At 49.6% G+C, this 144179-nt stretch overlaps 2 protein-coding genes and 11 pseudogenes across 2 annotated transcripts; 4 read left to right on the plus strand and 9 right to left on the minus strand.

Annotated features, from left to right (window-relative positions):
* Positions 1-32426: 32426 nt before the first annotated feature.
* On the plus strand, positions 32427-33767 carry LOC100987465 (double homeobox protein 4-like protein 4; annotated as a pseudogene).
* A 6386-nt stretch (positions 33768-40153) lies between these two features.
* On the plus strand, positions 40154-40630 carry LOC134729119 (double homeobox protein 4C-like; annotated as a pseudogene).
* Positions 40631-43762: 3132 nt separating this feature from the next.
* Positions 43763-44347, plus strand: LOC134729112 (double homeobox protein 4C-like; annotated as a pseudogene).
* A 29-nt stretch (positions 44348-44376) lies between these two features.
* LOC100986119 (double homeobox protein 4-like protein 4) lies at positions 44377-45829 on the minus strand (annotated as a pseudogene).
* Positions 45830-48808: 2979 nt separating this feature from the next.
* Positions 48809-51208, minus strand: LOC100983323 (double homeobox protein 4-like protein 4; annotated as a pseudogene).
* Positions 51209-57836: 6628 nt separating this feature from the next.
* On the minus strand, positions 57837-59177 carry LOC117978732 (double homeobox protein 4-like protein 4; annotated as a pseudogene).
* A 5920-nt stretch (positions 59178-65097) lies between these two features.
* On the minus strand, positions 65098-66551 carry LOC100989148 (double homeobox protein 4-like protein 4; annotated as a pseudogene).
* A 6525-nt stretch (positions 66552-73076) lies between these two features.
* Positions 73077-74345, plus strand: LOC100985792 (double homeobox protein 4-like protein 4; annotated as a pseudogene).
* A 7406-nt stretch (positions 74346-81751) lies between these two features.
* LOC117978736 (ATP synthase subunit a-like) lies at positions 81752-82668 on the minus strand (annotated as a pseudogene).
* A 170-nt stretch (positions 82669-82838) lies between these two features.
* LOC117978735 (cytochrome c oxidase subunit 2-like) lies at positions 82839-83686 on the minus strand (annotated as a pseudogene).
* A 4302-nt stretch (positions 83687-87988) lies between these two features.
* LOC100992432 (double homeobox protein 1-like) lies at positions 87989-88744 on the minus strand. Its single transcript, XM_055099017.2, is given in 1 exon segment — positions 87989-88744. A coding segment is annotated over 1 exon segment (741 nt). The 5' UTR covers positions 88730-88744.
* Positions 88745-103650: 14906 nt separating this feature from the next.
* Positions 103651-104988, minus strand: LOC100981880 (double homeobox protein 4-like protein 4; annotated as a pseudogene).
* A 5086-nt stretch (positions 104989-110074) lies between these two features.
* Positions 110075-110530, minus strand: LOC106634345 (double homeobox protein 4C-like). The gene has a single exon (XM_014343610.3). The coding sequence runs from the start codon at positions 110528-110530 to the stop codon at positions 110075-110077; it is 456 nt and encodes a 151-aa protein (XP_014199096.3).
* Between the last annotated feature and the right edge of the window lie 33649 nt (positions 110531-144179).

The raw sequence follows: 144179 nt of genomic DNA on the forward strand, positions 1-144179 counted from the left end.
ATTCCATTCCATTCTATTCATTCCATTCCATGCTATTCCATTCCATTCCTTTCTACTCGTGTTGATTCAATTCCATTCTGTCCATTCCATTGCATTCCATTCCATTCCATTCCATTCTACTCGGGGTGATTCAATTCCATTCTATTCAATTCTACTCCATTCCATTCCATTCCATTCCAATCCATTTCAATCCATTCCATCCCAATCCATTCCATTCTACTCTGGTTGACTCAATTCCATTCTATTCCATTCCATTCCAGTCATTAAATTCCATTCCATTCCATTCCATTTCATTACTTTCAATTCCGTTCCATTCCATTTCTTTCCATTCCATTCTGTTCCACTCAGGTTGATTCACTTCCATTCTCTTCCATTGCCATCCTTTCCATTCTGTTCCATTCCGTTATGTTCCGTTTTTCTTGGGTTGATTTAATTCTCTTCTATTCTATTCCATTCTATTCCATTCCATTCCGTTCCGTTCCATTCCATTCCGTTTTACTCGGGTGGAATCAATTCCATACTATTCCATTCCATTCCATTCCGTTCTACTCCGGTTGATTCAATTCCATACTATTCCATTACATTCCTTTCCATTCCGTTCTGTTCCTTTCCGTCCCATTCCTTTCCGTTCCGTTCTACTCGGATTGACTCAATTCCATTCTATTCCATTCCATTCCATTCCATTCCATTCATTCCATTCCATTCCATTCCATTGCATTCCGTTCCATTCCATTGCATTCCATTCCATTCCACTCGGGCTGATTCAGTTCCATTCTATTCCATTCCATTCCGTTCCATTCCGTTCTTCTCAGGTTGATACAATTCCATTCTATTCTATTCCATTCCATTCCATTCCATTCCATTCCATTCCATTCCATTCCATTATACTCGGGTTGATTGGATTCCAATCTATTCCTTTACATTCCGTTAGATTCCATTCCGTTCTGCTCCATTCCGCTCAGTTCCGTACAGCTCGGTTTCATTCAATTCCATTCTATTCCATTCAATTCCATGCCATTCCTTTCCATTCCGTTCTACTCGTGTTGTTTCAACTCCATTCTATTCCATTCCATTCCGTTCCGTTCCATTCCATTCCATTCCTTTCCATTCACTCTATTCCTTTCCATTCCATTACATTCTGTTCTAATCGGGTTGATTTCATTCCATTCCATTCCATTCCATTCCATTCCATTCCGTTCTACTCGGGTTGATACAATTCCATTCTATTCCATTCCATTCCATTCATTCCATTCCATTCCGTTCCATGCCAAGCCATTCCTTTCTACTCGGGTTGATTCTATTCCTTTCTATTCCATTCCATTCTATTCCACTCCATTCCATTCCATTCCATTGCATTCCAAAGCATTCCGTTACATTGCATTCCATTCTTCTCCGGTTGATTCAATTCCTTTCTATTCCATTCCATTCCTTTCCATTCCGTTCCATTCCATTCCATTCTGTTCTACTCGGGTTGATTCAATTCCATACTATTCCATTCCATTGCATTCTGTTCTACTCGGGTTGATTCAATTCCATACTAATCCTTTCCTTTCCTTTCCGTTCCGTTCCTTTCCGTCCCATTCCATTCCAATCCTTTCTAGGCGGGTTGATTCAATTCCGTTTTATTCCATTCCATTCCGTTCAATTCCATTCGTTTCCATTCCATTCCGTTCTACTCAGGTTGATTCAATTCCGTTCTATTCTATTCCATTCCCTTCCATTTCATTCCATTCCACTCGGGTTGATTCAGTTCCATTCCATTCCATTCCATTCTGTTCTACTCGAGTTAATTTAATTCCATTCTACTCCATTCCATTCCGTTGCATTCCATTCCATTTCTTTCCATTCCATTCCATTCATTCCATTCCTATTCATTCCATCACGTTCCGTTCTAATCGGATTGATTCCATTCCACTCCATTCCATTCCATTCCATTCCATTCTACTGTGGTTGATTCCATTCCACTCCATTCCATTCCATTCCATTCCATTCCATTCCATTCCATTCTACTCGGGTTGATTCAATTCCATTCTATTCCTATCCATTCCGTTCCGTCCCGTTCCGTTCCACTCAACTCGGCTTGATTCCATTCCATTACATTCCATTCCATTCCATTCCATTCATTCCATTCCATTCCATTGCATTCCATTCCATTCCGTTCCATTGCATTGCTTTCCATTCCATTCCATTCCATTCCATTCCTTTCCATTCCATTCCGTTCCATTCCATTCCATTCCATTCCGTTCTGCTTGGGTTGATTCAATTCCATACCGTTGTACTCCATTCCGTTCCATTCCATTCCATTCCTTGCCATTCCATTCTATTCGTGTTGATTCAATTCCATTGTATTCCATTCCATTCAATTCCATTCCATTCCATTGCATGCCATTCCATTCCGTTCTACTCGGGTTGATTCAATTCCATTCTATTCCATAGTATTCAATTCCATTCCGTTCCATTGCATTCCATTCCATTCCATTCCGTTCTACTCGTGTTAATTCAATTCCATTCTATTCTATTCCATTCCATTTGATTCCCTTCTACTCAGGGTTATTCAATTCCATTCTATTCCATTCCATTCAATTCCATTCAATTCCATTCTACTTGGTTTGAATCAATTCCATTCTATTCCATTCCATTCCTTTCCATTCCATTCCATTCCATTCCTTGCCATTCCATTCTATTCGTGTTGATTCAATTCCATTCTATTCCATTCCATTCAATTCCATTCCATTCCATTGCATGCCATTCCATTCCGTTCTACTCGGGTTGATTCAATTCCATTCTATTCCATTCCATTCCATTCCATACTATTCCATTCATTCCATTCCATTCCATTCCATTCCGTTCTACTCGGGTTGATTCAATTCCATTCCATTCCATTCCATTCCATTCATTAAATTCCATTCCATTTTATTCCATTCCGTTCCATTCTATTTCATTCCTTTCCATTCCATTCCATTCCATTTCTTTCCATTCCATTCCGTTCTACTCAGGTTGATTCACTTCCATTCTATTCCATTCCATGCCGTTCCATTCTGTTCCATTGCGTTATGTTCCGTTTTCCTTGGGTTGATTTAATTCTATTCTTTTCTATTCCATTCCGTTCCGTTCCGTTCCGTTCCGTTCCATTCCATTCCGTTCTGCTCGGGTTGATTCCATTCCATTCTATTCTGCTCCATTCCATTCCATTCCATGCCATTCCATTCTATTTGGGTTGATTCAATTCCATTCTATTGCATTCCATTCCATTCCATTCCATTCCATTGCATCCCATTCCACTCCATTCCGTTCCGTTCTACTCGGGATGATTCAATTCCATTCTATTCCATTGTATTCAATTCCTTTCCATTCCATTCCATTCCCTTCCGTTCTACTCGTGTTGATTCAATTCCATTCTATTCTATTCCATTCCATTCCGTTCCATTTCATTCCGTTCTACTCAGGTTTATTCAATTCCATTCTATTCCATTCCATTCCATTGAATTCCATTCTACTTGGTTTGATTCCATTCCATTCCATTCTATTCCATTCCATTCTATTCCATTCCATTCCGTTCTACTCGTGTTGATTCAATTGCATTCTTTTCTATACCATTCTATTCCATTCCATTCCATTTCATTCCGTTCTTTTCAGGTTGATTCAATTCCATTCTATTCCATTCCATTCTATTGTGTTCCATTCCATTCTACTCTTGTTGATTCCATTCCTTTCGATTTCATTCCATTCCATTCCATTCCGTCCTACTTGGGTTCATTGAATTCCATTTTATTCCATTCCGTTCCATTCCATTCCATTCCATTTCGTTCTACTCGGGTTGATTCAATTCCATTCTATTCCTTTCCATTCTTTCCATTCTATTCATTCCATTCCATGCTATTCCATTCCATTCCGTTCTACTCGTTTTGATTCAATTCCATTCTGTCCATTCCATTCCATTCCATTCCATTCTACTCGGGGTGATTCAATTCCATTCTATTCAATTCTATTCCATTCCATTCCATTCCATTCCATTCCAATCCATTCTATTCTACTGTTGTTGACTCAATTCCATTCTATTCCTTTCCATTTCAGTCATTAAATTCCATTCCATTCCATTCCATCCCGTTCCATTCCATTTCTTTCCTTTCAATTCCATTCCATTCCATTTCTTTCCATTCCATTCTGTTCCACTCAGTTTGATTCACTTCCATTGTCTTCCATTCCCTTCCTTTCCGTTCTGTTCCATTCCGTTATGTTCCGTTTTTCTTGGGTTGATTTAATTCTATTCTATTCTGTGCCATTCTATTCCATTCCATTCCGTTCTGCTCGGGTTGATTCAATTCCATTCCATTCTACTCCATTCCATTCCACTCCATTCCATTCCATTCCATTCCATATCATTCCATGCCATTCCAGTCTATTCGGATTGATTCATTTCATGCTATTCCATTCCATTCAATTCCATTCCATTCCATTGTATTCCATTCCATTCCATTCCATTCCATTGTATTCCATTCCATTCCATTCCATTCCATTCCATTCCATTCCATTCTGATCTTCTAGTGTTGATTCAATTCCATGCTATTCCATTCCATTCCATTCCATTCCATTTCAATCCGTTCTACTCAAGTTGAATCAATTCCATTCTATTCCATTCTATTCCATTCCATTCCATTCCTGTCTACTTGGTTTGATTCAATTCCATTCTATTCCATTCCATACCATTCCATTCCATTCCATTCCATTCCGTTCCATTCCATTCTACTCCTGTTGATTGAATTCCATTCTTTTCTATACCATTCCATTCCATTGCATTCCATTTCATTCCGTTCTACTCTGGTTGATTCAATTCCATTCTATTCCATTCCATTGTATTCCATTCCATTCCATTCCATTCTACTTTGTTTGATTCAATTCCATTCTATTCCATTCCATTCCATTTCGCTCCGTTCCGTTCCATTCCATTAAACTCTGGTTGATTCAATTCCCTTCTATTCCATTCCATTCCATTTCGCTCCGTTCCGTTCCATTCCATTACACTCTGGTTGATTCAATTCCATTCTATTCCATTCCATTCCTTTCCATTGCATTCCACTCCATTCCATTCCATTCATTCCATTCCATTCCATTACATTACATTCCGTTCTACTCGGGTTGATTAAATTCCATTCCATTCCATTCCATTCCATTCTACTCTGGTTGATTCCATTCCATTCGATTCCATTCCATTGCATTCCATTCCATTCCGTTCTACTCGGGTTGATCCAATTCCATTCTATTCCATTCCATTCCGTTGCGTTCCGTTCTGTTCCTTTCTGTTCCGTTCTACTCGGGTTAATTGAATTCCATTCTATTCTATTCCATTCCATTTCATTCCATTCCATTCCATTCATTCCATTCAATGCTGTTCCATTCCAAACCATTCTATTCGGGTTGATGCAATTCCATTCTATTCCATTCCATTCCGTTCCGTTCCGTTCTGTTCCTGTCCTTTCTGTTCTACTTGGGTTGATTGAATTCCATTCTATTCTTTTACATTGCATTTCATTCCATTCCATACTATTCATTCCATTCCATGCTTTTCCATTCCATTCCATTCTACTCTGGTTGATTCCATTCCATTCCATTCCATTCCATTCCATTCCATTCAATTCCATTCCATTGCTTTCCATTCCATTCTACTCAGGTTGATTCGATTCCATTCAATTCCATTCCATTCCTTTCCGTTCCATTCTGTTCCGTTCTGTTCTATTGGGATGATTCAATTCCATTATGTTCTATTCCATTCCGTTAAATTCCACTCCATTCCATTCCATTCCAATCCTTTCATTCCATTCCTTTCCATTCCATTTCATTCCGTTCTTCTCGGGTTGATTCTTTTACATTCAACTCCATTCCATTCCATTCCATTCCATTCCATTCCATTCCATTCCATTCCGTTCTACTCGGGTTGATTCAATTCCATTCTATTCCATTCCATTCCTTTCCATTCCATTCTGTTCTACTCGGTTTGATTCAATTCCATTCTACTCCATTCCATTTCTTTCCATTCTATTCCGTTTTCCTCAGGTTGATTCAAATCCATTCTATTCCATTCCATTCCATTCCATTTCATTCCATTCGACTCGGGTTGATTCAATTCCATTCTATTCCATGCCATTCAATTCCATTGCATTCCATTCCATTCCATTTCATGCCATTCTATTCGGGTTGATTCAATTCCATTCTTTTCCATTCCATTCAATTCCATTCCATTCCATTGCATTCCATTCCATTCCATTCCGTTGCATTCCATTCCATTCCATTCCATTCCGTTTTACTCAGGTTGATCCAATTCCATTGTATTCAATTCCATTCCAATCCATTCCATTCCATTCCATTCCATTCTACTCGGGTTGGTTCAATTCCATTCTATTCCAATACATTCCGTTCCGTTGCGTTCCGTTCTACTCGGGTTGTTTCAATTCCATTCTATTCCATTCCATTCCATTCCATTCCATTCCATTCCATTCCATTCATTCCATTCCATTCCGTTCTATTCTGGTTGATTCCATTCCATTCTATTCCATTCCATTCTATTCCATTACACTTTATTCCGTTCTACTCTGGTTGATTCAATTCCATTCGATTCCATTCCATTCAGTTCCATTCCATTCCATTCCTTTCCGTTCTACTCAGGTTAATTCGATTCCATTCTATTCCATTCCATTCCATTCCGTTCCATTCCGTTCCATTCTACTCGTGATGATTCAATTCCATTCTATTCCATTCCGTTCCATTCCATTCCATTCATTCCTTTCCATTCCATTTCGTTCTACTTGGGTTGATTCAATTCCAGTCTATTCCATTCCATTCCTTTCCGTTCAGTTCCGTTGCGTTCCGTTCTACTCGGATTGATTCAATTCCATTCTATTCAATTCCATTCAGTTCCATTCCATTCCATTCCATTCCATTCCGTTCTACTCAGGTTGATTCAATTCCATTCTATTGCATTCCATTCCGTTCTGTTCCATTCTTTTCTACTCGGGTTGATTCAATTCCATTCTATTCCACTTCTTTCCATTCCATTCCATTCTATTCATTCCATTCCATGCTATTCCATTCCATTCCATTCTACTCGGGTTGATTCAATTCCGTTCTATCCATTCCATTCCATTCCATTCTACTCGTGGTGAATCTATTCCATTCTATTCAATTATATTCCATTCCATTCTATTCCATGCCATTCCATTCCAATCCATTCCGCTCTAATGTGGTGGATTCAATTCCATTCTATTCCACTCCATTCCATTCATTAAATTCCATTCTATTGCCTTCCATTCCATTCCATTCCATTCCATTCCATTTAATTGCTTTCAATTCCATTCCATTCCATTTCTTTCCATTCCATTCAGATCCACTCAGGTTGATTCACTTCCATTGTCTTCCATTCCATTCAGTTCCGTTCCGTTTCATTCCGTTATGTTCCGTTTTTCTCTGGTTGATTTAATTCTATTCTATTCTATTCTTTTCCATTCCGTTCCGTTCCGTTGCATTGCATTCCATTTCATTCCGTTCTGCTCGGGTTGATTCAATTCCATTCTATTCGATTCCATTTTAATCCATTTCATTCCATTCCATTACATTCCATTCCGTTCTACTTGGTTTGATTCAATTCCATTCTATTCCATTCCATTCCATTTCACTCCGTTCCGTTCCATTCCATTACACTCGTGTTGATTCAATCCCATTCTATTCCATTCCATTCCGTTCCATTCCATTCCACTCCATTCCATTCCATTCCACTCCATTCCATTCCATTCGTTCCATTCGATTCCATTCCTTTACATTCCATTCTACTTGGGTTGATTCAATTCCATTCAATTCCGTTCCATTCCATTCCACTACATTCCATTCCATTCCATTCAATTCCATTCCATTCTACTGTGGTTGATTCCATTCCATTCGATTCTATTCCATTCCATTCCATTCCATTCTGTTCTCCTCGTGTTGATTCAATTCCATTCTATTCCATTCCATTCCGTTCCGTTCCATTGTGTTCCTTTCCGTTTCATTCTACTCGGTTTGATTGAATTCCATTCTATTCTATTCCATTCCATTCCATTCCATTCTATTCCATTCCATTCCGTTCTACTCGGTTTGATTCAATTCCATTCCATTTCATTCCATTTAATTTCATTGCATTCTACTCAGGTTGATTCGATTCCATTCAATTCCATTCCATTCCCTTCCGTTCCGTTCTGTTCCGTTGTGTTCTATTGGGATGATTCAATTCCATTCTATTCCATTGCATTCCGTTAATTCCATTCCATTCCATTCCATGACATTCCATTCCATTCCATTCCATTCATTCCATTCCATTCCATTCCATTTCATTCCGTTCTACTCTGGTTGATTCATTTAAATTCAATTCCATTCATTCCATTCCATTCCATTCCATTTCTTTCCGTTCTACTCGGGTTGATTCATTTATATTCAATTCCATTCCATTCCCTTCCATTCCATTCCAATCCGTTCTACTCGGGTTGATTCAATTCCATTCTATTCCATTCCATTCCATTCCATTCCGTTCCATTCCATTCCATTCCATTATACTCTGGTTGATTCAAATCCATTCTATTGCAATCCATTCCGTTCCATTAAGTACTGTTACGTTTTACTTGCATTAATTCAATTCCATTTCATTCCATTCCATTCCATTTCTTTCCATTATATTCCATTACGTTCCACTCATGTTGATTGAATTCCATTTTATTCCAATCCATTCTATTACATTCCATTCCATTTATTCCACTGCATTCCATTCCATTCCATTCCGTTCTACTCGGGTTGATTCAATTCCATTCTATCCATTCCATTCCATTCCATTCCATTCCATTCCATTCCATTCCATTCCATTCCATTCGACTCGTGTTGATTCAGTTCCATTCTATTCCATTCCATTCCATTCCGTTCGATTCCGTTCTGGTCTGTTCCATTTCGTTCAGTTCCGTACGGCTCGGGTTGATTCAATTCCTTTCTATTCCATTACATTCCATGCCGTTCCATTCCATTCCATTTCATTCCATTCCATTCCATTCTACTCGGGTTGATTCATTTCCATTATATTCCTTTCCATTCCGTTCCATTCCATTCCATTCCATTCATTCCATTCCTATCCATTCCTTTCCATTCCATTCTAATCGGGTTGATTCAATTCCATTCTATTCCAATTCATTCTGTTCCGTCCCGTTCCATTCCGTTCCGTTCTACTTGGGATGATTCCATTCCATTCCATTCCATTCCATTCTATTCCATTCCATTCCATTCATTCCATTCCATTCAATTCCATTCCATTCTACTCGGGTTGATTCCATTCCATTCAATCCATTCTATTCTATTCCATTCCACTCCATTCCCTTTTACTCTGGTTGATTCAATTCCATTCTATTCCATTCCATTCCGTTCCATTTCATTCCATTCCATTCCATTCCTTTCCGCTCTACTCAGTTTAATTCGATTCCATTCTATTCCATTCCATTCCGTTCCATTCCATTCCATTCCGTTCTACTCGGGTTGATTCAATTCCATTCTATTCCATTCCGTTCCATTCCATTCCATTCCATTCATTCCAATCCATTCCATTCATTCCATTCCATTCCATTCCATTCCATTCCGATGTACTCGGGTTGAATCAATTCCATTCTATTCTATTCTATTCCATTCCATTCCATTCCATTCTACTCAGGTTGATTCAATTCCATTCTATTCCATTCCATTCCATTCCGTTCTACTTGGTTTGATTCAATTCCATTCTATTCCATTCCATTCCATTCCATTCCATTGCATTCCATTCTAATCATGTTGATTCAATTCCATTCCATTCTATACCATTCCATTCCATTCCATTCCATTTCATTCCGTTCTACTCAGGTTGACTCACATTCATTCTATTCCATTTCATTTTATTCCATTCCATTCCATTCTATTCCATTCCATTCCATTCCATTCCATTCCATTCCATTCCGTTCTACTCGGGTTGATTCAATTCCATTCTATTCCATTCCATTCCATTCCATGCCATTCCATTCCATTCCATTCATTCCACTCAATTCCATTCCGTTCTACTCGGGTTGATTCCATTCCATTCTATTCCATTCCTTTCCATTCCATTGCACTCCATTCCGTTCTACTCTGGTTGATTCAATTCCATTCTATTCCATATCTTTCTGATCCATTCCATTCCATTCCTTTCCGTTCTACTCAGGTTAATTCGATTGCATTCTATTCCATTCCATTCCATTCTGTTCTGTTCCATTCCGTTCTACTTGCAATGATTCAATTCCCTTCTATTTCATTCCATTCCATTCCATTCCATTCCATTCCATTCCATTTTATTCCATTCTATTACTTTCTGTTCCATTCCATTCCATTCCATTCCATTCCATTCTATTCCGTTCTATTCCATTCCGTTCTAGTCTGGTTGATTCAATTCCATTCTATTCCATATCTTTCTGATCCATTCCATTCCATTCCATTACTTTCCGTTCTACTCAGGTTAATTCGATTGCATTCTATTCCATTCCATTACGTTCTGTTCTGTTCCATTCCGTTCTACTCACGATGATTGAATTCCCTTCTATTTCATTCCTTTCCGTTCCATTCCATTCCATTCCATTCCATTCCATTCCATTCCATTCCATTCCTTTCTATTCCATTCCGCTCTACTCTGGTTGATTCAAATCCAATCTATTCCATTCCTTTCCTCTCCGTTCCATTTCGCTCCATTCCGTTCTACTCGGGTTGATTCAATTCCATTCTATTCCATTCCATTCCATTCCATACAATTCCATTCATTCCATTCCATTCCGTTCTACTGGGGTTGATTCAATTCCATTCCATTCCATTCCATTCATTAAATTCCATTCCATTTTATTCCATTCCGTTCCATTCTATTTCATTCCTTTCCATTCCATTCCATTCCATTTCTTTCCATTCCATTCCGTTCTACTCAGGGTGATTCACTTCCATTCTATTCCATTCCATGTCGTTCCGTTCTTTTCCATTGCGTTATGTTCCGTTTTCCTTTGGTTGATTTAATTCTATTCTATTCTATTCTATTCCGTTCCCCTCCATTCCGTTCCGTTCCGTTCCATTCCATTCCGTTCTGTTCGGGTTGATTCCATTCCATTCTGTTCTGTTCCATTCCATTCCATTCCATTCCATTCCATTCCATGCCATTCCATTCTATTTGGGTTGATTCAATTCCATTCTATTCCATTCCATTCCATTCCATTGCATCCCATTCCATTCCATTCCGTTCCGTTCTACTCGGGATGATTCAATTCCATTCTATTCCATTGTATTCAATTCCTTTCCATTCCATTCCATTCCCTTCCGTTCTACTCGTGTTGATTCAATTCCATTCTATTCCATTCCATTCCATTCCGTTCCATTTCATTCCGTTCTACTCAGGTTTATTCAATTCCATTCTATTCCATTCCATTCCATTCCATTGAATTCCATTCTACTTGGTTTGATTCCATTCCATTCCATTCCATTCCATTCCATTCCGTTCTACTCGTGTTGATTCAATTCCATTCTATTCTATACCATTCTATTCCATTCCATTCCATTTCATTCCGTTCTTTTCAGGTTGACTCAATTCCATTCTATTCCATTCCATTTCGTTCCGTTCCGTTCCGTTCCATTCCATTACACTCGGGTTGATTCAATTCCGTTCTATTCCATTCCATTCCGTTCCATTCCATTCCACTCCATTCCATTCCATTCCTTCCTTTCCATTCCATTCTCTTCTACTCGTGTTGATTCAATTCCATTAAATTCCATTCCATTCCATTCCATTCTGTTCCATTCCGTTCTACTCTTGTTGATTCCATTCCATTCTATTTCATTCCATTCCATTCCATTCCGTCCTACTTGTGTTCATTTAATTCCATTTTATTCCATTCCATTCCATTCCATTCTATTCATTCCATTCCATGCTATTCCATTCCATTCCGTTCTACTCGTGTTGATTCAATTCCATTCTGTCCATTCCATTCCAATACATTCCATTCTACTTGGGGTGATTCAATTCCATTCTATTCAATTCTATTCCATTCCATTCCATTCCATTCCATTCCATTCCATTCCAATCCATTCTATTCTACACTGGTTGACTCAATTCCATTCTATTCCTTTCCATTTCAGTCATTAAATTCCATTCCATTCCATTCCATTCCATTCCGTTCCATTCCATTTCATTCCTTTAAATTCCATTCCATTCCATTCCATTCCATTCCAATCCATTCTATTCTACTCTGGTTGACTCAATTCCATTCTATTCCTTTCCATTTCAGTCATTAAATTCCATTCCATTCCATTCCATTCCATTCCGTTCCATTCCATTTCATTCCTTTCTATTCCATTCCATTCCATTTCTTTCCATTCCATTCTGTTCCACACAGGTTGATTCACTTCCATTCTCCTCCATTCCCTTCCTTTCCGTGCCGTTCCACTCCGTTATGTTCTGTTTTTCTTGGGTTGATTTAATTCTATTCTATTCTATGCCATTCCATTCCATTCCATTCCGTTCTGCTCGGGTTGATTCAATTCCATTCCATTCTACTCCATTCCATTCCACTCCATTCCATTCCATTCCATTCATTTTCATTCCATGCCATTCCTGTCTATTCGGGTTGATTCATTTCACGCTATTCCATTCCATTCCATTCCATTCCATTCCATTCCATTCCATTCCATTGCATTCCATTCCATTCCATTCAATTACATTCCATTCCATTGCATTCCATTCCATTCCATTCCATTCCATTCTGATATACTAGTGTTGATTCAATTCTATTCTGTTCTATTCTACTCCATTCCATTCCATTCCTTTTCATTCCATTCTACTCAGGTTCAATCAATTCCATTCTATTCCATTCTATTCCATTCCATTCCATTCCTGTCTACTTGGTTTGATTCAATTCCATTTTATTCCATTGCATACCTTTCCATTCCATTCCATTCCGTTCCATTCTGTTCTACTCATGTTGATTGTATTCCATTCTTTTCTATACCATTCCATTCCATTGCATTCCATTTCATTCCGTTCTACTCAGGTTGATTCAATTCCATTCTATTCCACTCCATTTTATTCCTTTCCCTTCCATTCCATTCCATTCCGTTCTACTTTGTTTGATTCAATTCCATTCTATTCCATTCCATTCCATTTCGCTCCATTCCGTTCCGTTCCATTACACTCTGGTTGATTCAATTCCATTCTATTCCATTCCATTCCTTTCCATTCCATTCCACTCCATTCTATTCCATTCATTCCATTCCATTCCATTACATTACATTCCGTTCTACTCGGGTTGATTAAATTCCATTCAATTCCATTCCATTCCATTCCATTCCATTCCATTCCATTCCATTCTACTCTGGTTGATTCCATTCCATTCAATTCCATTCCATTGCATTTCATTCCCTTCCGTTCTACTCGGTTTGATCCAATTCCATTCTATTCCATTCCATTCCGTTGCGTTCCGTTCTGTTCCTTTCTGTTCCGTTCTACTCAGGTTAATTGAATTGCATTGTATTCTATTCTATTCCATTCCATTTCATTGCATTCCATTCTATTCATTCCATTCCATGCTATTCCATTCCATTCCGTTCTATTCTGGTTGATGCAATTCCATTATATTCCATTCCATTCCGTTCCGTTCCGTTCTGTTCCTGTCCGTTCTGTTCTACTTGGGTTGATTGAATTCCATTCTATTCTTCTACATTCCATTTCATTCCATTTCATACTATTCATTCCATTCCATGCTTTTCCATTCCATTCCGTTCTACTCGGGTTGATTCCATTCCATTCCATTCCATTCCATTCCATTCCATTGCTTTCCATTCCATTCTACTCAGGTTGATTCGATTCCATTCAATTCCATTCCATTCCTTTCCGTTCCGTTCTGTTCCGTTCTGTTCTATTGGGACGATTCAATTCCATTATGTTCCATTCCATTCCTTTAAATTCCATTCCATTCCATTCCATTCCAATCCATTCATTCCATTCCTTTCCATTCCATTTCATTCCGTTCTACTCGGGTTGATTATTTTACATTCAACTCCATTCCATTCCATTCCATTCCATTCCATTCCGTTCTACTTGGGTTGATTCAATTCCATTCTATTGCATTCCATTCCTTTCCATTCCATTCTGTTCTACTCGGTTTGATTCAATTCCATTCTATTCCATTCCATTTCTTTCCATTCTATTCCGTTTTACTCACGTTGATTCAAATCCATTCTATTCCATTCCATTCCATTCCATTTCAATACATTCCACTCAGGTTGATTCAATTCCATTCTATTCCATGCCATTCAATTCCATTGCATTCCATTCCATTCCATTTCTTTCCATTCCATTCCATGCCATTCTATTCGGGTTGATTCAATTCCATTCCATTCCATTCCATTCCATTCCATTCCATTCCATTCCATTCCGTTTTACTCGGGTTGATCCAATTCCATTCTATTCAATTCCATTCCAATCCATTCCATTCCATTCTACTCGGGTATATTCAATTCCATTCTGTTCCAGTACATTCCGTTCCGTTGCGTTCCATTCTACTCGGGTTGATTCAATTCCATTCTATTCCATTCCATTCCATTCATTCCATTCCATTCCATTCCATTCATTCCATTCCATTCCATTCCATTCCATTCATTCCATTCCATTCCATTCCGTTCTATTCTGGTTGATTCCATTCCATTCTATTCCATTCCATTTTATTCCATTACACTCTATTCCGTTCTACTCTGGTTGATTCAGTTCCATTCGATTCCATTCCATTCAGTTCCATTCCATTCCATTCCATTCCTTTCCATTCTACTCAGGTTAATTCGATTCCATTCTATTCCATTCCATTCCGTTCCATTCTACTCGTGATGATTCAGTTCTATTCTATTCCATTCCTTTCCATTCCATTCCATTCCATTCCAGTCCATTCCATTCCATTCATTCCATTCCATTCCATTTCGTTCTACTCGGGTTGATTAAATTCCAGTCTATTCCATTCCACTCCTTTCCGTTCCGTTCCGTTGCGTTCCGTTCTACTCGGATTGATTCAATTCCATTCTATTCCATTCCATTTAGTTCCATTCCATTCCATTCCATTCCGTTCTACTCAGGTTGATTCAATTCCATTCTATTCCGTTCCATTCCGTTCCGTTCCGTTCCTTTCTTCTCTGGTTGATTCATTTCCATTCTATTCCATTTCATTCCATTCCATTCCATTCTATTCATTCCATTCCATGCTATTCCATTCCATTCCATTCTACTCGGTTTGATTCAATTCCGTTCTATCCATTCCATTCCATTCTATTCTACTCGGGGTGAATCAATTCCATTCTATTCAATTTTATTCCATTCCATTCTATTCCATTCAATTCCATTCCAATCCATTCCGCTCTACTGTGGTGAATTCAATTCCATTCTATTCCACTCCATTCCATTCATTAAATTCCATTCTATTCCATTCAATTCCATTCCATTCCATTCCATTCCGTTCCATTCCATTTAATTCCTTTCCATTCCATTTCTTTCCATTCCATTCCGTTCCACTCAGGTTGATTCACTTCCATTGTCTTCCATTCCATTCCGTTCCATTCCGTTTCATTCCGTTATGTTCCGTTTTTCTCGGGTTGATTTAATTCTATTCTATTCCATTCCGTTCCGTTCCGTTCCGTTCCATTCCATTCCGTTCTGCTCGGGTTGATTCAATTCTATTCCATTCTACTCCATTGCATTCCATTCCATTCCATTCCATGCCATTCCATTTTATTCGGGTTTATTCAATTCCATTCTATTCCATTCCATTCCAATCCATTCCATTCCATTGCATTCCATTCCATTCCATTCTACTCCATTCCATTGCATTCCATTCCATTCCATTCTACTCGAGTTGATTCATTTCCATTCTATTCCATTGCATTGCATTCCATTCCATTCCATTCCGTTCTACTCGTGTTGATTCAATTCCATTCTATTCCATTCCATTCTATTCCATTCCGTTCTACTTGGTTTGATTCAATTCCATTCTATTCTATTCCATTGCATTTCATTCCGTTCTACTCGGGTTGATTCAATTCCATTCTATTCCGTTCCATTCCATTCTATTCCATTCTGTTCTACTTGGTTTGATTCAATTCCATTCTATTCCATTCCATTCAATTCCATTACATTTCGTTCCATTCCATTCCATTCCATTCCATTCCATTCAATTCCATTCAGTTTTACTCGTGTTCATTGAATTCCATTCTATTCTATACCATTCCGTTGCATTGCATTCCATTTCATTCCGTTCTACTCAGGTTGATTCAATTCCATTCTATTCGATTCCATTTTAATCCATTTCATTCCATTCCATTACATTACGTTCCGTTCTACTTGGTTTGATTCAATTCCATTCTATTCCATTCCATTCCATTTCACTCCATTCCGTTCCATTCCATTACACTCGTGTTGATTCAATCCCATTCTATTCCATTCCATTCCGTTCCATTCCATTCCACTCCATTCCATTCCATTCGTTCCATTCCATTACATTCCATTCTACTCTGGTTGATTCCATTCCATTCAATTCCGTTCCATTCCATTCCATTCCATTCTGTTCTACTCGTGTTGATTCAATTCCATTCTATTCCATTCCATTCCGTTCCGTTCCATTGTGTTCCTTTCCGTTTCGTTCTACTCGGTTAGAATGAATTCCATTCTATTCTATTCCATTCCATTTCATTCCATTCCATTCTATTCATTCCATTCCATGCTATTCCATTCCATTCCGTTCTACTCTGTTTGATTCCATTCCATTCCATTGAATTCCATTGCATTCTACTCAGGTTGATTCGATTCCATTCAATTCCATTCCAGTCCCTTCCGTTCCGTTCTGTTCCTTTGTGTTCTATTGGGATGATTCAATTCCATTCTATTCCATTGCATTCCGTTAAATTCCATTCCATTCCATGACATTCCATTCTATTCCATTCCATTCATTCCATTCCATTCCATTCCATTTCATTCCGTTCTACTCGGGTTGATTCACTTACATTCAATTCCATTCCATTCCCTTCCATTCCATTCCATTCCGTTCTACTCGGGTTGAATCAATTCCATTCTATTCCATTCCATTCCTTTCCATTCTATTCCATTCCATTCCATTCCATTATACTCTGGTTGATTCAAATCCATTCTATTCCAATCCATTCCGTTCCGTTAAGTACTGTTAGTTCTACTTGGATTAATTCAATTCCATTTCATTCCATTCCATTCCATTCCATTCCATTCCATTTCTTTCCATTATATTCCATTACGTTCCACTCATGTTGATTGAATTCCATTTTATTCCAATCCATTCCATTACATTACGTTCCACTCATTTTGATTGAATTCCATTTTATTCCAATCCATTCCATTACATTCCATTCCATTTATACCACTGCATTCCATTCCATTCCATTCCGTTCTACTCGGGTTGAATCAATTCCATTCTATCCATTCCATTCCATTCCATTCCATTCCATTCCATTCAACTCGTGTTGATTCAATTCCATTCTATTCCATTCCACTCCATTCCATTCGATTCCGTTCTGGTCTGTTCCATTCCGTTCAGTTCCGTACGGCTCGGGTTGATTCAATTTCTTTCTATCCATTCCATTCCATTCCATTCCATTCCATTCCATTCCATTCCATTCTACTCGGGTTGATTCATTTCCATTCTATTCCTTTCCATTCCGTTCCATTCCATTCCATTCCATTCATTCCATTCCTATCCATTCCATTCCATTCCATTCCATTCCATTCCATTCCATTCCATTCTAATCAGGTTGATTCATCTCCATTCTATTCCATTCCATTCCATTCCGTTCTACTTGGTTTGATTCAATTCCATTCTATTCCATTCCATTCCATTCCATTGCATTCCGTTCTATTCATGTTGTTTCAGTTCCATTCTATTTTATACTATTCCATTCCATTCCTTTCCATTTCATTCCGTTCTACTCAGGTTGATTCAATTCCATTCTACTCCATTTCATTTTATTCCGTACCATTCCATTCCATTTCATTTTATTCCGTTCCATTCCTTTCCATTCCATTCCATTCAGTTCTACTCGGTTTTATTCAATTCCACTGTATTCCATTTCACTGCATTCCGTTCTACTTGGTTTGATTCAGTTCCATTCTATTCCATTCCATTCCATTTCTTTCCCTTCCGTTCCATTCCATTACACTCGGGTTGATTCAATTCCATTCTATTCCATTCCATTCCGTTCCATTCCATTCCACTCAATTTCTCTCCACTCATTCCACTCCATTCCATCCCATTCCATTCCATTCCATTCCGTTCCGTTGTACTCTGGTTGATTGCAGTCCATGCGATTCCATTCCATTCTATTCCATTCCTTTCCATTCCATTCCGTTCTACTTGGGTTGATTCAATTCCATTCTATTCCATTCCATTCTGTTTTGTTCCATTCCATTCCTTTCCGTTCCGTTCTACTCGGGTTGATTGAATTCCATTATATTCCGTTCCATTCCATTTCATTCCACTCCATTCTATTCATTCCATTCCATGCTATTCCATTCCATTCCATTCTACGCGGGTTGATTCAATTCCATTCTATTCCATTCCAGTCCGTTCCATTCCAGTCCATTCCATTGCATTCCATTCCGTTCTACTGAGGTTGATTCGATTCCATTCAATTCCATTCCATTCCTTTCCGTTCCGTTCTGTTCCGCTCTGTTGTACTCGTGATGATTCAATTCCATTCTATTCCTTTCCATTCCATTAAATTCCATTCCATTCCATTCCATTCATTACACTCCATTCCATTTCATTCCGTTCTACTCAGGTTGATTCATTTACATTCCATTCCATTCCATTCCATTCCATTCCATTCCATTCCATTCCATTCCATTCCATTCAATTGCATTCCATTTTATTCTATTCCATTCCGTTTTACTCGGGTTGATTCAATTCCATTCTATTCCTTTGCATTCCATTCCATTATAATTCAGTTGATTCAAATCCTATCTATTCCAATCCATTCCGTTCCATTATGTACCGTTACATTCTACTCGGATTATTTCAATTCCATTTCATTTCATTCCATTCCTTTCCACTCCATTCCATTCCATTTCTTTCCATTACTTTCCATTACGCTCCATTCATGTTGATTGAATTCCATTTTATTCCAATCCATTCCATTCCATTCATTCCTCTCCATTCCATTCCATTCCGTTCCATTCCTTTTTACTTGGTTTGATTCAATTCCATTCTATTCCATTCCATACCATTCCATTCCATTCCATTCTGTTCCATTCCGTTCTACTCGTGTTGATTGAATTCCATTCTATTCTATACCATTCCATTCCTTTGCATTCCATTTCATTCCGATCTACTCAGGTTGATTCAATTCCATTCTATTCCATTCCATTTTATTCCATTCCAATCCATTCCATTCCATTCCATTCCGTTCTACTTGGTTTGATTCAGTTCCATTCTATTCCATTCCATTCTATTTCGCTCCGTTCCGTTCGATTCCATTACACTCTGGTTGATTAAATTCCATTCTATTCCATTCCATTCCTTTCCATTCCATTCCACTCCATTCCATTCCATTCATTCCATTCCATTCCATTACATTACATTCCGTTCTACTCGGGTTGATTAAATTCCATTCAATTGCATTCATTCCATTCAATTCCATTCCATCCATTCCATTCCATTCCATTCCCTTCCCTTCCATTCTACTCTGGTTGATTCTATTCCATTCGATTCCATTCCATTGCATTCCATTCCATTCCGTTCTACTCGGGTTGATTCAATTCCATTCTATTCCATTCCATTCCGTTGCGTTCTGTTCTGTTCCTTTCTGTTCCATTCTACTTGGGTTAATTGAATTCCATTCTATTCTATTCCATTCCATTTCATTCCATTCCATTCTATTCATTCCATTCCATGCTATTCCATTCCATTCCTTTCTATTCGGGTTGATTCAATTCCATTCTATTCCATTCCATTCCGTTCCATTCCGTTCTGTTCCTTTCCGTTCTGTTCTATTCGGGTTGATTGAATTCCATTCTATTCTATTACATTCCATTGCATTCCATTCCATACTATTCATTCCATTCCATGCTTTTCCATTCCATTCCGTTCTACTCGGGTTGATTCCATTCCATTCTATTCCATTCCATTCCATTCCATTCCATTCCATTCCGTTCTGTTGTATTGGAATGATTCAATTCCATTATGTTCCATTCCATTCCGTTAAATTCCATTCCATTCCATTCCTTTCCATTCCATTCCATTCCAATCCATTCATTCCATTCCATTCCATTCCATTTCATTCCATTCTACTCGGGTTGATTCTTTTACATTCAACTCCATTCCATTCCGTTCCATTCCATTCCATTCCATTCCATTCCATTCCATTCCATTCCATTCCATTCCATTCCTTTCTATTCCATTCCGTTCTACTTGGGATGATTCAATTCCATTCTATACCATTCCATTCCATTCCATACCATTCCATTCCATTATACTCAGGTTGATTCTAATCCATTCTATTCCAATCCATTCCGTTCTGTTAAGTACCGTTATGTTCTACTCGGATTAATTCTATTGAATTTCATTCCATTACATTCCTTTCCATTCCATTCCATTCCATTTCTTTCCATTGTATTCCATTACGTTCTACTCATATTGATTCAATTCCATTTTATTCCAATCCATTCCATTCCATTCCATTCCATTCATTCCACTCCATTCCATTCCATTCCATTCTGTTCTACCCGGGTTGATTCAATTCCTTTCTATTCCATTCCATTCCATTCCACTCGGTTTGATTCAATTCCATTCTATCCATTCCATTCCATTCCATTCCATTCCATTCCATTCCATTCCATTCTACTCGGGTTGATTCAATTCCATTCTATTCCATTCCATTCCATTCCATTTAATTCCATTCTACGCAGGTTGTTTCTGTTCCATTCTATTCCATTCCATTCCGTTGCGTTCTGTTCTGTTCAGTTCCTTTCCATTCCGTTCTACTCGTGTTAATCCAATTCCACTCTATTTCATTCCATTCCATTCCATTCCATTTCATTCCATTCGATTCCATTCCATTCTACTCAGGTTGATTCAATTCCAAACTATTCATTCCATTCCATTCCATTCCATTCCATTCCATTCCATTCATTCCATTCCATTCCATTCCATTCCATTCCATTCATTCCATTCCATTCCTTTCCATTCCATTCCATTCCATTTCGTTCTACACGGGTTGATTCCATTCCATTCCATTCCATTCCATTCCATTCCGTTCCATTCTACTCGGGTTGATTCAATTCCATTCTATTCCTTTCCATTCCGTTCGATTCCATTCCGGTCTGTTCCATTCCGTTCAGTTCCGTACGGCTCGGGTTGATTCAATTCCTTTCTGTTGCATTCCATTCCCTGCCATTCCATTCCATTCCATTCCATTCCATTCTACTCGGGTTGATTCAATGCCATTCTATTCCATTCCATTTCTTTCCATTCCATTGTTTTCTACTCAGGTTGATTCAAATCCATTCTATTCCATTCCATTCCTTTCCATTCCATTCCATTCCATTCCATTTCATTTCATTCCATTCCACTCGGGTTGATTCAATTACATTCTATTCCATGCCATTCAATTCCGTTGCATTCCATTCCATTCCATTCCATTCCATTCCATGCCATTATATTCGGGTTGATTAAATTCCATTCTATTCCATTCCATTCAATTCCATTCCATTCCATTGCATTCCATTCCATTATATTCGGGTTGATTCAATTCCATTCTATTCCATTCCATTCCATTCCATTCCATTCCATTGCATTCCATTCCATTCCAGTCCGTTTTACTCGGGTTGATCCAATTCCATTCTATTCAATTCCATTCCAATCCATTCCATTCCATTCCACTCGGTTTGATTCAATTCCATTCAATTCCAATACATTCCGTTCCGTTCCGTTCCGTTCTACTCTGGTTGATTCAATTCCATTCTATTCCATTCCATTCCATTCCATTCCATTCAATCCATTCCATTCCTTTCCGTTCTACTCTGGTTGATTCCATTCCATTCTATTCCATTCCATTCTATTCCATTACACTCCATTCCGTTCCACGCTTGTTGATTCAATTCCATTCGATTCCATTCCATTCAGTTCCATTCCATATCTCTGCACTGTTGAACAAGTTGTTGTAACTCTTGTCTAGGTTGTGCCCACAGGGGGATTGAGACATAACTCTGCACTGATCGCAGGGTGATGTAACTTTTGCCTGGTCTCTGCCTACTTTGTATATTGTGACATATCTCTGCACTGATCCCCCAGGTGCAGTAATTTTAGTCTAGGCTCTGGCTACACGGCATTGTGACATACCACTGCACTGATCACCCAGGTGATATAACTCTTGTCAAGGCTCTACCTAGAGGGGGCTTGTGACATATATCTGCACTGATCACCCAGGTGATATAACTCTTCTCTAGGATCTGCCTACAGGGTGCTTTGTGACATATCCCTGCAATGATCACCAAGGTGATATACCACTTGTCAAGACTCTGCCTACAGGGGCATTGAGATGTATCTCTGCAATGATCACTTAGGTCATGTAACTCTTGTCTAGGCTCTGCCTACAGTGGCATGGTGACATATCTCTGCACTTATCACCCAGATGATGTAACTCTTTTCTAGGATCTGCCTACAGGTTGCTTTGTAACATAACCCTGAAATGATCACCCAGGTGATGTAACACTTTTCAAGGCTCTGCATACAAGGACATTGTGATGTATGTCTGCACTGATCAACTAAGTCCTTTAACTCTTGTCTAGCCTCTGCTTACAGTGGCATTCTGACATATCTCTGCACTGATCATCCAAGTGATGTAACTCTTGTCTAGGATCTGCCTAAAGGGACTTTGTGGCATAAATCTGCACTGATCATCCAGGTGATGGGGCTGTTGTCTAGGTTCTGCCTACTGGAGTCATTGTGACATATCTCCACAATGATCACCCAGCTGATGTCACTATTGTCAAGGATATGGCTACAGGGATATTGTGACATGTCACTTCACTGATCACACAGCTGATGTAACTCTTGTCTAGGCTCTGGCTACAGGGTTCTTGTGACACATCTCTGCACTGATCACCAAGGTGATGTAACACTTTTCTAGGCTCTGCCTACAGGGGTATTGTGACATATATCTGCAGTGATCACGTAGGTGATGTAACACTTTTCTATATCTGCCTACTGGCGGCATTGTGACATATTTCTGCACTGATCACCCAGGTGACGGACTCTTGTCTTGGATCTGCCTATGGGGGCATAGTGACATATCACTGCACTGATCACTCATGTGATGTAACGCTTGTCTAAGCTGCGCCTAAAGGGGAATTGTGACAGATATCTCCACTGATCACCCAGGTGAGTTAACAATTTTCTGGGATTTGTCTACAGGGACTTTGTGACACATCTTTGCACTGATCACCCAGGAGATGTAACTCTTGTCTAGGCTCGGCCTACAGGGGCTTTGTGACATATTTCTGCACTGATCACCCAGGTGGTGTAACCCTTGTTTTGGCTCTGCCTACAGGGGATTTGTGACATATCTCTGCACAGATCACCCAAGTGGTGTAACTCTTGTCTAGGCTCCACCTACAGGGGATATTGTGACGTATCTCTGCACTGATCATCCAGGTGATGTAACATTTATCTAGGCTCTGCCTCCAGGGGCGTTTTGACATAGCTCTGCACAGATCACCTAGGTTATGTTATTCTTGTCCACTCTCTGCCTACAGTGGGCATTGTGATTTATCTCTGCACTGATCACCAGGTGATGAGACTCTTCTCTATACTCTGAGTAGAGGGGGATTTGTGACGTATCTTTACACTGATCACCCAGGTGATGGAAGTCTTATCTAGGCTCTGTCTATGGGGTCATTGTGTCAAATATCTGCACTGATCACTCAGGTAATGTAACTCTTGTCTAGGCTCAGTCTACAGTGATTTTTGTGACATATCACTGCCCTGATCACCTAGGTGATGTAAGCCCTGTGTGGGCTTTGCGTACCGAAGGCTTTGTGACATATCTATGCACTGATCTCTGAGGTGATGCTACTCTTGTCTATGCACTGCCTACAGCGGACATTGGTACATATCTCCGCACTGATCACCCAGGTGATGGACCCTTGTCTTAGATATGCCTACATGGGCATTGTGACACGTCTCTGAACTGATCAACGAAGTGATGAATCTCTTGTCTAGGCTCTGAGTACAGGGGCTTTTTGAGATGTCTCTGCACTAATCACCCTGAGGAGGGAACTCTTGTTTACATTCTGCCTACAGACGGCTTTATGACTTATACCTGCACTGATAACCTAGGTGATGTAACTCTTCTCTTGGCTCTGCCTACACGGGAATTCTCACATATCTCTGCACTGGTCATCCACGTGATGCAACTCTCCTCTATGCTCTCCCTACAGGGGACATTGTGACATATCTCTGCACTGATCACCCAGGTGATGCAACTCTTCTCTATGATCTGCCTACAGGGGGTATTGTGACATATCTCTGCCGTGATCACCCAGGTGACGTAACTGTTTTCTAGTCTCTGCCTACAGAAGGCATTGTGACATCACTCTGCAAGGATCACCCGGGTTATATAACTCTTGTCTAGGCTCTGCCTATGGGGGCATTGTGACTTATCTCTGCACTGATCACCCAGGAGATGTGACTCTTGTCTAAGCTCTGCCTAGAGGTTCATTGGGACATGTCTTTGCACTGATCGCTGAGGAGATGTAAAATTTGTCTAGGCTTTGCCTACAGTGGGATTTATGACATATCTCTGCACTGATCACCCAGGTGATGTAACTCCTGTCTAGCTTCATCCTACAGGAGCGTTTTAACATATCTCTGCACTGATCACCCAGGTGATGTAACCCTTGTCTAAGCTCTGGCTTCAGGGGCATTGTGACAGATCTCTCCACTGCTCACCCAGGTGATGTAACAGTTGTCTGGGCTTTGCCTACAGGGGGCTTTGTGACATACATTTCCACTGATCAAACAGGTGATGTAACCTTTGTCAAGGTTCTGGTTAGAGGGGCTTTGTGACATATCTCTGCACTGATCATCCCAGGGAGGAAACACTTGTCTACACTCTGCATATAGGGGGCTTTACAACTTATCCCTGCACTGATCACTAGGTGATGTAACACTTGTCAAGGCTCTGTCTACACGGGGATTTTCACATCTCTCTACACTGATCACTGAAGTGATGTAACCCTTGTCTAGGTTCAGCCTACTGGGGATATCTGATATACCTATGCACTGATCACCGAGGTGATGTAAACCATTTCCAGGCTTTTTCTACAGGGGACATTGTGATATATCTCTCCACTGATCACCCAAATGATGCATATATTCTCTGATCTCTGCTGCGAGGGGGTATTGTGACATATATCTGAACTGATCATCCAGATGTAACTATACTCCAGGCTTTGACTAAAGAGCATCAGAAAGTGTTGGGAGAGGCTCAGCCGGAATGTTACAGACGGACAAGGGCAGAGAGAGGCCAGTGGGCTCACTTGCACGTCAGCCGGGGTGCACAATGAGTGCAGGTCTAGAAAGGAGGCTGAAAAAGAGAGCTAGAAGTCTGCGTTCTGCCACCAGGCGCTCCATGGTGGCAGCTGGGAGGCAACAGGGTCACGGGCGGGCAGGCGATGGCGGCGCGGTGTTGCAGAGGAGGCGAGCCGCCGGAGGGGTGTCAGGACTGGAGGCTAAGCGGGCACGGTGTTTCGAGGGATGGGGGTTCCCTCCCAGCCCAGGGGAGGACGCATTTTCTCGGTGTGGGGGGTGGGGGTTGGGAGGGGGTGGTCAGGCGGGGGTGGGGTGGTGGAAAGGCATGAGAGTTCTGCCCGGGCTGCTCCCACAGCCCAGGCGGCAGCCCACAAACCCGCGCATGCGCAGTAGGTGGCCCACCTGCTGGTATCTGGGCCGGTACCAGCTCTGGGATCCCCGGGATGCCGAGGAAAGAAAGGTGATCAGAGCAGAGATATTTCACAATGCCCCCTGTAGGTGCAGCCTAGACAAGAGTTACTTCACGTGGGTGATCTGTGCAGAGATATGTCACAAAGCCCCTGTAGGCAGAGCCTAAACAAGAGTTACATCATCTGTGTGATCAGTGCAGAAATATGTCACAAGCCCCTGTAGACCGTGCCTAGAAAAGAGTTACATCCCCAGGGTGATCAGTGGAAAGATATGTCACAAAGTCTCCTGTAGACAAATCCCAGAAAATTGTCACATCACCTGGGTGATCAGTGGAGATATCTCTCACAATTCCCCTTTAGGTACAGCTTAGACAAGCATTACATCACATGAGAGATCAGTGCAGAGATATGTCACTATGCCCCTGTAGGCAGATCCAAGAAAGGGTCCATCATCTTGGTGATCAGTGCAGAAATATGCAATAATGCCGGCAGTAGGCAGATATAGACAAGAGTTACAACACCTGCGTGATCACTGCAGAGATATGTCACAATACCCCTGTTGGTAGAGCCTAGACGAGGGTCCCATCACCTGCGTGACCAATGCAGAGTTATGTCACAATGCCCCCTTTTGGCAGAGCCTAGACAAGGGATATATCACCTGGGTGATCAGTGCAGAGATGAGTCACAAGCCCCTGTAGCCAGAGCCTAGACAAGAGTTGCATCAGCTGTGTGATCAGTGCAGTGACATGTCATAATGTCCCTGTAGCCATATCCTTGAGAAAAATGGCATCACCTGGGTGATGAGTGTGGAGATATGTTACAATGTCTCAGTAGGCAGAGCCTAGACAAGAGTTACATCACCTGGGTGTTTAGTGTAGAGATATGTTACAAAGCCCTTGTAAGCAGAACCTTGAAAAGGGTTACATTACCTGTTCGATCAGTGGGAATGTATATCACAAAGCCCCCTGTAGGCAAAACCCAGACAATTGTTACATCACCTGGATGAGCAGTGGAGAGATCTGTCACAATGACCCTGTAGGCAGAGCTTTGACAAGGGTTACATCACCTGGGTGATCCGTGCAGAGATATGTCAAAACGCTTCTGCAGGCTGAACCTAGAGAGTAGTTACATCACCTGGGTGATCAGTGCAGAGATATGTGAGAATTCCCTTGTAGGCAGAGCCTAAACAAGTGTTACATCACCTAGGTTATCAGTGCAGGTATAAGTCATAAAGCCTCCTGTGGGCAGAGCGTAGACAAGAGTTCCCTCCCCAGGGTGATCAGTGCAGAGATGTGTCACAAAGACCCTGTAGGCAGAGCCAAGACAAGCGTTTCATCATTTGTTGATCAGTTCAGAGATGTGTCACAATATCCAGGTAGGCAGATCTAAGACAAGAGTCCATCACCTGAGTGATCAGTGCAGAGATAAGTACCAATGACCCCTGTAGGCATTGCCTAGCCAAGAGTTGCATCACCTCAGAGATCAGTGCATAGATACGTCACAAAGCCTTCTGTAGGCAAAGCCCATGCAAGGCTTACACCAACTAGGTGATCAGTGCAGTGATATGTCCCAAAAATCCCTGTAGACAGAGCTGAGAAGAGAGTTACGTCACCTGGGTGATCAGAGCAGATATTTGACAAAATGCCCCCATAGACAGAGCCTAGAAAAGACTTCCATCACCTCGGTGTTTAGTGCAGAGATATGTCACTACTCCCCCTCTAGGCAGAGTATAGAGAAGAGTGCCATCGCCTGGGTGATCAGTGCAGAGATATTTCACAATGCACCCTGTAGGCAGAGAGTGGACAAGAGTTACATAACCTAGGTGATCTGTGCAGAGCTGTGTCAAAAAGTCCTAGTAGGCAGAGCCTAGATACATGTTACATCAGCTGGGTCATCACTGCAGAGATAAGTCAAAATACACCCAGTAGGTAGAGCCTAGACAAGAGTTACATCACCTGGGTGATCAGTGCAGAGATACGTCACAATACACCCTGTAGGTGGAAACTAGACAAGAGTTACCTCACCTGGCTGATCAGTACAGAAATATTTCACAAAGCGCCTGTGGGCAGAGCGTAAACAAGTGTTTCATCACCTGGGTGATCAGTGACAAAAAATGTCACAAAGCCCCTGTACGCCGAGCCTAGACAAGAGTTACATCTCCTGGGTGATCAGTGCAAAGATATCACCTGGGTGATCAGTGGATGTATCTGTCACAATTCCCCTTTAGGCGCAGCTTAGACAAGCGTTACATCACATGAGTGATCAGTGCGGAGATATGTCACTATGCCCCCATAGGCTGATCCAAGACAAGAGTCCATCACCTGGGTGACCAGTGCAGAAATATGCCACAATGCCACCAGTTGGCAGATATAGACAAGAGTTACATCACCTGTGTGATCACTGCAGAGATATGTCACAATGCCACTGTAGGCAGAGCCTAGAAAAGAGTCCTATCACCTGGGTGATCAGTGCAGAGTTATGTCACAATGCCCCCATTTGGCAGAAGCTAGACAAGGGGTACATCACCTGGGTGATCAGTTCAGGGATGTGTCATAAGCCCCCTGTAGCCAGAGCCTAGAGAAGTGTTACATCAGTTGTGTGATCAGTGCAGTGACATGTCACAACGTCCCTATAGCCATATCCTTGACAATAGTGACATCAGCTGGGTGATCATTGTGGAGATATGTCACAATGAGTCGAGTAGGCAGAGCCTAGACAAGAGTTACATCACATGGGTGATCAGGGCAGAGATATGTCACAATGCCCCCTGTAAGCAGATCCCAGAAAAGAGTTGCATCATCTCGGTGATCAGTGCAGAGATATGTCTCAATGCCCCCTGTCGGCAAAGCCTATACAAGAGTTACATCATCTCGTTGATCAGTGCAGTGGTGTATTAAAATGTCGCTGCAGGAAGAGCCTAGACAAGAGTTACATCACCTGGGTGATCAGTGCAGTGATATCTTACAATACCACCTGTAAGCAGAGCCTAGAAAAGGGTTACATCACCTGGGTGATCAGTGCAGTGATATGTCATAAATCCCTCTGTAGGCAAAGCCTAGACAAGTTTTACATCACCTCAGCAATCAGAGCAGAAATATGTCCCAATGTCCCTCTAGGCAGAGCTTAGACAAGAGTCACATCTCCTGGGTGTCCAGTGCAGAGATAAGTCACAATGTCCCCATAGGCAGAGCCTAGAAAAGAGTTACATAACCCAGCTGATCCGTGCAGAGTGATGTCACAACGCCATTTGTAGGCGGAGACTAGAAAACAGTTACATCACCTGGGTGATCAGTGCAGAGATATATCACAATGCCCCCTGTAGGCAGAGCATAGAGAAGAGTTGCATCACCTGGGTGATCAGTGCAGAGATATGTCACAATTTCCCCCATAGGCAGAGCTTTGGGAAGAGTTGCATCACCTGGGTGATCAGTGCAGAGATATATCACTATGTCCCCGGTAGGCAAAGCCTCGGCAAGAGTTACATCACCTTTGTCATCAGTTCAGGGGTATGTGAAAACGCCCTTGTAGGCAGAGCCTAGACAAGAATTACATCACCTAGTTGATCAGTGCAGAGATATGTCACAATACCCCCTGTAGGCAGATCCTAGACAAGATTTGAATCACCTGGGTGATCAGTGCAGAGATATTTCACAATGCCACCTTTGGGCAGAGGGTAGACAATACTTACATCACCTAGGTGATCAGTGCAGAGGTTTTTCAAAATTCCCTGTAGGCAGTGCTTATAAAAGCATTACATCACCTAAGTGACCAGTGCAGAGATATGTCACAAACCTCCTGTCGGCAGAACTTAGTTGAGTTACATCACCTGGGTGATCAGTCCAAAGGTATTTCACAAAGCCTCCTGTAGGCAAGGCCTAGAAAATAGTTATATAACCTGCGTGGTCAGTGGCGAGATCTCTCACAATTCTCCTGTAGGCAGAGCTTCTACAACAGTTATATCACCTGGGTTATCAGTGCAGAGATTTGTCACAATGCCCCCATAGGCAGATCCAAGACAAGGGTCCGTCACCTGGGTGATCAGTGCAGAAATATATCACAATGCCCCCTTAGGCAGAGCCTAGACAAAAGCCCCAACAGCTGGATGATTAGTGCAGAGTTGTCACTAATTCCCCTTAGGCAGATCCTAGACAAGTGTTACATCAATTGGATGATCAGTGCAGAGATATGTCACAATGCCATTGTAGGCAGAGCCTAGACAATAGTTACATGACCTAGGTGATCAGTGCAGAGATACATTGCAATGTCCCTGTAGGCAGAGCCTTGAAAAGTAGAACATCACCTGGGTGGTCATTGTAGGGATATGTCACAAAGCACCCTGTAGGCAGATCCCAGAAAAGAGTTACATCACCTGGGTGATCAGTGCAGAGATATGTCACAATGCCACTGTAGGCAGAGCCTAGAAAAGAGTTACATGACCTAGGTGATCAGTGCAAAGATACATCGCAATGCCCCTGTAGGCAGAGCCTTGGCAAGTGGTATATCACCTGGGTGATCATTGCAGGGATATGTCACAAAGCAACCTGTAGGCAGATCCTAGAGAAAAGTTATATCACCTGGGTGTTCAGTGCAGAGATATGTCAAAAGCCCCCTGTAGGCAGGGCCTAGACAAGGGTTATATCACCTGGGTGATCAGTTCAGTCATATGTCACAATGCAGTGTAGTCAGACCCTAGACTAAAGTTACTGCACCTGGGTGATCAGTGCAGAGATATGTCACAATGTCCCTGTAGGCAGAGACCAGGCAATAGTTGGATCACCTCCGGATCAGTGCAGAGATATGTCTCAATCCCTCTGTGGGCACAGCCTAGACAAGAGTTACATCACCTCGTTTAACAGTGCAGAGATATATCCATTTTCTCCACTAGTCAGAGCCTACACAAGAGTTACCTCACTTAGGTGATCAGTGCAGAGATATGTCACAATGCACCCTGTAATCAGAGCCAACAAAAGAGTTACATCACCTGGGTGATCAGTGCAGTGATATGTGACAAGGCCCCTTTAAGCAGAGCCTAGACAATAGTTACATCACCTGAGTAATCAGTGCAGAGATATGTCACAATGCCCCCATAGGCAAATCGAAGACAAGGGTCCGTCACCTGGGTGATCAGTGCAGAAATATGTGACAACACCCCCAGTAGGCAGAGCCTAGAGTCCCATCACCTGGGTGATCAGTGCAGAGATATTTCACAATGTCCCTGCAGGCAGAGCGTAAGCAAGAGTTACATCACCTAGATGATCAGTGCAAAGATTTGTCACAATGCCCCCTATAGGCAGAGTCTGGACAAGAGTTACATCACCTCGGTGATCAATGCACTGATAAGTCACTATGCCCCATAGGCAGAGCCTAGTCAAGCGTTACATCACCTCGGTGATAAGTGCAGAGATATGTCACAAAGCCCCCATACACAGAGCCTAGACAAGGGTCCCATCACCTGGGTGATCAGTGCAGAAATATGTCACAATGCCCCCACAGGCAGATCCAACACAAGGGTTACATGACCTGGGTGATCAGTGTAGACATATGTCACAATGCCCCCATACGCAGAGCCTAGACAAAGTCCCATCACCTGGGTGATCAGTGCAGAAATATGTCACAAACCCCCTGTAGGCAGAGGCTAGACAAGAGTAAAATCGCTTTGTTGGTCAGTTCAGAGATGTGTCATGCTGACTGTTTGCTCCCAGAGCTCTGTGGTCACCGGGAAACATGCAGGGAAGGGTGGAAGACCTTCATGGTGCCTTCGCTGTCCTTCCCAGTTTCCAAACCGGCCACACTGCAGACTCCCCATGTTGCCGCACACGTGAATCCATCGTCAGGCCATCACGCCGTGGATTCATCTTCTCTCTGGTCTCCTACGTGGAAATGAATGAGAGCCAAACGCTTGCTTGTGTCAGACTGTCCTGGCAATGGCAACAATCACTGGCACTGCCTCCTTCACGGAAAGAGGTCATGGAACACTCCAGACTCCCATGGAGGTTCAGTTCCACACTGCCCTCCACCCTCCCAGGCCAGTTTCTCCCTGCTGAAGACGCGTGGGAGCCCAGAGAGTAGCTTCCATTTCTCGCGGGATTCCTGGGGAGGTCCGGAGAGCCAGCCCCCGAAACGCGCCACACTCACCCCTTCTCCCTCGCCCCCTTCCTCTTCGTCTCTCCAGCCCCACCACAACCATCACCACGCCCGCACCCCCACACCACCACCCCTGGCCGCGGGCCTCGACTTCCCGTGACCCTTCCAGGGTGGGGCAGGCTGTCCCATGGCTCACCGCTGTTCATGAAGGGGTGGAGCCTGCCTGCCTGCTGGCCTTTATAAGAGCCACTGGCTGGCTGTCTCGGCAGGCCTCCTGGCTGCACCAGCCACAGTGTACAGGCCGGCTGAGGTGCATGGGAGCCTGGCGGCCTCTCACTGCCCGTGTCCATCAGTGAAATTCCAGGTGGGGCTCCCCGCGATGGCCCTCCCGACACTTTCGTACGGCACCTTCCCCGCGGAAGCCCGGGGACGTGGACGTCGAAGGAGTCTCTTTTGGACCCCGAGCCAAAGCGAGACCCTGCGAGCCCGCTTTGAGCGGAACCCGTACCTGGGCATTGCCACCAGAGAATGGCTGGCCCAGGCCATCAGCATTCCAGGGCCCAGGGTCCAGATTTGGATTCAGAATGAGAGGTCACACCAGCTGAGGCAGCACCGGCAGGAAACTCCGCCCTGGCCCGGGAGACGTGGCCCGGAAGAAAGCAAGCGAAAGCGGACCACCGTCACCAGATCCCACACCTCCCTACTCCTCCGAGCCTTTGAGAAGGATCACTTTCCAGGCATCACTGCCAGGGAAGAGCTAGCCAGGGAGACGGGCCTCCTGGAGTCCAGGATTCAGATCTGGTTTCAGAATCGAAGGGCCAGGCACCGGGGAGAGGCTGGCAGGGCGCCCGCACAGGGAGGCGGCCTGTGCAATGTGGCACCCTGGCGGGTGTCACCCTATTCCCTCGTGGGTCGCCTTCGCCCACACCGGCGCGTGGGGAAAGTGTCTTCCCGCACCCCACGTGCCCTGCGCGCCTGGGGCTTTCCCACAGGGCCTTTCGTGAGCCATGGAGTGAGGGCCATCCCCGTGCTCCAGCCCAGCCAGGCGGCGCTGGCAGACAGGATCTCCAAACCTGCCGCGGCACGTGGGGATTTTGCCTACGCCGCCCCGGCTCCTCCAGAAGGGGCGCTCTCCCACCCTCAGTCTCCTTGGTGGCCTCCGCACCCGGGCAAAAGCCAGGAGGACCAGGACGCGCAGCGCGACATCCTGCCGGGCCTTTGCGCAGTGGGATAGCCTGGGCCCGCTCAAGCGGGGCCACATGGCCAAGGTGAGCTTGTGCCACCCGCATCCCGAGGGAGTCTGTGGTGGGGCTGGGGCCGGGGTCCCCAGGTCGCCGGTGCGGCGTGGCATCCCCAAGTCAGGGCAGCTCCACCTCACCAGCCCATGCCCCAGGAGGCCCCTGCGTGGCAGGGGCAGATGCAGGGCACCCCGGGGCCCTCCCAGGCTCTCCAGGAGCTGGGGCGCTCGTCTGCATTCCCCTCTGGCCTGCTGCTGGATGAGCTCCCGGTGAGCCCGGAGTTTGTACAGCTGGTGCAACCTTTCCTAGAAACGGAGGCCCAGGGAGAGCTGGAAGCCTTGGAAGAGGCCGCCTCGCTGGAAGATCCCCTCAGCGAGGATGAATACCAGGCTCTTTTGGAGGGCCTTTAGGACACGGGGTTGGGATGGGGTCTGGTCGGAGCAGGGCGGTGGCCTCTGTTTCCAGGGGAACACCTCGCTGGCTATGGAGGGGCATGTCTTCACCCCGACCCCTCCAACGGGCTGATCGGCCTGTGATTCCTGCCTTCTAGGTCTAGTTCCTGTGAGAGACTCCACCCAGCAGAGAACTACCATTCTTTCCTGGGCATCCCAGGGATCCCAGAGCTGGCCCAGGTACCAGCAGGTGGGCCACCTACTGTGCACGCACGGGTTTGCGGGCAGCCGCCTGGGCTGTGGGTGCAGCCCAGGCAGAGCTCTCATGCCTTTCCACCAACCCACCCCCGCCTGAACACCCCATCCCCACACCCACCCCCAACCCACGAAAATGCATCCTCCCCTGGGCTGGGTGGAGACCCCGTCCTGCGAAACACTGGGCCCATGCAGCGTCCAGGCCTGACACCCCTCCAGCGGCTCCCCACCTCTGGGCCTCTGCGCCACCATCGCCTGCCCACCCGGGCCCCTGCAACTTCCCAGCTGTCACCCTGGAGCGCCTGGCGACGGAACGCAGACCTCTAGCTCTCTTTGCCGGCCTCCTGGCTAGACCTGTGCTCATTGCGCACCCCGGCTGACGTGCAAGGGAGCCCGCTGCCTCTCTGTGCCCTTATCCGTCCATGAAATTCCGGCTGAGGCTCTCCCAACACCTTCTGACGCTCTTTAGTCAAAGCCTGGAGAATAGTTACATCTTGATGATCGGTTCAGAAATATGTCAAAATGCCCCCTCCCTGCAGAGCCTAGAGAAGATTTGCATCAACTGGGTGATCAGTGTAGAGATATATCACAATGTCCCCTGTACAAAACCCTGGAAATCATTTACATCACCTCGTTGATCAGTGCATAGGTATGTCAGAAATCCCCGGTAGGCTGAACATAAACAACAGTTACATCACTTGGCTGATCAGTGTAGAGATATGTGAAAATTCCAGTGTAGACAGAGCCTAGACAACTGTTACATCACTTAGTGATCAGTGCAGGGATAAATCGTAAAGCCTCATGTAGGCAGAGTGTAGACAGGTGTTTCCTCCCTGGGGTGATCAGTGCAGAGATATGTCTCAAAGCCCCTGTAAGCAGAATCTTGACAAGGTTTTCATCACCTGTTTGATCAGTGGAAATGTATATCACAAAGCGCCCTGTAGGCAAAGCCCAGACAATTGTTACATCATCTGGGTGAGCAGTGAAGTGATCTGTCACAATGCCTCTGTAGGCAGAGCTTAGACAAGGGATACATCAACTGAGTGATCAGTGCAGAGATATGCCAAAACGCTCCTGTAGTCTGAAACTAGAAAGCAGTTACATCACCAAGGTGATCAGTGCAGAGATATGTGAGAATTCCCATGTAGGCAGAGCCTAGAAAAGTGCTACGTCACCTACGTTATCAGTGCAGGTATAAGTCAAAAAGCCTCCTGTAGGCAGAGCGTAGACAAGAGTTCCCTCCCCAAGGTGATCAGTGCAGAGATGTGTCACAAAGCCCCTGAAGGCAGAGCCTAGACAAGAGTTTCATCACTTGATTGATCAGCTCAGAGAAGTGACACAATGTCCATGTAGGCAGATCTAAGACAGTACATCACCTGGGTGATCAGTGCAGAGATATGTACCAATGTCCCCTGTATGCACTGCCTAGACAAGAGTTGCATCACCTCAGAGATCAGTGCATAGATATGTCACAAAGCCTTCTGTACTCAAAGCCCATACAAGGCTAACATCACCAGGGAATCAGTGCAGTGATAATTCACAAAAATCCCTAGAGACAGAGCCTAGACAAGAGTTACATCACCTGCGTGATCAGTACAGATATTTGACACAATGCCCCCAAAGACAGAGCCTAGACAATTCTTCCATCACCTGGGCGATCAGTGCAGAGATAAGTCACAAATCCCCCCCTAGGCAGACTATACAGAAGAGTTCCATCACCTGGGTGACCAGTGCAGAGATATTTCACAATGTCCCCTGTAGGCAGTGAGTGGACAAGAGTTACATAACCTAGGTGATCTCTGCAGAGCTATGTCATAACGCCCATGTAGGCAGAGCGCAGATAAATGTTACATCACCTGGGTGATCAGTGCAGAGATACATCACAATAACCCCTGTAGGTGGAGCCTAGACAAGAGTTACATCATCTCAGTGATCAGTGCAGACATATGTCACAAGGCCCCTGTAGGCAGAGCCGAAAAAAGAGTTACATCTCCTGGGTGATCAGTGCAGAAATATGTCACAAAGACCCTGTAGGCCGAGACTAGACAAGAGATACATCTCCTGGGTGATCAGTGCAAAGATATGTCACAAAGCCCCCTGTAGACAAATCACAGAAAATTGTTACATCACCTTGGTGATCAGTGGAGATATCTGTCACAATTCCCCTTTAGGCGCAGCTTAGACAAGCGTTACATCACATGAGTGATCAGTGCAGAGATATGTCACTATGCCCCCATAGGAAGATCCAAGTCGAGTCCATCACCTGGGTGATCAGTGCAGAAATATGCCACAATGCCACCAGTAGGCAGATACAGACAAGAGTTACATCACCGGCGTGATCACTGCAGAGACATGCCACAATGACCCTGTAGGCAGAACCTAGACAACTGTTCCATCACCTGGATGATCAGTGCAGAGTTATGTCACAATGACCCCTTTTGGCAGAGCCTAGAAAAGGGTTACATCACCTGGGTGATCAGTGCAGAGATGTGTCACAAGCCCCTGTAGCCGTAGCCCAGACAATTGTTACATCAGCAGTGGGATCAGTGCAGTGACATGTCACAATGTCCCTGTAGCCATATCATTGACAAAAGTGACATCACCTGGGTGATCAGTGCGGAGATATGTCACAATTTCTCCAGTAGGGAGAGCCTAGCGAAGAGTTACATAACCTGGGTGATCAGGGCAGAGATATGTCACAATGCCCCCTGTAAGCAGATCCCAGACAAGAGATGCATCACCTCAGTGGTCAGTGCAGAGATATGTCTCAATGCCACATGTCGGCGAAGCCTATACAAGAGATACATCATCTCGGTGATCAGTGCAGTGATATGTTATAATGCCCGTGTAGGCAGAGCCCAGACTAGAATTACATCACCTGGGTTATCAGTGCAGAGATATCTCACAATATCCCCTGTAAGCAGAGCCTAGACAATAGTTACATCACCTGGGTGATCAGTGCAGAGATATCTCACAATACCCCCTGTAAGCAGAGCCTAGACAAGAGATACATCACCTGGGTGATCAGTGCAGAGATATGTCATAAATCCCACTGTAGGCAAAGACTAGACAAATTCTACATCACCTAAGTGATCAGTGCAGAGATATGTCCCAATGTCCCTCTAGGCAGAGCTTAGACAAGTGTCAAAACTCCTGGGAAACAAGTGCAGAGATAAATCACAATGCCCCCATAGGCAGAGTCTAGACAAGGGTTACATAACCCGGGTGATCCGTGCAGAGTGATGTCACAGCGCCCTATGTAGGCAGAGACTAGAAAAGAGTTACATCACCTGGGTGATCAGTGCAGAGATATGTCCCAATGCCCCATGTAGGCAGAGCATAGAGAAGAGTTGCATCACCTGGGTGATCAGTGCAGAGATATGTCACAATATCCCCTGTAGGCAAAGCCTAGTAAAGATTTACATCACCTTTGTCATCAGTTCAGGGATATGTGAAAACGCACCTGTAGGCAGAGCCTAGACAAGAGTTACACCACCTAGTTGATCAGTGCAGAGATATTTCACAATAACCCCTATAGGCATATACTAGACAAGAGTTGAATCACCTGGGCGATCAGTGCAGAGATATTTCACAATGTCCCCTTTGGGCAGAGGGTAGACAAGAGTTACATCACCTAGGTGATCAGTGCAGAGATTTGTCAAAATTCCCTGTACGGAGTGCTTACAAAAGTGTTACATCACCTAAGTGATCAGTGCAGAGATATGTCACAAAGCTCCTGTACGCAGAACTTAGATGAGTTACGTCACCGGGGTGGTCAGTGCAAACGTATGTCACAAAGCCCCCTGTAGGCAAAGCCTGGACAATAGTTACATCACTTCGGGGATCAGTGGCGAGATCTCTCACAATTCCCCTGTAGGCAGAGCTTATACAACAGTTACATCACCTGGGTGATCAGTGCAGGGATATGTCACAATGCCACCATAGGCAGATCCAAGAGAAGAGTCCGTCAACTGGGTGATCAGTCTGGAAATATGCCACAATGCCACCTTAGGCAGAGCCTAGACCAAATACCCATCACCTGGATAATCAGTGCAGAGTTATGTCACAAAGTACCTTTAGGCAGATTCTAGACAAGTGTTACATCACTTGGATGATCAGTGCAGAGATATGTCACAATTCCACCGTAGGCAGAGCCTAGACAAGAGTTACATGACCTATGTGATCAGTTCAGAGATACATCGCAATGCCCCTGTAGGCAGAGCCTTGGAAAGTGGTATATCGCCTGGGTGATCATTGCAGGGATATGTCCCAAAGCACCCTGTAGGCAGATCCTAGAGAAGAGTTATATCACCTGGGTGATCAGTGCAGAGATATGTCAAAAGCCCCCTGTAGGCAAAGCCTAGACAAGGGTTATATCACCTGGGTGATCAGTGCAGTGATATGTCACAAAGCCGTGTAGCCAGAGCGTAGACTAAAGTTACAGCACCTGGGTGATCAGTGCAGAGATATGTCACAATGTCCCCAGTAGGCAGAGACCAGGCATGAGTTTGATCACCTCGGGATCAGTGCAGATATATTTCTCAATCCCCCTGTGGGCACAGTCTAGACAAGAGTTACATCACCTTGTTTAACAGTGCAGAGATATGTCAAAATGCCCCTGTAGGCAGAGCCTACAAAAGTGTTACGTCACTTAGGTGATCATGGCAGAGATATGTCACAATACCCCCTGTAAGCAGAGCCTAGACTAGAGTTACATCACCTCGATGATCAGTGAAGAGATATGTCACAATGCCCCCATACGCAAATCCAAGACGAGAGTCCATCACCTGAGTGATCAGTGCAGAAATATGTGACAATGCCCCCAGTAGGAAGAGCCTAGAGAAAAGTCCCATCACCTGGGTGATCAGTGCACAGGTATTTCACAATGCCCCTGCAGGCAGAGCGTAAGTAAGAGTTACATCACCTAGATGATCAGTGCAGAGATATGTCACAAGGCCGCTATAGTCAGAGCCTGGACAAGAGTTACATCACCTCGGTGATCAATGCAGTGATATGTCACTATGCCCCGTAGGCAGAACGTAGTCACGCATTACATCACCTGGGTGAGCAGTGCAGATATATGTTACAAAGCCCCCATAACAGAGCCTAGACAAGAGTCCCATCACCTGGGTGATCAGTGCAGAAATATGTCACTATGCCCCCATGGGCAGATCCAACACAAGTGTTACTTCACCTGGGTGATCAGTGTAGAGATATGTCACAATGCCCCCATAGGCAGAGTCTAGACAAAGTCCCATCACCTGGCTGATCAGTGCAGAGATATGTCACAAAGCCCCTGTAGGCAGAGCCTAGACAAGTGGTACATCACTTTATTGGTCAGTTCAGAGATGTGTCTTGCTGACTGTTTGCTCCCGGAGCTCTGCGGGCACCCGGAAACATGCAGGGAATGGTGGAAGACCAGCATGGTGCCTTCGCTCTCCTTGCCAGTTTCCAAACTGGCCACACTGCAGAATCCCCATGTTGCAGCACACGGGAATCCATCATCAGGCCATCACGCCGGGGAGGCATCCTCTCTGGGGTCTCGCTCTGGTCTCCTACATGGATATGAACGAGAGCAACACGCCTCCGTGTGTGAGACTGTTGCGGCAACGGCGACACCCACAGGCACTGCCTCCTTCACGGAGAGAGGGCCTGGAACACTCCAGACTCCAACGGAGGTTCAGTTCCACACTCCCCTCCACACTCCCAGGCCGGTTTCTCCCTGCTGAAGATGCGTGGGAGCCCAGAGAGCCTCTTCCCGTTCCCACGGGAATCCTGGAGGGGTCCGGAGAGCCAGCCCCAGAAATGCGCCACCCTCACCACTTCCCCCTCACCCCTTCCTCTTCGTCTCTCCGGCCCCATCTCCACCATCACCATGCCCTACCCCCCAACACCAGCACACCCCCGGCCGCAGGCCTCCATGCCCTGGGACCATTCTCTGGTGGGGTGGGCTGTCCCAGGGCTCAGCGCCATTCAGGAAGTGGTGGAGCCTGCCTGCCTGCAGGCCTTTATAAGAGCTGCTGGCTGGCTCTGCGGGCAGGCCTCCTGTTTGCTCCTTCTGCAGTGCACAGGCCGGCTGAGGTGCACGGTAGCCTCTGGCCTCCCTCTGCCCGTGTCCTTCCGTGAAATTCTGACCGGGGCTCCCAGTGATGGCCCTCCCGACACCTTCAGATGGCACCCTCCCCCAGGAAGCCCGGGGACGGGGACGGCGAAGGAGACTCTTTTGGACCCCGAGCCAAAGCGAGGCCCTACGAGCCTCCTTTTAGTGGAACCCATACCCGGGCATCGCCACCAGAGAACGGCTAGCCCAGGCCATCAGCATTCCAGAGCCCTGGGTCCAGATTTGGTTTCAGAATGAGAGGTCACGCCAGCTGAGGCAGCACCAGTAGGTATCTCGGCCCTGGCCCAGGAGACGCGGCCCACAAGAAGGCAGGCAAAACCTGACCGCCGTCACCAGATCCCAGACCGCCCTGCTCCTCCAAGCCTTTGAGAAGGATCGCTTTCCAGGCATTGTCGCTAGGGAAGAGCTGGCCAGAGAGACGGGCCTCCCGGAGTCCAGGATTCAGATCTCGTTTCAGAGTCAAAGCGCCAGGCATCTGGGACAGGCTGGCAGGGCGCCTGCGTAGGCAGGCGGCCTGTGCAATGCGGACCCTGGCGGGTGTCACCCAGCTCCCTCGTGGGTCGCCTTTGCCCACACCGGCGCGTCGGGAACGGGGCTTCCCGCTCCCCACGTGCCCTGTGCACCTGGGGCTCTCCCACAGGGGGCTTTCGTGAGCCAGGGAACGAGGGCCATCCCCGTGCTCTAGACCAGCCCCACCGCACCGGCAAAGGAGATCTCCGCACCTGCCCCGGCACGCGGGGATTTTGCATACACCACCCCGGCTCCTCCAGAAGGGGCGCTCTCCCACCCTCAGGCTCCTCGGTCGCCTCCGCACCCGGGCAAAAGCCGGGAGGACCTGGACCCGCAGCACAACGAACTGCCGGGCCTTTGCTCGGTGGGACAGCCTAGGCCCGCACAAGCGGGGCCACAGGGCCAAGTTGTGTTCGCGCCACTCGCGTCCCAAGCGAGTCCGTGGTGGAGTTAGGGCCGGGGTCCCAGGTCGCCAGGGCGGCGTGGGAACCCCAAGCCGGGGCAGCTCCACCTAGCCAGCCCGAGCGCACGGAGGCCTCCTTGCGGCAGGGGCAGATGCAAGGCCTTCCGTGGCCTTCCTAGGCGCTCCAGGAGCAGGGGTGCTCCTCTGCACTCCCCTCCGGCCTGCTGCTGGATGAGCTCCTGGCGAGCCCGGAGTTTCTGCAGCAGGCACAACATTTCGTAGAAACGGAGGCCCCAGGGGAGCTGCAGGCCTTGGAAGAGGCCGCCTCGCTGGAAGCACCCCTAAGCGAGGAAGAATACGGGGCTCTGCTGGAGGAGATTTAGGACACGGGGTTGGGACGGGGTCGGGTCGGGGCAGGGAGGTGTCCTCTCTTTCACGGGGAACACCTGACTGGCTAAGAAGGTGCGTGTCTTCCGCCCGCCCTTTCCACAGGTCTGACCGGCCTAGGATTCCTGCCTTCTAGGTCTAGGCCCAGTGAGAGACTCCACAGAGCAGTGCAGAGATGTGTCACAAAGTCCCTGTAGGCAGAGCCTAGACAAGTGTTTCATCACTTGGTTGATCAGTTCAGAGATGTGTCACAATGTCCATGTAGGCAGATCTAAGAAGAGTGTCCATCATCTGGGTGATCAATGAAGAGATATGTACCAATGTCTCTTGTAGGCAGTGTCTAGACAGGAGTTGCATTACCTCAGAGGTCAGTGCATAGATATGTCACAGACTTCTGTAGGCGAAGCCCATACAAGGCTTACATCACCTAGGTGATCAGTGCAGAGATATGTCACAAAAATCCCTGTAGACAGAGCCTAGAAAAGAGTTACACCACCTGGGTTATAAGTGCAGATATTTGACACAACACTCCCATAAAAAGAGCCTAGACAAGACTTCCATCACCTGGGTGATCAGTGCAGAGATATGTCATAAATCCCCCTCTAGGCAAATTATAGAGAAGAGTCCCATTACCTGGGTGATCAGTGCAGAGATATTTCACAATGTCCCCTGGAGGCAGAGAGTGGACAAGAGTTACATAACCTAGGTGATCTGTGAAGAGCTATATCAAAACGCCCCAGTAGGCAGAGCCTAGATAAATGTTACATCACCTGGGTGACCAGTGCAGAGATACGTCACAATACCCCCTGTTGGTGGAGCCTAGACAAGAGTTACATCACCTGGGTGATCAGTGCACAGATACGTCAGAATACCATCTGTAGGCAGAGGCAAAACAAGAGATACATCTCCTGGGTGATAAGTGCAGAAATATGTCACAAAGCCCCTGTAGGCCGAGCCTAGACAAGAGTTACATCTCCTGGGTGATCAGTGCAAACATATGTCACAAAGTCCCCTGTAGACAAATCACAGAAAATTGTTACATCACCTGGGTGATCAGCGGAGATATCTGTCACAATTCCCCTTTAGGCGCAGCTTAAACAAGCGTTACATCACATGAGTGATCAGTGCAGAGATATGTCACTATGCCCCCATAGGCAGATCCAAGACAAGAGTCTATCACCTGGGTGATCAGTGCAGAAATATACCACAATGCCGCCAGTAGGCAGATATAGACAAGAGTTATATCACCTGCGTGATCACTGCAGAGATATGTCACAATGCCCCTGTAGGCAGAGCCTAGACAAGAGTCCCATCATCTGGGTGATCAGTGCAGAGTTATGTCACAATGCCCCCTTTTGGCAGAGCCTAGAAAAGGGTTACATCACCTGGGTGATCAATGCAGAGATGTGTCACAACTCCCCTGTAGCCAGAGCCTAGACAAGAGTTACATCACCAAGTTGATCAGTGCAGAGATATGTCACAATGCCCCCATAGGCAGAGCCTATACAAAAGTCCCATCACCTGGGTGATCAGTGCAGTGACATGTCACAAAGCCCCTGTAGGCAGACGCTACAGAAGTGTTACATCACTTTGTTGATCAGTTCAGAGATGTGTGATGCTGACTGTTTGCTCCCAGCGCTCTGCGGGCACCCAGAAACATGCAGGGAAGTGTGGAAGACCCGCATGGTGCCTTCGTTCTCCTTGTCAGTTTCCAAACCGGCCACACTGCAGACTCCCCACGTTGCCGCACACCGGAGTCCATCGTCAGGCCATCACGCCGGGGAGGCATCTTCTCTCTGGGGTCTTGCTCTGGTCTCTTATGTGGAAATGAAGGACAGCCACACGCCTGCGCCTGTGACACTGTCCCGGCAACAGCGACACCCACAGGCACTGCCTCCTTCACTGAGAGTGTGCCTGGAACACTCAAGACTCCCACGGGGGTTCAGATCCACACTCCCCTCCCTCCCAGGCCGGTTTCTCCCTGCTGAAGACGCGTGGGAGCCCGGAGAGTGGCTTCCAGTTCCCGTGGGATTCCTGGAGAGGTCCGGAGAGCCAGCTCAAGAAACGCGCCCCTGTCACCCCTTCCCCCTAGCCCCCTTCCTCTTCGTCTCTCCTTCCTGAACACCGCCATCACCATGACCTCCCCTCCCACCCCACCACACCCCAGCCGCAGACCTCGACGCCCTGGGACCCTTCCAGGGTTGGATGGGCTGTCCCAGGGCTCACCGCCATTCATGAAGGGGTGGAGCATGCCTGCCTGTGGGCCTTTATAGGAGCCGCTGGCTGGCTGTCCGGGCAGGCCTCCTGGCTGCATCTGCCGCAGTGCACAGGCCGGCTGAGGTGCCTGGGAGCCCGCCGGCCTCTCTCTGTCCGTGTCTGTCCGTGATATTCTGGCTGAGGCTCTGCGCGATGGCCCTCCCAACGCCTTCAGACGGCACCCTCACTGCGGAAGCCCAGGGACGGGGACGGCGAAGGAGACTCGTTTGGACCCCGAGCCAAAGCAAGGCCCTGTGTGCCTGCTTTGTGCGGAACCCATACCCGGGCATCGCCACCAGAGAACGGCTGGCCCAGGCCATCGGCATTCCGGATCCCCGGGTCCATATTTGGTTTCGGAATGAGAGGTCACGCCAGCTGAGGCAGCATCGGCGGGAACCTCAGCCCTGGCCTGGGAGACGCGGCCTGCAAGAAGGCAGGTGAAAGCGGACCGCCGACACTGGATCTCAGATCGCCCTGCTCCTCCGAGCCTTTGAGAAGGATCGCTTACCAGGCATCGCCGCCAGGGAAGAACTGGCCAGAGAGGCGGGCCTCCTGGAGTCCAGGATTCAGATCTGGTTTCAGAATTGAAGGGCCAGGTAACCGGGAGAGGCTGGCAGGGCCCCCGCTCAGGCAGGCGGTCGGTGCAACGCGGTCCCCGGAGGGTGACACCCTGTTCCCTCGTGGGTCGCCTTCGCTCACACCAGCGCGTGGAGAACGGGGATTCCCGCACCCCACGTGTCCTACTCACCTGGGGCTCTCCCACAGGGGGCTTTGGTGAGCCAGGGAGCGAGGGCCATCCCCGTGCTCCAGCCCAGCCAGGCCGCGCTGGCAGAGGGGATCTCCCAACCTGCCCCTGCATGAAGGGATTTGGCCTATGCCGCCCCTGCTCTTTCAGAAGGGTCGCTCTCCCACCCTCAGCACTGAGGGGTGCTTCCAGTGAGGCGGCCTCTTCCAAGGCCTCCAGCTCCCCCGGGGCCTCAGTTTCTAGGAAAGGTTGCGCCTGCTGCAGAAACTCCGGGCTCGCCAGGAGCTCATCCAGCAGCAGGCCGGAGGGGAGTGCAGACGATCGCCCCGGCTCCTGGAGTGCCTGGGAGGGCGCCGGGATGCCTTGCATCTGCCCCTGCCTCGCGGAAGCCTCCGGGATCGCGGGCTGGTGAGGTGGAGCTGCCTTGGCTTGGGGTTCCCATGCCGCCCCGTCGACCTTGGGACCATGGCCCCAGCCCCACCACGGGCTCCCCTGGGAGGCTGGTGGCACAACCACACCTTGGCCCTGTGGCCCCGCTTGAGCGGGCCCAGGCTGTCCCACCGCGCAAGGGCCTGACAGGCCGCCGCGGAACGTGTCCTGGTCCTCCCGGCTTTTGCCCAGGTGCAGAGGGCACTGAGGAGCCTGAGGGTGGGAAAGCGCCCCTTCCAGAGGAGCCAGGGCCGCTTAGGCAAAACCCCGTGTGCCGGCACATGTTGGGAGATCCCCTCTGTCGGCACGGCCTGGCTGGGCTGGAGCACGGGGACGGCCCTTGCTCCCTGACTCACGAAAGCCCCCTGTGGGAGAGTCCCAGGCACACAGGGCACGTGGGGTGTGCGAAGCCCCATTCCCCACGCGCCAGTTTGGGCGAAGGCGACCCATGAGGGAGCAGGGTGACATCCGCCGGAGGCTGCGTTGCACAGGCCCCCTGCCTGTGCGGGCGGTCTGCCAGCCTGTCCTGGATGTCTGGCCCTTCGATTCTGAAACCAGATCTGAATCCTGGAATCCGGTAGTCCCGTGTCTCTGGCCAGATCTTCCCTGGCAGTGATGCCTGGAAAGCCATACTTCGCATAGGCTTGGAGGAGCAGGGCGGTCTGGGATCCGGTGACGGCGGTCCGCTTTCACCTGCCTTCTTGCGGGCCTCATCTTCCGGGCCAGGACTGAGTTTCCCGCCGGTGCTGCCTCAGCTGGCGTGACCTCTCATTCTGGAACCAAATCTGCACCCTGGGCTCCAGAATGCCGATGGCCTGGGCCAGCCGTTCTCTGGTGGCGTTGCCCGGGTACGAGTTCCGCACAAAGCAGGCTCGCAGGGCCTCGCTTTAGCGCGGTGTTAAAACGTGTCTTTGCCATCCCCGTCCCAGGGCTTCCGCGGGGAGGGTGCTGTCCGAAGGTGTCGGGAGGGCCATCGCGGGGATCCCCGGCTGGAATTTCACGGACGGACACGGGCAGAGAGAGTACGGTGGGCTCCCGTGCACCTCAGCCAGCCAGTGCACTGCGGCAGGTGCAGCCAGGGGGCCTGCCCGGACAGCCAGCCAGGGGCTCTTATAAAGGCCCTCATGCAGGCTGGCTCCACCACTTCATGAATGGTGTTGAGCCCTGGGACAGGCCGCCCCACCACGGAGGGGTCCCAGGGCGTTGAGGCCTGCGGCCGTGGGGTGGTGTGGTGTGGGGGGAGGGCGTGGTGATGCTGGTGGTGGGGCCAGAGAGACGAAGAGGAAGGGGGCGAGGGGGAAGGGGTGAGGTGGGAGCATTTCAGGGGCTGGCTCTCCGGACATCTCCAGGAATCCCATGGGAACTGGAAGTCGCTTTCTGGGCTCCCACGCGTCTTCAGCAGGGAGAAACCGGCCTGGGATGGTGGAGGGGAGTGTGGAATTGAACCTCCGTGGGAGTCTTGAGAGTTCTAGTCCCACACTCCGTGAAGGAGGCAGTGCCTGTGGGTGTCGCCATTGCCGGGACAGTCTCACACACGCAGGCGTGTGGCACTCGTTCATTTCCACATAGGAGACCAGAGTGAGAACCCAGAGAGAAGATGCCTCCCCAGCGTGATGGCCTGACGATGGATTCCCGTGTGCGGCAACATGGGGAGTCTGCAGTGTGGCTGGCTTGGAAACTGGCAAGGAGAGCGAAGGCACCATGCCGGTCTTCCCCCATTCCATGCAAGTTTCCGGGTGCCCGCAGAGCTCCAGGAGCAAACAGTCAGCATGACACATCTCTGAACTGATCAACAAAGTGATGTAATACTTGTCTACGCTCTGCCTACAGCGGCTTTGTGACACATCTCTGCACTGATCACCTAGGTGATGGGACTTTTGTGTAGGCTCTGCCTATGGGAGCATTGTGACATATCTGTATACTGATCACCCAGGTGATGTAACTCTTGCGTTGAATCTGTCTATGGGGGCATTGTGACATATTTCTGCACTGATCACCCAGGTGATGCAAGTCTTCTCTATGCTCTGCCTACAGGGGGCATTGTGACATATCTCTGCACTTATCACCCAGGTTTTGTAACTCTTTTCTAGTGTCTGCCTACAGAGGACGTTGTGACATCACTCTGCACGGATCACCCGCGTTATGTAACACTTTTCTAGGCTCTGCCTACTGGAGATATTATGACATATCTCCACACTGATCACCAAGGTGATGTAACTCTTGTCTAGGCTCGGCCTACTCTAGACATTGTGACATATCTCCGCACTGATCACCCAGGTGACGTCACTTTTGTCAAGGATATGGCTACAGGGACCTTGTGACATGTCACTGCACTGATCACACAGCTGATGTAACTTGTCTAGGCTCTGGCTAAAGGGAGCTTGTGAACAGATCTCTGCACTGATCACCCAGGTGATGTAACCCTTGTCTAGGCTCTGCCAAAAGGGGGCATTGTGATATAACTCTGCACTGATCACCCAGGTGATGGGACTGTTGTCTAGGCTCTGCCTACGGTGGCATTGTGACATATCTCTGCAGTGATCATGCAGGTGATGTAACTCTTGTCTATATCTGCCTACTGGTGGCATTGTGGCATATTTCTGCACTCATCACCCAGGTGATGGACTCTTGTCTTGGATCTGCCTATGGGGGCATATTGACATATCTCTGCACTGATCACTCATGTGATGTAACGCTTGTCTAAGCTGCGCCTAAAGGGGAATTGTGACAGATACCTCCACTGATCACCCAGGAGATGTAACAATTTTCTGGGATTTGTCTACAGGGGGCTTTGTGACATATCTTTGCAGTGATCACCCAGGAGATGTAACTCTTTTCTAGGCTCGGCCTACAAGGGCTTTGTGACATATTTCTGCACTGATCACCCAGGTGATGTAACTCTTATTTAGGCTCTGCCTACAGGGGCTTTGTTACATATATCTGTACTGATCACCCATGTGATGTAACTCTTGTCTAGGCTCCACCTGTGGGGGTATTGTGACGTATATCTCCGCTGATCAACCAGGTGAGGTTATTCTTGTCTAGGTTCCACCTGCAGGGGATATTGTGATGTAACTCTACCCAGATCACCTTGGTTATGTAACTCTTGTCTACTCTCTGCCAACAGGGTCATTGTGAACTATCTCTGCACTGATCACCCAGGAGATGGGGCTCTTCTCTATATTCTGCCTAGAGGGGGATTTGTGACATAACTCTGCACTGATCACCCAGGTGATGGATGTCTTGTCTAGGCTCTGTTTATGGGAACATTGTGTCAAATATCTGCACTGATCACCCAGGTGATGTAACTCTTGTCTAGGCTCTGTCTACTGGGATTTTTGTGACATATCACTGCACTGATCACCCAGGTGATGTAAACCTTGTCTAGGTTCAGCCTACTGGGGATTTCTGACATACATATGCACTGATCACTGAGGTGATGTAAATCATTTCCAGGCTTTTTGTACAGGGGACATTGTGATATATCTCTGCTCTAATCACCCAAATGATGCAAATCTTCTCTAGGCTCCGCTGGGAGAGGGCATTGTGACATATTTCTGAGCTGATCATCCAGGAGATGTAACTATTCTCCAGGCTTTGACTAAACAGTATCAGAAGGTGTTGCGAGAGCCTCAGCCGGAATTTCACGAATGGACAAGGGCACAGAGAGGCCAGCGGGCTCCCTTGCACGTCAGCTGTGGTGCACAATGAACGCAGGTCTAGCCAGGAGGCCAGGAAAGAGAGCTAGAGGTTTGCGTGCCCAGGAAAGAATGGCAGTTCTCTGCTGGGTGGAGCCTCTCACCGGGCCTAGACCTAGAAGGCAGGAATCCCAGGCCCGTCAGCCCAGTGGAGGGGTTGGGGAGAAGACACACCCCTCCATATTCAGCCAGGTGTTCCCCGTGAAAGAGAGGCCACCGCCCTGCCCCGACCCGACCCCTTCCCAACCCCACTTCCTAAATCTCCTCCAGCAGAGCCCGATATTCTTCCTCGCTGAGGGGTGCTTCCAGCGAGGTGGCCTCTTCCAAGGACTCCAAGTCCCCTGGGGCCTCCGTTTCTAGGAAATGTAGAGCCTGCTGCAGAAACTGCGGGCTCGCCAGGAGCTCATCCAGCAGCAGGCCGGAGGGGAGTGCAGATGAGCGCCCCAGCTCCTGGAGCACCTGGGAGGGTGCCGGGAAGCATTGCATCTGCCCCTGCCGTGCGGAGGCCTCGGGGGCACGGGCTGGCGAGGTGGCGCTGCCCCGGCTTGGGGTTCCCACGCCGCCCCGGTTACCTTGGGACCCCGGCCCCAGCCCCACCACGGACTCCCCTGGGACATGGGTGGCGCAAACACAACTTGGCCCTGTGGCCCCGTTTCAGCAGGCCCAGGCTGTCCAACCGCGCAAGGGCCCGGCAGGCTGTCCCGCTGTGGGTCCCCGTCCTCCCGGCTTTTGCCCGGGTGCGGAGGCCACCAAGGAGCCTGAGGGTGGGAGAGCGCCCCTTCCGGAGGAGCCGAGGTGGCTTAGGCAAATTCCCCGCGTGCCGGGGCAGGTTGGGAGATCCCCTCTCCCGGCGCGGCCTGGCTGGGCTGGAGCATGGGGACGGCCCTTGCTCCCTGGCTCACCAAAGCCCCCTGTGGGAGATTCCTAGGCACACAGGGCACGTGGGGTGCGGGAAGCCCCATTCCCCACACGCCTGTGTGGGCAAAGGCGACCCACGAGGGAGCAGAGTGACACCTGCCAGGGGCCGCGTTGCACAGGCCGTCTGCCTGCACGGGCTCCCTGCCAGCCTGTCCCGGGTGCCTGGCCCTTTGATTCTGAAACCATATCTGAATCCTGGACTCCGGGATGCCCGTCTCTCTGGCCAGCTCTTCCTTGGCGGCGATGCCTGGAAAGCGATCCTTCTCAAAGGCTCGGAGGAGAAGGGCAGTCTGGGATCCGGTGACGGTGGTCCGCATTTGCCTGCCTTCTTGCGGGCCACGTCTCCCAGGCCAAGGCAGAGATTCCTGCCGGTGCTGCCTCAGCTGGCATGACCTCTCATTCTGAAACCAAATCTGGACCCAGGGCTCAGGAAAGCTGATGGCCTGGGCCAGCCGTTCTCTGGTGGTGATGCCTGGGTACGGGTTCCGTTCAAAGCAGGCTCACAGGGCCCCGCTTTGGCTCTGGGTCCAAACGAGTCTCCTTCGCCGTCCCCGTCCCCAGGCTTCCACGGGGATTGTGCCATCCGAAGGTGTTGGGAGGGCCATCGCGGGGAGCCCCGGCTGGAATTTCATGGATGGACACGGGCAGAGAGAGGCCGGCAGGCTCCCGTGCACCTCAGCTAGCCTGTGCACTGCGGCAGGTGCAGCCAGGAGGCCTCCCTGGACAGCCAACCAGCGGCTGTTATAAAGGCCTGCAGGCAGGCAGTCTCCACCACTTCATGAATGGCGGTGAGATCTGGGACAGCACATCCCACCCCGGAACGGTCCCAGGACATCGAGGCCTGAGGCCGGCTGGTGGTGGTGAGTGGGGGGTGGGCATGGTGATGGTGGTGGTGGGGCTGGAGAGACAAAGAGGAAGGGGGCGAGGGGGAAGGGGTGAGGGGTGTGCGTTTCGGGGGCTGGTTCTCCGGACCTCTCCAGGAATCCCGTGGGAACTGGAAGAGGCTCTCTGGGCTCCCACGCGTCTTCAGCAGGGAGAAACCTGCCTGGGATGGTGGAGGGGAGTGTGGATATGAACTTCCCTGGGAGTCTTGAGTGTTCCAGGACCTCTCTCCGTGAAGGAGGCAGTGCCTGTGTGTGTCGCCATTACCGGGACAGTCTCACACGCACAGGCGTGTTGCTCTCCTTCATTTCCACGTAGGAGACCAGAGTGAAACCCCAGAGAGAAGATGCCTCCCTGGCGTGATGGCCTGATGATGGATTCCCGTGTGCGTCAACATGGGGAGTCTGCAGTGCGGCCAGTTTAGAAACTGGCAAGGAGAGCGAAGGCACCATGCTGGTCTTCCACACTTCCCTGCATGTTTCTGGGTGCCCGCAGAGCTCCGGGAGCAAACCGTCAGCATGACACATCCCTGAACAAATCAACAATGTGATGTAACCCTTGTCTAGGCTCTGCCTACAGGGGCTTTGTGAAATATCTCTGCAATGATCACCCAGGTGATGGGACTTTTGTCTAGGCTCTGCCTACGGGGGCATTGTGACATATCTCTACACTGATCACCCAGGAGACGTAACTCTTGAGTTGGATCTGCCTATGGGGCATTGTGACATATTTCTGCAGAGATCACCCAGGTGATGGGACTCTTGTCTAGGCTCTATATATGGGGGCTTTCAGACATATCTCTGCACTGATCACCCAGGATATGTAACGTGTGATTAGGCTCTGCCTACCAGGCATAGTGACATATCACTGCATTGATCACCAAGGTGATGTAACACTTGTCCAAGCTCTGCCTACAGGGGGCCTTGTGACATATCTCCGCCCTGATCATCTAGGTGATGTAACACTTGCTTACGCTCTGCCTGCAGGTGCATTGTGAAATATCCCTGCACTGATCACCCAGGTGATGGGACTCTTCTCTAGGCTCTGCCTACTGGGGGCATTGTCACATATTTCTGCACTGATCACCCACGTGACGAACTCATGTCTTGGATTTGCCAATGGGGGCGTTCTGACTTATCTCTGCACTGATCACCCAGGTGATGTAACTCTGGTCTAAGCTCTGTCTAAAGGGTCATTGTGACAGATCTGTGCACTGATCACTCAGGTGATGTAACTATTGTCTAGGCTCTGCTTAAAGGGGCCTTGTCATATATCTCTGCACTGATCACCCAGGTGATGTAACTCTGGCCTAGGCTCTGCTTAAAGGGGGTATTGTGACATATCTCTGCCCTGATCACATAAGTGGTGGAATACTTGTGTAGGCTCTGCCTACATGGGCATTTTGACATATCTCTGCACTGTTAAATGAGGTGATGTAACTCTTGTCTAGGCTGTGCCCAGAGGGGGATTGACACATATCTCTGCACAGATCCCAAGGTGATCCAACTCTTGCATTGTCTCTGCCTACTGGGGACATTGTGACACCTCTCTGCACTGATCTCCCCGGTGCAGTAACTTTAGTCTAGGCTCTGGCTACACGGCATTGTGACATATCACTGCACTGATCACCCAGGTGATATAACTCTTGTCTAGGCTGTGCTTACAGGGGGCTTGTGACATATCTCTGCACTGATCACCCTGATGATATAATTCTTCTCTAGGATCTGCCTACAGGGTGCTTTGTGACATATCCCTGCAATGATCACCCAGGTTATATACCACTTGTCAAGGCTCTGCCTAGAGGGGCATTGCGATGTATCTCTGCACTGATCACCTAGGTCTTGTAACTCTTGTCTAGGCTCTGCCTACAGTGGCATTGTGTCATATCTCTGCACTGATAAACCAGGTGATGTAACTATTTTCTAGGATCTGCCTACAGGGTGCTTTGCGACATATCCCTGCAATGATCACACAGGTGATGTACCACTTCTCAAGGCTCTGCCTACAGGGACATGGCAATGTATCTCTGCACTGATGACCTAGGTCATTTAACTCTTCTCTACACTCTGCCTACAGTGGCATTGTGACATATCTCTGCACTGATCATCCAAGTGATGTAACTCTTGTCTAGGATCTGCCTACAGGGGTCATTGTGACATATCTCTGCACTGATCACCCAGGTGATGTAACTATTTTCTAGTCTCTGCCTAGAGAGGATGTTGTGACATTACTCTGCACGGATCACCCGGGTTATGTAACTCTTGTCAAGGCTCTGCCTATGGGGGCATTGTGACTTATCACTTCACTGATCACCCAGGAGATGTGACTCTTGTCTAAGCTCTGCCTAGAGGGACATTGGGACATATCTCTGCACTGATCGCTGAGGTGATGTAAAAGTTGTCTAGGCTTTGCCTAAAGTGGGATTTATGACATATCTCTGCACTGATCACCCAGGTGATGTAACCCTTGTCTAGGCTCTGCTTGCAGAGGTTATTGTGAGATATCTCTGCACTGATAAACCAGGTGATGTAACTCTTGCCTAGCCTCTGCCTACAGGGGCATTTTAACATATCACTGCACTGATCACCGAGATGATGTAACTCTTTTATAGGCTTCACCGACAGCGGGCATTGAGACATATCTCTGCACTGATCACCGAGGTGGTGCAACTCTTGTCTGGGATCTGCTAACAGGGGACATTGTGACATGTCTCTGCCCTGATCACCCAGGTGATGTAACTCTTGTCTAGGCTCGGCCTACTGGAGACATTGTGACATATCTCCACACTGATCACCCAGGTATTGTCACAGTTTCAATGACTTGGCTACAGGGACATTGTGACATGTCACTTCACTGATCACACAGCTGATTTAACCCTCGTCTAGGCTCTGCCTACAATGGCATTGTGACTTAACTCTGCACTGATCACCCAGGTGATAGGACTCTTGTCTAGGCTCTGCCTACAGGGGCATTGTGACATATCTCTGCAGTGATCACGCAGGTGATGTAACTGTTGTCTCTATGTGCCTACTGGTGGCATTGTGGCATATTTCTGCACTGATCACCCAGCTGATGGACTCTTGTCTTGGATCTGCCTATGGGAGCATAGTGACATATCTCTGCACTGATCATTCATATGATGTAACGCTTGTCTAAGCTGTGCCTAAAGGGGAAATGTGACAGATATCTCCAGTGATCACCCAGGTGTTGTAACAGTTTTCTGGGATTTTTCTACAGGGGACTTTGTGACATAAATTTGCACTGATAACCCAGGAGAGGTAACTCTTGTCTAGGCTCGGCCTACAGGAACTTTGTGACATATTTCTGCACTGATCATCTAGGAGATGTAACTCTTATTTAGGCTCTGCCTACAGGGGCTTTGTGACATATTCTGTACTGATCACCCAGGTGATGTAACTCTTGTCTAGTTTCCACCTACAGGGGTATTGTGACGTATCTCTGCACTGATCACCCAGGTGATGAGACTCTTGTCTAGGCTCCACCTACTGGGTGTATTGTGACGTATCTCTGCAATGATCACCCAGGTGATGTAACATTTATCTAGGCTCTGCCTACTGGGGCGTTTTGACATAGCTCTGCACAGATCACCTAGGTTATGTAACTCTTGTCCACTCTCTGCCTCCAGGGGGCATTGTGAAATATCTCTGCACTGATCACCCAGGGGATCTGACTCTTCTCTATACTCTGCCTAGAGGTGGAGTTGTGACATATATCTGCACCGGTCACCCAGGTGATGGAAGTCTTGTCTAGGCACTGTCTACAGGGAATTTTGTTACATATCACTGCACTGATCACCTAGGTGATGTTATCCTTGTATGGGCTGTGCCTACAGAAGTCTTTGTGACATATCTCTGCACTGATGACCCAGGTGATGCAACACTGGTCTGAGCTCTGCCTAAAGGGGCATTGTGACTGATCTCTGCACTGATCACTCAGGTGATTAAACTATTTTATAGGCCCTGCTTAAAGGGACCTTGACACATATCTCTGCACTGATCACCCAGATGATGTAACTCTTTTCTAGGCTCTGCTTACAGGGGGTATTGTGACATATCTCTACACTGATCACCTAAGTGATGTAACACTTGTGTAGGCTCTGCCTGCAAGGGCATTGTGAAATATCTCTGCACTGATCACCCAGGTGATGGGACCCTTCTCTAGGCTCTGCTTACTGGGGGCATTGTCACACATGTCTGCAGTGATCACCCAGGTGATGGAATCTTGTCTTGGGTTTGCCTATGGGGGCATTGTGACATATATCTACACTGATCACCCAGGTGATGTTACTCTGGTCTATGGTCTGCCTAAAGGGGCATTGTGACAGATCTCTGCACTGATCACCCAGGTGATGTAACTCTTGTCTAGGCTCTATTTACAGGGGGTATTGTTATATATCTCTGCACTGACCACCTAGGTGATGTAACACTTGTGTAGGCTCTGCCTACAGTGGCATTTTGACATATCTCTGCACTGTTAAACGAGGTGATGTAACTGTTGTCTAGGCTGTGCTCACAGGGGGATTGAGACATATCTCTGCACTGATCCTGAGGTGATCCAAATCTTGCCTGGTCTCTGCCTACTGGGGACATTGTGACATATTTCTGCACTGATCTCTCAGGTGCTGTAACTTTAGTCTAGGCTCTGGCTACACGGCATTGTGACATATCACTGCACTGATCACCCAGGTGATATAACTCTTGTCTAGGCTCTGCCTACAGGGGGCTTGTGACATATCTCTGCACTAATCACCCAGGTGATATAACTCTTCTCTAGAATCTGCCTACAGGGTGCTTTGTGACATATCCCTGCAATGATCACCCAGGTGATATACCGCTTGTCAAGGCTCTGTCTACAGGGACATTGTGATGTATCTCTGCACTGACCACCTAAGTCATGTAACTCTTGTCTAGGCTCTGCCTACAATGGCATTGTGACATATCTCTGCACTAATCATCCAAGTGATGTAACCCTTGTCTAGGATCTGCCTAAAGGGACTTTGTGACATAACTATGCACTGAGCATTCCGGTGATGGGGCTTTTGTCTAGGCTCTGCCTAATGGCGCATTGTCACATATTTCTGCACTGATGACCCAGGTGACGAACTCTTGTCTTGGATCTCCCTATGGGGGTATTGTGACATATCTCTGCACTGATAACCCAGGTGATGTAACTGTTGTATAAGCTCTGCCTACAGGGTAATTGTGAGAGATCTCGCCACTGATCACCCAAGTGATGTAACCATTTTCTAGGCTTTGCCTACAGGGGCTTTGTGACATACCTTTGCCCTGATCACCCAGGTGATGTAACTCATCTAAGTTTTGCCTACAGGAGCTTTGTGACATATCTCTGCACTGATCACTTAGGTGATGTAACACTTTTATAAGCACTGCCTACAGGGAATTTTGACAAATCTCTCCACTGATCACCTAGGTGATGTAACTCTTGTCTACCCTCTGCCCAAAGGGGGCATTGTGAAATATCTCTGCACCGATCACCCAGGTGATTCAACTATTGTCTAGGATCTGCCTACAGGGGCGTTTTCACATATCCCTGAACTGATGACAAAGGTGATGTAACTCTTGCCTAGGCTTTCCTACAGGGGACATTGTGACATATCTCTGCACTGATCTCCCAGGTGATGCAACTCTTCTCTATGCTCTGTCTACAGGGGACATTGTGATATATCACTGCACTGATCACCCACGTGATGTAAGCATTGTATGGGCTTTGCCTACAGAAGGCTTTGTGACATATCTATTCACTGATCTCTGAGGTGATGCAACTCTTGTCTAGGCACTGCCTACAGGGGACATCGGTACATATCTCTTCACTGATCACCCAGGTGATGGACTCTTGTCTTAGATCTGCCTACATGGAGATTATGCCACATATCTGAACTGATCAACCAAGTGATGAAACTCTTGTCTAGGCTCTGCCTGCAGGGGCTTTGTGACACATCTCTGCACTGAACATCCTGGGGAGGGAACTCTTGTCTACGCTCTGCCCACAGGAGGCTTTATGACTTATACCTGCACTGATAACCTAGGTGATGTAACACTTGTCTTGGCTCTGCCTACACGGGAATTCTCACATATCTCTGCACTGATCACCCGGGTGATGTAACTACTGTCTTGGTTCAGCCTACAGGAGCGTTTTGACATATCTCTGCACTGATCCCCGGGTGATGTAACCCTTTTCTAAGCTCTGCCTACAGGGGCATTGTGACAGATCTCTCCACTGCTCACCCAGGTGATGTAACAATTGTCTGGGCTTTGCCTACAAGGGGCTTTGGGATATACATTTCCACTGATCAAACAGTTGATGTAACCCTTGTCAATGTTCTGCTTACAGGGGCTTTGGGACATATCTCTGCACTGATCACCCCAGGGAGGAAACTCTTGTCTTCACTCTGCCTACAGGAGGCTTTATGACTTACCCCTGCACTGATCACTAGGTGATGTAACACTTGTCTAGCCTCTGTCTACACGGGAATTTTCACATATCTCTACACTGATCACCTAAGTGATGTAACCCTTGTCTAGGTTCAGCCTACTGGGGATTTCTGACATACCTATGCACTGATCACTGAGGTGATGTAAATCATTTGCAGGCTTTTTGTACAGGGGCCTTGTGATATATCTCTGCACTGATCACCCAAATGTTGCAAATCTTCTCTAGGCTCTGCAGGGAGAGGGCATTGTGACATACTTCTGAACTGATCATCCAGGAGTTTTAAGTATTCTCCAGGCTTTGACTTAAGAGCGTCACTAGGTGTTGGGAGAGCCTCTGCCGGAATTTCACGGACAGACAAGGGCAAAGAGGGGACAGCGGTCTCCCTTGCACGTCATCCGGTGTGCACAATGAGCGCAAGTCTAGCCAGGAGGCCAGCAAAGAGAGCTAGAGGTCTGTGTTCCACCGCCAGGTGCTCCATCGTGGCAGCTGGGAGGCTGCTGGGCCACGGGCGGGCCGACGACGGTGACGCAGAGGCGCAGAGGAGGCGAGCTGCAGGAGGGGTGTCAAGCCTGGACGATGCGCGGGCCCGGTGTTTCGCGGGACGGGGGTCTCCACCCAGCCCAGGGAAGGACGCATTTTTCGGGGGTGGGGGGTGGGGGTGGGGATTGAATTGTCAGGCGGGGATGGGTTGGTGGAAAGACATGAGAGCTCTGCCCGGGCTGCTCCCAAAGCCCAGGCGGCTGCCCACAAACCCGCGCGTGTACTGTAGGCGGCCCACCTGCTGGTACCTGGGCTGGCTCTAGGATCCCCGGGATGCCCAGGAAAGAATGGCAGTTCTCTGCTGTGTGGAGTCTCTCACCGGGCCTAGACCTAGAAGGCAGGAATCTGAGGCCTGTCAGCACGGTGGAGGGGACGGGGGGAAGTCACCTCCCTCCATAGCAAGCCAAGTGTTCCCGCAAAAGAGAGGCCACAGCCCTGCCCCGACTTGACCCCGTCACAACCCCAAGTCCTAAATCTCCTCCAGTAGAGCCCGGTAATCTTCCTCGCTGAGGGGTTCTTCCAGCGAGGCGGCCTCTTCCAATGCCTCAATGTCCCCCATGGCCTCCGTTTCTAGGAAAGGTTGTGCCTGCTGCAGAAAGTCCTGGCTCGCCAGGAGCTCATCCAGCAGCAGGCAGGAGGGGAGTGCAGACGAGATCCCCGGCTCCTGGAGCACCTGGGAGAGCACTTGGATGCCTTGCATCTGCCCCTGCCGAGCGGAGGCGTCCGGGGGCGTGGGTTGGCGAGGTGGAGCTGCCCTGGCTTGGGGTTCCCACGCCGTCCCGGTGACCTGGAGACCCCAGACCCAGCCCCACCACGGACTCCCCTGTGACGCGGGTGGCGCAAGCTCACCTTGGCCTTTTGGCCCTGCTTGAGTGGGCCCAGGCTGTCCCACCACGTGAGGGCCCAGCAGGCTGTTGTGCTGCGGGTCCCAGTCCGCCCGGTTTTTGCCCGGGTGCGGAGGCCACCGAGGATCCAGAGGGTGGGAGAGCACCCCTTCCGGGGGAGCAGGGGACGCTTAGGCAAAATCTCCGCATGCCGGGGCAGGTTGGGATATCCACTCTGCCGGCCCGGCCTGGCTGGACTGGAGCACGTGGACAGCCCTCCATCCCTGGCTCACGAAAGCCCCCTGTGGGAGAGCCCCAGGTGCGCAGGGCATGTGGGGTGTGGGAAGCACCGTTCCCCACGCTCCGGTGTGGGCGAAGGCGACCCAAGAGGGAGCAGGGAGACACCCGCTGGGGGCCGCGTTGCACAGGCTGCCTGCCTGCGTGGGCGCCCTGCCTCCCTGTACCCGGTGCCTGGCCCTTCGATTCTGAAACCAGATCTGAATCCTGGACTCCGGTAGGCCCGTCTCTCTGGCAAGCTCTTCCCTGGCGGCGATGCCTGGAAGGCGATCCTTCTCAAAGGCCTGGAGGAGAAGGGTGGTCTGGGATCCGGTGACGGCGGTCTGCTTTCATCTGCCTTCTTGCGGACTGCGTCTCCCGGGCCAGGGCCGAGATTCCCCCCGGTGCTGCCTGAGCTGGCGTGACCTCTCATTCTGAAACCAAATCTGGACCCTGGGCTCCGGAATACCGATGACCTGGGCCAGCCCTTCTCTGATGGCGATGCCCGGTTACGGGTTCCGCTCAAAGCATTCTTGCAAGGCCTAGCATTGGCTCTGGGTCCAAACGAGTCTACTTCGCCGTCCCCGTCCCTGGGCTTCCGAGGGGAGGGTGCCGTCCGAAGGTGTCGGGAGGGCCATCGTGGGGAGTCCCAGCCGGAATTTCACGGACGGACACGGGCAGAGAGAGGCCGGCGGGCTCCCATGCACCTCAGCCGGCCTGTGCACTGTGGCAGGTGCATCCAGGAGGCCTGCCCGGACACCCAGCCAGCAGCCCTTATAAAGGCCAGCAGACAGGCAGGCTCCACCCCTTCATGAATGGCGGTGACCCCTGGGACAGCCTGCCACACACCAGAATGGTCACAGGGCTTCGAGGCCTGCGGCTGGGGGGTGGTGGGGTGAGGGGGAGGGTGAGGTGATGGCGGTGTTGGGGCCGGAGAGACAAAGAGGAAGGGGTGAGGGGTGCGCGTTTCAGGAGCTGGCTCTCTGGACCTCTCTAGGAATCCCGCGGGAACTGGAAGCCACTCTCTGGGCTCCCACGTGTCTTCAGGAGGGAGAAACCGGCCGGGGAGGGTGGAGGGGAGTGTGGAACTGAACCTCCGTGGGAGTCTTGAGTGTTCCAGGCCCTCTCTCCGTGAAGGAGTCAGTGCCTGTGGGTGTCGCCGTTGCCGAGACAGTCTCACACACGCAGGCGTGTGGCTGTCATTCTTTTCCACGTAGGAGACCAGAGCGAGACCCCAGAGAGAAGAAACCTCCCCGGCATGATGGCCTAACGATGGATTCCCATGTGTGGCAATATGGGGAGTCTGCAGTGTGGGCGGTTTCGAAACTGGCAAGTAGAGCAATGTCACCATGCGGGTCTTCCACCCTTCCCTGCATGTTTCCGGGTGCCCGAAGAGCTCCGGGAGAAAACAGTCAGCATGAAACATCTCTGAAGTGATCAACAAAGTGATTCAACTCTTGTCTAGGATGTGCCAACGGGGGCTTTTTGACATATCTCTGCACTGATCACCCAGGTGATGAGATTTTGTCTAGGCTTTGCCTATGCGGGCATTGTGACTTATCTCTACACTGATCACCCAGGTGATGTAACTCTAGTCTAGGCTCCACCTACGGGGTGTATTGTGACGTACCTCTGCACTGATCACCCAGGTGAAGTAACATTTATCTAGGCTCTGCCTACTGGGGCATTTTGACATAGCTCTGCACAGATCACCTAAGCTACGTAACTCTCTTCCACTCTCTGCCTACAGAGGGCATTGTGAAATATCTCTGCATTGATCACCAAGGTGATGTAACTCTTGTCTAGGCTCTGCTTACAGGGGGAATTGTGACATATCTCTGCACTGATAACCTAAGTGATGTAACACTTGGGTAGGCTCTGTCTACAGGGGCATTTTGACATATCCCTGCACTGTTAACCGAGGTGATGTAACTCTTGTCTAGGCTGTGCCCACAGGGGGATTGAGACATATCTCTGCACTGATCCCGAGGTGATCCAACTCTTTCCTGGTCTCTGCCTACTGGGGACATTGTGACATATCTCTGCACTGATCTCCCAGGTGCTGTAACTTTAGTCTAGGCTCTGGCTACACGGCACTGTGACATGTCACTGCACTGATCACCCAGGTGATATAACACTTGTCTAGGCTCTGCCTACAGGGGGCTTGTGACACAACTCTGCACTCGTCACCCAGGTGATTTAACTCTTCTCTACGATCTGCCTACAGGGTGCTTTGTGACATATCCCTGCAATGATCACCCAGGTGATATACCACTTGCAAGGGTCTGCCTACGGGGGCATTGTGACATAACTCTGCACTGATCACCCAGCTGATGGAACTCTTGTCTACGCTCTGCCAACAGTGGCATTGTGACATATCTCTGCACTGATCACCCAGGTGATGTAACTATTTTCTAGTATCTGCCTATAGCATGCTCTGTGACATATCCCTGCAATGATCACCCAGGTGATGTACCACTTTTCAAGGCTCTGCCTACAGGGACGTTGTGAAGTATCTCTGCACTGATCACCTATGTCATGTAACTCTTGTCTAGGCTCTGCCTGCAGTGGCATTGTGACATGTCTCTGCACTGATCATCCAAATGATGTAACTCTTGTCTAGGATCTGCCTAAAGGGACTTTGTGACATAACTCTGCACTGATCATCCAGGTGATGGGGCTTTTGTCTAGGCTCTGCCTAAGGGGGCATTGTGACATACTTCTGCACTGATCACCCAGGTGACGGACTCTTGTCTTGTAGCTGCCTATGGGGGCATTGTGACATATCTCTGCACTGATCACCCAGGTGATTCAACTCTTCTCTAGGATCTGCCCACAGGGGGTATTGTGAAATATCTCTGCACTGATCAACTAGGGGATGTAACACTTGTCTAGGCTCTGCCTACAGGGGCGTTTTCACATATCCCTGAACTGATGACAAAGGTGATGTAACTCTTCCCTGGTCTTTGCCTACATGGCACATTGTGACATATCTCTGCAATGATCACCCAGGTGATGCAACTCTTCTCTATACTCTGTCTACAGGGGACATTGTGTCATATCTCTGCACTGATCACACAGGTGAGGCAACTCTTCTCTATGCTCTGCCTACAGGGGGCATTGTGACATATCTCTGCACTGATCACCCGGTTGATGTACCTCTATTCTAGTCTCTGCCTACAGAGGGCGTTGTGACATCACTCTGCACGATCTCCCGGGTTATGTAACTCTTGTCTAGGCTCTGCCTATGGGGTCATTGTGACTTATATCTGCGCTGATCACCCAGGAGATGTGATTCTTGTCTAAGCTCTGCCTAGAGGAATATGGGGACATATCTCTGCACTGATCGCTGAAGTGACGTAAAATTTGTCTAGGCTTTGCCTACAGTGGGTTTTATGACATATCTCTGCACTGATCACCGAGGTGATGCAACTCTTATCTAGGCTCGGCCTACAGGGGGTATTGTGAGATATCTCTGCACTGATCACCCAGGTCAGGTAACTCTTGTCTAGTCTCTGCCTACAGGGGCATTTTCACATATGACTGCACTGATCACCGAGATGATGTAACTCTTGTATAGGCTTCGACGACAGGGAGCATTGAGACATATCTGTGCACTGATCACCAAGGTGATGCAACTCTGCTCTTGGATCTGCTTACAGGGGGCATTGTGACATATCTCTGCCCTGATCACACAGGTGATGTAACTCTTGTCTAAGCTCTGCCTACTGGAGACGTTGTGACATATCTTCGCACTGATCACCCAGGTGATGTCACTTTTGTCAAGGATATGGCTACAGGGATATTGTGACATGTCACTGCACTGATCACACAGCTGATGTAACACTTGTCTAGGCTCTGGCTACAGGGGCTTGTGACACGTCTCTGCACTGATCACCCAGGTGATGTAACACTTGTCTAGGCTCTGCCAAAAGGGGGCATTGTGACATAACTCTGCAGTGATCACCCAGGTGATGGGAATCTTGTCTAGGCTCTGTCTACAGGGGCATTGAGACATATCTCTGCACTGATCACACAGGTGATGTAACTCTTGTCTATATCTGTCTACTGGTGGCATTATGGCATATTTCTTCACTGATCACCCAGGTGATGGACTCTTGTCTTGGATCTGCCTGTGGGGGCATAATGACATATATCTGCACTGATCACTCATGTGATGTAACTCTTGTCTAAGCTGCGCCTAAAGGGGAATTGCGACAGATATCTCCACTGATTACCCAGGTGATTGACTCTTGTCTTGGATCTGTGTATCGGGGCATAGTGACATATCTCTGCACTGGTCACTCATGTGATGTAACGCTTGTCTAAGCTGCGCCTAAAGGGGAATTGTAACAGATATCTCCACTGAACACCCAGGTGATGTAACCATTTTCTGGGATTTGTGTACAGGGGGCTTTGTGACATATCTTTGCACTGATCGCCCAGGAGATGTAACTCTTGTCTAGGCTCGGCCTACAGGGTCTTTGTGACATATTTCTGCACTGATCCCTTAGGTGATGTAACTCTTGTTTAGGCTCTGCCTACAGGGGCTTTGTGATATATTTCTGTACTAATCACCCAGGTGATGTAACTCTTTTCTAGGCTCAACCTACAGGGTGTATTGTGACGTATCCCTGCACTGATCACCCAGGTGATGTAACATTTATCTAGGCTCTGCCTACTGGGGAGTTTTGACATAGCTCTGCACAGATCACCTGGGTTATGTAACACTTGTCCACTCTCTGCTACAGGGGCATTGTGAAATATCTCTGCACTGATCACCCAGGTAATGGGACTCTTCTCTATACTCTGCCTACAGGAGGATTTGTAACATATCTCTGCACTGATCACCGAGGTGATGGAAGTCTTGTCTAGGCTCTGTCTATGAGGGCATTGTGTCAAATATCTGTACTGATCACCCAGGTGATGTAACTCTTTTCTAGGCTCTGTCTACATGGATTTTTGTGACATATCACTTCACTAATCACCTAGGTGATGTAAGCCTCGTATGGGCTTTGCCTGCAGAAGTCTTTGTGACACGTTCATGCATTGATCTCTGAGGTGATGCAACTCATGTCTAGGCACTGCCTACAGGAAACCATGGTACATATCTCTGCACTGATCACCCAGGTGATGGACACTTGTCTTAGATCTGCCTACATGGACATTGTGACACATCTCTGATCTGATCAACCAAGTGATGAAACTCTTGTCTAGGCTCTGCCTACAGGGGCTTTGTGACACATCTCTGCACTGATCACCCTGGGGAGGGAACTCTTGTCTATGCTCTGCCTACAGGAGGCTTTATGACTTATACCTGCTCTGATACCCTAGGTGATGTAACACTTGTCTAGACTCTGCCTACACGGGAATACTCACATATCTCTGCACTGATCACCCAGTTGATGTAACTCCTGTCTAGGTTCAGCCTACAGGAGCATTTTGACATATCTCTGCACTGATCACCCAGGTGATGTAACCCTTGTCTAAGCTCTGCCTACAGGGGCATTGTGACAGATCTCTCCACTGCTCACCCAGATGATGTAACAATTGTCTGGGCTATGCCTACAGGGGGCTTTGTGATATACATTTCCACTGATCAAACAGGTGATGAACCGTTTTCAAGGTTCTGCTTACAGGGGCTTTGTGACATATCTCTGCACTGATCACCCCAGGGAGGAAAGGTTTGTCTACACTCTGCCTATAGGAGGCTTTATGACTTATCCCTGCACTGATCACTAGGAGATGTGACATTTGTCTAGCCTCTGTCTAAGGGAATTTTCACATATCTCTACACTGATCACCTAAGTGATGTAACCCTTGTCTAGATTCAGCCTACTGGGGATTTCTGACATACCTATGCACTGATCACCGAGGTGAAGTAAATAATTTCCAGGCTTTTTGTACAGGGGACATTGTGATATATCTCTGCACTGATCACCCAAATGATGCAAATCTTCTCTAGGCTCTGCAGGGAGGGGGCATTGTGACATATTTCTGAATGGATCATCCAGGAGATGTAACTATTCTCCAGGCTTTGACTAAAGAGCGTCGGAAGGTGTTGGGAGAGCCTCAGCTGGAATTTCAGGGACGGACAAGGGCACACAGAGGCCAGCGGGCTCCCTTAAACGTCAGCCACGGTGCGCAATGAGCGCAGGTCTAGCCAGGAGGACGGCAAAGAGAGCAAGAGGTGTGTGTTCTGCCGCCAGGCGCCCCATGGTGTCAGCTGGGAGTCTGCAGGGGCACGGGCAGGCCGGCGACGGTGACGCGGAGGCACAGCGGAGGCGAGCCTCCGGAGGTGTGTCAGGCCTGGACACTGCGCAGGCCCAGTGTTTTGCGGGATGAGGGTCTCCACCCAGCCCAGGGGAGGATGCATTTTCCAGGGGGTGTGGGGGTGGGGAGGGGTGGTCAGGCGGGGGTGGGGTGGGGGAAAGGCATGAGAGCTCTACCCGGGCAGCTCCCACAGCCCAGGCAGCTGCCCACAAACCCACACATGTGCAGTAAGGGGCCCACCTGTTGGTACCTGGGCCGGCTCTGTGATACCTGGGATGCCCAGGAAAGAATGGCAGTTCTCCACTGTGTGGAGTCTCTCACCAGGCCTGGACCTAGAAGGCAGGAATCCCAGGCCGGTCAGCCTGGTGGAGGGTGGGGGGAGGACACACCCCTCCATAGCCAGCCAGTTGTTCCCCGCAAAATGGAGGCCACCACCCTTTCTCGACCCGACCCTACCCTGTCCCAAACCCGCGTCCTAAACTCCTCCAGCAGAGCCCGGTATTCTTCCTCGCTGAGGGGTGCTTCCAGCGAGGCGGCCTCTTCCAAGGCCTCCAGCTCCCCTGGGGCCTCCGTTTCTAGGAAATGTTGTGCCTGCTGCAGAAACTCCGGGCTTGCCAGGAGCTCTTCCAGCAGCAGGCCGGAGGGGAGTGCAGATGAGCGCCCCAGCTCCTGGAGCGTCTGTGTGGGCCCCGGGATGCCTTGCGTCTGCCCGTGCCGCGCGGATGTTTCCGGGGGCGCGGGCTGGTGAGGTGGAGCTGCCCTGGCTTGGGGTTCCCACGCCGCCCCGGCGACCTGGAGACCCCGGCCCCAGCCACACCACGGAATCCGCTGGGATGCGGGTGGCACAAGCACACCTTGGTCCTGTGGCTCCACTTGAGCGGGCCCAGGCTGATCCATCACGCAAGGGCCCAGCAGGCCATCGCGCTGTGGTTCCCGGTCATCCTGGCTTATGCCTGGGTGCGGAGGCCACCGAAGAGCCTGAGGGTGGGAGAGCGCCCCTTCTGTACGAGCCGGGGCAACGTACCCAAAATCCCTGCGTGTCGGGGCATGGTGGGAGATCCCCTCTGCTGGCGCGGCCTGGCTGGGCTGGGCACGGGGACGGCCCTTGCTCCCTGGCTCAAGAAAGCCCCCTGTGGGAGAGCCCCAGGCGCGCAGGGAACGAGGCATGCATGAAGCCTCTTTCCCCACACGCCGGTGTTGGCGAAGGCGACCCACGAGAGAGCTGGGTGACACCCGCCAGGGGCAGTGTTGCACAGGCCGCCTGCCTGCACGGGCGCCCTGCCAGCCTATCCCGGTCACCTGGCCCTTCGATTATGAAACCAGATCTGAATCCTGGACTCCGGGATGCCAGTCTCTCTGGCCAGCTCTTCCCTGGCGTCGATGCCTGGAAAACGATCCTTCCCAAAGGCTCAGAGGAGCAGGGCTGTCTGGGATCCGGTGACGGCGGTCCGCTTTTGCCTGCCTTCCTGCGGGCCTCGTCTCCCAGGCCAGGGCTGAGATTCCCGCCGGTGCTGCCTCAGTTGACGTGCCCTCTCATGCTGAAACCAAATCTGGACCCAGGGCTCCGGAATGCTGATGGCCTGGGTCAGTCATTCTCTGGTGGCGATGCGCGGGTACGGGTTCCGCTCAAACCAGGCTCGCAGGGCCTCCCTTTGGCTTCGGGTCCAAACGAGTCTCCTTCGCCTTCCCTGTCCCCGGGCTTCCGCGGGGAGGGTGCCGTCTGAAGGTGTCGGGAGGGGCATCGCGGGGAGAACCGGTCGGAATTTCACGGACAGACACGGGCAGAGGGAGGCCGGCGGGCTCCCATGCACCTCAGCCTGCCTTTGCACTGCAGAAGGTGAAGCCAGGAGGCCTGCCAGGACAGAGAGCCAGCGGCTCTTATAAAGGCCCGCATGCAGGCAGGCTCCACCACTTCATGAATGGTGGTGAGCCCTGGGACATCCCACCCCACCCCGGAAGGGTCCCAGGGCGTTGAGACCTGCGGCGGAGCGATGTTGGTTTGGTGTCGTGATGGTGGTGATGGGGCCGGAGACACTAAGAGGAAGGGGGCGAGGGGGAAGGGGTGAGGGGTGCGCGTTTCGGGAGCTGGCTCTCCGGAACTCTCCATGCCCCTGCAGCCTCCCAGCTGCCACCATGGAGCACCTGGCGGCGGAACGCAAACCTCTAGCTCTCTTTTCTGGCCTCCTGGCCTGACCTGCACTCATTGTGCACCCAGGCTGTCATGCAAGGGAGATCGCTGGCCTCTCTGTGCCCTTGTCCATCCATGAAATTCTGGCTGAGTTTCTTGCAACACCTTCCGACGCTCTTTCGTCAAAGCCTGGAGAATAGTTACATCTCCTGGATGATCAGTTCAGAAACGTGTCACAGTGCTCCTTCCCTGCGGAGCCTAGAGAAGATTTGCATCATTTGGGAGATCAGTGCAGAGATATATCACAATGTCCCCTGTACAAAAAGCCTGGAAATTATTTATATCACTTCAGTGATCAGTGCATAGGTAAGTCAGAAATCCCCAGTAGGCTGAACCTAGACAAGGCTTACATCACTTAGGTTATCAGTGTAGAGATATGTGAAAATTCCCGTGTAGACAGAGCCTAGACAAGTGTTACAACACCTAGAGATCAGTGCAAGGATAGGTCATAAAGCCTCCAGTAGGCAGAGTGTAGACAAGTGTTTCCTCCCTATGGTGATCAGTGCAGTGATATGTCACAAAGCCCCTGTAAACAGAACCTTGAGAAGGGTTACATCACCTGTTTGATCAGTGGAAATGTGTATCACAAAGCCCCCTGTAGGCAAAGCCCAGACAACTGTTACATCACCTGGGTGAGCATTGGAGAGATCTGTCACAATGCCCCTGTAGGCAGAGCTTAGACAAGGGTTACATCACCTGGGTGATCAGTGTAGAGATATGCCAAAACGCTCCTGTAGTCTGAACCTAGACAGGAGATACATCACCCGGGTGATCAGTGAAGAGATATGCGAGATTTCCCGTGTAGGCAGAGCCTAGACAAGTGTTACATCACTTAGGGTATCAGAGCAGGTATAAGTCATAAAGCCTCCTGTAGGCAGAGTGTAGACAAGAGTCCCCACTCCAGGGTGACCAGTGCAGAGATGTGTCACAAAGCCCCTGTAGGCAGAGCCTAGACAAGAGTTTCATCACTTGATTGATCAGTTCAGAGATGTGTCACAATGTCCATGTAGGCAGATCTAAGACAAGATCCATCACCTGGGTGATCAGTGCAGAGATATGTACCAATGTCCCCTGTAGGCAGTGCCTAGACAACAGTTGCATCACCTAAGAGATCAGCGCATAGATATGTCACAAAGCCTTCTGTAGGCAAAGCCCATACAAGGCTTACATCACGTAGGTGATCAGTGCAGTGATATGTCACAAAAATCCCTGTAGACAGAGCCTAGAAAGCAGTTACATCACCTGGGTGATCAGTGCAGATATTTGACACAATGCCTCCATAGAAAGAGCCTAGAGAAGACTTCCATCACCTGGGTTATCAGTGCAGAGATATGTCTCAAATCCCCCTATAGGCAGCAAATAGAGAAGAGTCCCATCACCTGGATGATCAGTGCAGAGATATTTCACAATGACCCCTGTAGGCAGATAGTGGACAAGAGTTACTTAACCTAGGTGATCTGTGCAGAGCTTTGTCAAAACGCCCCTGTAGGCAGAGCCTAGATAAATGTTAGATCACCTGGGTGATCAGCACAGAGATTCATCACAATACCCCCTGTAGGTGGAGCCTAGACAAGAGTTACATCACCTGGGTGATCAGTGCAGAGATATGTCTCAAAGCCCCTGTACGCAGAGCCTAAACAAGAGTTACATCACCTGGGTGATCAGTGCAGAAATATTTCACAAAGCCCCTGTAGGCCGAGCCTAGGCTAGAGTTACATCTCCTGGGTGATCAGTGCGAAGATATGTCACAAAGCCCCCTGTAGACAAATCCCAGAAAATTGTTACATCACCTGGGTGATCAGTGGAGATATCTGTCACAATTCCCCTTTAGGCGCAGCTTACGCAAGCGTTACATCACATCAGTGATCAGTGCAGAGATATGTCACTATGCCCCCATAAGCAGATCCAAGACAAGAGTCCATCACCTGGGTGATCAGTGCAGAAATATAACACAATGCTGCCATTAGGCAGACAGAGACAGGAGTTACATCACCTGCATGATCACTGCAGAGATATGTCACAATGCCCCTGTAGGCAGAGCCTAGACACGAGTCCCATCACCTGGGTGATGTTATGTCACAGTGCCCCCTTTTGGAAGAGCCTAGACAAGGGTGAAATCACCTGGGTGATCAGTGCAGAGATGTGTCACAAGCCCCCTGTAGCCAGAGCCTTGACAAGAGTTACATCAGCTGTGTGATCAGTGCAGTGACATGACACAATGTCCCTGTAGCCCTATCCTTGACAAAAGTGACATCACCTGGGTGATCAGTGCGGAGATATGTCACAATGTCTCCGATAGGCAGAGCCTAGACAAGAGTTACATCACCTGGGTTATCAGGGCAGAGATATATCCCAATGCCCCCTGTAAGCAGATACCAGACAAGAGTTGCATCACCTAGGTGATCATTGCAGAGATATGTCTCAATGCCCCCTGTCGGCGAAGCCTATACAAGAGTTACATCATCTCGGTGATCAGTGCAGTGATATGTTAAAATGCCCCTGTAGTCAGAGGCTAGACAAGGGTTCATCACCTGGGTGATCAGTGCATAGATATCTCACAATACCCACTGTAAGCAGATCCTAGACAAGAGTTACATCACCTGGGTGATCAGTGCAGAGATATGTCATAAATCCCACTGTAGGAAAAGCCTAGACAATTTTACATCACCTCAGCGATCAGTGCACAGTTCTGTCCCAATGCCCCTCGAGGCAGAACTTCAAAAAGTGTCACATCTCCTGGGTGATCATTGCAGAGATAAGTCACAATGCCCCCGTAGGCAGAGGCTAGACGAGTGTTACATAACCCGGGTGATCCTTGCAGAGTGATGTCACAATGCCTTCTGTAGGCAGAGACTACAAAAGAGTTACATCACCTGGGTGATCAGTGCAGAGTTATGTCACAATGCCCCCTGTAGAAAGAGAATAGAGAAGAGTTGCATCCCCTTGTTGATCAATGCAGAGATATGTCACAATGTCCCCCGTAGGCAGAGCATAGAGAATAGTCGCATCACCTGGGTGATCAGTGCAGACATATGTCATAAATCCCACAGCAGGCAAAGCCTGGACAAGTTTTAAATGACCTCAACGATCAGTGCAGAGATATGTCACAATGCCCCTCTAGGCAGAGCCTAGACAAGAGTTACATAACCCGGGTGATCCCTGCAGAGTGATGTCACAATGCCCCCTGTAGGCAGAGCATAGAGAAGAGTTGCATCACCTGGGTGATCAGCGCAGAGATATGTCACAATGACCCCTGAAGGCAGAACATAGAGAAGAGTTGCATCACCTGGATTAGCAGTGCAGAGATATGTCACTATGTCCCCTGTAGGCAAAGCCTAGGCAAGAGTTACAATACTTTTGTCATCAGTTCAGGGATATGTGAAAATGCCCCTGTAGGCAGAGCCTAGACGAGAGTTACATCACCAAGTTGATCAGTGCAGAGATATTTCACAATACCCCCTTTAGGCAGATCCTACACAAGAGTTGAATCACCTGGGTGATCAGTGCAGAGATATTTCACAATGCCCACTTTGGGCAGAGGGTAGAGAAGAGTTACATCACCTAGGTGATCAGTGCAGAGATTTGTCAAAGTTCCCAGTAGGCAGTGCTTATAAAACTGTTACATCACCTACGTGATCAGTGCAGAGATATGTCACAAAACTCCTGTAGGCAAAACTTAGATGAGCTGCATCACATGTGTGATCAGTGCAAATGTATGTCACAAAGCCCCCTGTAGGCAAAGCCTAAATAATACTTACATCACTTGGGTGATCAGTGGCTAGATCTCTCACAATTCCCCTTTAGGCAGAGCTTATACAACAGTTACATCACCTGGGTGATCAGTGCGGAGGTATGTAACAGTGCCCCCATAGGCAGATCCAAGACAAGAGTCCGTCACCTGGGTGATCAGTGCAGAAATATGTGAAAATGCCCCCAGTAGGCGGAGCCTGGAGAAGAGTCCCATCACCTGGGTGATCAGTGCAGAGATATTTCACAATGCCTGTGCAGGCAGAACGTAAGCAAGAGTTACATAACCTAGATGATCAGTGCAGAGATGTGTCACAAGGCCCCCTATAGTCAGAGCCTGGAGAAGAGTTACATCACCTCAGTGATCAATAAAGTGATATGTCACTATGCCCCGTAGGCAGAGCTTAGTCAAGCATTATGTCACCTGGGTATCAGTGCAGAGATATGTCACAAAGCCCCCATACACAGAGCCTAGACAAGAGTCCCATCACCTGGGTGATCAGTGCAGAAATATGTCACAATGCCCCCATAGGTAGAGCCTAGACAAAAGCCCCATCACCTGGATGGTCAGTACAGAGTTATGTCACAAAGTCCTTTAGGCAGATAATAGAAAACGTTTACATCACTCGGATGATCAGTGCAGAGATATGTCACAATGCCACTGTAGGCAGAGCATAGACAAGAGTTACATGACCTAGGTGATCAGTGCAGAGATACATCCCAATGTACCTGTAGGCAGAGCCTTGACATGTGATACATCAACTGGGTGATCATTGCAGGGATATGTCACAAAGCACCCTGTAGGCAGATATTAGAAAAGAGTTACATCACCTGGGTGATCAGTGCAGAGATATGTCACAATGCCACTGTAGGCAAAGCCTAGACAAGAGTTACCTGACCCAGGTGATCAGTGCAGAGATACACCGCAATGCCCCTGTAGGCAGAGCTTTGACAAGTGGTATATCACCTGGGTGACCATAGCAGGGATATGTCACAAAGCACCCTGTAGGCAGATCCTAGAGAAGAGTTATATCACCGGAGTGATCAGTGCAGAGATATGTCACAAGCCCCTGTAGGCAGAGACTAAACAAGAGTTACATCACCTGGGTGATCAGTGCAGAAATATGACACAAAGCCCCTGTAGACCGATCCTAGACAAGAGTTACATCTCCGGGGTGATCAGTGCAAAGATATTTCACAAAGCCCCCTGTAGACAAATCCCATAAAATTGTTACAACACCTGGGTTATCAGTGAAGATATCTGTCACAATTCCCCTTTAGGCGCAGCTTAGACAAGCGTTACATCACATGAGTGATCAGTGCAGAGATATGTCACTATGCCCCCAAAGGCAGATCCAAGACAAGAGTCCATCACCTGGGTGATCAGTGCAGAAACATGCCACAATGCCGCCAGTAGGCAGATATAGACAAGAGTTACATCACCTGGGTGATCAGTGTAGAGATATGTCACAATGCCCCCATAGGCAGAGCCTAGACAAGAGTCCCATCACCTGGGTGATCAGTGCAGATATATGTCACAAAGCCCCTGTAGGCAGAGGCTAGACAAGAGTTACATCACTTTGTTGATCAGTTCAGAGGTGTGTCATGCTGACTGTTTGCTCCCAGAGCTCTGCGGGCACCCGGAAACATGCAGGGAAGGGTGGAAGACCGTCATGGTGCCTTCGCTGTCCTTGCCAGTTTCCAAACCGGCCACACTGCAGACTCCCCATGTTGCCGCGCACGGAAATCCATCGTCAGGCTATCTCGCTGGAGAGGCATCTTCTCTCTGGTGTCTCGCTCTGGTCTTCTACGTGGAAATGAACGAGAGCCACACGACTGCGTGTGTGAGACTGTCGGGGCAATGGCGACACCCACAGGCACTGCCTCCTTCATGGAGAGAGGGCCTGGAACACTCATGACTCCCACGGAGGTTCAGTTCCACACTCCCCTCCACCCTCCCACTTCGGATTCTCCCTGCTGATGACGCGTGGCAGCCCAGAGAGCGGCTTCCAGTTCCGGCGGGATTTCTGGAGAGGTCCGGAGAGCCAGCATCCGAAACACGCCCCCCTCACCCTTTCCCCATCGCCCCCTTCCTCTTCGTGTCTTTGGCCCCACCACCGCCATCACCAAACCCTCACCCCCAATCCACCACCCCCCGGCCGCAGGACTCGATGTCCTGGGACCCTGCCGGGGTGGGGCGGGTTGTCGCTGGGCTCACCGCCATTCATGAAGGGGTGGAGCCTGCCTGCCTGCGGGCCGTTATAAGAGCCGCTGGCTGGCTGTCCGGGCAGGCTTCCAGGCTGCACCTGCCGCACTGCACAGGCCGGCTGAGGTGCACGGGAGCCCGCCGGCCTCTCTCTGCCTGTGTCCGTCTGTGAATTTCCGGCCAGGGCTCCCCGTGATGGCCCTACCGACACCTTCGGACGGCACACTCACCGCGGAAGCCCGGGGACGGGGATGGTGAAGGAGACTCATTTGGTCCCCGAGCCAAAGCGAGGCCCTGCGAACCTGCTTTGAGTGGAACCCGTACCTGGGCATAGCTGCCAGAGAACGGCGGGCCTAGGCCATTGCCATTGAGGAGCCCAGTGTCCAGATTTGGTTTCAGAATTAGAGGTCACGCCATCTAAGGCAGCACCAGTGGGAATCTCGGCTCTGGCCCGGGAGACGCGGCCCGCAAGAAGGCAGGCGAAAGCGTACCACCGTCAACGGATCCCAGACAGCCCTGCTCCTCTAAGCCTTTGAGAAGGATCGCTTTCCAGGCATCGCCGCCAGGGAAGAGCTGGCCAGAGAGACGGGCTTCCCAGAGTCCAGAATTCAGGTCTGGTTTCAGAATCGAAGGGCCAGGCACCCGGGACAGGCTGGCAGGGCGCCCGCGCAGTCTGGCGGCCGGTGCAACCCGGCCCCTGGCGGGTGTCACCCTGCTCCCTCGTGGGTCGCCTTCGTGCACGCCGGCGCATGAGGAAAGGCGCTTCCCCCACCTCACGTGCCCTGCGCGCCTGGGGCTCTCACACAGGGGACTTTTGTGAGCCAGTGAGCGAGGGCCATCACCGTGCTCCAGCCCGGCCAGGCCGCGCTGGCAGAGGGGATCTCCCAAACAACCCCGGCACGCAGGGATATTGCCTACGCCACCCAGTCTCCTCCGGAAGGGGTGCTCTCCCACCCTCAGGCTGCTTGGCGGCTTCCGCACCCAGGCAAAAGCCGGCAGGACCAGGACCCACAGCGCGACGGCCTGCCGGGCCCTTGCGTGGTGGGACAGACAGGGCACGCTCAAGCAGTGCCACAGGGTGAAGGTGTGCTTGTGCCACCCATTTCCCAAGGGAGTCCATGGTGGGGCTGGGGCCGGGGTCCCAAGGTCGCTGGGGCGGCGTGGGAACCCCAAGCCGGGGCAGCTCCACTTCACCAGCCCACGCCCCCGGAGGCCTCCGCGCGGCAGGGGCAGATGCAAGGCATCCCGGCGCCCTCCCAGGCGTTCCAGGAGCTGGGGCGCTCGTCTGCTCTCCCCTCAGGCCTGCTGCTGGATGAGCTCCTGGCGAGCCTTGAGTTTCTGCAGCAGGCACAACCTTTCCTTGAAACGGAGGACCCGGGGGAGTTGGAGGCCTTGGAAGAGGCCGCCTTGCTAGAAGCACCCCTCAGCGAGGAAGAATACCGGGCTCTGCTGCAGGAGATTTAGGACGCGAGGTTTGGACGGGGTCGGCTCGGGGCAGGGCGGTGGCCTCTCTTTCGCGGGGAAAACCTGGCTGGCTATGGAAGGGCATGTCTTCCCTCCACCCCCTCCACCGGGGTGACCGGCATGGGATTCCTGCCTTCTAGGTCTAGGCCCGGTGAGAGACTCCAAACAGCACAGAACTGCCATTCTTTCCTGGTCATCCCGGGGATCCCAGGTCCGGCCCAGGTACCAGCAGGTGGGCCGCCCACTGCGCACGCGCAGGTTTGCGGGCAGCCGCTTGGGCTGAGGGAGCAGCCCGGGCAGAGCTCTCATGCCTTTCCACCACCCCACTCCCGCCTGAATACCCCCTCCCCACCCCCAACCCCCACCCCCGGAAAATGTGTCCTCCCCTGGGCTGGGTGGAGTCCCCTGTCCCGTGAAACACCGGGCCCATGCAGCGTCCAGGCCTGACACCCCTCCAGCGGCTCGCCTCCTCTGCACCTCCATGCCACCGTCGCCAGCCCGTCCGTGCCCCTGCAGCCTCCCAGCTGCCTCCATGGAGAACCTGGCGGCGGAACGCAGACCTCCAGATCTCTTTGCCAGCATCCTAGGTAGACCTGCGCTCATTGCGCACCCCGGCTGACGTGCAAGGGAGCCAGCTGGCCTCTCTGTGCCCTTGTCTGTCTGTGAAATTCCAGCTGAGGCTCTCCCAACACCTTCCAACTCTCTTTGGTCAAAGCCTGTAGAATAGTTACATCTCCTGGATGATCAGTTCAGAAGTATGTCACAATGTCCCCTCCCTGCGGAGCCTAGAGAAGATTTGCATCATTTGGGTGATCAGTGGAGAGATATATCACAATGTCCCCTGTACAAAAAGCCTGGAAATGATTTACATCACCTCGGTGATCAGTGCATATGTATGTCAGAAATCCCCACTAGGCTGAACGGAGACAAGGGTTACATCACTTAGGTGATCAGTGTAGAGATATGTGAAAATTCCCGTGTAGACAGAGCCTAGACAAGTGTTACATCACCTAGTGATCAGTGCAGGGACAAGTCGTAAAGCACCCTGTAGGCAGAGTGTAGAAAAGTGTTTCCTCCATGGGGTGATCAGTGCAGAGATATGTCACAAAGCCCCTGTAAGCAGAACATTGACAAGGGTTACATCACCTGTTTGATCAGTGGAAATGTATATCACAAAGCACCCTGTAGGAAAAGCCCAGACAATTGTTACATCACCTGGGTGATCAGTGCAGAGATATATCAAAACACTCCTATAGGCTGAACCTAGACAGGAGTTCCATCACCCGGGTGATCAGTGCAGACATATATGAGAATTCCCGTGTAGGCCGAGTCTCGACAAGTGTTACATCACCTAGGTTATCACTGCAGGTATAAGTCATAAAGCCTCCTGTAGGCAGAGCGTAGACAAGAGTTCCCTCCCCAGGGTGATCAGTGAATAGATGTGTCACAAAGCACCTGTAGGCAGAGCCTAGACAAGAGTTTCATCACTTGGTTGATCAGTTCAGAGATGTGTCACAATGTCCATGTAGGCAGATCTAAGACAAGAGTCAATCACCTGGGTGATCAGTGCAGAGATATGTACCAATGTCCCCTGTAGGCAGTGCCTAGACAAGAGTTGCATCACCTCAGAGATCAGTGCATAGATATGTCACAAAGCCTTCTGAATGCAAAGCCCATACAAGCCTTACATCACGTAGGTGATCAGTGCAGTGATATGTCACAAAAATCCCTGCAGACACAGCCTAGAAAAGAGTTACATCACCTGGGTGATCAGTGCAGATATTTGACACAATGCCCCCAAAGACACCGCCTAGACAAGTCTTCCATCACCTGGGTGATCAGTGCAGAGATATGTCACAAATCCCCCTCTAGGAAGAGTATAGAGAAGAGTCCAGAGACATTTCACAATGCCCCCTGTAGGCAGAGAGTGGACAAGAGTTACATAACCTAGGTGATCTGTGCAGAGCTATGTCAAAACGCCCATGTAGGCTGAGCCTAGATAAATGTTACATCATCTGGGCGATCAGTGCAGAGGTATGTCACAATACCCCCTATAGGTGGAGACTAGACAAGAGTTACATCATCTGGGCGATCAGTGCAGAGGTATGTCACAATACCCCCTATAGGTGGAGACTAGACAAGAGTTACATCATCTGGGGGGTCAGTGCAGAGATATGTCACAAAGCCCCCGTAGGCAGAGCCTAAACAACAGTTACATCTCCAAGGTGATCAGTGCAGAAATGTCACAAAGCCCCTGTAGGCCGAGCCTAGACAAGAGTTACATCTTCTGGGTGATCAGTGCAAAGATATGTCACAAAGCCCCCTGTAGACAAATCCCAGAAAATTGTTACATCACCTGGGTGATCAGTGGAGATATCTGTCACAATTCCCCTTTAGGCGCAGCTTATACAAGCGTTACATCACATGAGTGATCACTGGAGAGATATGTCACTATGCCCCCATAGGCAGATCCAAGACAAGAGTCCATCGCCTGGATGATCAGTGCAGAAATAAGCCACAATGCCGGCAGTAGGCAGATATAGATAAGGGTTACATCACCTGCGTGATCACTGCAGAGATATGTCACAATTCCCCTGTAGGCAGAGCCTAGAAAAGTGTTCCATCACCTGGATGATCAGTGCAGAGTTGTGTCACAATGCCCCCTTTTGGCAGAGCCTAGACAAGTGTTACATCACCTGGGTGATCAGTGCAGAGATGTGTTAGAAGCCCCCTGTAGCCATAGCCCAGACGAGAGTTACATCAGCTGTGTGATCAGTGCAGTAACATGTCACAATTTCCCTACAGCCATATCCTTGACAAAAGTGACATCACCTGGGTGATCAGTGCGGAGATATGTCACAATAACTCCAGTAGGCAGAGCCTAGACTATAGTTACATAACCTGGGTGATCAGGGCAGAGATATGCCACAATGCCCCCTGTAAGCAGATCCCAGACAAGAGTTGCAACGCCTCGGTGATCAGTGCAGTGATATGCTAAAATGCCCCTGTAGGCAGAGCCTATACAAGAGTTACATCAACTGGGTGATCACTGAAGAGATATGTCACAATGCCCCCTGGAGGCAGAGCATAGAGAAGAGCTGCACCACCTGGGTGATCAGTGAAGAGATATGTCACAATGTCCGCTGTAGGCAGAGCATACAGAAGACTCGCATCACCTGGGTGATCAGTGCTGAGATATGTCACAATGTCCCCTGTAGGCAAAGCCTAGGCAAGAGTTACATCACCTTTGTCATCAGTTCAGGGATATTTTAAAACGCCCCTGTAGGCAGAGCCCAGACGAGAGTTACATCACCTAGTTGATCAGTGCAGAGATATTTCACAATACCCCTTGGAGGCAGATCCTAGACAAGAGTTGAATCACCTGGGTGATCAGTGCAGAGATATTTCACAATGCCCCCTTTGGGCAGAGGGTAGACAAGAGTTACATCACCTAGGTGATCAGTGCAGAGATTTGACAATATTCCCTGTAGGCAGTTCTTATAAAAGTGTTACTTCACCTTAGTGATCAGTGCAGATATATGTCACAAAGCTCCTTTAGGCAGAACTTAGATGAGTTACATCAACTGGGTGATCAGTGCAAATGTATGTCACAAAGCCCCCTGTAGGCAAAGCCTAGACAATAGTTACATCACTTGTGTGATCAGTGGCGAGATCCCTCACAATTCGCCTGAAGGCAGAGCTTATACAACAGTTACATCACCTGGGTGATCAGTGCAGAGATATGTCACAATGCCCCCTTAGGCAGAGCGTAGACAAAAGCCCCATCACCTGGATGATCAGTGTAGTTACGTCACAAAGTCCCTTTAGGCAGATCCTAGACAAGTGTAACATCACTTGGATGATCAGTGCAGAGATATATCACATTGACACTGTAGGCAGAGCCTAGACAAGGGTTACATGACCTAGATGATCAGTGGAGAGGTACGTCGCAATGTCCCTGTAGGCAGAGCCTTGACAACTGGTACATCACCTGGGTGATCATTGCAGGGATATTTCACAAAGCACCCTGTAGGTAGATCCTAGAAAAGAGTTACATCACCTGGGTGATCAGTGCAGTGATATGTCACAATGCCACTGTAGGCAGAGCCTAAACAAGTGTTATATCACCTGGGTGATAAGTGCAGTGATATGTCACAATGCCCTGTAGCCAGATCCTAGACTAAAGTTGCAGCACCTGGGAGATCATTGCAGAGATATGTCACAATATCCCCAGTATGCAGAGACCAGTCAAGAGTTGGATCACCTAGGAATCAGTGCAGAGATATGTCTCAATCCCCTTGTAGGCACAGCCTAGACAAGAGTTACACCACCTCGGTTGACAGTGCAGAGATATGTCAAAATGCCCCTGCAGGCAGAGCCTACACAAGTGTTACCTCACTTAGGTGATCAATGCAGAGATATGTCACAATACCCCCTGTAAGCAGAGCCTAGACAAGAGTTACATCTCCTGGGTGATCAGTGCAGAGGTATGTGACAATGCCCCTTTAAGCAGAGCCTGGACAATTGTTCCATCACCTGAGTGATCAGTGCAGAGATCTGTCACAATGCCCCTTTAGGCAGAGCTTAGACCAGAGTTACATCACCTGGGTGATGAGGGTAGCGATATCTCAAAATGACCCTATAGGCAAATCCAATAAAAGATAGTGTCACCTGGGTGATCAGTGCAAAAATATGTGGCAATGCCCCCAGTAGGCAGAGACTAGAGAAGAGTCCCACACCTGGGTGATCAGTGCAGAGATATTTCTCAGTGCCCTTTCAGGCAGAGTGTAAGCAAGAGTTACATCACCTAGATGATCAGTGCAGAGATATGTCACAAGGCCCCCTATACGCAGAGCCTGGAGAAGTGTTACATCACCTCGGTGATCTATGCAGTGATATGTCACTATGCCTCGTAGGTAGAGCCTAGTCAAGCGTTCCATCAGCTGGGTAATCAGTGCAGAGTTATGTCACAAAGCCCCCATACACAGAGCCTAGACAGGAGTCCCATTACCTAGATGACCAGTGCAGAAATATGTCACAATTCCCCCATAGGCAGATCCAACACGAGTTTCATCACCTGGGTGATCAGTGTAGAGATATGTCACAATGCCCTCATAGGCAGAGCCTAGACAAAAGTCCCATCACGTGGGTGATCAGTGTAGAGATATGTCACAAATTCCCTGTAGGCAGAGCCTAGACAAGGGTTACATCTCTTTGTTGATCAGTTCAGAGATGTGTCAGGCTGACTGCTCCCGGAGCTCTGCGGGCACCGGGAAACATGCAGGGAAGGGTGGAAGACCGGCGTGGTGCCCTCGCTGTCCTTGTCAGTTTCCAAACCAGCCACACTGCAGACTCCCCATGTTGCCGCACACGGGAATCCATCGTCACGCCTGGGAGGCATCTTCTCTCTGGGGTCTCGCTCTGGTCTCCTACGTGGAAATGAACGAGAGCCACACGCCCGCACGTGTGAGACTGTCCTGGCAACGGCGACCCCCACAGGCACTGCCTCCTTCACTGAGAGATGGTCTGGAACTCTCAAGACTCCCACGGAGGTTCAGTTCCACACTCCCCTCCACTCTGCCAGGGCGGTTTCTCTGTGCTGAATACGCGTGGGAGCCCGGAGAGCAGCTTCCAGTTCCCACAGGATTCCTGGAGAGGTCCGGAGAGCCAGCCCCCGAAACGCGACCCCCTCACCCCTTCCCCCTCGCCCCCTTCCGTTTCGTCTCTCCGGCCCCATCACCACCATCACCATGCCCTTCCACCCCACCCCTCCTCCACCCGTCCGCAGGCCTTGAAGCCCTGGCACCCTTCCAGGGTGGGGCTGGCTGTCCCAGGACTCACCGCCATTCATGAAGGGGTGGAGCCTGCCTCCCTGTGGGCCTTTATAAGAGCCTCTGGCTGGCTTTCCAGGCAGGCCTCCTGGCTGCACCTGACGCAGTGCAGATGCCGGCTGAGGTGCACGGGAGCCAGCTGGCCTCTCTCGGCCCATGTCCGTCCGTGAAATTCCGGCCGGGGCTCCCCGCGATGGCCCTCCCGAAACCTTCGGACGGCACCCTCCCCGCGGAAGTCCGGGGATGGGGACGGCGAAGGAGACTCTTTTGGACCCCGAGCCAAAGCGTGGCCCTGGGAGCCTGCTTTGAGCGGAACCCATACACGGACATCGCCACCAGAGAACGGCATTCCAGAGCCCAGGGTCCAGATTCCTTCTAGGCATAGTAGGGAAGATATCAGATGTGAGCAGTATACTAGTATTCCTAGAAGTGAGTTGGTAAATTCTAGTATAATATTTATATAAATAAGAGGCATTTGGTAAATATGATTATCATAATTTAATGAGTCAAAATCATTCTTTTTATTTAAACTATGTACCAATTCGGCTCAGTCTAACCCCTTTTGTAATCATTCGTAGGCCTGGCTTAGGTCCAGGATAATGATTAATAAGAGGGACGATGTAACTATTAGTGGTAAGTTGGTTGTTTGTAGGGCTCATGGCAAGGGCAATAGGAGAGCAATTTCTAGGTCAAATAATAGGAAGGTGATGGCTACTAGGAAGAATTTTATGGAGAAAGGAATGCCGGCGGGGGATATAGGGTCGAAACCACATTCGTAAGGGTTAGATTTTTCTATGTAGCCGTTGAGTTGTGGTAGTCAGAATGTAATAATTATTAGTAGTAGGGCTAGAAGGGTATTGACTATTAAAATCAGGACGAAGTTTATTACTCTTTCTTGAGTGTTGTCAAAACTAGTTAATTGGAAGTTAACGGTACTATTTATACTAAAAGAGTAAGACCCTCATCAGTAGATGGAGACGTATAGAAATAGTCAGACCACATCTACGAAGTGCCAGTACCAGGCAGCGGCTTCAAAGCCGAAGTGATGTTTAGATGTAAAGTGAAATATTAGTTGGCGGATGAAGAAGATAGTGAGGAAAGTTGACCCAATGATGACGTGGAGTCCGTGGAAGCCTGTGGCTACAAAAAATGTTGAGCTGTAGATGCCATCAGAAATGGTAAAAGGGGATTCGAAGTACTCTGAGGCTTGTAGGAGGGTGAAGTAGAGACCCAGTAAAATCGTAATAAGCAGTGCTTGAATTATTTGGTTTCGGTTATTTTCTATCAGGCTGTGGTGGGCTCAAGTAATTGATACTCCTGATGCGAGTCATACAGATGTGTTTAGGAGTCGGACTTCGAGGGGATTCAGTGGGGTGATGCACTGATGCCCTCCTAGTTGGGGGGTGGGGGCTAGGCTGGAGTGGTAGAAAGCTCAGAAAAATCCTGCCGAAGAAAAAAATTTCTGAGGTAATAAATAGGATTATCCCATATCGGAGGCCTTTTTGGACGGGTGGTGTGTGATGGCCTTGGTATGTGCTTTCTCGTGTTACATCACGTCATCATTGGTACATGGTTAGTGTGTTAGTTAGTAGGCCTAGTGTGAGTAGGGTTGTGGAGTAGAAGTGGAATCATATGGCTAGGCCGGAGGTTATTAGAAGGGCTGAGAGGGCCCCTGTTAGGGGCCATGGGCTGGGTTTTACTATATGATAGGCATGTGATTGGTGGGCCATTATGTGTTGTCTTGCAGGTAGAGGCTCACTAGAAGTGTAAAGACGTAGGCTTGGATTAAGGCGATGGCGATTTCCAGAATAGTCAGTAGAATTAGAACTATGAAGATGATGAGTGTAGAGGGTAGATTAATAGTTGATATTGCTAGTGTGGCGCTTCCAATTAGGTGCATGAGTAGGTGGCCTGCAGTAATGTTAGCGGTTAGACGTACGGCTAAGGCTATTGGCTGAATGAGTAGGCTGATAGTTTCGATAATGATTAGTATGGGGATAAGGGGTGTAGGTGTGCCTTGTGGTAGGAAGTGGGCTAGGGCATTTTTAGTCTTAGAGTGAAAGCCTATAGCTACTGCGCCTGCTCATAAGGGGATGGCCATGGCTAGGTTTATAGATAGTTGGGTGGTTGGTGTGAATGAGTGGGGTAGAAGCCCGAGAAGATTGGTTGTGGCAATAAAAGTAATTAAGGATATTAGTATAAGAGATCAGGTTCATCCTTTAGTGTTGTGTATGGTTATTATTTGTTTTGAGGTCAGTTGAATTAGTCATTGTTGGGTGGTAGTCGGTTGTTGATGAGGTATTTAGAGGTGGGGACCAGTAAAGGGGGGAATAGAATGATCAGTACTGCGGCGGGCAGACCTAGGATTGTGGGGGCAATGAATGAAGCGAATAGATTTTCGTTCATTTTGGCTCTCAGGGTTTATTGTAGTTTTTTATTTTTATGGGTTTTGGTGAGGGAGGTAGATGGTAATTTGTATTTAATATTTTTAGCTGGGTGATGCGAAATAGTGCAAGGAGTATCGGGGTAATTATGGTGGATCATACGGTGGTATTTAGTTGGGGCATTTCACTGTAAAGAGGTGTCGGTTCTCTTAATCTTTAACTTAAAAGGTTAATGCTAGGTTAGCTTTACAGTGAGCTCTGGAGAGGGGTAAAGAAGGTGCTATAGGGTGAATACGGGTCCTATTTCAAAGATTTTTAGAGGGATTAATTCTAGGACGATAGGTATAAAACTGTGGTTTGCTCCACAGATTTCTGAGCATTGGCCATAGTATACCCCTGGTCGTGTGGCGGTAAAAGTGGTTTGGTTTAGGCGTCTGGGAATTGCGTCTCTTTTTAGGCCTAATGTGGGAACAGCTCATGAGTGTAAGACATCTTGTGATGTAATTATTATACAAACGGGGGCTTCAACTGGGAGGACCACCCGATTGTCAAAGTCAAGGAGTCATAGGTCACCTGGTTCCAGGAATAATGGGGGGAGTATGTAGGAGTTGAAGATTAGTCCGCCATAGTCGGTGTATTCGTAGGTTCAATATCATTGATGGCCGATTGACTTGATAGTAAAGGAGGGGTCGTTGACCTCGTCTGTTATGTAAAGATACGTAGGGATGGGAGAGCGATAAGGACTAGGATGATGGCGGGCAGGAAAGTTCAGACGGTTTCTATTTCCTGGGCGTCTGAAATACTAGTATTGGTTAGTTTTGTTGTGAGTGTTAGGAAAAGGGCATACAGGACTAGGAAGCAGATGAGAAAAATGATTATGAGGGCATGATCATGAAAGATGATAAGTTCTTCTATGATAGGGGAAGTAGCGTCTTGTAGACCTACTTGTGCTGCATGTGCCATTAAGATATACGGGGTTTAACCTGTAATTTAACTTTGACAAAGTTATGAAATGTTTTTTCTAATATCTTTTTGAAAAAGTCATGGAGGCCATGGGGTTGGCTTGGAACCAGCTTTAGGGGGTTCCATTCCTTCCTTTTTTGTCTAGATTTTATGTATACGGGATCTTCGAATTTATGTAGGGTGGCATACCTCTACCTGGGTGATCATTGCAGAGATATCTCACAATACCCCCTGTAAGCAGAGCCTAGACAAGAGTTACATCACCTGGGTGATCAGTGCAGAGATATGTCATAGATCGCAGTGTAGGCAAAGCCTAGACAACTTTTACATCACCTCAGCGATCAGTGCAGAGATATGTCCCAATGTCCCTCTAGGCAGAGCTTAGACAAGAGTCAATTCTACTGGGTCATCAGTGCAGCGATAAGTCACAATGCCCCCGTAGGCAGACCCTAGACAAGAATTACATAACCGGGTGATCTGTGCAGAGTGATGTCACAACGCCCTCTTTAGGCAGAGACTAGAAAAGCGTTACATCACCTGGGTGATCAGTGAAGAGATATGTCACAATGTCCCCTGTAGGCAGAGCATAGAGAAGAGTTGCATCACCTGGGTGATCAGTGCAGAGATACGTCTCAATACCACTTGTAGGTGGATCCTAGAAAAGAGTTACATCACCTCGGTGATTAGTGCAGAGATATCTCACAATACGCCCTGTAAGTTGAGTCTAGACAAGAGTTACATCACCTGGGTGATTAGTGCACAGATATGTCATAAATCCCAGTGTAGGCAAAGCATAGAAAAGTTTTACGTCACCTCAGCGATCAGTGCAGAGATATGTCCCAAAGTCCCTCTAGGCAGAGCTTAGACAAGAGTCACATCTCCTGGATGATCAGTGCAGAGATAATTCACAATGCCCCCGTAGGCAGAGCATAGACAAGGGTTACATAACCCGGGTGATCTGTGCAGAGTGATGTCACAATGCCCTCTGTAGGCAGAGACTAGAAAAGAGTTACATCACCTTGGTGATCAGTGCAGAGATATGTCACAATGCCCCCAGTAGGCAGAGCCTAGAGAAGAGTTGCATCACCTGGGTGATCAGTGCTGAGATATGTCACAATGTCTCCTGTAGGCAAAGCATAGGGAAGAGTTGCATCACCTGGGTGATCAGTGCAGACATATGACACAATGTCCCCTGTAGGGAAAGCCTTGGCAAGAGTTACATCATCTTTGTCATCAGTTCAGGGATATGTGAAAACGCACCTGTAGGCAGAGCTTAGACAAGAGTTTCATCACCTAGTTGATTAGTGCAGAGATATTTCACAATACCCCCTTTAGGCAGATCCTAGGCAAGAGTTGAATCACCTGGGTGATCGGTGCAGAGATATTTCACAATGCCCCCTTTGTGCAGAGGGTAGACATGATTTACATCACCTAGGTGATCAGTGCAGAGATTTGTCAAAATACCCTTTAGGCAGTGCTTATAAAACTGTTACATCACCTAAGTGATCAGTGCAGAGATATGTCACAAAGTTCTTGTAGGCAGAACTTAGATGAGTTACATCCCCTAGGTGATCATTGCAATGGTATGTCACAAAGTCCCCTGTTGGCAAAGCCTAGACAATAGTTACAACACTTAGGGGATCAGTGGCGAGATCTCTCACAATTCCCCCGAAGGCAGAGCTTATACAACAGTTACATCATCTGGGTGATCATGGCAGAGATATGTCACAATGCACCCATAGGCAGATACAAGACAAGATCACCTGGGTGATCAGTGCAGAAATATGTCACAATACACCTGTAAGCAGAGCCTAGACAAGTGTTACATCACCTGGGTGATCAGTGCAGAGATATGTGACAAGGCCCCTTTAAGCAGAGCCTAGACATTATTTACATCACCTGAGTAATCAGTGCAGAGATTTGTCACAATGCCCCTTTAGGCAGAGTTTAGACCAGAGTTTCATCAACTGGGTGATTAGTGCAGAGATATGTCACAATGCCCCCACAGGCAAATCAAAGACAAGAGTCCGTCACCTGGGTGATCAGTGCAGAAATATTTGACAATGCCCCCATTAGACAGAGCCTAGAGAAGAGTCCCATCACCTAGGTGATCAGTGCAGAGATATTTCACAATATCTCTGCCCTGCAGGCAGACCGTAATCAAGAGTTACATCACCTAGATGATCAGTGCAGAAATATGTCACAAGGCCTCCTATAGGCAGAGACTGGACAAGAGTTACGTCACCTCGGTGATCAATGCAGTGATATGTCAATACGCCCCGTAGGCAGAGCCTAGTCAAGCATTACATCACCTGGGTGATCAGTGCAGAGATATGTCTGAAAGCCCCCATACACAGAGCCTAGACAAAAGTCCCATCACCTGGGTGATCAGTGCAGAGATATGTCACTAGGCCCCTGTAGGCAGAGTCTAGACAAGATTTACATCACTTTGTTGATCAGCTCAGAGATGTGTCATGCTGACTGTTTGCTCCCGGAGCTCTGCGGGCACCCGGAAATATGCAGGGAAGGGAGGAAGACCGCCATGGTGCCTTTGCTCTCCTTGCCAGTTTTCAAACCGGCCACACTGCAGACTCCCCCTGTGGCCGCACACGGGAATTCATCGTCAGGCCATCACACCGGGCAGGCATCTTCTCTCTGGGGTCTCACTCTGGTCTCCTACGTGGAAATGAACGAGAGCCACACGCCTGCCTGTGTGAGACTGTCCTGGCAATGGCGACACCCACAGGCACTGCCTCCTTCACGGAAAGAGGGCCTGGAACACTCAAGACTTCCACGGAGGTTCAGTTCCAAACTCCCCTCCACCCTCCCAGGCCGGTTTCTCACTGCTGAAGACGCGTGGGAGCCCAGAGAACAGCCTCCAGTTCCCGCGGGATTCCTGGATAGGTCGGGAGAGCCAGCCCCTGAAACGCGCCCCCCTCACCCCTTCCCCCTCGCCCCCTTCCTCTTCGTGTCTCTGGCGCCACCACCACCATCACCACGCCCTCCCACCAACCTCACCACCCACTGGCCGCAGGCCTGGACGCCCTGGGACCCTTCCGGGTGTGGCGCGCTGTCTCAGGGCTCACCGCCATTCATGAAGTGGTGGAGCCTGCCTGCCTGAGGGCCTTCATAAGAGCCGCTGGCTGGCTGTCCTGGCAGGCCTCCTGGCTGCACCTGCCACAGTGCACAGGCCGGCTGAGGTGCATGGGAGCCCACCGGCCTCTCTCTGCCCGTGACCGTCCGTGAAATCGGACCCCATCACCTGATCCCAGACCGCCCTTCTCCTCCGAGCCGTTGAGAAGGATCGCTTTCCAGGCATCACCGCCAGGGAAGAGCTGGCCAGAGACGGGCCTCCCGGAGTCCAGGGTTCAGATCTGGTTTCAGAATCGAAGGGCCAGGCACCCGGGACAGGCTGGCAGGGCGCCCAAGCAGGCAGGCGGCCTGTGCAACGCGGCCCCCGGCGGGTGTCACCCTGCTCCCTTGTGGGTAGCCTTCGCCCACAACAGCACGTGGGGAACGGGGCTTCGTGCACCCCAAGTGCCCTGCGCGACTGGGGCTCTCCCACAGGGGGCTTTTGTGAGCCAGGGAGCGAAGGCCGTCCCCATGCTCCAGCCCAGCCAGGCCATGCCGGCAGAGGGGATCTCCCAAACTCCCCCGGCAGGTGGGGATTTTGCCTACGCTGCCCCGGCTCCTCCGGAAGGGGCGCTCTCCCAGCCTCAGGCTCCTCAGTGGCCTCCACACACGGGCAAAAGCCAGGAGGACTGGGACGCGCAGCGCGAAAACCTGCCAGGCCCTTGCACGGTGGGACAGCCTGAGCCTGCTCAAGCGGGGCCACAGGGCCAAGGTGTGCTTGCCCCACCTGCGTCCCAGGGGAGTCCATGTTTGGGCTGGGGCCGGGGTCCCCAGGTCGCCAGGGCAGCGTGGGAACCCCAAGCCGGGGCAGATCCACCTCGCCAGCCCTTGCCCCCGGAGGCCTCCACGAAGAAGGGGCAGATGCAAGGCATTCCGGCACCCTCCCAGGCGCTCCAGCAGCCGGGGCGCTCGTCTGCACTCCCCTCCGGCCTGCTGCTGGATGAGCTCCTGGAGAGCCCGGAGTTTCAGCAGCAGGTGCAACCTTTCCTAGAAACGGAGGCCCCGGGGGAGCTGGAGGCATTGGAAGAGGCCGCCTCGCCGGAAGCACCCCTCAGCGAGGAAGAATACTGTTCTCTGCTGGAGGAATTTTAGGAGGCGGGGTTGGGACGGGGTAGGGTCGGGGCAATGCGGTGGCCTCTCTTTCGTGGGGAACACCTGGCTGGCTATGGAGGGGCATGTCTTCCCTCTGCCACCTCCACAGGTCTCACCGGCCTGGGATTCCTGCCTTCTAGGGCTAGGCCCGGTGAGAGACTCCACACAGCGGAAAACTGCCATTCTTTCCTGGGCATCCCGGGGATCACAGAGCCAGCCCAGGTACCAGGAGGTTGAACGCCTACTGCGCACGCGCGGGTTTGCCGGCAGCCACCTGGGCTGTCGAAGCAGCCCGGGCAGAGCTCTCTTGCCTTTCCACCACCCCACCACAGCCTGACAACCCCTCCCCACCCCCACAACCCGTTCCCCACGCGCCGATGTGGGCGAAGGTGACCCACGAGTGAGCAGGGTGACACCCGCCGGGGGCCACGTTGCACAGGCCACCTGACTGCCCGGGCACCGTGCCAGCCTGACCCGGGTGCCTGGCCTTTCGATTCTGTAACCAGATCTGAATCCTGGACTCCGGGAGGCCCGTCTCTCTGGCCAGCTCTTCCTTGGCAGCGATGCCTGGAATGCGATCCTTCTCAAAGGCTCGGAGGAGCAGTGCGATCTGGGATCCGGTGACGGCGGTCCGCTCTCGCCTGCTTTCTTGCGGGCCACGTCTCCCGGGCCAGGGCCAAGATTTATGCCGGTGCTGCCTCAGCTGGCGTGACCTCTCATTCTGAAACCAAATCTGGACACTGGGCTCCAGAATGCCGATGGCCTGGGCCAGCCGTTCTCTGGTGGCGATGCCTGGGTACGGGTTCCGCTCAAAGCAGGCTCTCAGAGCCTCTCTTAGGCTCGGGTTCCAAACGAGTCTCCTTCGCCGTCACCGTCCCCGGGCTTCCGCGAAGAGGGTGCGGTCCGAAGGTGTCGGGAGGGCCATCGCAGGGAGCCCCGGCCGGAATTTCACAGACGGAAAGGGGCAGAGAGAGGCCGGCATTCTCCCGTACACCTCAGCCGGCCTGTTCACTGCAGCAGGTGCAGCCAGGAGGCCTGCCCAGACAGGCAGCCAGCGGCTCTTATAAAGGCCCGCAGGAAGGCAGACTCCACCCCTTCATGAATGGCGGTGAGCCCTGGGACATCCCACCCCATACAGGAAGGTTCCCAGGGCGTCGAGGCCTGCGGCCAGGGGGTGGTGGGGTGGGGGGGCATGGTGAAGGTGGTGGTGGGGCGGGAGTGACGAAGAGGAAGGGGGCGAGGGGGAAGGGGTGAGGGGGGCTAGTTTCGGGGGCTGGCTCTCTGGACATCTCCAGGAATCCCTCGGGAGCTGGAAGCCACTCTCTGGGCTCCTACGCGTCTTCAGCAGTGAGAAACCGGTCTGGGAGGGTGGAGGGGAGTGTGAAACTGAACCTCCGTGGAAGTCTTGAGTGTTCCAGGCTCTCTCTCCGTGAAGGAGGCAGTGCCTGTGGGTGTCGCCATTGCCGGGACAGTCTCACACACACAGACGTGTGGCTTTCATTCATTTCCACGTAGGAGACCAGAGCAAGACCCCATAGAGAAGATGCCTCCCCGGCGTGATGGCCTGCCGATGGATTCCCGTGTGCGGCAACATGGGGAGTCTGCAGTGTGGCCGGTTTGGAAACTGGTAAGGAGAGTAAAGGCACCATGCCGGTCTTCCACCCTTCCCTGCACATTTCCGGGTGCCCGCAGAGCTCCGGGAGCAAACAGTCAGCATGACACATCTCTGAACTGATCAACAAAGTGATGTAATCCTTGTCTAGGCTCTGCCTACAGGGGCTTTGTGACATATCTCTGCACTGATCACCCAGGTGATGGGACTTTTGTCTAGCCTCTGCCTATGGGGGCACTGTGACATATCTCTACACTGATCACCCAGGTGATGTAACACTTGTGGTGGATCTGCCTATGGGGGCATTGTGACATATTTCTGCACTGATCACCCAGGAGATGGGACTATTGTCTAGGCTCTGTGTATGGGGGATTTGTGACATATCTCTGCACGGATCACCCACATGATGTAACGCTTGACTATGTTCTGCCTGCGGGACATAGTGACATATCACTGCATTGATCACTGAGGTGATGTAACTCTTTTCTAGGCTCTGCCTATAGGGGGCCTTGTGACACATCTCTGCACTGATCATGTAGGTGATGTAACTATTGCTTACGCTCTGTCTGCAGGGGCATTGTGAAATATTTCTGCACTGATCGCCCAGGTGATGGGACTCTTCTCTAGGCTGTGCCTCCTGGGGGCATTGTCACATATTTCTGCACTGATCACCCAGGTGACGGACTCTTGTCTTGGATTTGCCTATAGGGGCATTGTAACATATCTCTGCACTGATCACCCAGGTGATGTAACAATTATCTAGGCTCTGCCTACTGTGGCGTTTTGACATAGCTCTGCACAGATCACCTAGGTTATGTAACTCTTGCCCATTCTCTGCCTACAAGGGACATTGTAAAATATCTCTGCACTGATCACCCAGGTGATGGGACTCTTCTCTATACACTGCCTAGAGGGGCATTTGTGACATATCTCTGCACTGATCACCCAGGTTATGGAAGTCTTGTCTAGGCTCTGTCTATGCGGGCATTGTGTCAAATATCTGCACTGATAACCCAGGTGATGTAACTCTTTTCTAGGCTCTGTCTACAGGGATTTTTGTGATATATAACTGCACTGATCACCTAGGTGATGTAAGCCATGTATGGGCTTTGCCTACAGAAGGCTTTGTGACATATCTATTCACTGAACTCTGAGGTGATGCAACTCTTCTCTAGGCACTGCCTGCAGGGGACAATGGTACATATCTCTGCAGTGATCACCCAGGTGATGGACTCTTGTCTTAGATCTGCCTACGTGGACATTGTGACACATCTCTGAACTGATCAACCAAGTGAGGAAACTCTTGTATAGGCTCTGATTACAGGGGCTTTGTGACACATCTCTGCACTGATCACCCTGGTGATGTAAGTCTGGTCTAAGCTCTGCCTAAAGGGGCATTGTGACAGATCTCTGCACTGATCACTCAGGTGATGTAACTATTGTCTAGGCTCTGCTTAAAGGGGCCTTGTCACATATCTCTGCACTGATCACCCAGGTGACGTAACTCTTGCCTACGCTCTGCTTACAGGGGGTATTGTGACATATCTCTTCATTGATCACCTAAGTGAGGTAACTCTTGTGTAGGCTCTGCCTACAGGGGCATTTTGACATATCTCTGCACTGTTAAGCGAGGTGATGTAACTCTTTTCTAGGCTGTGCCCACAGGGGGATTGAGACATATCTCTGCGCTGATCCCGAAGTGATCCAACTCTTGCCTGGTCTCTGCCTACTGGGGACATTGTGATATATCTCCGCAATGATCTCCCAGGTGCTGTAACTTTAGTCTAGGCTCTGGCTACATGGCATTGTGACATATCACTGCACTGATAACCCAGGTGATATAAACGTTGTCTAGGCTCTGCCTACAGGGAGCTTATGACATATCCCTGCAATGATCACCCAGGTGATGTACCACTTCTCAAGGCTCTGCCTACAGGGACATTGCGCTGTATCTCTGCACTGATCACCTAGGTCATGTAACTCTTGTCTAGGCTCTGCCTACAGTGTCTTTGTGACATATCTCTGCACTGATCATCCAAGTGATGCAACGCTTGTCTAGGATCTGCCTAAAGGGACTTAGTGACATAATTATGCACTGATCATCCAGGTGATGGGGCTTTTGTCTAGGCTCTGCTTAAAGGGGCATTGTGACATATTTCTGCACTGATCATCCAGGTGACGGACACTTGTCTTGGATCTGTCTATGGGGGCATTGTGACATATCTCTGCAATGATCACCCAGGTGATGTAACTGTTGTTTAAGCTCTGCCTACAGGGGAATTGTGAGAGATCTCGCCACTGATCACCCAAGTGATGTAACTGTTGTCTAGGCTTTGCCTACAGGGGGCTTTGTGATATAAATTTGCACTGACCAGGCAGGTGATGTAACTCATCTAAGTTCTGCCTACAGGAGCTTTGTGACATATCTCTGCACTGTTCACTTGGGTGATGTAACAATTTTATAAGCACTGCCTAAAGGGAATTTTGACAAATCTCTGCACTGATCACCCAGGTGATGTAACTCTTTTCTAGGATCTGCCTACCGGTTGCTTTGTGACATATCCCTGCAATGTTCACCCATGTGATGTAACACATGTCAATGCTAGGCCTACAGGGACATTACGATGTATCTCTGCACTGATCACCTGAGCCGTGTAACTCTTGTCTAGGCTCTGCCTGCAGTGGCATTGTGACATATCTCTGCACTGATCATCCAAATGATGTAACTCTTGTCTAGGATCTGCCTAAAGGGACTTTGTGACATAACTCTGCACTCATCATCCAGGTGAAGGGGCTTTTGTCTAGGCTCTGCCTAAGGTGGCATTGTGAAATATTTCTGCACTGATCACCCAGGTGACGGACTCTTGTCTTGGATCTCCCTATGGGGGCATTGTAACACATCTCTGCACTGATCACCCAGGTGATGTTACTGTTGTATAAGCTGGGCCTACAGGGGAACTGTGAGATATCTCGCCACTGATCACCCAAGAGAAGTAACTATTGTTTAGGCTTTGCCTACAGGGGGCTTTGTGACATACATTTGCCCTGATCACCCAGGTGATGTAACTCATCTGAGTTCTGCCTACAGGAGCTTTGTGACATATCTCCGCACTGATCACTTAGGTGATGTAACACTTTTATAAGCACTGCCTACAGGGAATTTTGACAAATTTCAGCACTGATCACCTAGGTGATGTAACCCTTGTCTACCTTCTGCCCAAAGTGGGCATTGTGAAATGTCTCTTCACTGATCACCGAGATGACTCTACTATTGTCTAGGATCTGCCTACAGAGGGTATAGTGTAATATCTCTGCAATCATCAACTAGGGAATGTAACTCTTGTCTAGGCTCTGCCTACAGGGCGTTTTCACATATCCCTGAACTGATGACAAAGGTGATGTAACTCTTGCCTAGGCTTTGCCTACAGAGGACATTGTGACATATCTCTGCACTGATCACCGAGGTGATGTAACTCTTCCCTATGCTCTGCCTACAGGGGACATTGTGACATATCTCTGCACTGATCACCCAGGTGATGCAACTCTTCTCTATGCTCTGCCTACAGGGGGAATTGTGACATATCTCTGCACTGATCACCCAGGTGATGTAACTCCTTTCTAGTCTCTGCCTACAGAGGGTGTTGTGATATTGCTCTGCACGGGTCACCCGGGTTATGTAACTCTTGAATAGGTTCTGCCTATGGGGGCATTGTGACTTAGCACTGCACTGATCACGCAGGAGATGTGCCTCTTGTCTAACCTCTGCCTAGAGGGACATTGGGACATATCGCTGCACTGATTCCTGAGGTGATGTAAAAGTTGTCTAGGTTTTGCCTACAGTGGGATTTATGACATATCTCTGCGCTGATCACCCAGGTGATGTAACTCATTTCTAGGCTCTGCTTACAGGGGGTATTGTGAGATATATCTGCACTGATCACCCAGGTGATGTAACTCTTGTCTAGGCTCTGCCTACAGGGGCATTTTAACATATCGCTGCACTGATAACCGAGATAATGTAACTCTTGTATAGGCTTCGCCAACAGGGGGCATTGAGACATATCTCTGCACTTATCACCGAGGTGATGCAACTCTTGTCTGGGATCTGCTTACAGGGGGCATTGTGACATATCTCTGCCCTGATCACTCAGGTGATATAACTCTTGTGTAGGCTCTGCCTACTGGAGACATTGTGACATATCTCCGCATTGATCACCGACGTGATTCAACTCTTTTCTAGTCTCTGCCTACATAGGGCGTTGTGACATCACTCTGCACGGATCACCCAGGTGATGTAATGCTTGACTAGGCTCTGCCTAGGGGGCATAGTGACATATCACTGCATTGATCACCGAGGTGATGTAACTCTTGTCCAGGCTCTGCCTATTGTGGGGCTTGTGACATATCTCTGCACTGATCATCTAGGTGATGTAAAGCTTGCTTATGCTCTGCCTGCAGAGGCATTGTGAAATATCTCTGCACTTTTCACAGAGGTGATCGGACTATTCTCTAGGCTCTGCCTACTGGGGGCATTGTCACATATTTCTGCACTGATCACCCAGGTGACGGACTCTTGTCTTGGATTTGCCTATGGGGGCATTGTGACATATCTCTGCACTGATCACTCAGGTGATGTAACTCTGGTATCAGCTCTGCCTAAATGGGCGTTGTGACAGATCTCTGCACTGATCTCTCAGGTGACGTAACTATTGTCTAGTCTCTGCTTATAGGGGCCTTGTCACATATCTCTACACTGATCACCCAGGTGACGTAACTCTTGTCTAGGCTCTGCTTACAGGGGATATTGTGACATATCTCTGCACTGATAACCTAAGTGATGTAACAATTGTGAATGCTCTGCCTACAGGGGCATTTTGACATATCTCTGCACTTTTACCCGAGGTGATGTAACTCTTGTCAAGGCTGTGCCCACAGGGGGATTGAGACGTATCTCTGCACTGATACCGAGGTGATCCAACTCTTGCCTGGTCTCTGCCCACTGGGGAAATTGTGACATATCTCTGCACTGATCTCCCAGGTGCTGTTACGTTAGTCTAGGCTCTGGCTACACGGCATTGTGACATATCATTGCACTGATCACCCAGGTGATATAACTCTTGTCTAGGATCTGCCTAAAGGGGCTTGTGACATATCTCTGCACTGATCACCCAGGTGATATAAATCTTCTCTAGGATCTGCCTACAGGGTGCTTTGTGACATATCCATGCAATGATCACCCAGGTGATATACCACTTGTCAAGGCTCTGCCTACAGAGACATTGCACTGTATCTCTGCACTGATCACCTAGGTCATGTAACTCTTGTCTAGGCTCTGCCTACAGTGTCTTTGTGACATATCTCTGCACTGATCATCCAAGTGATGCGACTCTTGTCTAGGATCTGCCTCAAGGGACTTAGTGACATAATTATGCACTGATCATCCAGGTGATGGGGCTTTTGTCTAGGCTCTGCTTAAGGGGGCATTGTGACATATTTCTGCACTGATCATCCAGGTGACGGACTCTTGTCTTGGATCTGTCTATGGGGGCATTGTGACATATCTCTGCAATGATCACCCAGGTGATGTAACTGTTCTATAAGCTCTGCCTACAGGAGAATTGTGAGAGACCTCGCCACTGATCACCCAAGTGATGTAACTGTTGTCTAGGCTTTGCCTACAGGGGGCTTTGTGACATACCTTTGCACTGATCACCCAGGTGATGTAACTCATGTAAGTTCTGCCTACAGCAACTTTGTGACATATCTCTGCACTGATCACTTAGGTGATATAAGAATTTTATAAGCACTGCCTACAGGGAATATTGACAAATTTCTGCACTGATCACCTAGGTGATGTAAATCTTGTCTACCCTCTGCCCAAAGGGGGCATTGTGAAATATCTCTGCCCTGATCACCCAGGTTATTCAATTCTTGTCTACGATCTGCCTACAGGAGGTATTGTGAAATATCTCTGCACTGATCACCTAGGTGATGGAATTTTTGTCTAGGCTCTCCCCACAGGGGTGTTTTCACATATCCCTGAACTGATGACAAAGGTGATGTAACCCATGCCTAGGCATTGCCTACAGGGGACATTGTGAAATATCTCTGCACTGATCAACTAGGTCATGTAACTCTTTTCTAGGCTCTGCCTACAGGGGCTTTGTGACATATTTCTGTACTGATCACCCAGGTGATGTCACTCTTGTCTAGGCCCCAAGTACAGGGGGTATTATGACGTATCTCTGCACTGATCACACAGGTGATGTAACTCTTGTCTTGGCTCAACCTACAGGGGGTATTGTGACGTATCTCTGCACTGATAACCCAGGTGATGTAACGTTTATCTAGGCTCTGCCTAAAGGGGCGTTTTGACATAGCTCTGCATAGATCACCTAGGTTATGTAACTCTTGTCCACTCTCTGCCTACAGGCGCATTGTGAAATATCTCTGCACTGATCACCCAGGTGATGGGACTCTTCTCCATACTCGGCCGAGAGGGGGGTTTGTGACATATCTCTGCACGGATCACCCAGGTGATGGAAGTCTTGTCAAGGCTCTGTCTATGGGGGTATTGTGTCAAATATCTGCACTGATCACCCAGGTGATGTAACTCTTTTCTAGGCTCTGTCTACAGGGATTTTTGTGACATATCACTGCACTAATTACCTAGGTGATGTAAGCCTTGTATGGGCTTTGCCTACAGAAGGCTTTGTGACATATCTATGCACTGATCTCTGAGGTGCTGCAACTCTTGTCTAGGCACTGCCTACAGGGGACATTGGTACGTATTTCTGCACTGATCACCCAGGTGATGGACTCTTGTCTTACATCTGCCTACATGGATATTGTGACATATCTCTGCACTGATCATCCAGGTGATGTAACTGTTGTATAAGCTCTGCCGACAGGGGAATTGTGAGAGATCTCACCACTGATCACCCAAGTGATGTAACTATTGTCTAGGCTTTGCCTACAGGGGGCTTTGTGACATACCTTTGCACTGATCACCCAGGTGATGTAACTCATGTAAGTTCTGCCTACAGCAACTTTGTGACATATCTCTGCACTGATCGCTTAGGTGATATAAGAATTTTATAAGCACTGCCTACAGGGAATATTGACAAATTTCTGCACTGATCACCTGGGTGATGTAAATCTTGTCTACCCTCTGCCCAAAGGGGGCATTGTGAAATATCTCTGCCCTGATCACCCAGGTTATTCAATTCTTGTCTACGATCTGCCTACAGGAGGTATTGTGCAATATCTCTGCACTGATCACCTAGGTGATGGAATTTTTGTCTAGGCTCTCCCCACAGAGGTGTTTTCACATATCCCTGAACTGATGACAAAGGTGTTGTAACCCATGCCTAGGCATTGCCTACAGGGGACATTGTGAAATATCTCTGCACTGATCAACTAGGTCATGTAACTCTTTTCTAGGCTCTGCCTACAGGGGCTTTGTGACATATTTCTGTACTGATCACCCAGGTGATATAACTCTTGTCTAGGCCGCAAGTACAGGGGGTATTATGACGTATCTCTGCACTGATCACACAGGTGATGTAACTCTTGTCTTGGCTCAACCCACAGGGGGTATTGTGACGTATCTCTGCACTGGTAACCCAGGTGATGTAACGTTTATCTAGGCTCTGCCTAAAGGGGCGTTTTGACATAGCTCTGCATAGATCACCTAGGTTATGTAACTCTTGTCCACTCTCTGCCTACAGGCGCATTGTGAAATATCTCTGCACTGATCACCCAGGTGATGGGACTCTTCTCCATACTCGGCCTAGAGGGGGTTTGTGACATATCTCTGCACTGATCACCCAGGTGATGGAAGACTTGTCAAGGCTCTGTCTATGGGGACATTGTGTCAAATATCTGCACTGATCACCCAGGTGATGTAACTTTTTCTAGGCTCTGTCTACAGGGATTTTTGTGACATATCACTGCACTAATTACCTAGGTGATGTAAGCCTTGTATGGGCTTTGCCTACAGAAGGCTTTGTGACATATCTATGCACTGATCTCTGAGGTGCTGCAACTGTTGTCTAGGCACTGCCTACAGGGGACATTCGTACGTATCTCTGCACTGATCACCCAGGTGATGGACTCTTGTCTTACATCTGCCTACATGGATATTGTGACATATCTCTGCACTGATCAACCAGGTGATGTAACTGTTGTATAAGCTCTGCCGACAGGGGAATTGTGAGAGATCTCACCACTGATCACCCAAGTGATGTAACTATTGTCTAGGCTTTGCCTACAGGGGGCTTTGTGACATACCTTTGCACAGATCACACAGGTGATATAACTCATCTAAATTCTGCCTACAGGAGCTTTGTGACATACCTCTGCACTGATCACTTAGGTGATGTAACACTTTTATAAGCACTGCCTACAGGGAATTTTGATAAATATCAGCACTGATCACCTGGGTGATGTAACACTTGTCTACCCTCTGCCCAAAGGGGGCATTGTGAAATATCTACGCACTGATCACCCAGGTGATCCAACTCTTGTCTAGGATCTGCCTCCAGGGGGTATTGTGAAATATCGCTGCACTGATCAACTGGGTGATGTAACTCTTGTCTAGGCTCTCCCTACTTGTGCGTTTTCACATATCCCTGTACTGGTGACAAAGGTGATGTAACTCTTGCCTAGGCTTTGCCTAGAGGGGATATTGTGACATATCTCTGCACTGATCACCCAGGTGATGCAACTCTTCTCTATGCTCTGCCTAGAGGGGACATTGTGACATATCTCTGCACTGATCACCTAAGGGATGTAACACTTGTGTAGACTCTGCCTACAGGGGCATTTTGACATATCTCTGCACTGTTATCAGAGGTGATGTAACTCTTGTCTAGGCTGTGCCCACAGGAGGATTGAGACATCTCTGCACTGATCCCGAGGTGATCCAACTCATGCCTGGTCTCTGCCTACACTGGCATTTTGACGTATCTCTGCACTGATCACCCAGGCGATGTAACATTTTTCTAGGATCTGCCTACAGGGTGCTTTGTGACACATCTCTGCAATGACCACCCAGTTGATGTACCGCTTGTCAAGGCTCTGCCTACAGGGACATTGCGATGTATCTCTGCACTGATCACCTAGGTCATGTAACTCTTGTCTGGGCTCTGCCTACACTGGCACTGTTACATAACTCAGCACTGATCATCTAATTGATGTAACACCTGTCTAGGATCTGCCTAAGGGGACTTTCTTACATTACTCTGCAATGATCATCCACGTGATGGGGCTTTTGTCTAGGCTCTGCTTAAGGGGGCATTGTTACATATTTCTGCACTGATCACCCAGGTGATGGACTCTTGTCTTGCGTCAGCCTGTGGGGGCATTCTGACATATCTCTGCACTGATAACCCAGGTGATGTAAATGTTGTATAAGCTCTGCCTACAGGGGAATTGTGAGAGATCTCTCCACTGATCACCCAAGTGATGTAACTATTCTCTAGGCTTTGCCTACAGGGGGCTTTGTGACATAACTTTGCACTGATCACGGAGGTGATGTAACTAATCTAAGTTCTGCATACAGGAGCTTTGTGACATATGTCTGCACTGGTCACTTTGGTGATGTAACACTTTTATAAGCACTGCCTATAGGGAATTTTGAGAAATGTCTGCACTGATCACCCAGGGGATGTAACTCTTTTCTAAGATCTGCCTACGGGGTTCTTTGTGACATATCCCAGCAATGATCACCCAGGTGATGTACCACTTGTCAAGGCTCTGCCTACAGGGACATTGCGATGTATCTCTGTACTGATCACCTAGGTCACGTAACTCTTGTCTAGGCCCTGCCTACAGTGGCATTGTGACATATCTCTGCACTGATCACCCAGGTGATGTAACTCTTTTCTACTCTCTGCCTACAGAGGGCATTGTGACATCACTCTTCACGGATCACCCGTATTATGTAACTTGTCTAGGCTCTGCCCATGGAGGCATTGTGACTTATCTCTGCACTGATCTCCCAGGTGCTGTAACTTTATTCTAGGCTCTGGCTACACGGCATTTTGACATATCACTGCACTACTGACCCAGGTGATATAACTCTTGTCTAGGCTCTGCCTACAGGGGGCTTGTGACATATCTCTGCACTGATCACCCAGGTAATATAACTCTTCTCTAGGATCTGCCTACAGGGTGCTTTGTGACATATCCCTGCAATTATCACCCAGGTGATATAAGACTTTTCAAGGCTCTGCCTACAGGGGCATTGCGATGTATCTCTGCAGTGATCACCTAGGTCAGCTAACTCTTGTCTAGGCTCTGCCTACAGTGGCATTGTGACATATCTCTGCACTGATCATCCAAGTGATGTAACTCTTGTCTAGGATCTGCCTAAAGGGACTTTGTGACATAACTCTGCACTGATCATCCAGGTGATGGGGCTTTTGACTAGGCTCTGCCTAAGGGGGCATTGTGACATATTTCTGCACTGACCACCCAGGTGACGGACCCTTGTCTAGGATCTGCCCATGGTGGCAATGTGACATATCTCTGCACTGATCACCCAGGTGATGTAACTGTTGTATAAACTCTGCCTACAGGGGAATTGTGAGAGATCTCGCCACTGATCACCCAAGTGATGTAACTATTGTCTAGGCTTTGCCTACAGGGGGCTTTCTGACATACCTTTGCACTGATCACCCAGGTGATGTAACTCATCCAAGTTCTGCCTACAGGAGTTTTGTGACATATCTCTGCACTGATCACTTAGGTGATATAACACTTTTATCAGCACTGCCTACAGGGAATTTTGACAAATCTCCCCCCTGATCACCTAGGTGATGAAACTCTTGCCTACCCTCTGCCCAAAGGGGGCCTTGTGAAATAAATCTACACAGATCACCCAGGTGATTCAACTCTTGTCTAGGATCTGCCTACAGGGGGTATTTTGAAATATCTCTGCACTGATCAACTAGGTGTTGTAACTCTTGTCTAGGCTTTGCCAACAGGGGCGTTTTCACATACCCCTGAACTGATGACAAAGGTGATGTAACTCTTGCCTAGGCTTTCCTACTTGGCACATTGTGACATATCTCTGCACTGATCACCCAGGTGATGTAACGCTTTTCTAGTCTCTGCCTACAGAGGGCGTTGTGAAATCACTCTGCACGGATCACCCTTGTTATGTAACTCTTGTCTAGGCTCTGCCTACGGGAGCATCGTGTCTTATCTCTGCACTGATCACCCAGGAGATGTGACTCTTGTCTAAGATCTGCCTAGAGGGACATTGGGACACATCTCTGCACTGATCGCTTAGGTGATGTAAAACTTGTCTAGGCTTTGCCTACAGTGGGATTTATGACATATCTCTGCACTGATCACCCAGGTGATGCAACTCTTGTCTGGGATCTGCTTACAGGGGGCATTGTGACATATCTCTGCCCTGATCACCCAGGTGATGTAACTCTTCTCTAGGCTCTGCCTACTGGAGACATTGGAACATATCTCCGCACTGATCACACAGGTGATGTCACTTTTCTCAAGGATATGGCTACAGGGACATTGTGACATGTCACTGCACTGATCACACAGCTGATGTAACTCTTGTCTAGGCTCTGGGTACAGGGAGCTTGTGAAACATCACTGCACTGATCACCCAGGTGATGTAAAACTTGTCTAGGCTCTGCCAACAGGGGCATTGTGACATATCTCTGCAGTGATCACGCAGGTGATGTAACTGTTGTCTATATCTGCCTACTGGCATCATTGTGGCATATTTCTGCACTGATCACCCAGGTGATGGACGCTTGTTTGGATCTGCCTATGGGGGCACAGTGACATATCTCTGCACTGATCACTCATGTGATGTAACGTTTGTCTAAGCTGCGCCTAAAGGGGAATTGTGACAGATATCTCCACTGATCCCCCAGGTGATGTAACAATTTTCTGGGATTTGTGTACAGGGGGCTTTGTGACATATCTTTGCACTGATCACCCAGGAGATGTAACTCTTGTCTAGGCTCGGTCTACAGGGACTTTGTGACATATTTCTGCACTGATCGCCCAGGTGATGTAACACTTGTTTACGCTCTGCTTTCAGGGGCTTTGTGACATATCTCTACACTGATCACCTAGGTGATGTAACTCTTGTCTAGGCTCCACCTACAGGGGGTATTGTGACGGATCTCTGTGCTGATCACCCAGGTTATGTAACTCTTGTCTAGGCTCCACCTACAGGGGGTATTGTGACGTATGTCTGCCCTGATCACCCAGGTGATGTAACATTTATCTAGCCTCTGCCTACCGGGTCGTTTTGACATAGTTCTGCACAGATCACCTAGGTTATGTAACTCTTGTCCACTGTATGCCTACATGGGGCATTGTGAAATATCTCTGCTCTGATCACCCAGGTGATGGGACTCTTCTCTGTACTCTGCCTAGAGGGGGATTTGTGACATATCTCTGCACTGATCACCCAGGTGATGAAAGTCTTGTCTAGGCTCTGTCAATGGGGGCATTGTTTCAGATATCTGCACTGATCACCCAGGTGATGTAACTCTTGTCTAGGCTCTGTCTACAGGGATTTTTGTGACATATCACTGCACTGATCAGCTAGGTGATGTAATCCTTGTATGGGCTTTGCCTACAGAAGGCTTTGTGACATATCCATGCACTGATCTCTGAGGTGATGCAACCCTTGTCTAGGCACTGCCTACAGGGGACATTGGTACATCTCTCTGCACTGATCACCCAGGTGATGGACTCTTGTCTTAGATCTGCCTACATGGTCATTGTGACACATCTCTGAACTGATCAACCAAGTGATGAAACTATTGTCTACGCTCTGCCTACAGGAGGCTTTATGATTTTTACCTGCACTGATTACCTAGGTGATGTAACACTTGTCTAGACTCTGCCTACATGGGAATTCTCACATATCTCTGCACTGATCACCTGGGTGATGAAAAGCCTTTCTAGGTTCAGCCTATAGGATTGTTTTGACATATCTCTGCACTGATCACCCAGGTGATGTAATCCTTCTCTAAGCTCTGCCTACAGGGGCATTGTGACAGATCTCTCCACTGCTCACCCAGGTGATGTAACAATTGTCTGGGCTTTGCCTACAAGGGGCTTTGGGATACACATTTCCACTGATCAAACCGGTGATGTAACCCTTGTCAAGGTTCTGCTTACAGGGGCTTTGTGACATATCTCTGCACTGATCACCCCTGGGAGGAAACACTTGTCTACACTCTGCCTACAGGAGTCTTTACGACTTATCCCTGCACTGATCACTAGGTAATGGAACACTTGAGTAGGCTCTGTCTACACAGTAATTTTCACATATCTCTACACTGATCACCTAAGTGATGTAACCCTTGTCTAGATTCAGCCTACTGAGTGTTTCTGACATACCTATGCACTGATCACCAAGGTGATGTAAATCATTTCCAGGCTTTTTGTACAGGGGACATTGTGATATATCTCTGCACTGATCACCCAAATGATGCAAATCTTCTCTAGGCTCCGCAGGGAGGGAGCATTGTGACATAATTCTGAACTGATCATCCAGGAGATGTAACTATTCTACAGGCTTTGACTAAAAAGCGTCGGAAGCTGTTGGGTGAGCCTCAGCCGGAATTTCACAGAAGGACAAGGGCACAGAGAGGCCAGCGGTCTCCCTTCCACGTCAGCCAGAGTGTGCAATGAGTGCTGTTCTAGCCAGGAGGCCAGCAAAGAGTGCTAGAGTTCTGCATTCCACCACCAGGTGCTCCATGGTGGCAGCTGGGAGGCTGCAGGGGCACCGGTGGGCGGGCGATGGTGGCGCGGATGTGCAGAGGAGGCCAGCCACCAGAGGGGTATCAGGTCTGGACGCTGCGTGGGCCGATTGTTTTGCGGGATGGGTGTCTCCACCCAGCCCAGGGGAGGATGCATTTTCCGGGGCTGGGGGGTGGGGGTGGGGTGGGGCTGGTCGGGCGGGGGTGGGGTGGTGGAAAGGCATAAGAGCTCTGCCGGGGCTGCTACCACAGCCTAGGTGGCTGCCCGCAAACTCGCTCTTGCGCAGTAGGTGGCCCACCTGCTGGTAATTGGGCCGGCTCAGGGATCCTCGGGATGCACAGGAAAGAATGGCAGTTCTCCGCTGTGTGGGGTCTCCCACTGGGCCTATTCCTAGAAGGCAGGAATCCCACGCAGGTCAGCCCGGTGGAGGGGTCAGGGGGAAGACACGCCCCTGCATAGCGAGCCAGGTGTTCCCTGCGAAACAGAGGCCAACGCCCTGCCCCGACCCGACCCCTTCCCAACCTCGCGACCTAAATCTCCTCCAGCAGAGCCCAGTATTCTTGCTCACTGAGGGGTGCTTCCAGTGAGGTGGCCTCTTCCAAGGCCTCCAGCTCCCCCGGGGCTTCCACTTCTAGGAAAGGTTGCGCCTGCTGCAGAAACACCGGGCTCGCCAGGAGCTCATCCAGCAGCAGGCCAGAGGGGAGTGCAGAAGGCCGCCCCAGCTCCTGGAGCGCCTGGGAGGGCGCCGGCGTGCCTTGCATGTGCCCCTGCCACGAGGAGAACACTGGGAGCGCGGGCTGGCGAGATGGAGCTGCCCCGGCTTGGGGTACCCATGCCGCCCCAGCGACCTGGGGACCCCTGCCCCAGCACCACCACGGACTCCCCTGGGATGCGGGTGGTGCAAGCACACCTTGGCCCTGTGGCCCCGCTTGAACGGGCCTAGGCTGTCCCACCACGCAAGGGCCCGGCAGGCCGTCGCACTGCGGGTCCCGGTCGTCCCGGCTTTTGCACGGTTGCGGAGACCACGGAGGAGCCTGAAGATGGGAGAGCGCCCCTTCCGGTGGATCCGGGGCAGCGTAGGCAAAATCCCCGTGTGCCGGGGCAGGTTGAGAGATCCCCTCTGCCGGCGCGGCCTGGCTGGCCTGGAGTACAGGGACGGCCCTCACTCCCTGGCTCACAAAAGCCACCTGTGGGAGAGCCCCAGCTTCACAGGGCACATGGGGTGCACGAAGCCCCTTTCCCCACGTGCCGGTGTGGGCAAAGGCGACCCACGAGGGAGCAGGGTGACAACTGCCATGGGCCGCGTTGCACAGGCCGTCTGCCTGCGTTTTCGCTCTGCCAGCCTCTCCCGGGTGCCTGACCCTTCAATTCTGAAACCAGATCTGAATCCTGGACTCCGGGAGGCCCGTCTCTCTGGCCAGCTCTTCCCTGGCAGTGATGCCTGGAAAGCAATTCTACTCAAAGCCTCGGAGGAGCAGGGCGGTCGGGGATCCGGTGACGGCAGTCCGCTTTTGCCTGCCTTCTTGCGGGCAGCGTCTCCCGGGCCAGGGCCAAGATTCCCACCGGTGCTGCCTCAGCTGGCGTGACCTCTCATTCTGAAACCAAATATGGACCATGGGCTCTGGAATGCCGATGGCCTGGGCCAGCCGTTCTCTGGTGGCAATACCCAGGTACATGTTACGCTCAAAGCAGGCTCGCAGGGCCTCGCTTTGGCTCGGGGTCCAAACGAGTCTCCTTCGCCGTCCCTGTCCCCGGGCTTCCGCGGGGAGGGTGCCATCCGAAGATTTCAGGAGGGCCATCGCGGGGAGCCCCGGCCACGATTTCACAGACGGACACGGGCAGAGAGAGGCCGGCAGGCTCCCGCGCACCTCAGCCAGACTGTGCACTGCGGCAGGTGCAGCCAGGAGGCCTGCCCGGACAGCCAGCCATCCGCTATTATGAAGGCCCACAGGCAGGCAGGCTCCACCCCTTCATGAATGGCGGTGAGCCCTGGGACAGCCCGCCACTCCCAGGAAGGGTCCCAGGGCGTCGAGGCCTGCGGCCGGTGGGTGGGGGGGTGGGGGGGAAGGTCGTGGTGATTGTGGTGGTGCGGCCTGACAGACAAAGAGGAAGGGGTTGAGGGGGAAGGGGTGAGAGGGGCGCGTTTCGAGGGCTGGCTCTCCGGACCTCTGCAGGAATCCCACGGGAACTGGAAGCAGCTCTCTGGGCTCCCACGCATCTTCAGCAGGGAGAAACCGGCCTGGGAGGGTGGAGGGGAGTGTGGAACCGAACCTCCTTGGGCGTCTTGAGTGCTCCAGGCCCTCTCTCCGTGAAGGAGGCAGTGCCTGTGGGTGTCGCCATTGCCGGGACAGTCTCACACACGCAGGCGTGTGGCTCTTGTTCATTTCAAAGTAGGAGACCAGAGTGAGACCCCAGAGAGAAGATGCCTTATCGGCGTGATGGCCTGACGATGGATTCCCATGTGTGGCAACATGGGGAGTGTGCAGTGTGGCCGGTTAGGAAACTGGCAAGGGGAGCGAAGGCACCATGCCAGTCTTCCATCCTTCCCTGCATGTTTTCGAGTGTCCGCAGAGCTCCGGGAGCAAACAGTCATCATGACACTTCTCTGAACTGATCAACAAAGTGATGTAACTTTTGTCTAGGCTCTGCCTACAGGGGCTTATCTCTGCACTGATCACCCAGGTGATGGGATTCTTGTCTAGGCTCTGCCCATGGGGACATTGTGACATATCTCTACACTGATCACCCAGGTGATGTAACTCTTGTGTTGGATCTGCCTATGGGGGCATTGTGACATATTTCTGCACTGATCACCCAGGTGATGGGACTCTTATCTAGGCTCTGTGTATGGGGGCTTTGTGACATATCTCTGCACTGATCACCCAGATGATGTAACGCTTGACTAGGCTCTGCCTACGGCACATAATGAAATGTCACTGCATTCAACACAGAGGTGATGTAACTCTTGTCCAGGCTCTGCCTATAGGGGGACTTGTGACATATCTCTGCACTGATCATCTAGGTGATGTAACCCTTGCTTACACTCTGCCTGCAGGGTCATTGTGAAATATCTCTGCACTGATCACCCAGGTGATGGGAGTCTTCTCTAGGCTCTGCCTACTGGAGGCATTGTCACATATTTCTGCCTGATCACCCAGGTTACGGACTCTTGTCTTGGATTTGCCTATGGGGGCATTGTGACATATCTCTGCACTGATCACCCAGGTGATGTAACTCTGCTCTAAGCTCTGCCTAAGGGGTCATTGTGACAGATCTCTGCACTGATCACTCAGGTGATGTAAATATTTTGTAGGCTCTGCTTGAAGGGGCCTTGTCACATATCTCTGCACTGATCACCCAGGTGATGTAACTCCTGTCTAGGCTCTGCTTACAGGGAGTAATGTGACATATCTCTGCAATGATCACCTAAGTGATGTCACACTTGTGTAGGTTCTGCCTACAGGGGCTTTTTGACATATCTCTGCTCTGTTAACGGAAGTGAGGTAACCCTTGTCTAGGCTGTGACCACAAGGGGATTGAGACATATCTCTGCACTGATCCCGAGGTGATCCAACTCTTGCTTGGTCTCTGCCTACTGGGGACATTGTGACATATCTCTGCACTGATCTCCCAGGTGCTCTAACTTTGGTCTAGGCTCTGGCTACACGGCATTGTGACATATCACCGCACTGATCACCAAGGTGATGCAACTCTTGCCTAGGCTTTGCCTACAGGGGACACTGTGACATATCTCTGAACTGATCACCCAGGTGACGCAACTCTTCCATATGCTCTGCCTACAGGGGACATTGTGATATATCTCTGTACTGATCACCCATGTTATGCAACTCTTCTCTATGCTCTGCCTACAGGGGCATTGTGACATATCTCTGCACTGATCACCCTGGTGATGTAACTCTTTTCTTGTCTCTGCATACAGAGGGCATTGTGACATCACTCTGCATGGGTCACCCGGCTTATGTAACTCTTCTCTAGGCTCTTCCTATGGGGGCACTGTGACTTGTCTCTACATTGATCACCCAGGTGATGTGACTGTTGTCTAAGCTCTGCCTAGAGGGACATTGGGACATATCTCTGCACTGAACGCTGAGGTGATGTAAAACTTGTCTAGGCTTTGCCTACAGTGGTATTAATGACATATCTCTGCCCTGATCACCCAGGTGATAGGACTCTTCTCTATACTCTGCCTAGAGGGGGATTTGTGACATATCTCTGTACTCATCACCCAGGTGATTGAAGTCTTGTCTGGGCTCTGTCTATGGGGGCATTGTGTCGAATATCTTCACTGATCACCCAGGTGATGTAACTCTTTTCTAGGCTCTGTCTACAGGGATTTTTGTGACATATCACTGCACTGATCACCGAGGTGACGTAAGCCTTTTATGGGCTTCGCCTACAGAAGGCTTTGTGAGATATCTATGCACTGATCTCTGAGGTGATGCAACTCTTGTCTAGGTACTGCCTGCAGGGGACTTTGGTACATATCTCTTCATTGATCACCCAGGTGATGGACTCTCGTCTTAGATCTGCCAACATGGACATTGTGACACATCTCTGAACTGATCAACCAAGTGATGAAACTCTTGCCTAGGTTCTGCCTACAGGGGCTTTTTGACACATCTCTGCACTGTTCACCCTGGGGAGGGAACTCTTTTCTATGCTCTGCCTACAGGAGGCTTTATGACTTATACCTGCAGTGATAACCTAGGTGATGTGAAACTTGCCTAGGCTCTGCCTACACAGAATTCTCACACATTTCTGCACTGATCACCCAGGTGATATAACTCCTGTCTAGGTTCAGCCTACAGGAGCGTTTTGACATATCTCTGCACTGATCACCCAGGTGATGTAACCCTTCTCTAAGCTCTGCCTACAGGGGCATTGTGATAGATCTCTCCACTGCTAACCCAGGTGATGTAACAATTGTCTGGTCTTTGCCAACAGGGTGCTTTGTGATATACATTTCCACTGATCAAACAGGTGATGTAACCCTTGTCAAGGTTCTGCTTACAGTGGCTTTGAGACATATCTCTGCACTGATCACCCCAGGGAGGAAACACCTGTGTACACTCTGCCTAGAGGAGGCTTTAATACTTATACCTGCACTGATCACTAGGTGATGTAACACTTGTCTAGGCTCCATCTACACGGGAATTTTCACATATCTACACTGATCACCTAAATGATGTAACCCTTGTCTAGGTTCAGCATACTGGGGATTTCTGACATACCTATGTACTGATCACTGAGGTGATGTAAATCATTTCCAGGCTTTTTGAACAGAGGACATTGTGATATATCTCTGCACTGATCACCCAAATGATGCAAATCTTGTCTAGGCTCCGCAGGGAGGGGGCATCTTGACATAATTCTGAACTGATCATCCAGGAGATGTAACTATTCTCCAGGCTTTGACTAAAGAGCGTCGGAAGGTGTTGGGAGAGCCTCAGCCAGAATTTCATGGACGGACAAGGGCACAGAGAGGCCAGCGGGCTCCCTTGCACGTCAGCTGGTTTTCACAAAGAGCGCAGGTCTAGCCAGGGGACCGGCAAAGAGAGCTAGACTTCTGCGTTCTGCCTCCAGGTGCTCCTTGGTGTCAGCTGGGAGGTTGCAGGGGTATGGGCAGGCCAGCGATGGTGGCGTGGAGGTGCAGAGGAAGCAAGCCGCTGGAGGGGTGCCAGGCCTGGACGCTGCACGTGCCCGGTGTTTCGCGGGAAGGGGGCCTCCACCCAGCCCAAAGGAAGACGCATTTTCCGGGGATGTGGGGTGGGGGTCGGGAGTGGGTGGTCAGGCGAGGGTGGCGTGGTGGAAAGGCATGAGAGCTGTGCCCGGGCTTCTCCATAGCCCAGGTGGCTGCCCGCAAAGCCGCGTGTGTACAGTAGGTGGCCCACATGCTGGAAGCAGGGCCGACTCTGAAATCCCCGGGATGCCCAGGAAAGAATGGCAGTTCTACGCTCTGTGGAGTCTCTCACCAGGCCTAGACCTAGAAGGCAGGAATCCCAGGATGGTCAGCCCGGTGGAGGGGGCCGGGGAAGACACGCCCCTCCATAGCCAGCCAGGTGTGCCCCGCGAAAGAGAGGCTACCGCCGTGCCCCAACTCCACCCCGTCCCAACCCCGCGTCCTAAAGCTCCTGCAGCAGAGCCCGGTATTCTTCCTCGCTGAGGGTTGCTTCCAGAGAGGTGGCCATTTCCAAGGCCTCCAGCTCCCCCGGGGCCTCCGTTTCAAGGAAATGTTGCACCTATTGCAGAAAATCCGGTCTCGCCAGGAGCTCATCCAGCAGCAGGCCAGAGTGGAGTGCAGACGAGCGCCCCGGCTCCTGGAGCGCCTGGGTGGGTGCCGGGGTGCCTTGTATCTGCCTCTGCCACGTGGGGGCCTTCGGGGGCGCGAGCTGGCGAGGTCGAGCTGCCCCAGCTTGGGGTTGCCACGCCGCCCTGGTGCCCTGGGACCCCGGCCCTAGCCCCACCACGGACTCCCCTGGGACTCGGGTGGCGCAAGCACACCTTGGCCCTATGGCCCCGCTTGAGCGGGCCCAGGCTGTCCCACCGCGCAAGGGCCCGGCAGGTCATCGCGCTGCGGTTCCCGGTCCTCCCGGCTTTTGCCCGGGTGCGGAGGCCACCAAGGAGCCTGAGGGTGGGAGAGCGCCCCTTCAGGAGGAGCCGGGGTGGCATAGGCAAAATCCCCGCGTACCGGGGCAGGTTGGGAGACCCCCTGTGCAGGCGCGGCCTGGCTGGGCTGCACCATGGGGACGGCCCTCGCTCCCTGGCTCAGGAAAGCCCCCTGTGTGAGAGCCCCAGGCGCGCAGGGCATGCTGGGTGCGGGAAGCCCCGTTCCCCACGCGCCGGTGTGGGCGAAGGCGACCCAAGATGGAGCAGGGTGACACCCGCTGTGACCGCGTTGCACCGGCCGCCTGTGTGCGTGGGCACCCTGCCAGCCTATCCCAGGTGCCTGACCCTTCGACTCTGAAACCAGATCTGAATCCTGGACTCCGGGAGGCCCATCTCCCTGGCCAGCACTTCCCTGGCGGTGGTGCCTGGAAAGCGATCCTTCTCAAAGGCTCGGAGGAGCAGGGCGGTATGGGATCTGGTGATGGCGGTCCGCTTTTGCCTGCCTTCTTGCGGGCCGCGTCTCCTGGGCGAGGGCAGAGATTCCTGCCGGTGCTGCCTCAGCTGGCGTGACCTCTCATTCTGAAACCAAATCTGGACCCTGGGCTCCGGAATGACGATGGCCTGGGCCAGCCGTTCTCTGGTGGCAATGCCCGGGTATGGGTTCCGCTCAAAGCAGACTCGCAGGGCCTCACTTTTGCTCGGGGTCCAAACGAGTCTTCTTCGCCGTCCCCAACCCTGGGCTTCTGCGGCAAGGGTGCCATCCGAAGGCGTCAGGAGGACCATCGCGGGGAGCCCCAGCCGGAATTTCACGGACGGACACGGGCAGAGAGACGACGGCGGGCTCCTGTGCACCTCAGCTGGCCTGTGTACTGCGGCAGGTGCAGCCAGGAGGCCTGCCCGGACAGCCAGCCAGCGGCACCTATAAAGGCCCACAGGCAGGCAGGCTCCATCCCTTTATGAATAGCTGTGAGCCCTGGGACAGCACACCCCAACTTGGAAGGGTCCCAGGGCGTCGAGGCCTGTGGCCGGGGTTTTGTGGGGTGCGGGGAGGGCGTGGTGATGGTGGTGGTGGGGACGGAGAGATGAAGAGGAAGGAGGCGAGGGGGAAGGGGTGAGGGTGGCGCTTATCGGGGGCTGGCACTCTGGACCTCTCCAGGAATCCCGCGGGAACTGGAAGCCGCTCACTGGGCTCCCAGGCGTCTTCAGCAGGGAGAAACTGGCCTGGGAGGGTGGAGGGGAGTGTGGAACTGAATCTCCGTGGGAGTCTTGAGTGTTCCAGGCCCTCTCTCCGTGAAGGAGGCAGTGCCTGTTGGTGTCAGCGTTGCCGGGACAGTCTCACACACGCAGGGGTGTGGCTCTCGTTCACTTCCACGTAGGAGACCACAGCGAGACCCCAGACAGAAGATGCCTCCCCGGCGTGATGGCCTGACGATGGATTCCCGTGTCAGGCAACATGGGGAGTCTGCAGTGTGGACGGTTTGGAAACTAGCAAGGAGAGCGGAGGCACCATGACGGTCTTCCACCCTTCCCTGCAGGTTTCCGGGTGCCCGCAGAGCTCCGGGAGCAAACCGTCAGCATGACACATCTCTGAACTCATCAAAAAAGTGATGTAACTCTTGTCTAGGCTCTGCCCACAGGGGCTTTGTGACATATCTCTGCACTGATCACCCTGGTGATGGGAGTTTTGTCTAGGCTCTGCCTATGGGGGCACTGTGACATATCTCTACACTGATCACCCAGGTGATGTAACTCTTGTGTTGTATCTGCCTATGGGGGCATGGTGACATAATTCTGCACTGATCACACAGGTGATGGGACACTTTTCTAGGCTCTGTGTATAGGGGCTTTGTGACATATCTCTGCACTGATCACCCACGTGATGTAACGTTGACTAGGCTCTGCCTACGGGGCATAGTGACATATGACTGCATTGATCACCCTGGTGATGTAACTCTTGCCCAGGATCTGCCTATAGGGGGTCTTGTGACATATCTCTGCACTGATCACGTAGGTGATGTGAATCTTGCTTACGCTCTGCCTGCAGGGGCGTTGTGAAATATCTCTGCACTGATCACCCAGGTCATGGGACTCTTCTCTAGGCTCTGCCGGCTGGGAGCTTTGTCACATATTTCTGCACTAATCACCCAGGTGACGGACTCTTTTCTTGGATTTGCCTATGGGGCATTGTGAAATATCTCTGCACTGATCACCCAGGTGATGTAACTCTTGTCTAGGCTCCACCTACAGGGGGTATTGTGAGGTAACTCTGCACTGATCACCCAGATGATGTAACATTTATCTAGGCTCTGCCTACATGGGCGTTTTGACATACCTCTGCCCAGATCACCTATGTTATGTAACTCTTGTCTATTCTCTGCCTACGGGGGGCATTGTGAAATATCTCTGCACTGATCACCCAGGTGATGGGATTCTTCTCTATACTCTGCCTAGAGGGGGATTTGTGACATACCTCTGCACTGATAACCCAGGTGATGGAAGTCTTCTCTAGGCTCTGTCTATGGAGGAATTGTGTCAAATATCTGCGCTGATCACCCAGGTGATGTAACTCTTGTCTAGGCTCTGCCTGCAGGGGCATTTAACATATCACTTCACTGATAACCGAGATGATGTAACTCTTGTATAGGCTTCGCTGACAGGGGGCATTGAGACATATCTCTTCAGTGATCACCGAGGTGATGCAACTCTTTTCTGGGATCTGCTTACAGGGGGCATTGTGACATATCCTTACCCTGATCACCCAGGTGATGTCACTTTTGTCAAGGATATGGCTACAGGGACATTGTGACATGTGACTGCACTGATCACACAGCTGATGTAACACTTGTCTAGACTCTGGCTACAGGGAATTGTGAAACATCTCTGCACTGATCACCCAGGTGATGTAACCCTTGTCTAGGCTTTGCCAAAAGGGGGCATCGTGACATAACTCTGCACTGATCACCCATGTGATGGGACTCTTGTCTAGGCTCTGCCTACAGGGGCATTGTGACATATCTATGCAGTGATCACGCAGGTGGTGTAACTCTTGTCTATATCTGCCTACTGGCGGCATTGTGACATATTACTGCGCTTATCACCCAGGTGATGGACTCTTGTCTTGGATCTGCCTATGGGGGCATAGTGACATATCTCTGCACTGATCACTCATGGGATGTAATGCTTGTCTAAGCTGCGCCTAAATGGGAATTGTGACAGATATTTCCAGTGATCACCCAGGTGATGTAACAATTTTCTGTGATTTGTCTACAGGGGGCTTTGTGACATAACTTTACACTGATAACCCAGGAGATGTAACTCTTGTCTAGGCTCTGCCTACAGAGGCTTTGTGACATATTACTGCACTGATCACCCAGGAGATGGAACTCCTGTCTAGGCTCTGCTTCCATGGGGTATTGTGACATATCGCTGAACTGATCACCTAAGTGATGTAACACTTGTGTAGGCTCTGCCTACAGGGACATTTTGACATATCTCTGCACTGTTAACCAAGGTGATATAACACTTGTCTAGGCTGTGCCCATAGAGGGATTGAGATATATATCTGCACTGATCCCGAGGTGATCCAACACTTGCCTGGTCTCTGCCTACTAGGGACATTGTGACATATCTCTGCACTGATCTCCGAGGTGCTGTAACTCTTGTCTAGGCTCTGGCTATACGGAATTGTGACATATCACTGCACTTATTACACAGGGGATATAAATCTTGTCTAGGCTCTGCCTACAGGGGTCTTGTGACATATCTCTGCACTGATCACGCAGGTGATGTAACTTTCCTCTAAGATCTGCCTACAGGGTGCTTTGTGACATATCCCTGCAAGGTTCACCCAGGTGATGTACCACTTGTCAAGGCTCTGCCTACAGGGACATTGCGATATATCTCTGCACTGATCACCTAGGTCATGTAACTCTTTTCTAGGCTCTGTCTACAGTGGCATTGTGAAATATCTCTGCACTGATCATCCAAGTGATGTAACTCTTGTCCAGGATCTGCCAAAAGGGACTTTGTGACATAACTCTGCACTGATCATCCAGGTGATGGGACTTTTGTCTAGGCTCTGCCTAGGGGGCCATTGTGACATATTTCTGCACTGATCACCCAGGTGACGGACTCTTGTATTTGATCTGCGTATGGGGGAATCGTGACATATCCCTGCACTGATCACCCAGGTGATGTAACTGTTGTATAAGCTCTGCCAACAGGGGAATTGTGAGAGATCTCTCCACTGATCACCCAAGTGATGTAACTATTGTCTAGGCTTTGCCTACATGGGGCTTTGTGACATACATTTGCACTGATCACCCAGGTGACGTATCTCATCTAAGTTCTGCCTACAGGAGCTTTGTGACATATCTCTGCACTGATCACTTAGGTGATGTAACACTTTTATAAGCACTGCCTACAGGGAGTTTTGACAAATCTCTGCACTGATCACCTAGGTGATGTAACTATTGTCTACCCTTTGCCCAAAGTGGGCATTGTGAAATATCTGTGCACTGATCACCCAGGTGATTCAACTCTTGCCTAGGATCTGCCTACAGGAGGTATTGTGAAATATCTCTGCACTAATCAACTAGGTGATGTAACTCTTGTCTAGGCTCTGCCTACACGGTCATTTTCACATATCCCTGAGCTGATGACAATGGTGATGTAACTCTTGCCTTGGCTTTCCCTCCAGGGGACATTGTGACATATCTCTGCACTGATCACCCAGGTGATGCAACACTTCTCTATGCTCTGTAGACAGGGGACATTGTGACATATCTCGGCACTGATCACCCAGGTGATGCAACTCTTCTCTATGCTCTGCCTACTGGGGGCATTGTGATATATCTCTGCACTGATCACCCAGGTGATGTGACTCTTTTCTACTCTCTGCCTACAGACGACATTGTGACATCACTCTGCACGGATCACCCGGGTTATGTAACTCTTGTCTAGGCTCTACCTATGGGGGCATTGTGACTTATCTCTGCACTGATCACCCAGGAGATGTGACTCTTGTCTAAGCTCTGCCTAGACGGACATTGGGAAATGTCTCTGCACTGATCGCTGAGGTGATGTAAAACTTGTCTATGCTTTGTCTAGAGTGGGATTTATGACATAACTCTGCACTGATCACCCAGGTAATGTAACTCTTTTCTAGGCTCAGCTGACACGAGCTATTGTGAGATACCTCTGCACTGATCACCCAGGTGATGTAACTCTTGTCTAGGCTCTGCCTATAGGGGAATTTTAACATATCACTGCACTGATCACCGAGATGATGTAACTCTTTTATAGGCTTCGCCGACAGAGGGCATTGAGACATATCTCTGCACTGATCACCGAGGTGATGCAACTCGTGTCTGGGATCTGCTTACAGGGGGCATTGTGACATGTCTCTGCCCTGATCACCCAGTTGATGTAACTCTTGTCTACGCTCTGCCTCCTGGAGACATTGTGACATATCTCCGCACTTATCACCCAGGTGGTGTCACTTTTCTCAAGGATATGTACACAGGGACATTGTGACATGTCACTGCACTGATCACACAGCTGATGTAACTCTTGTCTAGGCTCTGGCTGCAGGGTCTTGTGACACATCTCTCCGCTGATCACCCAGGTGATGTAAACATTTTCTAGGCTCTTCCAAAAGGGGGCATTGTGACATAACTCTGCACTGATCACCAAGGTGATGGGACTCTTGTCTAGGTTCTGCCTACAGGGCATTGTGACATATCTCTGCAGTGATCACGCAGGTGATGTAACTCTTTTCTATATCTGCCTACTGGCGGCATTGTGGCATATTTCTGCACTGATCACCCACGTGATGGACTCTTGCCTTGGATCTGCCTATGGGGGCATAGTGACATATCTCTGCACTGATCACTCGTGTGATGTAACTCTTGTCTAAGCTGCGCCTAAAGGGGAATTGTGACAGTTATCCTCACTGACCACCCAGGTGATGTAACAATTTTCTGGGATTTGTCTACAGGGGGCTTTGTGACATATCTTTGCACTGATCACCCAGGAGATGTAACTCTTGTCTAGGCTCGGCCTACAGGGGTTTTGTGTCATATTTCTGCACTGATCACCCTGGGGTGGGAACTCTTGTCTACCCTCTGCCTACTGGAGTCTTTATGACTTATACCTTCACTGATAACCTAGGTGATGTAACACTTGTGTAGGCTCTGCCTACACGGGAATTGTCACCTATCTCTGCACTGATCATCCAGGTGTTGTAACTCCTGTCTAGGTTCAGCCTACAGGAGCGTTTTGACATATTTCTGCACTCATCACCCAGGTGATGTAACACATATCTAAGCTCTGCCTACAGGGTCATTGTGACAGATCTCTCCACTGCTCACCCAGGTGATGTAACAATTGTCTGGGTTTTGCCTACAGTGGGTTTGTGATATACATTTCCACTGATCAAACCGGTGATGTAACCCTTGTCAAGGTTCTGCTTACAGGGGCTTTGTGACATACCTCTGCACTGATCACCCTGGGGAGGAAAAACTTTTCTACACTCTGCCTACAGGAGGCTTTACGACTTATCCTTGCACTGATCACTAGGTGATGTAACTCTTGTCTAGGCTCTGTCTACAAGGGAATTTTCACATATCTCTACACTGATCACCTAAGTGATGTAACGCTTTTCTGGTTTCAGGTTACTGGGGATTTCTGACATATCTATGCACTGATCACAGAGGTGATGTAAATCATTTCCAGGCTTTTTATACAGGGGACATTGTGATATATCTCTGCACTGATCACCCAAGTGATGCAAATCTTCTATAGGCTCTGCAGGGAGGGGGCATTGTGACATAATTCTGAACTGATCATCCAGGAGATGTAACTATTCTCCATGCTTTGACTAAGGAGCGTCGGAAGGTTTTGGGAAAGCCTCAGCCGGAATTTCACGGACGGACAAGAGCACAGAGAGGCCAGCGGGCTCCCTTGCACTTCAGCCAGGGTGCGCAATGAGCGCAGGTCTAGCCAGGAGGCCGGCAAAGAGAGCTAGAGGTCCGCGTTCCCCTGCCAGGCCCTCCATGGTGGCAGCTGGGAGGCTGCAGGGGCACGGGCGAGCCGGCGATGGTGGCGCGGAGGCGCAGAGGAGGCGAGCCGCCGAAGGTGTTTCAGGCCTGGACTCTGCGTGGGCCCGGTGTTTCGCGGGACAGGGGTCTCCACACAGCCCAGGGGAGGTCGCATTTTCCGGGGTGGAGAGTGAGGGTGGGGAAAGTGTGCTCAGGCGGGGGTGGGGTGCAGAAACGGCAGGAGAGCTCTGCCCGTGCTGCTCCTACAGCCCAGGCGGCTGCCCTCAAACATGCACGTGCACAGTAGGCAACCCACCTGCTGGTACCTGGGCCGTCTCTGGGATCCCAGGGATGCCCAGGAAAGAATGGCAATTCTCCGCTGTGTGGAGTATCTCACCGGGCCTAGAACTAGAAGGCATGAATCCCAGGCAGGTCAGCCCGATGGAGGTGGCAGGGGGAAGACACTCCCCTCCATAGCCAGCCAAGTGTTCCCCACGAAATAGAGGCCACCGCCCTGCCCCGACCCGACCCCATCCCAAGCCCGCGTCCTAAAGCTCCTCCAGCAGAGCCCGGTATTCTTCCTCGCTGAGGGGTGCTTCCAGCGAGATGGCCTCTTCCAAGGCCTCCAGCTCCCCCAGGGCCTCCGATTCTAGGAAAGTTGCACCCGCTGCTGAAACTCCGGGCTCGCCAGGAGCTCATCCAGCAGCAGTGCATCCTGCAGTGATCCTGCAGTGATCACGCAGGTGATGTAACTCTTGTCTATATCTGCCTAATGGCGGCATTGTGGCATATTTCTGCACTGATCACCCAGGTGATGGACTCTTGTCTTGGATCTGCCTATGGGGGCATAGTGACATATCCCTGCACTGATGATCACCCGGGTTATGTAACTCGTGTCTAGGCCTGCCTATGTGGGCACTGTGACTCATCTCTGCACTGATCACCCAGGAGATGTGACTCTTTTCTAAGCTCTGCCAGCAGGGACATTGGGACATATCCCTGCCCTGATGGCTGAGGTGATGTAAAACTTGTCTAGGCTTTGCCTACAGTGGGATTTATGACACATCTCTGCACTGATCACCCACGTGATGTAACTCTTGTCTAGGCTCTGCTTACAGGGGGTATTGTGAGATATCTCTGCACTGATTACCCACGTGATGTAACTCTTCTCTAAGCTCGGGCTACAGGGGCTTTGTGAAATATTTCTGCACTGATCACCCAGGTGATGTAACACTTGTCTAGGCTCCTCCTACAGGGGCTTTGTGACATATCTCTGCACTGATAACCCAAGTGATGTAACATTCATCTAGGCTCTGCCCACAGGGGCGTTTTGACATACCTCTACACAGATAACCTAGGTTATGTAACTCTTTTCCACTCTCTGCCTACAGGGGGCATTGTGAAATATCTCTGCACTGATCACCCAGGAGACGGAAGTCTTGTCTAGGCTCTGTCTATGGGAGCATTGTGTCAAATATCTGCCGTGATCACCCAGGTGATGTAACTCTATTCTAGGTTCTGTCTACAGGGATTTTTGTGACATATCACTGCACTGATCACCTAGGTGACCTAAGTCTTGTATGGGCTTTGCCTACAGAAGGCTTTGTGACATATCTATGCCCTAATCTCTGTGGTGATGCAACTCTTGTCTAGGCACTGCCTGCAGGGGACATTGGTACATATCTCTGTACTGATCACCCATGTTATGGACTCTTGTCTTAGATCTGCCTACATGGACATTGTGACACACCTCTGAACTGATCAACCAAGTGATGAAACTCTTGTCTAGGCTCTGCCTACAGGGGCTTTGTGACACATCTATTCACTGATCACCCTCGGGAGGGAACTGTTGTCTACGCTCTGCCTACAGGAGGCTTTATGACTTATACCTGCACTGATAACCAAGGTGATATAACACTTGTCTAGGCTCTGCCTACACTGGAATTCTCACATATCTCTGCACTTATCACCTGGGTGACGAAACTCCTGTCTAGGTTCAGCCTACAGGAGCGTTTTGACATATCTCTGCACTCATCACCCAGGTGATGTAACCTTTGTCTAAGCTCTGCCTACAGGGACATTGTGACAGATTTCTCCACTGCTCACCCAGGTGATGTAACAATTGTCCGGGCTTTGCCTACAGGGGGCTTTGTGATATACATTTCCACTGATCAAACAGGTGATGTAAACCTTGTCAAAGTTCTGCTTACAGGGGCTTTGTGACATATCTCTGCACTGATCACCCCAGGGAGGAAACACTTTTCTGCACTCTGCCTACGGGAGGTTTTACGACTAATCCCTGCACTGATCACTAGGTGATGTAACACTTGTCTAGGCTCTGTCTACAAGGGAATTTTCACATATCTCTACACTGATCACCTAAGTGATGTAACCCTTGTCTAGGGTAAGCCTACTGGGGAGTTCTGACACAGCTATGCACTGATCACCGAGGTGATGTAAATCATTTCCAGGCTTTTTGTACAGGGGACATTGTGATATATCGCTGCACTGATCACCCAGGAGATGTGCCTCTTGTCTAAGCTCTGCCTAGAGGGACATTGGGACATGTCTCTGCACTGATCGCTAAGGTGATGTAAAACTTGTCCAGGCTTTGCCTACAGTGGGATTTATGGCATATCTCTGCACTGATCACAAAGGTGATGTAACTCTTGTCTAGGCTCTGCCTAATGGAGACATTGTGACATATCTCCGCACTGGTCACCCAGGTGATGTCACTTTTCTCAAGGATATGGCGACAGGGAAATTGTGACATGTCGCTGCACTGAACACACAGCTGATGTAACTCTTGTCTAGGCTCTGGCTTCAGGGGGCTTGTGACACATCTGTGCACTGATCACCCAGGTGATGTAACCCTTGTCTAGGCTCTGTCAACAGGGGGCATTGTGACATAACTTTGCACTGATCACCCAGGTGATGTGACTCTTGTCTAGGCTCTGCCTACAGTGGCATTGTGACATATCTCCGCACTGATCACCCAGGTGATGTAACTCTTTTCTAGGATCTGCCTACAGGGTTCTTTGTGACATATCCCTGCAATGATCACCCAGGTGATGTACCACTTGTCAAGGCTCTGCCTAGAGGGACATTGCGATGTACCTCTCCACTGATCACCTATGTCATGTAACACTTTTCAAGGCTCTGCCAATGGTGGCCTTGTGACATATCTCTGCACTGATCATCCAACTGATGTAACATTTGTCTAGGATCTGCCTAAAGGGTCTTTGTGACATAACTCTGCACTGATCACCCAGGTGACGGACTCTTGTCTTGGATCTGCCTATGGGGGTATTGTGACGTATCTCTGCACTGATCAACCAGGTGATGTAACTGGTGTATAAGCTCTGCCTACAGGGGAATTGTGAGAGATCTCGCCACTGATCACCCAAGTGATTTAACTATTTTCTAGGCTTTGCCTACAGGGTGCTTTGTGATATAACTTTACACTGATGACCCAGATGATGGAACTCATCTAAGTTCTGCCTACAGGAGCTTTGTGACATATCTCTGCAATGATCACTTAGGTGATGTAACCCTTTTATAAGCACTGCCTACAAGGAATTTTGACAAATCTCTGCACTGATCACTTAGGTGATGTAACCCTTGTCTAACCTCTGCCCAAAGGGGGCATTGTGAAATATCTCTGCACTTATCACCCAGGTGATTCAACTCTTGTCTAGGATCTGCCTACAGGGAGTATTGTGAAATATCTCTGCACGGATCAACTAGGTGATGTAACTCTTGTCTAGGTTCTGCCTACAGGAGCGTTTTCACATAGCCCTGAACTGACGACAAAGGTGATGTAACTCTTGCCTGGGCTTTGCCTACAGGGTACATTGTGACATATCTCTGCACTGATCAAACAGGTGATGCAACTCTTCTCTATGCTCTGCCTACAAGGGGCATTGTGACATATCTCTGCAGTGATCACCCAGGTGATGGAACTCTTCTCTATACTCTGTCTACAGGGGCATTGTGACATATCTCTGCACTGATCACGCAGGTGATGTAGCTATTTTCTTGTCTCTGCCTACAGAGGGCGTTGTGACATCACTCTGCACGGATCACCCCGGTTATGTAACTCTTGTCTAGGCTCTGCCAATGGGGTCATTGTGACTTATCTCTGCACTGGTCAGCCAGGAGATGTGACTCTTGGCTAAGCTCTGCCTAGAGGGACATTGGGACATATCTCTGCACTGATCACTGAGTTGATGTTAAAATTGTACTGGCTTTGCCTTCATTGGGATTTATGACATATCTCTGCACTGACCACCGAGGTGATGTAACGCTTGACTAGGCTCTGCCTACGGGGCATAGTGACATATCACTGTATTGATCACTGAGGTGATGTAACTCTTGTCCAGGCTCTCCCTATATGGGGCCTTGTGACATATCTCGGCACTGATGATCTAGGTGATGTAACTCTTGATTATGCTCTGCCTGCAGGGGCATTGTGAAATATCTCTGCACTGATCACCCAGGTGAAGGGATTCTTCTCTAGGCTCTGCCTACTTGGAGCATTGTCACATATTTCTGCACTGATCACCCAGGTGATGGACTCTTGTCTTGGATTTGCCTATGGGGTCATTGTGACATATCTCTGCACTGATCACCCAGGTGATGTAACCCTGGTCTAAGCTCTGTCTAAAGGGGCATTGTGACAGATCTCTGCATTGATCACTCAGGTGAGGTAACTATTGTCTAGGCTGTGCTTAAAGGGGCCTTGTCACATATGTCTGCACTGATCACCAAGGAGATGTAACAATTTTCTAGGCTCTGCTTAAAGGGGTCTTGTCACATATCTCTGCACTGATCACCCAGGTGATGTAACTCTTCTCTAGGCTCTGCTCACAGGGGGCATTGTGACATATTTCTGCAATGATCACCCAGGTGATGGGAGTCTTGTCTAGGCTCTGTATATGGGGGCTTTGTGACATACCTCTGCAATGATCACCCTGGTGATGTAACGCTTGACTAGGCTTAGCCTAATGGGCATAGTGACATATCACTGCATTTATCACCGAGGTGATGTAACTCTTGTACAGGCTCCGCCTATAGGATTCCTTGAGACAGATCTCTGCACTGATAATCTAGGTGATGTAGCTCTTGCTTACACTCTGCCTGTATGGTAGAGATATTTTGAAATATCTCTGCACTGATCACCCAGGTGATGGGAGTCTTCTCTAGGCTCTGCCTACTGGGGGCATTGTCACATATTTCTGCACTGATCACCCAGGTGATGTAACGCTTGACTAGGCTCTGCCTACGGGGTACAGTGACATATCACTGCATTGATCACCAAGGTGATGTAACTCTTGTCCAGGCTCTGCGTATAGGGGGCATTGTGACATATCTCTGCACTGATCATCTAGGTGATGTAACTCTTGCTTACGCTCTGCCAGGAGGGGTTTGTGAAATATCTCTGCACTGATCACCCAGGTGAGGGAACCCTTCTCTAGGCTCTCCTTACTGTGGGCATTGTCACACATGTCTGCACTGATCACACAGGTGATGGACTATTGTCTTGGATTTGCGTATGGGGGCATTGTGACATATATCTGCACTGATCACCCAGGTGATGTAACTCTGTTCTAAGCTCTGCCTAAAGGGGCATTGTGACAGATATCTGCACAGATAACCCAGGTGATGTAACTCTTGTCTAGGCTCAAATTTCAGGGGGTATTGTGACATATCTCTGCACTGATCACCTAAGTGATGTAACACTTGTGTAGGATCTGCCTACAGGGGCATTTTGACATATCTCTCCACTGTTAACCGAGGTGATGTATCTCTTGTCTAGGCTGTGCCCACAGGGGGATTGAGACATATCTCTGCACTGATCCCGAGTTGATCCAACTCTTGCCTGGTCTCTGCCTACTGGGGACATTGTGACATATCTCTGCACTGATCTCCCAGGTGCTGTAACTTTAGTCTCGGATCTGGCTACACGGCATTGTGACATATCACTGCACTGACCACCAAGGAGATATAACTCTTGTCTACATTCTGCCTACAGGGGCTTGTGATATATCTCTGCACTGATCACCCAGGTGATATAAATCTTCTCTAGGATCTGCCTACAGGGTGCTTTGTGACATGTCCATGCAATGATCACCCAGGTGATGTACCACTTGTCAAGGCTCTGCCTTCAGGGACATTGCACTGTATCTGTGCACTGATCACCTAAGTCACGTAATTCTTGTCTAGGCTCTGCCTACATTGGCATTGTGACATAACACTGTAATGATCATCCAAGTGATGCAACACTTGTCTAGGATCTGCCTAAAGGGACTTTGTGACTTAACTCTGCACTGATCATCCAGGGGATGGGCCTTTTGTTTACTCTCTGCATAAGGGGGCATTTTGACATATTTCTGCACAGATCACCCAGCTGACGGACTCCTGTCTTGGATCTGCCTATGGGGGCATTGTGACATAACTCTGCACTGATCTTCCAGGTGATGGGCCTTTTGTTTAGTCTCTGCATAAGGGGGCATTTTGACATATTTCTGCACAGATCACCCAGTTGACGGACTCTTGTCTTGGATCTGCCTATGGGGGCATTGTGACATATTTCTGCACTGATCAGCAAGGTGATGTAACTGTTGTTTAAGCTCTGGCTACAGGGGAATTGTGAGAGATCTCGCCACTGATCACCCTAGTGATGTAACTATTGTCTAGGCTTTGCCTACAGGGGGCTTTGTGACATACCTTTGCACTGATCACCCAGGTGATGTAACTCATCTAAGTTCTGCCTACAGGAGCTGTGTGACATATCTCTGCACTGATCATTTAGGTGATATAACAATTTTATAAGCACCGCCTACAGGGAATTTTGACAAATCTCTGCACTGATCACCTAGGTGATGTAACTCTTTTCTAGGATCTGCCTACAGGGTGCTTTGTGACATATCCCTGCAATGATCACGCAGGTGATGTACCACTTGTCAAGGCTCTGCCTACAGGGACATTGCGATGTATCTCTGCACTGATCACCTAGGTCATGTAACTCTTGTCTAGGCTCTGCTTACAGTGGCATTTTGACATAACACTGCACTGATCACGCAGGTGATTCAACTCTTGTCTAGGAACTGCCTACAGGGGTTATTGTGAAATATCTCTGCACTGATCAACTAGATGATGTAACTCTTGTCTACCCTCTGCCCAAAGGGGGCATTGTGAAATATCTCTGCACTGATCACGCAGGTGATTCAACTCTTGTCTAGGAGCTGCCTACAGGGGTTATTGTGAAATATCTCTGCACTGATCAACTAGATGATGTAACTCTTGTCTACCCTCTGCCCAAAGGGGGCATTGTGAAATATCTCTGCACTGATCACCCAGGTGATTCAACTCTTGTCTAGGAATGGCCTACAGGGGTTATTGTGAAATATCTCTGCACTGATCAACTAGGTGATGTAATTCTTGTCTAGGCTCTGCCTACGGGGTCATTTCCACATATCCCTGAACTGATGACAAAGGTGATGTAACTCTTGCCTAGGCTTTGCCTATAGGGGACATTGTGACATATCTCTGCACTGATCTCCCAGGTGATGCAACTCTTCTCTATGCTCTGCCTATAGGCGACTTTGTGACATATCTCTGCACTGATCACCCAGGTTATGCAACTCTTCTCTATGCTCTGCCTACTGGGGGCATTGTGACTTATATCTGTACTGATCAACCAGGTGATGTAACTCTTTTATACTCTGCCTACACAGGGCGTTGTGACATCACTCTGCACAGATGACCTGGGTTAGGTAACTCTTGTCTAGGCTCTGCCTATGGGGGCATTGTGACTTATCTCTGCACTGATCACCCAGGAGATGTGATCTTTGTCTAAGCTCTGCCTAGAGGGACATTAGGACATATCCCTGCACTGATCGCTGAGGTGATGTAAAACTTGTCTAGGCTTTGCCTACACTGGGATTTATGACATATCTCTGCACTGATCACCCAGGTTATGTAACTATTCCCTTGGCTCTGCTTACAGGGGGTATTGTGAGATATATCTACACTGATCACCCAGGTGATGTAACCCTTGTCTAGGCTCTTCTTACAGGGTAATTTTAATATATCACTGCACTGATCACCGAGATGATGTAACTCTTCTATAGGCTTCGCTGACAGGGGACATTGAGGCATATCTCTGCACTGATCACCGAGGTGATGCAACTCTTGTCTGGGATCTGCTTACAGGGGGCATTGAGACTTATCTCTGCCCTGATCACCCAGGTGATGTAACTCTTGTCTATGCTGTGCCTACTGGAGACATTGTGACATATCTCTGCACTGATCACCCAGGTGATGTCACTATTGTCAAGGATATGGCTACAGGGACATTGTGACATGTCACTGTACTGATCACACAGCTGATGTAACTCTTGTCTAGGCTCCGGCTACAGGGGCTTGTGACACATCTCTGCACTGATCACCCAGGTGATGGAACACTTGTCTAGGCTCTACGTACAGGGGAATTGTGAGATTTCTCTGCAGTGATCACTAAGGTGATGAAACTCTTGTCTATATCTGCCTGCTGGCAGCATTGTGGCATATTTCTGCACTGATCACCCATGAGATGGACTCTTTTCTTGGATCTGCCTATGGGGGCATAGTGACATGTCTCTGCACTGATCACTCTTGTGATGTAATGCTTGACTAAGCTGCGCCTAAAGGGAATTGTGACCGATATGTCCACTGACCACCCAGGTTATGTAACAATTTTCTGGGATTTGTCTACAGGGAGCTTTGTGATATATCTTTGCACTGATCACCCAGGAGATGTAACTCTTGTCTAGGCTCGGCCTACAGGGGATTTGTGACATATTTCTGCACTGATCACCCAGGAGATGTAACTCTTTTTTAGGCTCTGCCTACAGGGTCTTTGTGACATATTTCTGTACTAATCACCTAGGTTATGTAACTCTTTTCTAGGCTCCGCTGCAGGGGGTATTGTGACGTATCTCTGCACTGATAACCCAAGTGAAGTAACTCTTGTCTAGGCTCCACCTACAGAGTGTATTTTGACGTATCTCTGCACTGATCACCCAGGTGATTTAACATTTATCTAGGCTCTGCCTACAGGGGAGTTTTGACATAGTTCTTCACAGATCCCCTAGGTCATGTAACTCTTTTCCACTCTCTGCCTACAGGGGGCATTGTGAAATATCTGTGCACTGATCACTCAGGTGATGGGACCCTTCTCTATACTCTGTCTAGAGAGGTATTTGCGACATATCTCTGCACTGATCGCCCAGGTGATGGAAGTTTTGTCAAGGTTCTGTCTATGGGGACATTGTGTCAAATATCTGCACTGATCACCCAGGTGATGGAACTCTTTTAGGGGCTCTGTCTACAGGCCGGAGAGACGAAGAGGAAGGGGGTGAGGGGGAAGGGGTGAGGCGGGCGCGTTTCGGGGGCTGGCTCTCCGGACCTCTCCAGGAATCCCGCGGGAACTGGAAGCCGCTCTCTAGGCTCCCACGCCTCTTCAGCACAGAGAAACTGGCCTGGGAGGGTGGAGGGAAATGTGGAACTGAACGTCCGTGGGAGTTTGGAGTGTTCCAGGCCCTCTCTCCATGAAGGAGGCAGTGCCTGTGGGTGTCGCCCTTGCCGGTAGAGTCTCATACACGCAGGTGTGTGGCTCTCGTTCATTTCCACGTAGGAGACCAGAGCGAGACCCTAGAGAGAAAATGCCTCCATGGCGTGATGGCCTGACGATGGATTCCCCTGTGCGGCAACATGGGGAGTCTGCAGTGTGGCCGGTTTGGAAACTGGCAAGGAGAGCGAAGGCACCATGCTGGTCTTCCACCCTTCCCTGCATGTTTCTGGGTGCCCGCAGAGGTCCGGGAGCAAACCGTCAGCATGACACATCTCTGAACTGATCAACAAAGTGATGTAACTCTTGTCTAGGCTCTGCCTACAGGGGCTTTGTGACATATCTCTGCACTGATCACCCAGGTGAGGGAACTCTTTTCTAGGCTCTGCTTAGAGGGGGTATTGTGAGATATTTCTGCACTGATCACCCAGGTGATGTAACCCTTGTCTAGGCTCTGCCTACAGGGACATTTTAACATATCACTGCACTGATCACCGACATGATATAACTCTTGTATAGGCTTCGCTGACACTGGGCATTGAGACATATCTCTGCACTGATCACCGTGGTGATGCAACACTTCTCTGGGATCTGCTTACAGGGGGCATTGTGATATATCTCTGGCCTGATCACACAGGTGATGTAACTCTTGTCTAGGGTCTGCCTACTGGAGACATTGTGACGTACCTCCACACTGATCAACCAGGTTATGTCACTATTGTCAAGGATATGGCTACAGGGACATTGTGACATGTCACTGCACTGATCACACAGCTGATGTAACTCTTGTCTAGGCTTTGGCTACAGGGGGCTTGTGACACATCTCTGCACTGATCACCCAGGTCATGTAACCCATGTCTAGGCTCTGCTAAAAGGGTGCATTGTGACATAAATCTGCACTGATCACACAGGTGATGGGACTCTTGTCTAGGCTCTGCCTACAGGGGCATTGTGGCATACCTCTGCAGTGATCACGCAGATGATGTAACGCTTGTCTATATCTGCCAACTGGCGGCATTGTGGCATATTCCTTCACTGATCACCCAGGTGATGGACTCTTGTCTTGGATCTGCCTATGGGGGCATAGTGACACAACTCTGCACTGATCACTCATGGGATGTAATGCTTGTCTAAGCTGCGTCTAAAGGAGAATTGTGACAGATATCTCCACTGATCACCCAGGTGATGTAACAATTTTCTGGGATTTGTCTACAGGGGGCTTTGTGACATATCTTTGCACTGATCACCCAGGAGATGAAACTCTTGTCTAGGCTCTGCCTACAGGGGCTTTGTGACATATTTCTGCACTGATCACCCAGGTGATATCACTCTTGTCTAGGCTCCACCTACAGGGGGTTTCGTGACATATCTCTGCACTGATCACCCAGGTGATGTAACTCTTATCTAGGCTCCACATACAGGGTTTATTGTGCCTTATCTATGCACTGATCACCCAGGTGATGTAACATTTATCTAGGCTCTGCCTACAGGGGCGTTTTGACATACCTCTGCACAGATCACCTGTGTTATGTAACTCTTTTCCACTCTCTGTCTACAGGGGGCATTGGGAAATTCCTCCGCACAGATTACCCAGGTGATGTCACTTTTGTCCTCATATGGCTACAGGGACATTGTGACATGTCACTGCACTGATTGCACAGCTGATGTAACTCTTGTCTAGGCTCTGCCAAAAGGGGGCATTGTGACATAACTCTGCACTGATCACCCAGGTGATGGAACTCTTGTCTAGGCTCTGCCTTCAGGGGCATTGTGACATATCTCTGCAGTGATCACGCAGGTGATGTAACTGTTGTCTATATCTGCCTACTGTTGGCATTGTGGCATATTTCTGCACTGATCACCCAGGTGATGGACTCTTGTCTTCGATCAGCCTATGGGGGCATAGTGACATATTTCTGCACTGAGCACTCTTGTGATGTAACGCTTGTCTAAGCTGTGCCTAAAGGGGAATTGTGACAGATGTCTCCACTGATCACCCAGGTGATGTAACAATTTTCTGGGATTTCTCTACAGGGGGCTTTCTGACATATCTTTGCACTGATAACACAGGAGATGTAACTCTTGTCTAGGCTCGGAATACAGGGGCTTTGTGACATATTACTTCACTGATCACCCAGGTGATGTAACTCTTGTTTAGGCTCTGCCTACATGGGCTTTGTGACATATTACTGTACTGATCACCGAGGTGATGTAACTCTTGTCTAGTTTCCACCTACAGGGGGTATTGTGACGTATTTCTGCACTGATCACCCAGGTGATATAACTCTTGTCTAGGCTCCATGTACTGGGTGTATTGTGACGTATCTCTGCACTGATCACCAAGGTGATGTAACATTTATCTAGGCTCTGCCTACTGGGGCGTTTTGACATAGCTCTGCACAGATCACCTAGGTTATGTAACTCTTGTCCACTCTCTCCCTACAGGGGGCATTGTGAAATATCTCTGCACTGATCTCCCAGGTGATGGGACTCTTCTCTATACTCTGCTTAGAGGGGGAGTTGTGACATATCTCTGCACTGATCACCCAGGTGATGGAAGTCTTGTCTAGGCTCTGTCTATGGAGACATTGTGTCAAATATCTGCACTGATCACCCAGGTGATATAACTCTTGTCTAGGCTCTGCTTACAGGAGGTATTGTGAGATATCTCTGCACTGATCACCCAGGTGATGTAACTCTTTTCTGGCTCTGCCTACAGGGACATTTTAACATATCACTGCGCTGATCACCAAGATGATGTAACTCTTGGATAGGCTTCACCGACAGGGGGTATTGAGACATATCTCTGCACTGATCACCGAGGTGATGCAACTCTTGTCTGGGATCAGTTTACACGGAGCATTGTGACATATCTCTGCCCTGATCACCCAGGTGATGTAACTCTTCTCTAGGCTCTGCCTACTGGATATATTGTGACATATCTCCGCACTGATCACCCAGGTGATGTCACTTTTGTCAAGGATATGGCTACAGGGACATCGTGACATATCACTGCACTGATCACGCAGCTGACGTAACTCTTGTCTAGGCTGTGGTTACAGGGGACTTGTGACACATCTCTGCACTGATCACACAGGTGATGTAACCTCTCTCTGGGCTCTGCCAAAAGGGGGTATTGTAACATAACTCTGCACTGATCACCCAGGTGATGGGACTCTTGACTAGGCTCTGCCTAAAGGGGCATTGTGACATATCTCTGCAGTGATCACGCAGGTGATGTAAGTCTTGTCTATATCTGCCTACTGGTGACACTGTGGCATATTTCTGCACTGATCACCCAGGTGATGGATTCTTGTCTTGGATCTGCCTTTGGGGACATAATGACATATCTCTGCACTGATCACTCATGTGATTTAAAGCTTGTGTAAGCTGCGCCTAAAGGGGAATTGTGACAGATATCTCCACTGATCACCCAGGTGATGTAACAATTTTCTGGGATTTGTCTACAGGGGGCTTTGTGACATATCTTGGCACTGATCACCCAGGAGATGTAACTCTCGTGTAGGCTCGGCCTACAGAGTCTTTGTGACATATTTCTGTACTGATGAACCAGGTGATGTAACTCTTGTCTAGGCTCCACCTACATGGGGTATTGTGACGTATCTCTGCACTGATCACCCAGTTGATGTAACTCTTCTGTAGGGTCCACCTACAGGGTGTATTGTGACGTATCTCTGCACTGATAACCCAGGTGATGAAACATTTATCTAGGCTCTGCCTACAGGGGCGTTTTGACATATCTCTGCAGAGATCACCTAGGTTATGTAACTCTTGTCAACTCTCTGCCAACAGGGGGCATTGTGAAATATCTCTGCACTGATCACCCAAGTGATGGGACTCCTCTCTATAGTCTGCCTAGAGGGAGATTTGTGAAATATCTCTGCACTGATCACCCAGGGGTTGGAAGTATTGTCTAGGCTATGTCTATGGGGGCATTGTGTCAAATATCTGCACTGATCACCCAGTTGATGTAACTCCTTTCTAGGTTCTGTCTACAGGAATTTTTGTGACATATTACTGCACTGATCACCTAGGTGATGTAAGCCTAGTATGGGCTTTGCCTACAGAAGGCTTTGTGACTTATATATGCACTGATCTCTGAGGTCATGCAACTCTTGTCTAGGCACTGCCTACAGGGGACATTGGTACATATCTCTGCACTGATCGCCCAGGTGATGGGACTCTTGTCTATGCTCTGCCAATAGAGGCATTGTGACATATCTCTGCACTGATCACCCAGGTGATGTAACTATTTCTAGGATCTGCCTACAGGGTGCTTTGTGACATATCCCTGCAATGATCACCAAGGTGATATACCACTTGTCAATTCTCTGCCTACAGTTACTTTGTGATGTATCTCTGCACTGATCATCTTGGTCATGTAACACTTTTCTAGGCTCTGCCTACAGGGGCATTGTGACATATCTCTGCAGTGATCACATAGGTGATGTAACACTTGTCTACATCTGCCTACTGGTGGCATTGTGCCATATTTCTGCACTGATCACCCGGGTGATGGACTCTTGTCTTGGATCTGCCTATGGGGGCATAGTGACATATCTCTGCACTGATCACTCATGTGATGTAACGCTTGTCTAAGCTGCGCCTAAAGGGGAATTTTGACACATATCTCCACTGATCACCCAGGTGATGTAACAATTTTCTGGGATTTGTCTACAGGGGGCTTTGTGACATATCTTTGCACTGATCACCCAGGAGATGTAACTCTTGTCTAGGCTCTGCCTACAGGGGCTTTGTGACATATTTCTGCACTGATCACCCAGGAGAAGTAACTCTTGTTTTGGCTGTCCCTACAGGGGTTATTGTGACATATCTCTGCACTGATCACCCAGGTGATGTAACTCTTGTCTAGGCTCCACCTACAGGGTGTATTGTGACGTATCTCTGAACTGATCACCCAGGTGATGTAACATTTATCTAGGCTCTGCCTACTGGGGCGTTTTGACATACCTCTGCACAGATCACCTTGGTTATGTAACTCTTGTACACTCTCTGCCTACATGGGGCCTTGTGAAATATCTCTGCACTGATCACCCAGGTGATGGGACTCTTCTCTATACTCTGCCTAGAGGGCGATTTGTGACATATCTCTGCACTGATCACCCAGGTGATGGAAGCCTCGTCTAGGCTCTGTCTATGGGGGCATTGTGTTAAATATCTGCACTGATCACCCAGGTGATGTAACTGTTGTATAAGCTCTGCCTATAGGGGAATTGTGAGAGATCTCGCCACTGATCATACAGTTGATGTAACTATTGTCTAGGCTTTGCCTAAAGGGGGCTTTGTGACATACCTTTGCACTGATCACCCAGGTGATGTAACTCATCTAAGTTCTGCCTACAGGAGTTTTGTCACATATCTCTGCACAGATCTCTTAGGTGATGTAACACTTTTATAAGCACTGCCTACAGGGAATTTTGACAAATCTCTGCACTGATCACCTAGGTGATATATCTCTTTTCTAGGATCTGCCTACAGGGTGCTTTGTGACATATCCCTGCAATGATCAGCCAGGTGATATACCACTTGTTAAAGCTCCGCCTACAGGGACATTGCGATGTATCTATCTCTGCACTGATCACCTAGGTCATGTAACTCTTGTCTAGGCTCTGCCTACAGTGGCATTGTGACGTATCTCTGCACTGATCATCCAAGTGATGAAAACGTTGTCTAGGCTTTGCCTACAGGGGGCTTTGAGACATAACTTCGCACTGATCACGCAGGGGATGTAACTCATCTTAGTTCTACATACAGGAGCTTTGTGACATATCTCTGCACTGGTCTCTTGGGTGATGTAACACTTTTATAGGCATAGCCTAGAGGGAATTTTGACAAATCTCTGCACTGATCACCAATGTGATATAACTCTTTTCTAGGACCTGCCTACAGGGTCCCTTGTGACATATCCCTGCAATGATCACCCAGGTGATGTACCACTTGTCAAGGCTCTGCCTACAGGGATATTGAGATGTATCTCTGCACTGATCACCTTGGTCATGTAACTCTTGTCTAGGCTCTGCCTACAGTGGCATTGTGACATATCTCTGCACTGATAATCCAAGTGATGTAACTCTTGCCTAGGATCTGCCTAAAGGGACGTTGTGACATAACTCTGCACCGTTCATCCAGGTGATGGGGCTTTTGTCTGGGCTTTGCCTAAGGGGGCATTGTGACATATTTCTGCACTGATCACCCAGGTGACGGACTCTTGTCTTGGATCTGCCTACGGGGGCATTGAGACATATCTCTGCACTGATCACCCAGGTGATGTAACTGTTGTATAAGCTCTGCCTACAGGGGAATTGTGAGAGATCTCTCCACAGATCATCCAAATGATGTAACTATTGTCTAGGCTTTGCCTACAGGGGGCTTTGTGACATACGTTTGCAGTGACCACCCAGGTGACGTAACTCATCTAAGTTCTGCCTACAGGAGCTTTGTGACATATCTCTGCAATGATCACTTAGGTGATGTAACACTTTTATAAGCACTGCCTACAGGGAATTTTGACAAAACTCTGCACTGATCACCTAGGTGATGTAAGTCTTGTCTACCCTCTGCCCAAAGGGGGCATTGTGAAATATGTCTGCACTGATCACCCAGGTGATTCAACTCTTGTCTAGGATCTGCCTACAGGGGATATTGTGAAATATCTCTGCACTGATCAACTAGGTGATGTAATTCTTGTCTAGGCTCTGCCAACAGGGGCGTTTTCACATATCCCTGAACTGATGACAAAGGTGATATAACACTTGCCTAGGCTTTGCCTACAGGAGACATTGTGACATATCTCTGCACTGATCACCCAGGTGATGCAACTCTTCTCTATGCTCACCCTACAGGGGACGTTGTGACATATCTCTGCACTGATCACCCAGGTGATGCAACTCTTCTCTATGCTCTGCCTACAGGGGGCATTGTGACATATCTCTGCACTGATCACCCAGGTGATGTAACTCTCTTCTAGTCTCTTTCTACAGAGGGCGTTGTGACATCACTTTGCACGGATCACCCGGGTTATGTAACTCCTGTCTAGGCTCTGCCTATAGGGGCATTGTGACTTATCTCTTCACTGATGACCCAGGAGATGTGACTCTTGTCTAAGCTTTGCCTAGAGGGACATATGGACATATCTCTGCACTGATCGCTGAGGAGATGCAAAACTTGTCTACGTTTTGCCTACAGTGGGTTTATGACATATCTCTGCGATGGTCACCCAGGTTATGTAACTCTTATCTAGGCTCTGCTTACAGGGGGTATTGTGAGATATCTCTGCACTGATAACTCAGGTTATGTAACTCCTTTCTAGGCTCTGCCTGTAGGGTCATTTTCACATATCACTGCGCTGATCACCGAGATGATGTAACTCTTGTATAGGCTTCGCCGACAGGGGGCATTGAGACATATCTCTGCACTGATCACCGAGGTGATGCAACTCTTGTCTGGGATCTGCTTACATGGGGCATTGTGACGTATCTCTGCCCTGATCAACCAAGTGATGTAACTCTTGTCTAGGCTCTGCCTACTGGAGACATTGTGACATATCTCCTCACTGATCACCCAGGTGATGTCACTTTCGTCAAGGATATGGCTACAGGGACATTGTGACATTTCACTGCACTGATCACACAGCTGATGAAGTGCTTGTCTAGCCTCGGGCTACAGGGGGTTTGTGACACATCTCTGCACTGATCACACAGGAGATGTAACTCTTTTCTAGGCTTGGCCTGCAGGGGCTTTGTGAAATATTTCTGCACTGATCACCCAGGTGATGTAACTTGTTTAGGCTCTGCCTACAGGGGCTTTGTGTCATATCTCTGCACTGATCACCCAGGTGATGTAACTCTTGTCTAGGCTCCACCTGCAGGGGATATTGTGACATATCTCTGAACTGATCACCCAGGTGATGTAATATTTAACTAGGCTCTGCCTACAGGGGCGTTTTGACATAGCTCTGCAGAGATCAACTAGGTTATGTAACTCTTGTCCACTCTCTGGCTACAGGGGGCATTGTGAAATATCTCTGCACTGATCACCCAGGTGATGAGGCTCTTCTCTATACTCTGCCTAGAGGGGGATTAGTGACATATCTCTGCACTGATCACCCAGGTGATGTAACTCTTTTCTAGGCTCTGTCTACAGGGATTTGTTTGACATATCGCTGCACTGATCACTTAGGTGATGTAAGCCTTGTATGGGCTTTGCCTACAGAAGGCTTTGTGACATATCTATGCACTGATCTCTGCGGTGTTGCAACTCTTCTCTAGGCACTGCTTACAGGGGAAATTGGTACATATCTCTGCACTGATCACCCAGGTGATGGACTCTTGTCTTAGATCTGCCTACATAGACATTGTGACACATCTCTGAACTGATCAGCCAAGTGATGAAACTTGTCTAGGCTCTGCCTACAGGGGCTTTGTGACACATCTCTGCACTCATCACCATGGGGAGGAAACTCTTGTCTACGCTCTGCCTACAGGAGGCTTTATGACTTATTCCTGCACTGATAACCTAGGTGATGTAACACTTCTCTAGGCTCTGCCTACACGGGAATTCTCACATATCTCTGCACTGATCACCCAGGTGATGTAACTCCTGTCTAGTTTCAGCCTAAAGGAGCGTTTTGACATATCTCTGCACTGTTCACCCAGGTGATGTAACCCTTGTCTAAGCTCTGCCTACAGGGGCATTGTGACAGATCTCTCCTCTGCTCACCCAGGTGATGTAACAATTGTCTGGGCTTTGCCTACAGAGAGCTTTGTGATATACATTTCCACTGATCAAACAGATGATGTAACCCTTGTCAAGGTTCTGCTTACAGGGGCTTTGTGGCATATCTCTGCACTGATCACCCCAGGAAGGAAACAATTGACTACACTCTGCCTATATGAGGCTTTAGGACTTATCCCTGCACTGATCACTAGGTGATGTAACACTTGTCTAGGCTCTGCCTACACGGAACTTTTCACATATCTGTACACTGATTACCTAAGTGATGAATCCATTGTCTAGGTTCAGCCTACTGGGGATTTCTGACATACCTATGCTCTGATCACCGAGGTGATGTAAATCATTTCCAGACTTTTTGTACAGGGGACATTGTGATATATCTCTGCACTGATCACCCAAATGATGCAAATCTTCTCTAGTCTCTGCAGGGAGGGGGCATTGTGACATATTTCTGAACTGATCATCCAGGAGATGTAACTATTCTCCAGGTTTGACTAAAGAGTGTCGGAAGGTGTTGGGAGAGCCTCAGCCGGGATTTCACGGATGGACAAGGGCACAGAGAAGCCAGGGGGCTCCCTTGCACATCAGTGGTAGTGCGCAATGAGCGCAAGTCTAGCCAGGAGACCGGCAAAGAGAGCTAGATTTCTACGTTCAGCCAACAGGCCGTCCATGGTGGCAGCTGGGAAGCTGCAGGGGCACGGGCGGGCCTTCGACAGTGGCGCGGAGGCGCCGAGGAGGCGAGCCGCCAGAGGGGTGTCAGGCCTGGATGCTGCGCAGGCCTGGTGTTTCACCTGACGGGGGTCTCCACCCAGCGCAGGGGAAGACGCATTTTCCGGGGCTGGGGTTTGGGGGTGGGGTGGGGATGGTCAGGCGGGGATGGGGTGGTGGAAAGGCATGAGAGCTGTGCCCAGGCTGCTCCCACAGCCCAGGTTGCTGCCCGCAAACCCACACGTGTGCAGTTGGCAGCCAACCTGCTCTTACCTGGGCTGGCTCTGGGATCCCCGGGATGCCTAGGAAAGAATGGCAGTTCTCCAATGGGTGGAGCCTCTCACCCGGCATAGAGCTAGAAGGCAGGAATCCCAGGCCGGTCAGCCCGGTGGAGGGGTTGGGGGGAAGATGCGCCCCTCCATAGCCAGCCAGGTGTTCCCCACGAAAGAGAGGCCACCGCCCTGCCCATACCCTACCCCTTCCCAACCCAGCAACCTAAAGTTCCTCCAGCAGAGCCAGATATTCTTCCTCGCTGAGGGGTGCTTCCAGCGAGGCGGCCTCTTCGAAGGCCTCCAGGTCTCCCAGGGCCTCCGTTTCTAGGAAAGGTTGCACCTGCTGCAGAATCTCCGGGCTTGCCAGAGCTCATCCAGCAGCAGGCGGGAGGGGATTGCAGACGAGGACCGTGGCTCCTGTAGCGCCTGGGAGGGCGCCGGGATGCCTTGCATCTGCCCCTGCTGCGTGGAGTCCTCCGGGTGCATGGGCTGGCGAGGTGGAGCTGCCCGGCTTGGGTTTCCCACGCCGAACCGGCGACCTGGGGCACCCGGCCCCAGCCCCACCACAGACTACCCTGGGACGTGGGTGGCGCAAGCACACCTTGGCCCTGTGGACCCGCTTGAGCGGCCCAGGCTTTCCCTCCGGGCAAGGGCCCAGCAGGCCGTCGCGCTGTGGTTCCCAGTCCTCCCGGGTTTGCCCGGGCGCGGAGGCCACCGAGGAGCCTGAGGGTGGGAGAGCGCCCCTTCCAGAGGAGCCTGGGCGGCTTAGGAAAAATCCCTGCATGCCGGGACAGGTTGGGTGATCCCTTCTCCCGGCGCAGCCTGGCTGGACTGGAGCATGGGGTGGCCTTCGCTCTCTGGCTCACGAAAGCCCCTTGTGGGAGAGCCCCAGGCGCACAGGGCACGTGGTGTGTGGGAAGCCCCGTTCCCCACGCGCCGGTGTGGGCGAAGGCGACCCAAGACGGAGCAGGGTGACACCTGCCAGGGGCTGCGTTGCACAGGCCGCTTGCCTGCGCGGACGCCCTGCCAGCCTGTCCGGGGTGCGTGGCCCTTCGATTCTGAAAAAAGATCTGAATCCTTGACTCCGGGAGGCCATCTCTCTGGCCAGCTCTTCCCTGGCGGAGGGACTGGAAAGCGATCCTTCTCAAAGGCTCGGAGGAGCAGGGCTGTCTGGGATCCGGTGATAGTGGTCCGATTGCGCCTGCCTTCTTGCGGGCCGCGTCTCCCAGGACAGGGCCGAGATTCCAGCCGGTGCTGCCTCAGCTGGCGTGACCTCTCATTCTGAAACCAAATCTGGACCCTGGGCTCCGGAATGCCGATGGCCAGGGCCAGCCGTTCTCTGGTGGCGATGCCCGGGTATGGGTTCCGCTCAAAGCAGGGCCTTGCTTTGGCTCGGGGTCCAAATGAGTCTCCTTCGCTGTCCCCGTCCCTGGGCTTCCGCCGGGAGGGTCCCGTCAGAAGGTGTCGGGAGGGCCAACGCGGGGAGCCCCGGCTGGAATTTCACAGACGGACACGGGCAGAGAGAGTCCGGCGGGCTCCTGTGCACCTCAACCGGCCTGTGCACTGTAGCAGGTGCAGCCAGGAGGCCTGCCTGGACAATCAGCCAGCAGTTCTTATAAAGGCCCACAGGCAGGCAGGCTCCACCCCTTCACGAATGGCGGTGAGCCTGGGACAGCCCGCCCCACCCCAGAAGGGTCGCAGAGCATCGAGGCCTGCAGCCGGGGGGTGGTGGTGTGGGTGAGGAGGGCGTGGTGATGGTGGTGGTGGGGCCGGAGAGATGAAGAGGAAGGGGGCGAGGGGGAAGGAGTGAGGGGGATACGTTTCAGGGGCTGGCTCTCCGGACCACTCCAGGAATCCCATGGGAACTGGAAACTGCTCTCTGGGCTCCCATGCGTCTTCAGCAGGGAGAAACCGGCCTGGTAGGGGTGTTTGGAACTGAACCTCCATGGGAGTCTTGAGTGTTCCAGGCCCTGTCTCCGTGAAGTAGTCAGTGCCTGTGTGTATCGCCGTTGCCGGGACAGTCTCACACGTGCAGACGTGTGACTCTCGTTCATTTCCAGGAAGGAGACCAGAGCAAGACCCCAGAGAGAAGATGCCTCCCCGCCGTGATGGCCTGACGATGGATTCCCGTGTGCGGCAACATGGGGAGTCTGCAGTGTGGCCGGTTTGGAAACTGGCAAGGAGAGTGAAGGCACCATGACGGTCTTGTACCCTTCCCTGCATGTTTCCGGGTGCCCGCAGAGCTGCGGGAGCAAACAGTCAGCATGACACATCTCTGAACTGATCAACAAAGTGATGTAACACTTGTCTAGGCTCTGCCTACAGGGGCTTTGTGATATATCTCTGCACCGATCACCCAAGTGATGGGACTTTGTCTAGGTTCTGCCTATGGGGGCATTGTGACATATCTCTACACTGATCACCCAGGTGATGTAACTCTTGTGTTGCATCTGTCTATGGGGGCATTGTGATATATTTCTGCACTGATCACCCAGGTGATGGGTCTCTTGTCTAGGCTCTGTGTATGGGGGTTTTGTGACATATCTCTGCACTGATCACCCAGGTGATGTAATGCTTGACTAGGCTCTGCCTATGGGGCATAGTGAAATAACACTGCATTGATCATGAAGGTGATGTAACTCTTGTCCAAGCTCTGCCTATAGGGGGCCTTGTGACATATCTCTGCACTGATGATCTCGGTGATGTAACTCTTGCTTTCGGTCTGCCTGCAGGGGCATTGTGAAATATCTCTGCATTGATCACCCAGGTGATGGGACTCTTCTCTAGGCTCTGCCTACTGGGGGTATGGTCACATATTTCTGCACTGATCACCCAGGTGACAGACGCTTGTCTTCGATTTGCCTATGGGGGCATTGTGAAATATCTCCTCACTGATCACCCAGGTGAGGTAACTCTGGTCTAAGCTCTGCCTAAAGGGTCATTGTGACAGATCTCTGCACTGATCACTCAGGTGATGTAACTATTGTCTATGCTCTGCTTAAAGGGGCCTTGTCACATATCTCTACACTGATCACCCAGGTGATGTAACTCTTCTGTAGGCTCTGCTAACAGGGGGTATTGTGACATATCTCTGCACTGATCACCTAAGTGATGTAACACTTGCATAAGCTCTGCCTACAGGGGCATTTTGACACATCTCTGAACTGTTAACCGAGGTGATGTACCCCTTTTCCATGCTGTACCCACAGGGGGATTGAGACACATCTCTGCACTGATCTCAAGGTTATCCAACTCTTGCCTGGTCTCTGTCTACTGGGGATACAGTGACATATCTCTGCACTGATCTCCCAGGTGCTGTAACTTTAGTCTAGGCTCTGGCTACATGGCATTGTTACATATCACTGCACTGATCACCCAGGTGATATAAACCTTGTCTAGGCTCTGCCTACGGGGGCTTTGTGACATATACCTGCAATGATTACCCAGTGGTATACCACTTGTGAAGGCTCTGCCTACAGGGACATTGCGATGTATCTCTGCACTGATCACCTAGGTCATGTAACTCTTCTCTAGGCTCTGCCAACATTGGCATTGTGACATATCTCTGCACTGATCACCCAGGTGAGCCAATCTTCTCTATGCTCTGCCTACAGGGGGCATTGTGACGTATCTCTGCACTGATCACCCAGGTGATGTAACTCTTTTCTAGTCTCTGCCTACAGAGGGCGTTGTGACATCACTCTGCACAGATCACGCGGGTTATGTAACTCTTGTCTAGGTTCTGCCTATGGGAGCAGTGTGACTTACCTCTGCACTGATCACCCAGGAGATGTGACTCTTGTCTAAGCTCTGCCTAGAGGGACATTGGGACATATCTCTGCACTGATCGCTGAGGTGATGTAAAACTTGTCTAGGCTTTGCCTTTAGTGGGATTTATGACATATCTCTGCTCTGATTATCAAGTTGATGTAACTCTTGTCTAGGCTCTGCTTACAAGGGGCATTGTGAGATATCTCTGCACTGACCACCCAGGTGATGTAACTCTTGTCTAGGCTCTCCCTACAGGGGCATATTAACATATCACTGCACTGATCACTGTGATGATGTAACTCTCGTATAGGCTTCGCCGACAGTGGGCATTGAGACATGTCTCTGCACTGATCACCAAGGTGATGCAACTCTTGTCTGGGATCTTCTTAAACGGGGCATTGTGACATATCTCTGCCCTCATCACCCAGGTGATGTAACTCTTGTCTAGGCTCTGCCTAATAGAGACATTGTGACATATCTCTGCAGTGATCACCCAGGAGATGTCACTTTTGTCAAGGATATGGCTACAGGGGCATTGTGACATGTCACTGCACTGATCACACTGCTGATGTAACTCTTGTCTAATCTCTGACTACAGGGGCCTTGTGACACATTTCTGCACTGATCACCCAGGTGACGTAACCCTTGTGTAGGCTCTGCCAAAAGGAGGCATTGTGACATAACTCTGCACTGATCACCCAGGTGATGGGACTCTTGTCTAGGCTCTCCCTACAGGGGCATTGTGACATATCTCTGCAGTGATCACGCAGGTGATGTAGCTCTTGTCCATATCTGCCTACTGGTGGCATTGTGACATGTTTCTGCACTGATCACACAGGTGATGGACCCTTGTCTTGGATATGCCTATGGGGCATAGTGACATATCTCTGCACTAATCACTCATGTGATGTAACGCTTGTCTAAGCTGCACCTAAAGGGGAATTGTGACAGATACATCCACTGATCACCCAGGTGATGTAACAATTTTCTGGGATTTTTCTACTGGGGGCTTTGTGACATATCTTTGCACTGATCACCCAGGAGATTTAACTGTTGTCTAGGCTCGGTCTAAAGGGACTTTGTGACATATTTCTGCACTGATCACCCAGGTGATGGGACTTCTCTCTAGGCTCTTCCTACTGGGGGAATTGTCACATATTTCTGGACCGATCACCGAGGTGACGGACTCTTGTCTTGAATTTGCTTATGGGGGCATTGTGACATATCCCTGCACTCATCACCCAGGTGATGTAACTCTGGTCTAAGCTCTGCCTAAAGGGGCAATGTGACAGGTCTCTGCACTGATCACTCAGGTTATGTAACTATTGTCTAATTTCTGCTTAAAGGGGCCTTGTCACATATCTCTGCCCTGATCACCCAGGTGAGGTATCTCTTGTCTAGGCTCTGCTTACAGGGGTTATTGTGACATATCTCTGCACTGATCACCTAAGTGATGTAACATTTGTGTAAGCTCTGCCTACAGCGGCATTTTGACATACCTCTGCACTGTTAACCGAGGTGATGTAACTCTTGTCTAGGCTGTGCCCACAGAGGGATTGAGACATATCTCTGCATTGATCCCGAGGTGATCCAACTCTTGCCTTGTCTGTGCCTTCTGGGGACATTGTGACATATCTCTGCACTGATCTCCCAGGTGCTGTAACTTTAGTCTAGGCTCTGGCTACACGGCATTGTGACATATCACTGCACTGATCACCCAGGTGATATAACTCTTGTCTAGGCTCTGAAAACAGGGGGCTTGTGACATATCTCTGCACTGATCACCCAGGTGATGTAACTCTTCTCTAGGCTCTGCTTAGAGCTGTGCTCTAACTCTGCTTAGAGTGCTGTGAGATATCTCTGCACTGATCACCCAGGTGAAGTAACTCTTGTCTAGGCTCTGCCTTAAGGGCCATTTTAACATATCACTGCACTGATCACCGAGTTGATGTAACTCTTGTATAGGCTTCGCCGACAGGGGGCATTGAGACATATCTTTTCACTGATCACGGAGGTGATGCAACTGTTGTCTGGGATCTGCTTTCAGGGGGTATTGTGACATATCTCTGCCCTGATCGCCCAGGGGATGTGTCTCTTGTCTAGGCTCTGCCTTATGTAGACATTGTGACATATCTCTGCGCTGATCACCAAGGTGATGTCACTACTGTCAAAGATATGGCTACAGGGATATTGTGACATGTCACTGCAATGATCACACTGCTGATGTAACCCTTGTCTAGGCTCTGGCTACAGGGGGCTTGTGACACAACTCTGCACTGATCACCCAGGTGATGTAACCCTTGTCTACCCTCTGCCAAAAGGGGGCATTGGGACATAACTCTGCACTGATCACCCAGGTGATGGTACACTTGTCTAGGCCCTGCCTACAGGGGCATTGTGACTTAAATCTGCAGTGATCACGCAGGTGATGTAACTCTTGTCTTGGATGTGCCTATGGGGGCATAATGACTTATCTCTGCACTGATCACTCTTGTGATATAACGCTTGTCTGAGCTGCGCCCAAAAGGGGAATTGTGACAGATATCTCCACTGATCACCCAGGTGATGTAACAATATTCTGGGATTTGTCTACAGGGGGCTTTGTGACATATCTTTGCACTGATCACCCAGGAGATGTAACGCTTGTCTAGGATCGGCCTACAGGGGCTTTGTGACATATTTCTGCACTGATCACCCAGGTGATGTAACTGTTGTCTAGGCTCTGCCTACAGGGGCTTTGTGACATATCTCTGCACTGATCACCCAGGTGATGTAACTCTTGTCTAGGCTCCACCTACAGGGTGTATTGTGACGTATCTCTGCACTGATCACCAAGGTGATGTAACTTTTATCTAGGCTCTGCCTACAGGGGCGTTTTGACATAGCTCTGCACAGATTACCTAGGTTATGTAACTCTTGTCCACTCTCTGCCTACAGGGAGCATTGTGAAATATCTCTGCACTGATCACTCAGGTGATGGGACTCTTCTCTATACTCTGCCTAAAGGGCGATTTGTGACATATCTGTGCACTGATCACCCAGGTGATGGAAGTCTTGTCTGGGCTCTGTCTATGGGGGCATTGAGTCAAATATCTGCACTGATTACCCAGGCGATGTAAGTATATTCTACGCTCTGTCTGCAGGGATTTTTGTGACATATCACTGCACTGAACACATAGGTGATGTAAGCTTTGTTCGGGCTTTGGCTACAGAGGGCTTTCTGACATATCTATGCACTGATCTCTGCGATGATGCAACTGTTGTCTAGGCATTGCCTACAGGGGACATTGGTACATATCTCCGCACTGATCACACAGATGATGGACTCTTCTCTTAGATCTGCCTACATGGACATTGTGACACATCTCTGAACTGATCAACCAAGTGATGAAACTCTTGTCTAGGCTCTGCCTACAGAGGCTATGTGACACATCTCTGTACTGATCACCCTGGGGAGGGATCTCTTGCCTCCACTCTGCCTACAGGAGGCTTTAGGACTTATACCTGCACTGATAACCTAGGTGATGTAACACTGGTCTAGACTCTGCCTACACGGGAATTCTCACATATCTCTGCAGTGATCACCGGGGTGATGTAACTCCTGTCTAGGTTCAGCCTACAGGAGCGTTATAACATATCTCTGCACTGATCACGCAGGTGATGTAACCCTTTTCTAAACTCTGCCTACAGGGGCATTGTGACAGGTCTCTCCACTGATCACCTATGTGATGTTACCCTTGTCCTCCGTCTGCCCAAAGGGAGCATTGTGAAATATCTCTGCACTGATCACGGAGGTGATTCAAACTTTGTCTATGATCTGCCTACAGGGGGAATTTTGTAATATCTCTGCACTGATCCACTAGGTGATGTAACCCTTGTCTAGGCTCTGCCTGCAGGGGCGTTTTCACATATCCCTGAACTGATGACGAAGGTGATGTAACTCTTGCCTCGGCTTTGCCTACAGGGGACATTGTGACATATCTCTACACTGATCACCCAGGTGATGCAACTCTTCTCTATGCTCTGCCTACAGGGGCCAATGTGACATACCTCTGCACTAATCACCCAGGTGATGTAACTCTTTTCTAGTCTCTGCCTACAGAGGGCGTTTTGACATCACAATGCACGGATCACCCGGGTTATGTAACTCTTGTCTAGGCCCTGCCTATAGGGGCATTGTGACTTATCTCTGCACTGATCACCCAGGAGATGTGACTCTGGTGTAAGCTCTGCCTTGAGGGACATTGGGACAT

The sequence above is a fragment of the Pan paniscus genome, chromosome 16 (genome assembly GCF_029289425.2).
Source record: "Pan paniscus chromosome 16, NHGRI_mPanPan1-v2.0_pri, whole genome shotgun sequence".
NCBI classification, from domain to species: Eukaryota; Metazoa; Chordata; class Mammalia; order Primates; family Hominidae; genus Pan; species Pan paniscus.

Excerpts from the sequence above, each read along its gene's own strand:
- LOC106634345 (XM_014343610.3), bottom strand. The coding sequence starts at position 110,530 with ATGGTCCTCCTGACGCCTTCGGATGGCACCCTTGCCGCAGAAGCCCAG.